At 36.8% G+C, this 144,179-nt stretch overlaps 3 protein-coding genes across 5 annotated transcripts; all 3 read left to right on the forward strand.

The window, feature by feature from the left end:
* The first annotated feature begins 25,526 nt into the window (after positions 1-25,526).
* On the forward strand, positions 25,527-27,001 carry LOC142336323 (RNA-binding protein NOB1-like). The gene has a single exon (XM_075385072.1). The coding sequence runs from the start codon at positions 25,536-25,538 to the stop codon at positions 26,949-26,951; it is 1,416 nt and encodes a 471-aa protein (XP_075241187.1). The 5' UTR covers positions 25,527-25,535; the 3' UTR covers positions 26,952-27,001.
* A 6,616-nt stretch (positions 27,002-33,617) lies between these two features.
* LOC142336678 (uncharacterized) lies at positions 33,618-34,058 on the forward strand. Its single transcript, XM_075385588.1, has one exon. The coding sequence runs from the start codon at positions 33,726-33,728 to the stop codon at positions 34,056-34,058; it is 333 nt and encodes a 110-aa protein (XP_075241703.1). The 5' UTR covers positions 33,618-33,725.
* A 4,760-nt stretch (positions 34,059-38,818) lies between these two features.
* On the forward strand, positions 38,819-114,910 carry LOC142336324 (leucine-zipper-like transcriptional regulator 1). Of its 3 annotated transcripts, XR_012758899.1 has the most exons (16): positions 38,819-39,212; positions 43,917-44,056; positions 46,192-46,352; positions 55,493-55,672; positions 56,047-56,135; positions 59,266-59,564; positions 62,642-62,834; positions 78,761-79,037; positions 81,236-81,390; positions 87,681-87,817; positions 97,375-97,504; positions 97,640-97,882; positions 104,768-105,029; positions 112,816-113,178; positions 113,674-114,152; positions 114,522-114,910. XR_012758899.1 is itself a non-coding variant. In XM_075385073.1 (15 exons), exons 1-15 carry the CDS (start codon positions 38,895-38,897, stop codon positions 113,940-113,942), a joined length of 3,216 nt encoding a protein of 1,071 aa, XP_075241188.1. In that variant the 5' UTR covers positions 38,819-38,894; the 3' UTR covers positions 113,943-114,910. The 3 variants fall into 3 exon arrangements, 2 of the variants coding, with proteins under 2 accessions (XP_075241188.1, XP_075241189.1); XM_075385073.1 differs by having other exon boundaries at positions 113,674-114,910; XM_075385074.1 differs by having other exon boundaries at positions 97,640-97,859; positions 104,766-105,029; positions 113,674-114,910.
* Positions 114,911-144,179: the final 29,269 nt, after the last annotated feature.

A 144,179-nucleotide genomic window follows, 5' to 3' on the forward strand; every position in this document is an offset into this window, starting at 1 on the left:
AGAGGGCGTGGAACTCATTTTTGAACGTGCAGCTGATCTGGAAACTTATCCAATTGTTAAGCATATTAGGTTATTCGCAATCCTTAGAGATTGTGGGGAATGATTTTGAGAACATTCTGCAGACCAAAAAATTTGCCATTTCTCAACGGACCAAATGCGAAACGTCACATATCAAGGAGGAGCGGTTGAACCAAGGAGAACTCATCTACTCTGAGAACAGCTTGAGTAAATTAAAATACTGCATGAAGAGAGCCGCAATAACTGTAACTGCTCTGAAAAAAGTGTTTGGTATGACGATGCAACATACCTCAACAGAAATTCTAAATAATTCAAGCGTTTTAACCTTTAAAAAAATTAGTCTGCCAAAAACTATGACAGGGACAAAAAATAGTGTTACCGGGACTCACAGACTTTAAATTTAATGCTCCTAAGGAAATACTTATGATGATGTTTGGTGGCGGAAGCGACTCAGAGTTTTTCCAGAAAGTATCAAAAACTTTCGTTAAAGGTGGGGAGGAGTAGAGAGTGAACTATGTCTACGCCTTGGACTGGATCAATCGAAAAAACGAAAAACACAAAAGGTAACATCATCATAAATGCTATATTATTCATGGGAACCTTGTTCATACAAACTAGGGAAACAACTGACGGAACTTGTTTTTTATAGACCCTCTGAAACAAGAGCAAACCTTGTTATATCAAGAAGATGCGTTTGAAATATATTCAGCACAACATATATTCGACCAAGTTACTGAACCGAATTTGTTTACGATAGTTAAATTTTCAAACTCGACAACAGCAAAGGTATTCAACGCTGGAAAACATAAGTATTTGGCCAGCAATATAGACGAAAAAAGAAATTTAGTAACTCAGGTAAAAAACAAAAGCAAACAGGTAGACAATTTCAACTTTTTGAAATAAACCACAGAAATTTTATTAAACAAATGAGTCCTTGAGGATCAGGGAAAGTAATTTTTCACCAAGAGATATATGTGAGACAGATCTCAGGAATACTTTGCTAGATCAAGTTTTTGTTTGTGATTTTTGAGGAATGTTCGAAGTTTTGAACGAAATAGAGCTATTGAATTATCACATAGAAAAACGCCAGAGAGAAACGATCCTTACTACATAAAGAAATGGAAACATATACAAAGTTTTCATAAATCAACAAAACGCTCTGTGATTACACACCCAAAGAACGGGAGGAGTACTTTATGTCCATAAGTGCGCTAAAGTTTTCGTCCGGGTCATACACAATTCTTTTTGTACCGGGGAAGTACAAGTTAGGGTTTCTTCAGACAACAGTTCAGAAGGGATAGGATACATGGACCCCATATCCAAAGTGTTCTATAGAAATTTCACAATAACGAATTGCAACCCCTTGTTCCCGAACGCACTTGAATTGCAGAACGGGTCATGCATTACATAAGAGCAACAACTAGGACTGGTTGACAAGCCCGATGGGATGCCCAATCAGAGTAAACGTCAATTGGTCAAGTATTGTACCAATGGAAGGACTGTTCAATGATGATAATCTTGAACGTAGTAAGACAGCCCAACAGTTAAGACGCTCGAGAAAAACAGTAACAGGAAGATAGGTTTTCCTTGGACAAGGGGCTCATAAGAACATGAGACCTTAGAGTACTTCAACATGGTATCCAGTTACGGCCACCAGTGGAATGAACTCTTAAATTTTATTTACCTTGGTAATAAAGTGAAACAAATCCAATGAAGTTGCCAATGAAGTCACCATAACTTTGATGACTATTTTTGATGACTATGCTTCTTCAGACAACAGTTCAGAAGGGATAGGATACATGGACCCCATATCCAAAGTGTTCTATAGAAATTTCACAATAACGAATTGCAACCCCTTGTTCCCGAACGCACTTGAATTGCAGAACGGGTCATGCATTACATAAGAGCAACAACTAGGACTGGTTGACAAGCCCGATGAGATGCCCAATCAGAGTAAACGTCAATTGGTCAAGTATTGTACCAATGGAAGGACTGTTCAATGATGATAACCTTGAACGTAGTAAGACAGCCCAACAGTTAAGACGCTCGAGAAAAGCAGTAACAGGAAGATAGGTTTTACTGGGACAAGGGGCTTATAAGAACATGAGACCTTAGAGTATTTCAACATGGTATCCAGTTACGGGCACCAGTGGAATGAACTCTTAAATTTTATTTACCTTGGTAATAAAGTGAAACAAATCCAATGAAGTGGCCAATGAAGTCACCATAAGTTTGATGACAATTTTTATCGGCTTAAAACTCATGCGTTTGTTATGCGTAAGTTCTTGTCAACCAATATGCTACGCAGTGGCACCAATCCTGTAGTTGCATTGAAGCCAATTAGTTCTATGGGGGAAATAGGTTAAATTCACCATCTCGAACAACGTTCTAGGGAACAAAATTTGACAAGATAAGGGACCACAGTTGAACTGTGAGACGGCGATACAAACCTTGTAGTTGTAAACGCAAAAAAGGCTCAAATTATTCCCGAAATCGAAATTGATACACCGGATTAATTTCATTTTGTAATACTTAGGAATGGCAGAACCAAAAGTGGGCGATTACTGTTTTTACCTTCTCGAGCTCTAAGAAGTGAAGTCAGTCGCCAAGCATCAAGTTTATAGGATTGCCGAATTGACGTCCAAGGAAAAATGTATAGTACCCTTGACGCAGATTCAACCAGCCAATATCGTGGAAAATATTGTCTCTTAGTTTAACTAACAGGGAACTATGCGGGTAAAATTAACCTTGAAAAATCCAAAACCGATTAAAGGAAACGGTAAAACAAACCAAGATAATTTAACCATTGATATGAACAAATCCAACCACCATAATTAAAATCTCATCTCATTAAATCAGCTGCCTTTATCCAAGCAATAAAACTTCTTATTCATCCCCTTAACAACAGTTCTTACCAATTTTTTCTTCAAACCTTTAACTCTAATTTTTACCTCTAACTTTTGTTGAACAATTCTAATTCGTAAATTGCAGAAATTCTTTAAGTTTAACCATTTTCGCTAGCTCACACCCGAGAAGTAAAGTGCTTTGAAACCCCCCCCCCCCAACCACAAAAGGTTTCAGCATAAAATGCGCGGATATTATATTGCCTCTTGGCTTTGGAGGTTGAACTTCGATGCTATATTTTAAATTTTGTAAGATCTTGTAAAGCTGATTATGCATTATGCATCAGAGAAATTCAATTCATTCATTCAGTATCAGCCTGCTCTTCGCACCTCTCTGCATTATCGAGATACATTTCCATGTTCTGGACAAGCTAAAGAATTGTTCTCTAAAGTGAAGGCGTCGCAGAAAAAAATTTTCTTTGACAAACATTGAGAGTCAAATAATATTGATTTTGTTGATCCAAAACCTTACATTGTTAATTAGAACCGCGTAGTGCAATTCAGTGGCTCTAAAATTAATCCGTTTGGGTTGAAGGATATCTGTTGCTTACACATTTTGCCGCAAAAGACCTCACCGATGAAATATTGTGCAGATTTTTGAGGTCATTCAGCGGTCTTTTGCCATTGTGGTCGTCTCTAAAAGAGGCCAAAAGGCAAAAACTAGCTTATTGGAGTTTTAAAATTGGCATAATTGGTCTGTGCAGGCTCTTCAATAATTGTCCAAAGATCACTTTTAAATGAAATTTTACCTTTCTTTACTAAACATTGGGGACATTTTTAGTATGGCTAAGACTTTTGATCGGGTTCGATGACAATTCAACTGGTCCGGGATGAGAAAAGATGTTCACTAGTGAGTTAGATCTTGCGAAGCTTGCTGTCAAAAGAAGTCTAGACAGAACCAAAAACTAGCCGAGTCAAATGGAAACATACATTCTGTTAATTGGAGATAAGTTTACAAACTGGTATGAAGCAATACCCATGAGCAACTAAGAAGCTTCAACGGTAGCTAAAGCCTTTGTAAACCTATTATGAGTTTCAAGATTTGTTTGTCCGGCAAATCTCCATAGCGACAAGGACAGTATTTTTATGTCGAATCTTTTCAAGAAAATGTGTAAAGAGCTGGGAATTGACAGGACATCAAAGGCCGATTATCATCCTCAAGGAAACGGAATGATAGAGCGCACCAATCGTACAATCAAAATGTGTCTTGCTAAATATGTTGATGAACATCACAGCACCTGGAGCGACTAACTTTCGCTAGTAATGATAGCGTACAGATCATTAATTCATTTGCTCACAAAGTACAGCTCTTTTTACCTCTTTTTTGACGATCATGTGCTCTGCGGATTGATTGCATGTATCAAACAACACAAAACAAAGTCTACCCGACCATGAGGGATTATGTTGGTTGCTTGAAAGACAAACTGCAAATGTGCCATGAACTGATACGGGAAGGAATGGATGTTGAGCAAGAAAGGTTCCACACAGCAGAAGAGGAATAGACCGATGGAAACAACCGAAAGAAGAGAAGGCGAAGAGTCTCCAAACAGAAGCACGGCACCTAATTTTCAAAATAATACTGACGAACAATATTAAACAAGAAGTGCGTCGGGAGTAACAAGACCACGGAAACTGAAAGCTACTTTTTATTCTAGGATAACGATTCAGAGGAAAAATTTGACAACGCCGTATTTTTTAAACAGCTGATACGAGAAAATGCAGAGGGCGTGGAACTCATTTTTGAACGTGCAGCTGATCTGGAAACTTATCCAATTGTTAAGCATATTAGGTTATTCGCAATCCTTAGAGATTGTGGGGAATGATTTTGAGAACATTCTGCAGACCAAAAAATTTGCCATTTCTCAACGGACCAAATGCGAAACGTCACATATCAAGGAAGAGCGGTTGAACCAAGGAGAACTCATCTACTCTGAGAACAGCTTGAGTAAATTAAAATACTGCATGAAAAGAGCCGCAATAACTGTAACTGCTCTGAAAAAAGTGTTTGGTATGACGATGCAACATACCTCAACAGAAATTCTAAATAATTCAAGCGTTTCAACCTTTAAAAGAATTAGTCTGCCAAAAACTATGACAGGGACAAAAAATAGTGTTACCGGGACTCACAGACTTTAAATTTAATGCTCCTAAGGAAATACTTATGATGATGTTTGGTGGCGGAAGCCACTCAGAGTTTTTCCAGAAAGTATCAAAAACTTTTGTTAAAGGTGGGGAGGAGTAGAGAGTGAACTATGTCTACGCCTTGGTCTGGTCAATCGAAAAAACGAAAAACACAAAGGTAACATCATCATAAATGCTATATTATTCATGGGAACCTTGTTCATACAAACTAGGGAAACAACTGACGGAACTTGTTTTTTATAGACCCTCTGAAACAAAAGCAAACCTTGTTATATCAAGAAGATGCGTTTGAAATATATTCAGCACAACATATATTCGACCAAGTTACTGAACCGAATTTGTTTACGATAGTTAAATTTTCAAACTCGACAACAGCAAAGGTATTCAACGCTGGAAACCATAAGTATTTGGCCAGCAATATAGACGAAAAAATAAATTTAGTAACTCAGGTAAAAAACAAAAGCAAACAGGTAGACAATTTCAACTTTTTGAAATAAACCACAGAAATTTTATTAAACAAATGAGTCCTTGAGGATCAGGGAAAGTAATTTTTCACCAAGAGATATATGTGAGACAGATCTCAGGAACACTTTGCTAGATCAACTTTTTGTTTGTGATTTTTGAGGAATGTTCGAAGTTTTGAACGAAATAGAGCTATTGAATTATCACATAGAAAAACGCCAGAGAGCAACGATCCTTACTACATAAAGAAATGGAAACATATACAAAGTTTTCATAAATCAACAAAACGCTCTGTGATTACACACCCAAAGTACGGGAGGAGTACTTTATGTCCATAAGTGCGCTAAAGTTTTTGTCCGGGTCATACACAATTCTTTTTGTGCCGGGGAAGTACAAGTTAGGGTTTCTTCAGACAACAGTTCAGAAGGGATAGGATACATGGACCCCATATCCAAAGTGTTCTATAGAAATTTCACAATAACGAATTGCAACCCCTAGTTCCCGAACGCACTTGAGTTGCAGAACGGGTCATGCATTACATAAGAGCAACAACTAGGACTGGTTGACAAGCCCGATGAGATGCCCAATCACAGTAAACGTCAATTGGTCAAGTATTGTACCAATGGAAGGACTGTTCAATGATGATAACCTTGAACGTAGTAAGACAGCCCAACAGTTAAGACGCTCGAGAAAAACAGTAACAGGAAGATAGGTTTTCCTTGGACAAGGGGCTCATAAGAACATGAGACCTTAGAGTAATTCAACATGGTATCCAGTTACGGCCACCAGTGGAATGAACTCTTAAATTTTATTTACCTTGGTAATAAAGTGAAACAAATCCAATGAAGTGGCCAATGAAGTCACCATAACTTTGATGACTATTTTTGATGACTATGCTTCTTCAGACAACAGTTCAGAAGGGATAGGATACATGGACCCCATATCCAAAGTGTTCTATAGAAATTTCACAGTAACGAATTGCAACCCCTTGTTCCCGAACGCACTTGAATTGCAGAACGGGTCATGCATTACATAAGAGCAACAACTAGGACTGGTTGACAAGCCCGATGAGATGCCCAATCAGAGTAAACGTCAATTGGTCAAGTATTGTACCAATGGAAGGACTGTTCAATGATGATAACCTTGAACGTAGTAAGACAGCCCAACAGTTAAGAAGCTCGAGAAAAACAGTAACAGGAAGATAGGTTTTCCTGGGACAAGGGGCTCATAAGAACATGAGACCTTAGAGTATTTCAACATGGTATCCAGTTACGGGCACCAGTGGAATGAACTCTTAAATTTTATTTACCTTGGTAATAAAGTGAAACAAATCCAATGAAGTGGCCAATGAAGTCACCATAAGTTTGATGACTATTTTTATCGGCTTAAAACTCATGCGTGTGTTATGCGTAAGTTCTTGTCAACCAATATGCTACGCAGTGGCACCAATCCTGTAGTTGCATTGAAGCCAATTAGTTCTATGGGGGAAATAGGTTAAATTCACCATCTCGAACAACGTTCTAGGGAACAAAATTTGACAAGATAAGGGACCACAGTTGAACTGTGAGACGGCGATACAAACCTTGTAGTTGTAAACGCAAAAAAGGCTCAAATTATTCCCGAAATCGAAATTGATACACCGGATTAATTTCATTTTGTAATACTTAGGAATGGCAGAACCAAAAGTGGGCGATTACTGTTTTTACCTTCTCGAGCTCTAAGAAGTGAAGTCAGTCGCCAAGCATCAAGTTTATAGGATTGCCGAAGTGACGTCCAAGGAAAAATGTATAGTACCCTTGACGCAGATTCAACCAGCCAATATCGTGGAAAAAGCTCCAACCAGTGTAATAGAACCGAATGAGCTACGAGCCAAAATTGAAGAGCAACAGAAAAAGTTAAACAACATTGAAATGCTGGGAACTGCTGTGGCTCGAAGTTAAAGAAAGAAGTTCAAAGAATATATGAGACACTTCTAGAGAAAAAAACCTACTTGTAACCGCTGGGAATCAACCGGAGTCCTGTAGGAGGCAGGTGAAAATGTTGAACAGAAAATTGGAGGATGCTTAAAGCGAAGCAGGCAAAATAAGGGAATGTGTCGTTCTAGTAGATGAGCGGGAGTGTTTAGCTCGGGAGCTGCAAACAAATGCCGAGGAGGACATAAGAAGGCTTCGAAGTCGGAGGAAAACGAAGCAGATGCAAAAAAAAATTCTTCCGGAGGAAGCTGGAGTCTATAAAGCACCAAGACCTCTCAGTCGACCACCCAATCTATACGAGCTGCTGTTCCTGCCGCAGGGGGCAACAATTACCTCAGTTTTGAAACACTACAAAACGTTTTCTTTGCTGTGTTATCCGACAAGGGCGGGCAGAAAGATCTCTTCAAGATTGTTTAACAGGCGAAAAAAATTATGGAGGACGAGAAGGCCCGGAGCATTAATTAATAAATATGGAATAGAGAAAGCAGAAGAGTATTTGAACTCAAATATGGACCCATAAAGGAGGAGCTTCGGAGGAATGGATTTTTTTATAGGACTATTTTTTAATTACAGAAATTATGAAATGCTTCTGAATTTCAAATTGCGAACACCATTCGAAATTTTCACAAATAAAATTAAGCCTTAGAAACCGATGTAATCAAGAGTAAACCGGATTTTAACAGAAAAAGCAAAAGCATCATAATTTATGATAGAAACATCACGGACTTAGACCTTGACGGGATTTCATCAAGAAGGCAAACATTTTGTCTCTTAGTTTAACTAACAGGGAACTGTGCGGGTAAAATTAACTTTGAGAAAATCCAAAACCGATTAAAGGAAACGGTAAAAACAAACCAAGATAATTTAACCATTGATATGAACAAATCCAACCACCATAATTAGAATCTCATCTCATTAAATCAGCTGCCTTTATCCAAGCAATAAAACTTCTTATTCATCCCCTTAACAAAAGTTCTTATCAATTTTTTCTTCAAACCTTTAACTCTAACTTTTACCTCTAACTTTTGTTGAAAAATTCTAATTCGTAAATAGCAGAAACTCTTTAAATTTAACCATTTTCGCTAGCTCACACCCGAGAAGTAAAGTGCTTTGGAACCCCCCCCCCCCAACCACAAACGGTTTCAGCATAAAATGCGCGGATATTATATTGCCTCTTGGCTTTGGAGGTTGAACTTCGGTGCTATATTTTAAATTATGTAAGATCTTGTAAAACTGATTATGCATTATGCATCAGAGAAATTCAATTCATTCATTCAGTATCAGCCTGCTATTCGCACCTCTCTGCATTATCCAGATACATTTCCATGTTCTGGACAAGCTAAAGAATTGTTCTCTAAAGTGAAGGCGTCGCAGAAAAAAATTTTCTTTGACAAACATTGAGAGTCAAATAATATTGATTTTGTTGATCCAAAACCTTACATTTTTAATTAGAACCGCGTAGTGCAATTCAGTGGCTCTAAAATTAATCCGTTTGGGTTGAAGGATATCTGTTGCTTACACATTTTGCCGCAAAAGACCTCAACGATGAAATATTGTGCAGATTTTTGCGGTCAATCAGTGGTTTTTTGCCATTGTGGCCGTCTCTAAAAGAGGCCAAAAGGCAAAAACTAGCTTATGGGTGTTTTAAAATTGGCATAACTGGTCTGTGCAGGCTCTGAAAGCTTTGTTTCTGAATTCATCGGGAAAAATTAGTCGCCATAATTAAGCAGATATCAACAATTTGATGTCAGTGGTTGTTGGAATTGAGCTTCTGTAAATGAGAAAGTTTTAGGTAGAGATCATTAGTTTCAGTTCAGTGGATGTTGCAATCGAGTTTCTGTGGATGAGAAATTTTGAATGTGAGTTATGATTGGTAAGTCAATAAGATAACGATTGCTCAAGAACAGAAATAGAATAAGAATTAACCATTATTTCTCATCTATTTGGCCATTTTTGTTATGACACTTTAATTAATTGTCAAATATCGCAAATTTCTTGACATTTCTAGTAGACCATCATGTCCACTTCAATTTTCAAATAAATTCTTGGAAAGGTTTTCCTTGTCTGCAGACTGATGATAATTTTCTACGGGCAAAATCAGGGAATAATCTTCCGAGAAAACACTGTTAGCCAAACAAACGACTCATTTTTTGTTTTTACTGAATTGCTTTGCGCTCAAATCTTCGTCAACTGGTTTTTTCAGCTGCTGTGGTTCCTTCTTTACAGTTTTAATGTCCCAAAGATTCAACAACTTGAACTGGATTTCAGTTAGCTTTTTTTCATGCAAAGCAAAATTTTCTAATAGTGTCTCCTCTTGACTGCAGGCTTTTGCCCAGTTGTTCTCTGGTAGTTTCGTTCTCCAAACTATCTTCTTGAATAATCACAATTGAATTTTTAGGGCTTGATTCGATGCAGTTTTGGGAAATTGAAAAAAATGTTTCTTTACCTGAAGTAAACAGAACATTTTGAACAATCCATGAGATGGGTTGCATGGCTTGCGTTTGTTGTTTGCCTCATTTTCTAGATCAACTTGGTAACAGGCATATTAGGGGTCACTTTGGCCAAAGTAGGAGGCCCATTTCAAGTTGAGTTGAGGACAATCGTCTGCTTGCCTGATATTAGTCAGTCATCGATGATGACCGTTCCATTCATATGCAATTTTCAGTTTAATTGTTTTTTATTTGTTTAGTTTTATGTACATTGATCAGAATCAAGTTGTAGCTATTGATACTGTTCAAACAAGTTTTGCAGAAAATATCTTCCAAGTAGAACAAACTTTTCTCAGATATCGCCACAGCTGGTATTTTTGTTTTTCTCTTCGCTCCACTGAATGTCACAAGATTTTGATCCCAGAAGAGTTTATTAGTTACATACCTATGCTTCGAGCTCTGTTCTTCTGTCCATATTTTTGATATCACGCTGCTACTCGCACCTCTCTGCATTATCGAGATAAATTTCCATGTTCAGGACAAGCTAAAAAATTGTTCTCTAAAGTGAAGGAGTTGCAGAAAAAAATTTTCTTTGACAAACACTGAGAGTCAAATAATATTAATTTTATTGATCCAAACACTTACATTTCTATTTAGAACCACGTAGTGCAATTCAGTGGCTCTAAAATCAATCCGTTTGAGTTGAAGGATATCTGTTGCTTTGGCCAGAATATCTGTTGCCTTGACTAAACGATCTTTTACCTCGACTGGGATATCTGTTGCCTTGAATAAAATATCTGTTGCGTTGACTGGGATATCTGTAGCCTTGCCTAAAATATCTTGGATCTTTTCCGTTTGTGCCCCCCAGCTTAGTGGGTGCATTTTATTTGCAACTCCCAGACGCACGTGCAATATTTTTACATAATGATTTACTATGTAATGACACGTGCTCTGTCACTGGGGGGAGCATAACGTACTGGGGGGGGGGGCACAAACGGAAAAGATCCAATATCTTTTGCCTTGACTGGGATATCTGTTGCCTTGACTGTTGTCAGCAGAAAAATTGATTGATAAATAGTTGAGCGGCTGCAATCGTTTATCCGCAATTTTCCATGTGAGTTCCGTGATCCTTCAGGCTGGGCTTCAGGCCCGTCAATCCTCAAATGTATCGCATTTTTTCAAATTTTAAACGGAATTGACTACTGTTTTAGGTTTTTGTGGTAACAAAAGCATGCTTCTTGAGAGACAGGAAATCATCGAACTCTTTTAACTTACATTTATCTAAAGGTTAAAAGAATAAAATATGTAGCTCCTACGATGTTTCCAAGCAGATTGTCTAACAGATTCGCAGGAAAGAGAAAGCTCAATGTCAGAAAAAATATTGTCACCTGACAACTTCATTGTTATTGTAGACTTTTTGGCACAAACGACATTACCGGTGCAATAATTGATTCACACTCCTGCAGCGTTTCTTTGTCAATCAGTGGTCAAACAGAACTTTGAATTAAAGTGTGAACTTCAAATACAGAGATTGGAACCAGTCTTTAGTACCTGTTTGCGCAAAGGACTACAAAGTTAAGACAGACTCGCTCGAGAGAATTCTAAGATTTGCATGACTGGTAGGTGCCAGTATTGAATGTTTTTTTTCTCAATTTATCAGGAAAAAATTTTTTTCACTATTATTAGGAAGAGATCATCACTTTGATGTCAGGGGTAGTTTGAATTGAGCTGTGAATGAGAATGTTTTAGGCAGAGATCATTATATTCAGTTCAGAGGATGTTGGAATCAAGTTTCTGTGGATGAGAAGTTTTGAATATGAGTTCTGATTATGAAAAGACAAAGATATCTGGTCCTTTGCACTAGGGAAATCTGTGGAACAACAAGCTGAACATCAGAAAAATGCAGTCAAACTTATTATACTGAGAAACTCTATTGACAACGGGAAACGTCCTCAAAGGAAAAATATGGCAGGAGCCTCCAGGGCATTGTGGAATCTTTCGACTGATTTCAAAAACTTACGAAAAGAAAATGATTCAATTAAGAGAAACATACATTTTTACGAATTTATCAACATAACTCAAATAGTTGTCCAAGGTTTACTTTTAAATGAAATTCTACCTTTCCTTAATGAACATTGCGGACATTTTTGGTATGGCTAAGACATTTGATTGGGTTCGAGAACGATTCTTGTGGCCCGGGTTGAGAAAAGATGTTCACGAGTGAGTTAGTTCTTGCGAGTATTGCTGTTAGAAGAAGCCACCACACCAGAAATACACAGAGCCCGACAACTTGGAAACCAAGTCGCCCGTTTTGTCAAGTTGCCCTGGACATTATGGGAAATTTAGCCAAGTCAAGTGGAAACAAATACATTCTGTTAATTGGAAATCAGTTTACAAAATGGTATGAAGCAATACTCATGAGCAACCAAGAAGTTTCAACGGTAACTAAGGCTTTTATAAACTTATAATTTTCAAAATTTGATTGTCCGGCGAATCTCCATAGTGACAAGGCAGTAACTTTACGTAAAATCTTTTCAAGAACATCTGTAAAGAGCTGGGAATTGACAGGACATCAAAGGCAGCTTATCATCCTCAAGGAAACGCAATGAAAAAGCGCTCCAATTTTACAATCAAAAGGAGTCCTGCAAAATATGTGGGTGAACATCACAGCACCTGGAGCGACTACCTTACGCTAGTAATGATGGAGTACAGATCATCAATTCATTTTGTGACCATTGCAGCCCTTTTTACTTCTTTTTTGGACAATCATGCGCTCTGCCGATTGATTGCCTGTATCAAACAATACAAACGAAAATCTATCCAACCTTGAGTGATTATGTTAGTTGCTTGAAAGAAAAACTACAAAGACGCCATTAACTGTACGCGAAAGCATGGATATGGAGCAAGAAAGACACAAGACCTACTATGACCGTAGCTCATTTGGACCACAATATGAGGTAGGTGATTTAGTAATTGTGTTCAACCCCACCATAAAAACTGGCCAAAGGAATTGATATCTTTTACAGTGGACCGCAAGTAAAACGTGAAGTAATCAATGACCTAAAGTCTGTTATTGAAGATGTGAAAACGAAAAAACCACAAAATTTCCACTACAATCGACTCAAACGTTTTAACACAAGAACTGCTACCACTGAAAAAAAACCTAAAAAGGCAAAAAGTGAAACGAGAATACCACAAAATGACCTTACGGAGGACAACAGTTTTTATAGAAATTGAAGTAGTCACTCCAAAATTGAATGACACAAGAGAAGTTAGTCCTGAAGAGAATAATATTCAAATTAACCCAATTACTGAAACTCACAATGATATCTGCTATTGAGTCAGCAGTTGAACCACTAAAACAAGCACTTTAGAAAGCATCATTTTTTGGCTATCCGAACAACACGGACACCCATACGTTAAACACTGACGCCTCTCTGTTTGGCATTGGCCCAATTATTTCCCAAAGACAACAGCGGGGTGAAGGAGAGTTATTGCATACTCAAGCAAAGCAATCAACCAAAGTTAACCAAAAGTACTCTGCGACAAACCGAGAACTTCTGTGATAGTTTATTTCACTCAACACTTCGAAAATTATTTTCTGGGACAAAAGTTTTGAATTTTTACTAACCAGAGGGCCCTCACGTGGTTGTATAGTTTTAAGGAACCAGATTGATTTTTAGTCAGATGGATAGAAAAACTCGGACAGTTTGATTTTGAAATCAAACAAGAAGCGCGGTAGAAAATTCCCAACGCAAACTGTCTCGCGAGAGTCCCACAGAGAGATGAAGAAGTCAAAGACTGCGATGATGTGAACCAAGTAACCCGAAAGACAAACATATCTGGTCCTTTGGACTAAAGAAATCTGTGGAACAACTAGCTGAACATCAGAATAATGCAGTCGAACTTTTTATACTGAGAAACTGGATTGAGAGCGCGAAACGTCCTTAAAGGAAAAACATGGCAGGAGCCACCAGGGCATTGTGGAAACTTTGGACTGATTTCAAAAACTTACAAATAGAAAATGATTCAATATGGAGATAAAACGTAACGACGAATTTAACAACATAACTCAAATAATTGTCCAAAGATCACTTTTAAATGAAATTTTAACTTTCTTTAACAAACATTGGGGGCATTTTTAGTATGGCTAAGACTTTTGATCGGGTTCGATAACAATTCAACCGGCCCGGGATGAGAAAAGATGTCCACTAGTGAGTTAGATCTTGCGAAGCTTGCTGTCAAAAGAAGTCAAGACAGAACCAGAAACTAGCCGAGTCAAATTGAAACATACATTCTGTTAATTGGAGATAAGTTTACAAACTGGTATGAAGCAATACCCATGAGCAACTAAGAAGCTTCAACGGTAGCTAAGGCCTTTGTAAACCTGTGGGTTTCAAGATTTGTTTGTCCGGCAAATCTCCATAGTGACAAGGGCAGTATTTTTATGTCGAATCTTTTCAAGAACATGTGTAAAGAGCTGGGTCTTGACAGGACATCAAAGGCCGATTATCGTCCTCAAGGAAACGGAATGATAGAGCGCACCAATCGTAGAGCCAAAAAGTGTCTTGCTAAATATGTTGTTGAACATCACAGCACCTGGAGCGACTACTTTTCGCTAGTGATTATAGCGTACAGATCATTAATTCATTTGCTCACCAAGCCCAGCTCTTTTTAGCTTTTTTTTGACAATCATGCGCTCTGGGGATTGATTGCATGTATCAAACAACACAAACCAAAGTCTACCGGACCATGAGCGATTATGTTGGTTGCTTGAAAGACGAACTGCAAACGTGCCATGAACTGATACGGGAAAGAATGGATGTTGAGCAAGAAAGGTTCCAAACAGCAGAAGAGGAATAGACCGATAGAAACAACCGAAAGAAGTGAAGGCGAAGAGTCTCCAAACAGAAGCACGGCTCCTAATTCGCAAAATAGTACTGACGGACAATACTAAACAAGAAGTGCGTCGGGAATAACAAGATCACGGAAACTGAAAGCTATTTTATTCTAGGATAACGATTCAGAGGGACAATTTGACAACGCCGTATTTTTCAAACAGCTGATACGAGAAAATGCAGAGGGCGTGGAACTCATTTTTGAACGTGCAGCTGATCTGGAAACTTATCCAATTGTTAAGCATATTAGGTTATTCCCAATCCTTAGAGATTGTGGGGAATGATTTTGAAAACATTCTGCAGACCCAAAAATTTGCCATTTCTCAACGGACCAAATGCGAAACGTCACATATCAAGGAGGAGGGGTTGAACCAAGGAGAACTCATCTACTCTGGGAACAGCATGAGTAGATTAAAATACTGCATGAACAGAGCCGCAATAACTGTAACTGCTCTGAAAAATGTGTTTGGTATGACGATGCAACATACCTCAGCAAATTTCCAAATAATTTAAGCGTTTTAACCTTTAAAAGAATCAGTCTCACAAAAAACTATGGCATGGCAGGGACAAAAAATGGTGTTACCGGGACTCGCAGATTTCAAATTTTATGCTCCTAAGGAAATACTTGTTGTGATGTTTGGTGGCGGAAGCGACTCAGAGTTTTTCCAGAAAGTATCAAAAACTTTCGTGAAAAGTGGGGAGGAGAAGGGAGTGAACTATGTCTACGCCTTGGACTGGATCAATCGAAAAAATGAAAAACACAAAGCTAACATCATCATAAATGCTATATTAATCATGGGAACCTTGTTCATACAAACTAGGGAAACAACTGACGGAACTTGTTTTTTATAGACCCTCTGAAACAAGAGCAAACCTTGTTATATCAAGAAGATGCGCTTGAAATATATTCAGCGCAACATATATTCGACCAAGTTACTGAACTTAATTTGTTTAAGATAGTTAAATTTTCGAACTCGACAACAGCAAAGGTATTCAACGCTGGAAACAATAAGTATTTGGCCAGCAATATAGACGAAAAAAGAAATTTAATAACTCAGGTAAAAAACAAAAGCAAACAGGTAGACAATTTTCAACTTTTTGAAATAAACCACAGAAACTTTTATTAAACAAATGAGTCCTTGAGCATCAGGGAAGGTAATTTTTCACCAAGAGATATATCTGAGACAGATCTCAGGAATACTTTGCTAGATCAAATTTTTGTTTGTGATTTTTGAGGAATGTTCGAAGTTTTGAACGAAATAGAGCTATTGAATTGTCATATAGAAAAACGTCAGAGAGCAACGATCCTTACTACATCAAAAAATGGAAACGCATACAAAGTTTTCATAAATCAACAAAATGCTCTGGGATTACACACCCAAAGAGCGGGAGGAGTACTTTATGTCCATAAGTGCGCTAAAGTTGTCGTCCGGGTCATATACAATTCTTTTTGTACCGGGGAAGTACGAGTTAGGGCTTCTTCAGACAACAGTTCAGAAGAGATAGGATACATGGACCCCATATCCAAATTTTTCCATAGAAATTTCACAATAACGAATTGCAACCCCTTGTTCCCGAACGCACTTGAATTGCAGAACAGATCATGCATTACATAAGAGCAACAACTAGGACTGGTTGACAAGCCCGATGAGATGCCAAATCAGAGTAAAGGTCAATTGGTCAAGTACTGTACCAATGGAAGGACTGTTCAATGATGATAACCTTGAACGTAGTAAGACAGCCCAACAGTTAAGACGCTCGAGAAAAACAGTAACAGGAAGATAGGTTTTCCTGGGACAAGGGGGCTCTTATGAACATGAGACCTTAGAGTATTTCAACATGGACTCAAGATACGGGCACCAGTGGAATGAACTCTTAATTTTTAATTACCTTGGTAATAAGGTGAAACAAATCTGACATGTGGCCAATGAAGTCACCATAAGTCTGATTACTATTTTTATCGGCTTAAAACTCATGCGTGTGTCATGCGTGTGTTCTTGTCAATCAATATGCTACGCAATGGCACCAATCCTGTAGTTGCATTGAATCCAATTATTTCAATGGGGGAAATAGGTTAAATTCATCATTTCGAACAACGTTCTAGGGAACAAAGTTTGACAAGATAAGGGAACACAGTTGAACTGTGAGACGGCGATACAAACCATGTAGTTGTAAACGCAAAAAAGGCTCAATCTATTCTCGAAAATGAAATTGATACACCGGATTAATTGCATTTTGTAATACGTAAAAATGGCGGAACCAAAAGTGGGCGATTACTGTTTTTACCTTCTCGAGCTCTAAGAAGTGAAGTCAATCGCCAAGCATCAAGTTTTATAGGATTGCCTAAGTGACATCCAATGAAAAATGTATAGTACCCTTGACGCAGATTCAACCAGCCAATATCGTGGAAAAAAGCTCCAATCAGTGTAATAGAACTGAATGAGCTACGAGACAAAAATGAAGAGCAACAGAAAAAGTTTAACAAAATTGAAATGCTGGGAACTGCTGTGGCTCGAAGTTAAAGACAGAAGGTCAAAGAATACATGAGACACTTCTAGAGACAAAAAGATTACTTGTAACCCTTGGGAATCAGCGGGAGTCTTGTAGGAGGCAGGTTAAAATGTTGAACAGAAAATTGGAGGATGCTTGAAGCGAAGCAGGCAAAATAAGGGAATGTGTCGTTCTAGTAGATGAGCGGGAGTGTTTAGCTCGGGAGCTGCAAACAAATGCCGAGGAGGACATAATAAGGCTTCGAAGTCGGAGGAAAACGAAGCAGATGCAAAACAAAATTCTTCCGGAGGAAGCTGGAGTCTATAAAGCACCAAGACCTCTCAGTCGACCACCCAATCTATACGAGCTGCTGTTCCTGCCGCAGGGGGCAGCAATTACCTCAGTTTTGAAACACTACTAAACGTTGTCTTTGCTGTGTCATCCAACAAGGGCGGGCAGTAGGACCTCTTCAAGATTATTTAACAGGCAAAAAAATTATGGAGGACGAGAACGCCCGGAGTATTAATTAATAAATATGGAATAGAGAAAGCAGAAGAGTATTTGAACTCAAATATGGACCCATAAAGGAGGAGCTTCGGAAGGAGTGGAACTCTTGATTTTTTTAAAGGACTGTTTTTTAATTACAGAAATTATGACATGCTGGTGAAATTCAAATTGCAAACACCATTCGAAATTTTCTCAAATAAAATTAAGCATTAGAAACCGATGTAATCAAGAGTAAACCGGATTTTAACAGAAAAAGCAAAAGCATCATAATTTATGATGGAAACATCACGGACTTAGACCTTGACGGGATTTCGTCCAGAAGGCAAACCTTTTGTCTCTTAGTTTAACTAAGACGGACCTATGCGGGTAAAATTAACCATGAGAAAATCCCAAACCGATTAAAGAAAACGGTAAAAACAAACCAAGATAATTTAACCATTGATATGAACAAATCCAACCGCCATAATTAAAATCTCATCTCATTAAATCAGCTGTCTTTCTCCAAGCAATAAAACTTCTTATTCATCCCCTTAACAACAGTTCTTATCAATTTTTTCTTCAAACCTTTAACTCTAACTTTTACCTCTAACTTTTGTTGAACAATTCTAATTCGTAAATTGCGGAAATTCTTTGAATTTAACCATTTTCTCTAGCTCACACCCGAGAAGTGAAGTGCTTTGGAACCCCCCACCCCCCCAACCACAAACGGTTTCAACATAAAATGCGCGGATATTATACTGCCTCTTCGCTTAGGAGCTTGAACTTCGGTGCTATATTTTAAATTTTGTAAGATCTGGTAAAACGGATTATGCATTATGCATCAGAGAATTTCAATTCATTCATTCAGTATCAGCCTGCTATTTGCACATCTCTGCATTATCAAGATACATTTCCAGGTTCTGGACAAGCTAAAGAATTGTTCTCTAAAGTGAAGGCGTCGCAAAAAGAAATTTTCTAAGACAAACACTCAGAGTCAAATAAAACTGATTTTGTTGATCCAAAAACTTTCATTTTCATTTAGAACCGCGTAGTGCAATTCAGTGGCTCTAAAATTAATCCATTTGGGTTGAAAGATATCTGTTGCTTTGGCCAAAATATCTGTTGCTTTGACTAAACGATCTTTTACCTTGACTGGGATATCTGTTGCCTTGACTAAAATGTCTGTTACGTTGACTGGGATATCTGTAGCCTTGCCTAAAAAATCTTTTACCTTGACTGGGATATCTGTTGTCTTGACTGTTCTCAGCAGAAAAATTGATTGACACATAGTTGAGCGCTGTAATCGCTTCCGCATTTATACATGTGAGTTCCGTGATCCTTCAAGTTTGTCTTCAGGCCCCTGAGTCCTGAGAAGAATCTTATTTTATGAACTCCTAAACGGGATCGACTACCTTCTTCAGTAGCAAAAGCCTGTTTCTTACGAGACACGAAATCATACGGTTCTTTTTTTTTTACCTAGATCAAGTGGTAAAAGATTTTTATACATTGCTCCTTCTGCTTATTCTGCCCTAATTCCTTATCCCTAGTAGGATTTCAACTTTAAATAGCTCTTACGATGTCTGTTAATATAGTGTCTTACAGACTATCAGGAACCAGAAAGCTCCCGATATGAACACCTAACCGAGTTATTCGCCTTCGGGTAAACAATGTTATTCTTGTACACATTTTGCCGCAAAAGACCTCACCGATGAAAAATTGTGCAGATTTTTGCGGTCAATCAGTGGGTTTTTTGCCATTGTGGCCGTCTCTAAAAGAGGCCATAAGGCAAAAACTAGCTCATGGGAGTTTTAAAATTGGCATAACTGCTCTGTGCAGGCTCTGAAAGCTTTGTATCTGAATTCATCGGGAAAAATTAGTCGCTGTAATTAAGCAGATATCAACAATTTGGTGTCAGTGGTTGTTGGAATTCAGCTTCTATAAATGAGAAAGTTTTAGGTAGAGATCATTAGTTTCAGTTCAGTGGATGTTGGAATCGAGTTTCTGTGGATGAGAAGTTTTGAATGTGAGTTATGATTGTTAATCACAATTGAATAATCACAATCGAATTTTTAGGCCTTGATTCGATGCAGTTCTGGGAAATTGAAAAAAATGTTTCTTTACCCGAAGTAAACTGAACATTTTGAACAATCCATGAGATGGGTTGCTTGGCTTGCATTTGTTGTTTGCCTCATTTTTTAGACCAACTTGGTAACCGGCACATTTGGGCTCACTTTGGCCAAAGTAGGAGGCCCATTTCAAGTTGAGTTGTGGCCAATCGTCTGCTTGCTTAATATAAGTCAGTCATCGATGATGACCATTCCATTCATATGCAATTTTCAGTTTCATTGTTTTTTAATTGTTCAGTTTTATGTACATTGATCAGAAGCAAGTTGTAGCTACTGATACTGTTCAAATAAGTTTTGCAGAAAATATCTTCCAAGTAGAACAAACTTTTCTCAGATATCGCCACAGCTGGTATTTTTGTTTGTCTCCTTTCGTTCCACTGAATGTCACAAGGCTTTGATCCCAGAAAAGTTTATTAGTTACATACCTCTGCTTAGAGCTCTCTGTTCTTCTGTCCATATTTTTGATATCACCCTGCTACTCGCACCGCTCTGCATTATCGAGATACATTTCCATGTTCAGGACAAGCTAAAGAATTGTTCTCTAAAGTGGACTACCTTCTTCAGTAGCAAAAGCCTGTTTCTTATGAGACACGAAATCATACGGTTCTTTTTTACCTAGATCAAGTGGTAAAAGATTTTTATACATTACTCCTGCTTATTCTGCCGTAATTCCTTATCCCTAGTAGGATTTCAACTTTAAATAGCTCTTCCGATGTCTGTTAATATAGTGTCTTACAGACTATCAGGAACCAGAAAGCTCCCGATATGAACACCTAACCGAGTTATTCGCCTTCGGGTAAACAATGTTATTCTTGTACACATTTTGCCGCAAAAGACCTCACCGATGAAAAATTGTGCAGATTTTTGCGGTCAATCAGTGGGTTTTTTGCCATTGTGGCCGTCTCTAAAAGAGGCCATAAGGCAAAAACTAGCTCATGGGAGTTTTAAAATTGGCATAACTGCTCTGTGCAGGCTCTGAAAGCTTTGTATCTGAATTCATCGGGAAAAATTAGTCGCTGTAATTAAGCAGATATCAACAATTTGGTGTCAGTGGTTGTTGGAATTCAGCTTCTATAAATGAGAAAGTTTTAGGTAGAGATCATTAGTTTCAGTTCAGTGGATGTTGGAATCGAGTTTCTGTGGATGAGAAGTTTTGAATGTGAGTTATGATTGTTAATCACAATTGAATAATCACAATCGAATTTTTAGGCCTTGATTCGATGCAGTTCTGGGAAATTGAAAAAAATGTTTCTTTACCCGAAGTAAACTGAACATTTTGAACAATCCATGAGATGGGTTGCTTGGCTTGCATTTGTTGTTTGCCTCATTTTTTAGACCAACTTGGTAACCGGCACATTTGGGCTCACTTTGGCCAAAGTAGGAGGCCCATTTCAAGTTGAGTTGTGGCCAATCGTCTGCTTGCTTAATATAAGTCAGTCATCGATGATGACCATTCCATTCATATGCAATTTTCAGTTTCATTGTTTTTTAATTGTTCAGTTTTATGTACATTGATCAGAAGCAAGTTGTAGCTACTGATACTGTTCAAATAAGTTTTGCAGAAAATATCTTCCAAGTAGAACAAACTTTTCTCAGATATCGCCACAGCTGGTATTTTTGTTTGTCTCCTTTCGTTCCACTGAATGTCACAAGGCTTTGATCCCAGAAAAGTTTATTAGTTACATACCTCTGCTTAGAGCTCTCTGTTCTTCTGTCCATATTTTTGATATCACCCTGCTACTCGCACCGCTCTGCATTATCGAGATACATTTCCATGTTCAGGACAAGCTAAAGAATTGTTCTCTAAAGTGGACTACCTTCTTCAGTAGCAAAAGCCTGTTTCTTATGAGACACGAAATCATACGGTTCTTTTTTACCTAGATCAAGTGGTAAAAGATTTTTATACATTACTCCTGCTTATTCTGCCGTAATTCCTTATCCCTAGTAGGATTTCAACTTTAAATAGCTCTTCCGATGTCTGTTAATATAGTGTCTTACAGACTATCAGGAACCAGAAAGCTCCCGATATGAACACCTAACCGAGTTATTCGCCTTCGGGTAAACAATGTTATTCTTGTACACATTTTGCCGCAAAAGACCTCACCGATGAAATATTGTGCAGATTTTTGCGGTCAATCAGTGGTTTTTTGCCAATGTGGCCGTCTCTAAAAGAGGCCAAAAGGCAAAAACTAGCTTATGGGAGTTTTAAAATTGGCATAAATTGTCTGTGCAGGCTCTGAAAGCTTTGTTTCTGAATTCATCTAATAGTGTCTCCTCTTGACTGCAGGCTTTTGCCCAGTTGTTCTCTGGTAGTTTCGTTCTCCAAAACATCTTGAATAATCACAATTGAATTTTTAGGCCTTGATTCGATGCAGTTCTGGGAAATTGAAAAAAAAATGTTTCTTTACCTGAAGTAAACTGAATATTTTGAACAATCCATGGGATGGGTTGCTTGGCTTGCGTTTGTTTTTTGCCTCATTTTTTAGACCAACTCGGTAACCGGCATATTTGGGGTCACTTTGGCCAAAGTAGGAGGCCCATTTCAAGTTGAGTTGAGGACAATCGTCTGCTTGCCTAATATTAGTCAGTCATCGATGATGACCATTCCATTCATATGCAATTTTCATCTTCATTGATTTTTAATTTGACAAATTGGTTTCTTTTACATTTAATTGTTCAGTTTTATGTACATTGATCAGAATCAAGTTGTAGCTACCGATACTGTTCAAATAAGTATTGCAGAAAATATCTTCCAAGTAGAACAAACTTTTCTCAGATATCGCCACAGCTGGTATTTTTGTTTGTCTCCTTTCGTTCCACTGATTTTCACAAGTCTTTGATCCCAGAAGAGTTTATTAGTTACATACCTATGCTTCGAGCTCTCTGTTTTTCTGTCCATATTTTTGATATAACCCTGCTACTCGCACCTCTCTGCATTATCGAGATACATTTCCATTAAACGGAATCGAATACTGTTTTAAGTTTTTGTGGTAACAAAAGCATGCTTCTTACGAGACAGGAAATCATCAAACGCTTCTAATTTACCTTTATCTGAAGGGTAAAAGAATGTTTTATGTAGCTCCTACGATGTCTCTAAGCGGATCGTCTAACAGAGTCGCAGGAAAGAGAAAGCTCAATGTCAGAAAAAAATATTGTCACCTCATAATTTCATTGTTATTGTAGACTTTTTGGCACAAACGACATTACCGGTGCAATAATTGATTCACAATTCTGCAGCGTTTCTTGGTCAATCAGTGGTCAAACAGAACTTTGAATTAAATTGTGAACTTCAAATACAGAGATTGGAACCAGTCTTTAGTACTTGTTTGCGCAAAAGTGTACAAAGTTTAGCCAGACTCGCTCATGTGAATTCTAAGATTGGCATGACTGGTAGGTGCCAGCATTGAAAGCTTTTTTCTCAATTTATCAGGAAAAAGTTTTTTCACTATGATTAGGCAGAGATCATCACTTTGATGTCAGGGGTAGTTTGGATTGAGCTGTGAATGAGAATGTTTTAGGCAGAGATCATTATATTCAGTTCAGTGGATGTTGGAATCGAGTTTCTGTGGATGAGACGTTTTGAATGTGAGTTCTGATTGGTAAGTCAATAAGAAATCGACAGCTCGAGAACAGAAATAGAATTTGTATTAATGTTTATTCGCCATCATTCTAGCCATTTTTTATGAAACTTCAACTGTTGGTTGAAGCTTGCAAATTTCTTGACATTTCTAGTGGGCTATCATGTCCTCTTCAATTTTAAAATGAATATGTTGTCAAAGTTTTATGGTTTCATTAAAGGCTTGTGCCCAATGTGATTGTTCCTTATCTCGGTTCTGAACTTGTGATTCTGTTTGATTGAAATATGTTCTCCTCCACTGGTATTTCATTTTGTGTAATCATTCTGTAGCCTAAAAATTTTAATTTGATGCTCACTAGAGCGGTCGGTTATCATTTTTGGTTCGAAAAATATGCACGTTCAAAACCTTCATGACGATGAATACTGCATGAAATTTCATTCGTTTTTCATTTATGAAGTATCTGCTCTCATTTTTCAGAATAACGGTTCACTTTGTGATTTTTATCAAATTTTTGTGTTTTTGTCATATACAAAAGATAGATTTTTGTTGTTTGTGGACTTTCAAAAAAATTAGCTTCGTTAGTGTGACAAAAAGACTATTACTTATGGCTCCTCCCCAGTGTTCGATTGTTTTTTTCAGAATCTTCTGTTGTCGCGATAGAATCATTCCTCAAGCTGCAAGGTTATACATGTGAGCTAGAGCAAAGTTCGTTTTCGAATCTTTGAAAAATTTCTTTCTCATGAGAAGTTATCTTTTTGCATGTTGAATGATGATATTTTAGTTGAAAAAAATTAGAGATGGCTCCCGTGAAAACATTGTTAGTCCATCAAACGACTTTTTTTTATTTTTGCTGAGTCGCTTTGCGCTTAGATCTTTGTCCACTGATTTTCTATTTGCTGCTGTTTCTCGAGAGTTTTAATGTCCCAAAGAGAACACTTTCGCCTGCTTTTCAGTTAGACTTTTTTGATCAATAGCAAAGTTTTTTAAAAGTATCTGTTTTTGATTGCAGGTATTTCTTGAGCTGTTCTGGTAGTTGCGCAGTCCAACCAATTGTCTTGATTAATTACACTTCACTTTTTTACGCAGCGGTTCAATGCAGTTCTGAGAAATTGAAGAATAATGATTCAATCCCTGAGGTAAACTGAACATTTTAAACAGTCCATGAGATGGGTTGCTTGGATTACGTTTGTTATTTGCCTCATTTTCTAGATCAACTTGGTAACAGGCATATTAGGGGTCACTTTGGCCAAAGTAGGAAGGCCATTTCAAGTTGAGGACAATCGTCTCCCTGCCTGATATTAGTTAGTCTTGGTGGATGACCATTCCATTGATATGCAATTTTCAGTTCCATTGTTTTGTTTGTTCTGCTGTAGGTTCATTGATCAGATTCAATTGTACCTATTGATACTGTTCAAACTAATTTAGCAGAGAATATCTTCCAAGGAGAACGAAATTTTTGTTAGTTATCAGTACTGTACACCTATCTTTCATTACTTTTTTGATCAGTGAAAATTGTGCCGTTTTATTGAATTTAATCGTTGTACTTTTTTTAGTAGCTAATATTTCTAGCTATACACAGGAGTTGACTTTCTACCCCCGAGTCGACTGATTACCCCTTCAAGAGAGAGTTTTTAAAGTGACGTTTATAAAAACTTAAAATACAGACCTATTGAAATAGATTGGGAACGATTAGTGGAGGTAGCGGACTGCCGGCCCTTGACAGCATAGTATGCGTTCAACGTCACGCTGCCCAGAGAAATCCGTCTTCCTAAACAAAACTGCGATCTAAGTGATTAGTTGAAAATTTTTGTCACTGAAATCTACGCTTCGAGTTTTATTCCTGCACTCGTCTTTTTCCAAGATGTATGAAAAATTTTCCAAATTAGTTTGGAGAAAAAAAGCGAACCAAGCATAAATGTTCGGTTTTTTGAAATACTGGAAGAGAAGGCCCGAGAGATAGGTCTTGAGAATCAAGCATGTGATTTGTATGTGATTTGTTATGTGTATTTGATTGGTTTTAGTGTGTAAAAATGCGTGACGAAGGCGAGACATCTGTCAGTTGTGAACGGCATGCTGTTAAGAAAGCTGTTGTTGATACATCGGCTCTCATAAAAGCACCTCTTGACGAAATTAGCAAATTTTCGGAAACATTATACACAGTTGAGGATGTCTTGAAAGAATTGCGAGATAAAAAGACAAAGCATAAATTGTCATTTATACCAAATTATTTGAAAGTAGTTGTTCCTAATGAAGACAGTTTCAAATTCGTCTGTGAGTTTTCAAAGAAAGCAGGATGTTACCAATCGCTATCTCTACCTGATCTCAATGTAATGGCACTTGCTCATCAACTGTTTGTGGAGACTTACGGGAAGGAAGCTGTCCGTCCAGAGCCTACAACAAAAATAGTTGTGTCAGAAAAAAAGTCAGATAAAGGCAATAGCGACTCATCAGATTTAAAAACTCAAAAAGATGATGTAAGAATTCCTGGCTTTTTCAAACCTGATAAAGCTGAAGTTAAAGACGAAGAACATGTCACCTTGAAAACTCCTGCTTGTAATTCTGAGACAGTAAAACACGAAGAGACAGAATATAAAATTAGCGTGGGCGAACCCCAAAGAGAACAAATAGAAAATAGAAAAGGTGAGATTGGGGGCGAATGTTTCCACTCCGATATCGATCAACGGGAAAAATGGGAAAATGAATTCGAACATTTTGACAACGAAAATGATCAGTGTGAAAACTGGGAAGACGTTGCGGGTTCCGATGAAGACGGATATGAAAATTATGATGGTACTCCCGATGATGAAGGTGATGATTCTGGTTGGATTACAAAGAATAATTTAAAAGATGCACAGAAAAGAATGGAGCGGCTTAATTTTAAAGAAGTTGAAAATGAGAAGAATGATGTTGCATGCGTCACGCTTGACTACGCAATGCAACGCGTATTGCAGCAAATGGGAGTCACAATAATGTCAGTTGATGGTGTAAAGTTGGGCAACGTCAAATCATACGTCCTCCGCTGTTTTGCATGTATGGCAAAAACACCGGATCTGAGTAAAGTTTTCTGTCCGGAGTGTGGATCTAAAACGCTACGTAAGCTTTTCTACAGTGTTGGCAACGATGGTACCATAATCTATCATTTTTCTAAAGCGTATGTACATAACACTAGAGGTTTTCGATTTCATGCGCCGCGGCCTCAAGGCGGCAAACATGGACAAAATCCGTGGGTCGCAGAAGATCAGAGGTTTCCACGTAATCAGGCTCCCAAGAAGAACAGGGTGAAAAACTTGCCCCTAGATCCAGATTACATTGCAAACAGTAGTCCGTTTACTACGAGAGATACACATAGCAGGTATTTCAACACAGCTCTTGGTGTTCGACAGACTTACAAATGGATGCAGCGAAACCCCAACGAGAACAAAGGTGTCAAAAGTAAAAAACGATAGTCTTGCTTTTATTGTGTTTAAATGTTGAGAATTAAATCTTATAGAAGCTGTTTATTTCACAAGAATGAGCTTTGGAAAATTGGGATTTAATTATTCAGGATAGCCGCTCAAGCAATTGTGGTATATATTTCTGTCGTGGTAATATTAATAATAAGTGATTTTAAGTAGTAGTTTTACCAGATTTGAAAGTCAGTGCCTCAAAGGACACAAGTAACAAGCCTCTTTGAGTCTTCAGCCTTTTCTAACGTTTACTACAGTTCTGTTTAACCAGAACATCATATAACAAGTTTTCGATTGACAGATAAATTGAGAAAAAGTATGAGAAATAACTTTCTCGAAAAAAGTTGACTGCAAACCAACAGTTAATTTTCAACGACAATCTTTCTATGCGAACTGCCTGTTCAAAAACCCAATCGAGGCCCGCGTTTGTTACACAAACGGATATATAACTGGGACCAAACTGTGTGTTAACAAAACAAAAGGACTGAAAAATACTGTCATTGAGACACCCGGCCGTTAGAAAAAACGAAAGATTCGTGAGAAATCGAATCCGAGTAAATAGGAAACTGAAAATTGACCAATTTTTTGCTCAATGTTTCTCAAGGTTGCAAACGCCAAAACAAAAATAGAGCTTCATTCTCAATTAATTGGAAAATAGTTCAATGAAACCATATCGGAAATTAATGAATATGGAAGCAAATTAAGTGATCAGAAAGCTATCAGGAACGCCCGCATTAATGTTTCGCTGCAATGGGGTTCTTCGAAAATTGAGAGTTGTGATGAGTTTAATTTTGGTTTTGTCACTTTAAAGGATATCTCTAAAACGATTGAAAACCTGGCTAAAAACAAATTTCCGCGTCCGGGGTGTGTTAATGCTTGGGCGATTGAAGCTGGAAAAATACGCATTTGGAACGCACTTGCGGTTTGTTCTCAACGGATGTATCACAAATATTGTTTCCTTGCTGTTCTAGAGTATTTACATGTAACACCCATTCACCAGAAAAGGCCTACTATCGTTTATTTTGAAATAATATTGGCCAATATTTCTGATACAGTCTTTTGCTTAAGTGTTTGTTTGGGAGGCAAATTCTGGGGCAAATAATGAGATATCTCCAAAATGAACTCTTAAAAATAGCCATTCACTTTTAAGAACAAAAAGTCTTCAACAAATGATGTTCTCTCCCTCACAGGAACAATAATAGAAAACAAGGAAAACTCTTGATACTAATGCTTTTAATTCCATAACGCACTAAATTTTCCCGAAAAAAGGTCGAAACTTAAATTTCTCAGAATCATCGATTGCCCTCTTAATAACTTGTCTTGAAAACCTCCCAATCTGTAAACATGGGCTCTGAGTTTTTGGATGAAATTGCAACAAACCTTTTTTGTGGCAGGGCTGCTTTGTGGGACATTTGAATTTTGGAATTTTTCTTAAAAAACGGTTTTTATTTGAACAAAAACCAACTGACATTCTATTCCGATAAAACGAACTTTCTGTAATGGAAAAGAAAATTGACAAGAAATCCAATTGGAAAAAATGTTATAACACTTTCACAAGTCTGTCTTGGAATCCAAATGTTTCCAACCTTGACTTTCAAAAATGATTGGAACTTGAGCAAATTAGTAACTACCTTTCTATCGCTCTGTCTTGTTAAGGATCAGATAACTTTGGAAACCAGAGTACTAATTTTCAATCAATTGTGCTGTTGCATCTCTTTCGATGGATTGAAAAAAATCTGTCTGCAAAAGTATCACAGAACTTTAAATGCCAGATTAAATGAACCATAAAAGTCTGCTTTATGCGACGAAAGTATGACCACTATTGAGGCCGCTAAATTCAAAAGTAAGCTTAATTAAACTTTTTAGAGACCTGATGTTTACAACATCTAAAGCCTTAATGGAATCAGCAAAGCATTTAATAATTAAGCGAAACGATAGCAGCTAAGCAAATGCGGTATCACATCATTGATTTTAAAAAGCATTCAGGAAGGAAACAAACTACCATTCTACCTGTGTTTCGACAAACAGTTTAACATTTAAACAACAGTTTTTGTTAAATTAGCACGAGCAGATACCTATGAATTGACGAGTAGGGCTTTTCATCTCCTAAAAACCAAAGTAATGGAATAACTTTTCGTTGTGTTTTTAGTTTTTACAGTTTCAATTAATTTAAATACAAGGAAAGTTTGTAGAACATGTAAATATTTCAGCGCCTGGTTATGTCCTGAATTAACAGGTTTGTGATCCAAAAAAAGTTTTGTAGAAGTTGGGCCAATAAAGAGTTTGCGGCACTTAATTGAATCTTATTTGAGTTTTTACGACTCGAAGAGATGTTATGGTTGTCTACAGGTTTTATCTGAAGCGCATGTATTCATGGCTTGAACGTCCTTCTTTTTGAAAATTGAGTTCTGTTTTTGAGCTCTGGGTATCGCCTTTGGAGAACTTAGTTTTTTTAGTTGGTTTTAATGTATAGTAGTTGGTATATTCTGGTAGCAATTAGGGCAAAATATCCTTGTTTCAAGTTATATATTTTAACAGAATGATTTATATATTAGCATGTGATCTTACTAGGGGTGCATGGCGTACTGTGGGGCACAAATGAACATCCAGTTTTATCCCCCAGACACAAGAGTACCTCTTCCTACCCTCACCTGGTGCTAGGGCACTAGATCGAAAGACAACAGATCGAAAGCAAAAATTGGGACAATAGATCGAAAATTAAATTGTTGAAGTTGCGTATTGGCCAATCAGATTTGAGCGCTCATTTATTATACGGCATATAACATGTTCTGTTGTGGTATTTTGTTCGGTTGTGATAGATTCATATCAAGTCCCACGGACCGCTAAGGCATGGCCATGGCTCGCGAGGCATGGCCATAATGTAATTATATTTCAGCTCGCAAATATTGCTTAATTTCAACCAATAGGAATAGAGATTAATTTTCGATTTATTGTCCCGATTTTTGTGTTTTCGATCTGTTGTCCTTTCGATCTATTGTCCGGTCACCCCCTCACCTTTCCCTCTGCCTCTCCACCTGCTTCTCACGGCCCACTTTTTCCCCTGCTACTGTTTTAACTGCGAACTAACCTAGAACTTCACAAATCCCCCCTCGCCTCCACTTAATCCCCTTCCAAGAAGATAGTGAGAGTGATTCCAACTGAACTGATAATAATGATCGGTTATGAATCAAGATTTCATTAATTTAGTTTCTAAATTAAAAACCCTTCAGAGGCAAGCTCTCCCCAAATAAAACTACCCTCCATCTGCATTTTCAACTGCTTCTGGAATAATATTAAGAAATATTTTAGTTATTTGTTGACTTCCTTTTTTCATTGTAATTTGTATGTTTTGGGCATGCATCCTTGGTTCTGGCTTTATTAGCACGAGTCTTTGAGTCGTTTCGGGTATTCTACAAGTTATAATTTCATTCCCATTTTAGAATAGTTTTTCTAACTTTAACCGCATTGCGTTAAATGGTTAGGCTCGAGGGAATTAACGTTCTGTAAACTACTACGAGCTTTCTAGTCCCTGAGCGTAGTTTTAACCGAAGTTGCTGGTCGAAAGATGTTAAATTGCTGGCTTAATGTAAGGAGCAATGAAAGCGCAATAGGAATTAGTAACGAATGGGCGCGACGCTGAATGAAAAAGAACGAGAGTCAGTCGAATGCAAAAATTTGGCTGGCGAAACAATCTGCTTTGTTCAAAATAAAGTATACAATTAAGAAATTGCGAACTAAAGTTGGTGTCCCTTGATTAGTTGCTCTCGGACAAGATTATAGATAGATATGGAAAATACAAAATGCTTTATTTGGACGTAGAGCTGAAAGGACTCCGTCAAATATTTAACCAATGTTGTTTTCAATTTATTAAGACTCAAAGAGGAGTATTGTTTTCTGCTGGTTTTTATACTGAAGAAAGTTTGTTCATGACTCATAATTCGACCTCCCCGTTTTCGAACATGAGTTCTGTTTTCGAAAATTGGACTTTTATATAGTAGTTTAGTTTGTAATTGCTCTGAAACGAAATTGAAGCAGTTATAGTAAACCTGTCTTTTATGAAAAATTTGACCCACTTTTGTTTTAGAACCTTCTTTCGATTTCACTTCGAGCTTTGTTCGACCTGAATTATTATTCAGATATTAAGTCTATTGCTAAAATGCAATTGAAAGAAACGGAAGCAGGACACTTGTAGCCGAGAGGTTAATTCTTCAGACTAATAAACTGGAGGTTGGGTGTTCTAACCCCTGCTTGCGCAGAAGATTTTGCACCCATGAAAATTTTTTGAGCTATAGCCCTCTGAATTAAATAACTCCACCTGCCGTTCGAGAGCAGCTTGCCGGACTCAATTATGTTTGTGTTTAATATAGAGTGTAATATTCAAGGTCGAAAGGTCATTTTGAAAAGTTTTCTTCGCATAACAGTCCCTCCCTATTCCAACTAAAGACACTCTCGGCACAACTACCGTTGCCCAAACAAAACAGCCAACCAGCCCTGCCCACGAATATGTGTTTTTATGCATAATTTTAACTTGACCGTTTTTAATAGCCGCACAGCGATAGTTGGGGCTATTATTGGCCTTCTCTTGGTTTTTTGTTTACAATTCAAAGAATTTGAATTTATTGGGGCGCTGTCTTTTTTTTAAAGATCTGTTCACACATTTTCATGATTTTTGAAGTCAAATTGGAGCAGTGATTTTGGTCACGCCGAAACAGGAAATGGAGCGAAAAAGCGAGTGGTTTAGCGGCGTGAATTTTTTTCGCTCTAATTCTAAAGTAGTGTGAGAAAACGGTGTCTGAACAAAAATTCACATTCTTGGTAGTGGTTTTTTGTTCACATGCGGCAATTTCGCTTTGATTTTTACTGTTTTTCGATTTTTTGGATCAGATTTTTTTCTTAATGGTTTTCCCATTCCATTCATAGTTCATTCTAAGCCTAGTTTTTTGTTTCAATCAAATTTCCAATCCCCACTAGCGGTTTTTTTGTCCACATGCGGTATTTTGACATTGATTTTCTATTCTTTGATATTTTTTATATCTGATTTTTTAAAAATGGTTTTCCAATTTCACTCATAGTCAGTTCTAGATCTAGTTCTCTGTTTAGTCAATGAAAATTCTTTGAATTGTACGTCAGCACTTGTCCTTCTATGTTTTTTATTTCGTCGTCAAGATTTTTGTTACGACCATAAGACGTCACAAACACTTCAAATCTTTTTTTCATTCGTTCATGCTTTTTCAATTGAAGTGCATGCGTGACGTCATTTTTCGCACTTAGTGGAGCGAGTTTTTTTTGTTCATTCGTGTGATTAATTTTTGGTCACACTTGACTTACCTCACTCTCAAAAATGACTTGCTCTCTTTGAAATTGACTTTTATTTACTTTAATTCAAAGAGATAAGGTCAAATGGGTGTGTGTCACTCTATTTTTTTGGATCAGATTTTTTTCTTAATGGTTTTCCCATTCCATTCATAGTTCATTCTAAGCCTAGTTTTTTGTTTCAATCAAATTTCCAATCCCCACTAGCGGTTTTTTTTGTCCACATGCGGTATTTTGACATTGATTTTCTATTCTTTGAAATTTTTTAAATCTGATTTTCTAAAAATGGTTTTCCAATTTCAATCAAAGTCAGTTCTAGATCTAGTTCTCTGTTTAGTCAATGAAAATTCTTTGAATTGTTCGTCAGCACTTGTCCTTCTATGTTTTTTATTTCGTCGTCAAGAATTTTGTTACGACCATAAGACGTCACAAACACTTCAAATCTGCTTTTTTTCATTCGTTCATGCTTTTTCAACTGAAGTGCGTGCGTGACGTCATTTTTCGCACTTAGTAGAGCGAGTTTTTTTTGTTCATTCGTGTGATTAATTTTTGGTCACACTTGACTTACCTCACTCTCAAAAATGACTTGCTCTCTTTGAAATTGACTTTTATTTACTTTAATTCAAAGAGATAAGGTCAAATGTGTGTGTGTCACTCTAATTGAAGGGTATTTGAGAGCAGCTAATAGAGGCAGCAAAAACTTATACAGATATTTAATCAAAATGTAACATATCAGCCTTCAATGAAAAGACGAATTTTTTGGTCTGTCTTTTTTACTGTTTTTTTTAGACTGCAGATCTACGAAGCTATTGCGGCTATTTTCTGGCAATCTGCCAGCCACGCCAATAATTTTTTAATATTCTTTCGCTCGTTTGAGCAATTCAACTTTTGGTCATTAAAAATGATAAAATGATAAAACCCAAGGGAAGTAAGTTTCTTTAGTTTTCCTTAAGACTCTATATGCGCTCTAAAAGTACGGTTTACCGAAGCTGCTTAGGAGGCAGAACTTCGTGGCATGAAGGAAAATTTTGGTGTTTGGACACTTGGCCTCTCCTGGCGTGGAGAGGGGGAATTAGCGATCACGGATAGACATTTGTTACAAATTTAAGCATTGTCACAGATAGCTAAAATTAATGCGTTTAAAATGAAACAATCAGAGAGTGGGAAATATTTTGGTAGTAATTTGCAGTTTATGCCATTCTGCTCTACGTCCCTTCAGCTCTGCGCTCCTACGCTTTTATCGACCCCTTCAGAACTGTCATTTGAGAGAAATTCCTTCGATGTCAGTAAAAAAATTGGCCCTCGTTCAGTGGAACGCTAGATTTGAGCTGAAATTTAAACAATTGCAATGAAGCGTATCTCACTCTTATCAGAGTCTTGATTAGAATTTTCCTGGTCAATATAATTTTGCTTGTTTTAACGAGCTCAACCATAGATCCATAATGCCCACTCTCAGGTTAAATGAATGAAAGTGCCCGATCCGGAATCCCGATAACCAACGCATCAGTAGTGCGCAGAACAATGTCATCACCTCACTCACAAAGTATTCCAAACAGGTCCAATGCTCCTTCACTCAACAACAGATTAAGTCCAGGCCAGCCAGAAGATGCGGGTAGCCCCACTGGAAGTAGTGCAGGGTCGAGTCAATATTCGTTCAGCTCCCAATCTAGACACAGCTCCCAGAATGTTGGCTCTCAAAATGCACAATGCAATCGGGGATCATTTGGGACTGAAAGTGGATTCGTGCAGTCGAAAGATGACGGGTGTCACTGGGCATTGGTTAGTAGTATCTAACCTAATGAGAAAATTGGTTAATAATAGCCGCCCTCATCTTCTCAGCCGGCTATTATAGTGCTCCTATTTTTTTTTACAATTCAAAGAATTTGAATTGTATTGGGGCGCTGTCTTTTTAAAGATCTGTTCACACATTTTCATGATTTTTGAAGTCAAATTGGAGCAGTGATTTTGGTCACGCCGAAACAGGAAATGGAGCGAAAAAGCGAGTGGTTTAGCGGCGTGAATTTTTTTCGCTCTAATTCTAAAGTAGTGTGAGAAAACGGTGTCTGAACAAAAATTCACATTCTTGGTAGTGGTTTTTTGTTCACATGCGGCAATTTCGCTTTGATTTTTACTGTTTTTTCGATTTTTTGGATCAGATTTTTTTCTTAATGGTTGTCCCATTCCATTCATAGTTCATTCTAAGCCTAGTTTTTTGTTTCAATCAAATTTCCAATCCCCACTAGCGGTTTTTTTGTCCACATGCGGTATTTTGACATTGATTTTCTATTCTTTGATATTTTTTATATCTGATTTTTTAAAAATGGTTTTCCAATTTCACTCATAGTCAGTTCTAGATCTAGTTCTCTGTTTAGTCAATGAAAATTCTTTGAATTGTACGTCAGCACTTGTCCTTCTATGTTTTTTATTTCGTCGTCAAGATTTTTGTTACGACCATAAGACGTCACAAACACTTCAAATCTTCTTTTTTTCATTCGTTCATGCTTTTTCAACTGAAGTGCATGCGTGACGTCATTTTTCGCACTTAGTGGAGCGAGTTTTTTTTGTTCATTCGTGTGATTAATTTTTGGTCACACTTGACTTACCTCACTCTCAAAAATGACTTGCTCTCTTTGAAATTGACTTTTATTTACTTTAATTCAAAGAGATAAGGTCAAATGGGTGTGTGTCACTCTATTTTTTTGGATCAGATTTTTTTCTTAATGGTTTTGCCATTCCATTCATAGTTCATTCTAAGCCTAGTTTTTTGTTTCAATCAAATTTCCAATCCCCACTAGCGGTTTTTTTTGTCCACATGCGGTATTTTGACATTGATTTTCTATTCTTTGAAATTTTTTAAATCTGATTTTCTAAAAATGGTTTTCCAATTTCAATCAAAGTCAGTTCTAGATCTAGTTCTCTGTTTAGTCAATGAAAATTCTTTGAATTGTTCGTCAGCACTTGTCCTTCTATGTTTTTTATTTCGTCGTCAAGAATTTTGTTACGACCATAAGACGTCACAAACACTTCAAATCTGCTTTTTTTCATTCGTTCATGCTTTTTCAACTGAAGTGCGTGCGTGACGTCATTTTTCGCACTTAGTAGAGCGAGTTTTTTTTGTTCATTCGTGTGATTAATTTTTGGTCACACTTGACTTACCTCACTCTCAAAAATGACTTGCTCTCTTTGAAATTGACTTTTATTTACTTTAATTCAAAGAGATAAGGTCAAATGTGTGTGTGTCACTCTAATTGAAGGGTATTTGAGAGCAGCTAATAGAGGCAGCAAAAACTTATACAGATATTTAATCAAAATGTAACATATCAGCCTTCAATGAAAAGACGAATTTTTTGGTCTGTCTTTTTTACTGTTTTTTTTTAGACTGCAGATCTACGAAGCTATTGCGGCTATTTTCTGGCAATCTGCCAGCCACGCCAATAATTTTTTAATATTCTTTCGCTCGTTTGAGCAATTCAACTTTTGGTCATTAAAAATGATAAAATGATAAAACCCAAGGGAAGTAAGTTTCTTTAGTTTTCCTTAAGACTCTATATGCGCTCTAAAAGTACGGTTTACCGAAGCTGCTTAGGAGGCAGAACTTCGTGGCATGGAGGAAAATTTTGGTGTTTGGACACTTGGCCTCTCCTGGCGTGGAGAGGGGGAATTAGCGATCACGGATAGACATTTGTTACAAATTTAAGCATTGTCACAGATAACTAAAATTAATGCGTTTAAAATGAAACAATCAGAGAGTGGGAAATATTTTGGTAGTAATTTGCAGTTTATGCCATTCTGCTCTACGTCCCTTCAGCTCTGCGCTCCTACGCTTTTATCGACCCCTTCAGAACTGTCATTTGAGAGCAATTCCTTCGATGTCAGTAAAAAAATTGGCCCTCGTTCAGTGGAACGCTAGATTTGAGCTGAAATTTAAACAATTGCAATGAAGCGTATCTCACTCTTATCAGAGTCTTGATTAGAATTTTCCTGGTCAATATAATTTTGCTTGTTTTAACGAGCTCAACCATAGATCCATAATGCCCACTCTCAGGTTAAATGAATGAAAGTGCCCGATCCGGAATCCCGATAACCAACGCATCAGTAGTGCGCAGAACAATGTCATCACCTCACTCACAAGGTATTCCAAACAGGTCCAATGCTCCTTCACTCAACAACAGATTAAGTCCAGGCCAGCCAGAAGATGCGGGTAGCCCCACTGGAAGTAGTGCAGGGTCGAGTCAATATTCGTTCAGCTCCCAATCTAGACACAGCTTCCAGAATGTTGCCTCTCAAAATGCACAATGCAATCGGGGATCATTTGGGACTGAAAGTGGATTCGTGCAGTCGAAAGATGACGGGTGTCACTGGGCATTGGTTAGTAGTATCTAACCTAATGAGAAAATTGGTTAATAATAGCCGCCCTCATCTTCTCAGCCGGCTATTATAGTGCTCCTATTTTTTTTTACAATTCAAAGAATTTGAATTGTATTGGGGCGCTGTCTTTTTAAAGATCTGTTCACACATTTTCATGATTTTTGAAGTCAAATTGGAGCAGTGATTTTGGTCACGCCGAAACAGGAAATGGAGCGAAAAAGCGAGTGGTTTAGCGGCGTGAATTTTTTTCGCTCTAATTCTAAAGTAGTGTGAGAAAACGGTGTCTGAACAAAAATTCACATTCTTGGTAGTGGTTTTTTGTTCACATGCGGCAATTTCGCTTTGATTTTTACTGTTTTTTCGATTTTTTGGATCAGATTTTTTTCTTAATGGTTGTCCCATTCCATTCATAGTTCATTCTAAGCCTAGTTTTTTGTTTCAATCAAATTTCCAATCCCCACTAGCGGTTTTTTTGTCCATATGCGGTATTTTGACATTGATTTTCTATTCTTTGATATTTTTTATATCTGATTTTTTAAAAATGGTTTTCCAATTTCACTCATAGTCAGTTCTAGATCTAGTTCTCTGTTTAGTCAATGAAAATTCTTTGAATTGTACGTCAGCACTTGTCCTTCTATGTTTTTTATTTCGTCGTCAAGATTTTTGTTACGACCATAAGACGTCACAAACACTTCAAATCTTCTTTTTTTCATTCGTTCATGCTTTTTCAACTGAAGTGCATGCGTGACGTCATTTTTCGCACTTAGTGGAGCGAGTTTTTTTTGTTCATTCGTGTGATTAATTTTTGGTCACACTTGACTTACCTCACTCTCAAAAATGACTTGCTCTCTTTGAAATTGACTTTTATTTACTTTAATTCAAAGAGATAAGGTCAAATGGGTGTGTGTCACTCTATTTTTTTGGATCAGATTTTTTTCTTAATGGTTTTGCCATTCCATTCATAGTTCATTCTAAGCCTAGTTTTTTGTTTCAATCAAATTTCCAATCCCCACTAGCGGTTTTTTTTGTCCACATGCGGTATTTTGACATTGATTTTCTATTCTTTGAAATTTTTTAAATCTGATTTTCTAAAAATGGTTTTCCAATTTCAATCAAAGTCAGTTCTAGATCTAGTTCTCTGTTTAGTCAATGAAAATTCTTTGAATTGTTCGTCAGCACTTGTCCTTCTATGTTTTTTATTTCGTCGTCAAGAATTTTGTTACGACCATAAGACGTCACAAACACTTCAAATCTGCTTTTTTTCATTCGTTCATGCTTTTTCAACTGAAGTGCGTGCGTGACGTCATTTTTCGCACTTAGTAGAGCGAGTTTTTTTTGTTCATTCGTGTGATTAATTTTTGGTCACACTTGACTTACCTCACTCTCAAAAATGACTTGCTCTCTTTGAAATTGACTTTTATTTACTTTAATTCAAAGAGATAAGGTCAAATGGGTGTGTGTCACTCTAATTGAAGGGTATTTGAGAGCAGCTAATAGAGGCAGCAAAAACTTATACAGATATTTAATCAAAATGTAACATATCAGCCTTCAATGAAAAGACGAATTTTTTGGTCTGTCTTTTTTACTGTTTTTTTTAGACTGCAGATCTACGAAGCTATTGCGGCTATTTTCTGGCAATCTGCCAGCCACGCCAATAATTTTTTAATATTCTTTCGCTCGTTTGAGCAATTCAACTTTTGGTCATTAAAAATGATAAAACCCAAGGGAAGTAAGTTTCTTTAGTTTTCCTTAAGACTCTATATGCGCTCTAAAAGTACGGTTTACCGAAGCTGCTTAGGAGGCAGAACTTCGTGGCATGAAGGAAAATTTTGGTGTTTGGACACTTGGCCTCTCCTGGCGTGGAGAGGGGGAATTAGCGATCACGGATAGACATTTGTTACAAATTTAAGCATTGTCACAGATAACTAAAATTAATGCGTTTAAAATGAAACAATCAGAGAGTGGGAAATATTTTGGTAGTAATTTGCAGTTTATGCCATTCTGCTCTACGTCCCTTCAGCTCTGCGCTCCTACGCTTTTATCGACCCCTTCAGAACTGTCATTTGAGAGCAATTCCTTCGATGTCAGTAAAAAAATTGGCCCTCGTTCAGTGGAACGCTAGATTTGAGCTGAAATTTAAACAATTGCAATGAAGCGTATCTCACTCTTATCAGAGTCTTGATTAGAATTTTCCTGGTCAATATAATTTTGCTTGTTTTAACGAGCTCAACCATAGATCCATAATGCCCACTCTCAGGTTAAATGAATGAAAGTGCCCGATCCGGAATCCCGATAACCAACGCATCAGTAGTGCGCAGAACAATGTCATCACCTCACTCACAAGGTATTCCAAACAGGTCCAATGCTCCTTCACTCAACAACAGATTAAGTCCAGGCCAGCCAGAAGATGCGGGTAGCCCCACTGGAAGTAGTGCAGGGTCGAGTCAATATTCGTTCAGCTCCCAATCTAGACACAGCTTCCAGAATGTTGGCTCTCAAAATGCACAATGCAATCGGGGATCATTTGGGACTGAAAGTGGATTCGTGCAGTCGAAAGATGACGGGTGTCACTGGGCATTGGTTAGTAGTATCTAACCTAATGAGAAAATTGGTTAATAATAGCCGCCCTCATCTTCTCAGCCGGCTATTATAGTGCTCCTATTTTTTTTTACAATTCAAAGAATTTGAATTGTATTGGGGCGCTGTCTTTTTAAAGATCTGTTCACACATTTTCATGATTTTTGAAGTCAAATTGGAGTAGTGATTTTGGCACGCCGAAACAGGAAGTAGAGCGAAAAAGCGAGTGGTTTTACGGCGTGAAATTTTTTCGTTCTAATTTTAAAGTAGAGTGAGAAAACGGTGTTTGAAGAAAATTTCGCTTTATCGGTGGTGGTTTTTTGTTCACATGCGGCAATTTCACTTTGATTTTTACTGTTTTTTCGATTTTTTGGATCGGATTTTTTTCTAAATGGTTTTTCCAATCCATTCATAGTCCGTTCTAGGTCTAATTTTCTGTTTAGTCAATGAAATTCTTTGAATTGTACGTCAGGACTTGTCCTGCTATGTTTTTTTTACTTCGTCGAATAAAAAAATGTTTCGCTTTACCTCATTTTGCCGCTTTTTCAACATTTTGCGTGATATCTTTTTGACTTCTCTAAGCTAGTTTCTCTCTTCTCTCATTCTGCTAAAAGTGATTTTGAACATCAGTTGCTCAGCAAAGCAATTCAAAATGAACAGAGTCAGTATAAAAAAATTGAAGTCAGAAGTAGAAACGGGATAAACCCATAAAGCCCAATTTTAGATGCCCGCTATTTGAACGTCGTTGCTATAAGTCTTAGCTACCATCTCTAATGCTTATTGGTATGATAGTAGCCCCTGTAGCCTCTCTCTAAGAAACAGGAGGACGTTATGTTCAACTACGAAATGCCATCAAAATAAATCGGACTTAAAAAATGTTTTTGTACAAAAATCTTTTTTTTTTCAATATCTTCTTTCAATCCCAATCATGCTTGTTGGAATCAACGGCGGCTATTTTCCGGCAATCTACCGGGTATGTTTAATTAATTTGGATTGTATGGGTGCGATGTCTTTTAATGATCTGATCACACTTTTTGTTTACTTTTTGATGTGAATGTCAGAGTGGTGAATTAAGTCACGCAGGAGTCGTGTAGAGAGCGAAAAAGCGAGAAGATTTCAAAAGGGTGTCAAATCGGCTAAAAATATCACGCTTTGAAAATCAGCTGGATAAAAAAAATCAGCTCGAAATTTTGTAGTTCGATCTATATCGATCAGTCTTCACTGAGAAGTTAAAGTTGTCACAATTGTATGATAAATGAATAGGACTGCAAAAATCAGTTCTATTTTTATAGTACCCACAATGTTGAACGGCGTTTTTTACAATAGCAAATAGCTTCCACTTGAACAAAATATTTTGCTTTCAAATAAAAACCCTTTCTTGTACTGTTATAAAGTTAATTTAAAGGACAGCGAAAAGCAGAATATTTAGTGCCTGCGTTTGATTTAGAGTCGTCTAAATACGCTTGAGTTATCTGTATTATACAAAAAAGTGAATCTATGAAATTAAGGACGTGAGATCAACCGACGAAGTTGAATTAATCAAAGATCTTTTATGGTTGTGCGCGTACAGTCCTATATAATCATTCTGCCTACACTCCCTAAAAATAAGGGGGCAGCGTATATTCTGTAGAATCATTTCTTTGTGAAATTCGAAAATGCAGGTGATTGAAATTACTCAATCATTAGTATAGGTGGACGAAACGAGGTTGAACTGTAATTGAAAAGTTCTGACATGGGTGGCATCTAATGCTGAGCTCATTTGATAACTTTTGTGAAGTAAAGATTTTTTTCTGATAACGGAATTGCAAAAAAATTGGGCTGCTTTCTCAAATTTTCGTCTGGCCCCCTCTGTGAAATCTACCTTTACTGTTCCGACCCACTTTAGTGGGGATTCAGTCAGTTTTCGCCGATGTATATATCCTTTGTGGAGAGTTGTGAGTGGTATCATTAGAAAGCTTACTCAGCGTAGTACTAAGTTTTTTTCGAATTTCGCTTTTTCCAAGGAGTTACGGAGGTTTTAAGTTTTGTGAACCTTAGGCTCACTTCCGATGTTTTGTTCACAATTTTTGTAATTTTTGCTAAAATTTTGATCAATTTTGCTACAAATATGATTAAATTGTTAACGTTAGTCTCATTGATTTCACGTTTGAAGATAAAACAGAGTTGCTAAATTGTTAGAACCAACTCTTCTGGCTAAAATTTCGGCAATAAAAAATCATGAATTTTTTTTTAAAAAAAAGCACGAAATTGCTTCTTATCCCTTTTAGTCTAAATTTACCAGAAGTCTCTTATCATTTAGAAATTCAATTATTGAGGTTTGCTTTTTACGTTCAAATGACGTTCAATTAATAAATATGATAATTTCTGAGAAGCTTCCTGTTTTTATGTCTCTGACTAATTGTTTTCATAAATTTTTTATCTCTACCATTTTGCCGACAGGTTTTTTGGAGCCTTACGAATGAGTCTAATTAATAAAGTGTTTAATTTGCTCTCTAAGGAGTTCTTGAAGAAACTCTAATGCGTTTTTTGGATGACCAATCGTTTTTTGCTAATATAACTCGACAGTAATCCAAAACTCATTTGATTTTGATATAGATTTTGTCAAATTAGCCATTTCCGAAGCAATTGGAACAAGTATTTTGTTAGAAGGTTGAGAGGAACCATCTAATCTAAATTGTGCGTAAGATAAATTTGACATAACTTGACAAGAAGCTCAACTTTTTCAACTTATACTTGGCTAGAGAAATGAAGCCTTGAGGAACAAGGAAGAACGTGGAACGGGTTACGAGATGCCCAAGTTCAAGCGCTTAAGACCAGTTGGTGTAAGTAGCACACTAGGCTTGAAATTAAGAGCTGCTGGTTCGAATCCAGTACTGGTCTATTTTCAGAGTAGTTGCACCTGATAGACCCCAACCTATTTTTGAGTGAGCAGCAATAACAAGTCTAATTGCGCACTTTCTTTCTCATTTTTTTTTGGATTGCAATTGGGCGCTGTCTTTTTCATGAAGGTTTTTTAAGTGTTTTTAGTTTTGTTTTATGTTAATTACACGCCAGGATGATTTCAAATCCAAGTTCAATTTTTGTCAAACTTTTTTTGCATGCAAAATAAAGAAGGCCAAAGAACATAACTACCTTTTCAGCGAAAAGCTCATGTTTTTTGGTTTCAACACTGTCTGCGTAAATTAGTTTAAAAATTTGAGTTCTGCCTGTATTCGTTATTTTGTAGTCTTCTTAATTAGTCTCAGTAGTGGCGTGTTCAAATTTATCAAAATTATGACTTCTAAGTTACTTTTAAGTATTAGTTTTCATAAAATGTTAATGGTTTTTGAGATGCGCCACTTATCATATTTTTGTCACCTTGTTGCATAGTCTCAAGAAAAACATAGATCGCATCCTTTTTAATGAATTGAAATATAGTCTTCATTGCTGCTTTATCATTTAAATATTTGTTTTTGGCTTTGATGCTACGAGTTCTTTTTTAATTTTCGGAATTTTTCACTTTTGAGGTTTTTTATGATGTTTTGTTCGGTTATCACTTTAATGGAAATTTAGATATCACTGGCGTCGAAAGAAGGCAAAATTTTTTTCTGTTTTTAGTGGACACATTATGACTTAAAGGGCTTCGACACCGTTTTCTTGAAATTTAATTGCTATATTTTTTTCTATTTTTGTTCTTTTTGTAGCTGTGAGGCATTCTGGATAATGACAGGTCTCAAGGCTTTCTGTCATGATTTCATTTCGTAGCCACTGGTTTTGGTTACTTTGAAATTAATTGTTTTTAATAAGTATAAACGTGTTTTTTTTAATTTTGCTCTTTTGTTTTTCTACATGTTCAATTATACTCAATAATGACAGGTGCCATATCTTTTCTGAAATGCAAGTCAATTTGATCAGTTTAGTTTTTATTTCATGCTTTTTTGACTTTGTTATTAAGTGTGTGTGTGTGTGTGTGTGTGTGTGTGTGTGTGTGTGTGTGTGTGTGTGTGTGTGTGTGTGTGTGTGTGCTCGAACATCCGCTTGTTTGTCTGTGTGTGTGTGTGTGTGTGCAAAATTATAAACTTGTTCGATTTGCGAGCGTCAGATTTTGCCGAAAATATGACCTCGATGATCCTATCGGATTTACGCACAAATTATCTGTCGGTACTTTGTGCACAAATTATCTGTTTTTTCGATATCTCAAAAGCAATCACTGGCTGACCCTTTTTCGAGCAAAAGCTTTGCTGAAAATTTATAAATACTGCTTAATTCTAAAGATTGTCAATGCAGTTTCTTAAACAAAAAATATTTGGACTTTAAAAATTGTTCATGCATAAGTTTCATCACAAATTTGTGAAAAATTTGTTTAGTTTTATCCACGTTACTCGGGAAATTGATACGCTATTATCCCCATGTCACCTTTTTCGAGCTAAAATAGCATTTTTGTGTTTGTTAGGTAGATTTAGAACTGTCAGTCAAGCCATTATAGTTGTTTTGTAGTTTGTCGTTCTCAAAAAGGCTTTAAAATGATCTCTAACAAAGTCTGACAATTTCATGCTAAGTAAATTTGCAGATATTTTTAGAGGACCAATTTCATTTATTGAGTATTATTCGTTTAGCATTAATTGATAGATTTAGGAAAAGTATTTCAAAAACCACATTGTGTTCAAAGTCACCTTGTTTCTTGAATAGCCACAATTACATTTTCATGTTGAACTTTGTACAATTTAGGTGAGTGGGTCATCAGACCATCATTCTCCCTCTTCTCAGCACATGGCACGGAGGAGTAAGCACACAATGGTGAGATACAAAGACGCACTCTATGTATTCGGAGGAGACGACGGACGCAGAATGCTCAATGACCTTACTAAGTAACTCATTATCGTAAATGTATAGCATGCCTATACAGTTGAAATAAGCGAACCTTCGCAAAACTCTTCAATCGGTTCTCAGAACCAACCAAAATCAGTTCACCTCCCGGTACGATCCACTTAATTAAGACATCAACACATTCGTTTCTTCAATTTGAGCCGATGGAACCACACAAATGCGTTTTCAATTTAAGGCTGCCGCTTATGTAAGCCGAATTGTTATATTTTCTAGTGTTGATGTGTCATGTACTGTACCAGCAAACTTTTGAAAGTGTCCAGACCTTATTGAGTGTTCAACACACACAATCGAGTTTTCAATGCCAACAAACCTCCTCACAAACTTGAAATGCTATAGTGTCTAGCTCACATATGCCTGGAATTTTTATAGCCGTGGTACCCTTTATCAGAACCATCGACTTTGATTGGGTTAGGACTGCAACGCTGAGTCCCTCGTAGATGGAATTTCGTCCATCGGTCAACAATGCTTCTCGTTTTGATTTTTTTCCACCTGCGTTTCGGCAGTTAATGGAATAAGCGCGTCCACGATGTCACATAAACATCACCTGGTCTGGAGTTGTCCTATCGACCAAAATTTTTTCTGACAACAAGGGCACCTTCTTACATAGAGTAGACTGAAGACATCACGAACTCCGTCAAGTCGGTTAATAGCGTATCTTCTGCCGCAACAGGAAGTGGCATGGTCGCAGTTTTTGTGTAGTAATCCGTCTTTGTAGAAGGTACATCTTCGTTCTTGATCAAATAAGCGAATCTGAGTCTGTTTTTGCAACTCACCTAATTTTTGATAGTCATATGAAGGTAAGACAGGGAAAGGTGGTCCTGAGTCAAGTCTCAGAATTACATATCGAAAAAAAAGTTAAGCCGGACCTTATCACGTTTTTAATAATCTCTTCAAGACGTTCTTTGTGCAGTTATCTTCCTGAATCGAATGCTGGCCAAGTGTTTGAGTTGTCAATAGTTTTGGGTTTTCTCAAAACCCTTTCGTAATAGTGTCGCTTTAAATGGGCATAGTCGACAATTTCTCTGACTAGATATGGTCATGATTACTTATTGAGGCCGGCATCTGTTGATCCTTAGTTCCAATACCCATTCCGCTGAGCTGAATTTCAGTGTAGTTTCTCCCACGAAAGCTCGGGAATGACGCAGCCTAAAATAAGATCCAGATAATCCACTTAAATTTTGGCAAATTCATTCAAAGTTTTTATTATTTGTTGGCATTGTTCACCCATTCGTAGGCTCTAAGTCAGCTTTGGACAGTCCAAACAGTATTTGAGAATTCGTTGTTTGAATCGTTTAGCATTGCCAACTTTTCTGGTAAGTTTCCCCACCACTTTGTGGCAATGTGGAGTTTCTGCATCAATACTAGAAATCGTTGTTCATCGTCAAAACATGCAAATGAGCATCGGTGTGGTCATTTGAGTGTCAATCCTATTTCCATTTGGTTCATTTCCAGCTGCTTTTATGTACATGCATAATAAATGACATTTGAGAAGTAAGTCCTGCGCTTTTTAAAACGTTAGCTATTTGAACTTAACTAGAAGCTTTATGACGATAATTCAACCAATGAAAACCTTGTTGTCGACTCTATATAGAATGTGTGAAAATGGCTGAATAAAGCGAGTGATTTTTCGCGCACATCTAGGTAGTTTTAAGGGAATAAAATAAAAAAAAATGATGCCATTCCTGGATGCAAATGAACCTCTAAAAGTCGGAATGCCTGAAATCTGTAATTCACACTTTGCTCTCTTTAAACGGAATTTGATATACTCTATCTCTTCAGCTTTTCAAACCAAAAAGAGCAGACATGTGGAGCCGAATTTCAGAAACTGCGAAAACTATTTGCCAGATACAGTAATAAGGCGCGTATCTCGTTTGTTGATTCCTGATGATGATGGCGCCTGTGGTCTACAGAAGAGTATGTTTATTCCGTTATCTGTAAATTAGAATCTCTTCCGATTATCAGAGGTTTATCGCAGCAGCTAGAACTTAAGAGAATGCTGAAAACCACTTCAAAACGAGGCGAAAAGTCTACTTTTTTAAAATTTGAAAATACTCAAGAGTCGCGACTGGTTCTGCAAGGTATCTTGCATCATTGGTGCGTTAACGTTGTTGTTCAGATATGATATCGAGGAAGACAGATGGCTGGTGCTGAGAGATGTCCAGGGTCACAACCCCTCCCCCAGGTACCATCACTCAGCTGTTGTGTACAAACACAGCATGTTCATATTTGGAGGATACTCGGGTGGGGGAGGGGGAGGCGGTAACAACTCTGGTCCTGGTTAGCTTTACTTTATATTTGATTTGAAATTGAATTGTCTTTCTGCTAGAAAAGTTTTATGTGGAGGAGTTTAACGTTGGAGGCAACGATGACAATCATTGTTAGGTGATATGACCATTGATATTGTTAATAGCCGCCCTCATCTTCTCAGCCGGCTATTATAGCGCTCCTATTTTTTTTTTACAATTCAAGGAATTTGAATTGTATTGGGGCGCTGTCTTTTTTACGACTCGAAGAGGAGTATTGGAGAAGTCCTTTTTTTAATCAATTTTATTGAAGTGATTTTTAAAGCGGGAAATGAAACGCGTGAAAAAATATGGAGTGATTTTGGCGCTGAACAAAAGCGAAGAGCGGAGCGAAAAGAGAGTGGTTTTTGTTCATACCGCTGTTTTTGAGAGAGCGAGAAATTGATGTGTGAAAAAATTTTCTCTAAGCGAGCGAAGTTTTTTTGTTCACATGCGGCATTTTAAAGCAATTTTTTTATTTATTTTGGTTAAGAGGTTTGGTTATGATTTTGTTTTGATTTTAGGCTGGTTTCGGTAGTGGTTTGAAGGTTTCTGGAAATTCATATTAATTTTATGATAATTCGGAGGTTTTTAATGTATTTTGCTGATTTTCGGGCTAATTTTTGCGTTTTTTGACAATTATTTTGTTTTACTGGCTCAAATGGGTATTGAAGAAACCCCATCTATTTGAGCAATTTTATGATAACAATTGGTTACATTTTTGTGGGTGAGAATCATTTTTTGTTGAGAAATATGACAAAAAATTTTCGAAAATTGGAACTTTTTTTCTTATTTTTTTTGCAGTTTTTCGTTTTTTTTCTGTTTTTAGCTAAGTTTCTTCGCCTATTATGACTTGCCTATTGTTTTGCGAACATCTGGATACACTATTGGCTGAAGGGATTTTTTCTTTGGATTTATATGTTTTTGAAATATTAAAAAATTCGTAAGTGGTTTTTGTATGTACTAGTTGTTTTGATGAAGTTATTTTGGCAGATAGTTTTTTCGGGATCTCAATTTATAACAAAATTGGATCCGAATTTTTATCATATTTTAACAGATTTGATCTTATTGTTTTTACTTTTTTGTTTCATGACTTTGTTTCAAGATAATCATAAATTAGTGAAGGCACGTTTTGTTTGATGAGTAGTTGGATGGCGTTCAAATGGTTTTTCACTTCGAGTCGTTTCCGGAATTCTTCCGGCTATGTTTTTTTAAGATCTGTTCACACATTTTCATGATTTTTGAAGTCAAATTGGAGTAGTGATTTTGGTCACGACGAAACAGGAAGTGGAGCGAAAAAGCGAGTGGTTTTGAGGCGTGAACTTTTTTCGCTCTAAATTTAAAGTAGAGTGAGAAAACGGTGTTTGAACAAAAATTCGCTTTCGCGCTAGTGGTTTTTTGTTCACATGCGGCAATTTCACTTTGATTTTTACTGTTTTTTCGATTGTTTGGATCGGATTTTTTTCAAAATGGTTTTCCCAATCCATTCATAGTATGTTCTAGGTCTCGTTTTCTGTTAAGTCATTGAAAATTCTTTGAATTGTACGTCAGGACTTGTCCTGCTATGTTTTTTTACTTCGTCGAATAAAAAAATGTTTCGTTTTACCTCATTTTGCGGCTTTTTCAACTTTTTGCGTGACATCTTTTTGACTTCTCTAGGCTAGTTTCTCTCTTCTCTCATTCTGCTAAAAGTGATTTTGAACAGCAGTTGCTCAGCAAAGCAATTCAAAATGAACAGAGTCAGTATAAAAAATTGAAGTCAGTAGTAGAAACGGGATAAACCCATAAAGCCCAATTTTAGATGCCCGCTATTTGAACGTCGTTCCTATAAGTCTTAGTCACCATCTCTATTGCTTATTGGTATTGATAGTAGCCCCTGTAGCCTCTCTCTAAGAAACAGAAGTACGTTATGTTCAACTACCAAATGCCATCAAAATAAATCGGACTTGAAAAATGTTTTTGTACAAAAATCTTTTTTCAATATCTTCTATTCTTTCAATCCCAATCATGCTTATTGGAATCAACGGCGGCTATTTTCCGGCAATCTGCCGGGTACGTTTTTTTTGGCAGGGGGAGATTTAAAAGTTTTTTGAACATTTTTTCTTTCTTAAATCCAACTCTTTATTAACAATTAATTCAGACATTTTGATGCTTTATCGAATGAATTCAAATATGAATAGCAGAATATATTCGTGAAGCCTTGATGCTTGAAGATTTCGATATTGTTTTGAGCTTTTGTAAAATTTATGAAATAATCTACTGGGTCATAGGTAAAGAACAAAATTTTAAACTATCTTGATTGTTAATTGCTCTCCAACTAAGTTTTTAGAAATTATATTAGTCCTATGGTCTTTTTATTAATAGGCGCACAGCGATAGCTGGGGCTTTTATTGGCCTTCTTTTGTTTTTTACAATTCAAAGAAATTGAATTGTTTTGGGGCGCTGTCTTAAGATCTGTTCACACATTTTCATGATTTTTGAAGTCAAATTGGAGTAGTGATTTTGGTCACGACGAAACAGGAAGTGGAGCGAAAAAGCGAGTGGTTTTGAGGCGTGAACTTTTTTCGCTCTGAATTTAAAGTAGAGTGAGAAAACGGTGTTTGAACAAAAATTCGCTTTCGCGCTAGTGGTTTTTTGTTCACATGCGGCAGTTTCACTTTGATTTTTACTGTTTTTTCGATTTTTTGGATCGGATTTTTTTCAAAATGGTTTTCCCAATCCATTCATAGTATGTTCTAGGTCTCGTTTTCTGTTAAGTCATTGAAAATTCTTTGAATTGTACGTCAGGACTTGTCCTGCTATGTTTTTTTACTTCGTCGAATAAAAAAATGTTTCGTTTTACCTCATTTTGCGGCTTTTTCAACTTTTTGCGTGATATCTTTTTGACTTCTCTAGGCTAGTTTCTCTCTTCTCTCATTCTGCTAAAAGTGATTTTGAACAGCAGTTGCTCAGCAAAGCAATTCAAAATGAACAGAGTCAGTATAAAAAATTGAAGTCAGTAGTAGAAACGGGATAAACCCATAAAGCCCAATTTTAGATGCCCGCTATTTGAACGTCGTTCCTATAAGTCTTAGTCACCATCTCTATTGCTTATTGGTATTGATAGTAGCCCCTGTAGCCTCTCTCTAAGAAACAGAAGTACGTTATGTTCAACTACCAAATGCCATCAAAATAAATCGGACTTGAAAAATGTTTTTGTACAAAAATCTTTTTTCAATATCTTCTATTCTTTCAATCCCAATCATGCTTATTGGAATCAACGGCGGCTATTTTCCGGCAATCTGCCGGGTACGTTTTTTTGGCAGGGGGAGATTTAAAAGTTTTTTGTACATTTTTTCTTTCTTAAATCCAACTCTTTATTAACAATTAATTCAGACATTTTGATGCTTTATCGAATGAATTCAAATATGAATAGCAGAATATATTCGTGAAGCCTTGATGCTTGAAGATTTCGATATTTTTTTGAGCTTTTGTAAAATTTATGAAATAATCTACTGGGTCATAGGTAAAGAACAAAATTTTAAACTATCTTGATTGTTAATTGCTCTCCAACTAAGTTTTTAGAAATTATATTAGTCCTATGGTCTTTTTATTAATAGGCGCACAGCGATAGCTGGGGCTTTTATTGGCCTTCTTTTGTTTTTTACAATTCAAAGAAATTGAATTGTTTTGGGGCGCTGTCTTTTTTTAAGATCTGTTCACACATTTTCATGATTTTTGAAGTCAAATTGGAGTAGTGATTTTGGTCACGCGGAAAGGGGAAATGGAGCAAAAAAGAGAGTGGTTTTGCGGCGTGCAATTTTTTCGCTCTAATTTTAAAGTAGAGTAAAAAAAACGGTGTTTGAACAAGAATTCGCTTTCTCGCTTAGTGGTTTCTGTTCACATGCGTCAATTTCACTTTAATTTCTACTGTTTTTTCGATTTTTTGGATCGGATTTTTTAAAATGTTTTTGCCAATCCATTCATAGTTCATTCTAGGCCTAGTTTTTTTTATGGAATCAAATTTACAGTTCTTGCTACCGATTTTTTGTTCCTGCTAGCGGCACTTTGACATTTTGACAAATGGTTTTCCGAATTCACTCATAGTCCGTTCTAGCTCTAACTTTTTGTTTAGTCAATGCACATTTTTTTGAATTGTACGTCAGGACTTGTCCTGCTATGTTTTTTATTTCGTTGTCAAGTTTTTTGTTACGAACATATGACGTCACAACCACTTGAAATCTGCTTTTGTTCATTCGTTCATGCAATTTCAACTGAACTGCTTGCGTGACGTCATTTTTCGCTTTCAGTGGAGTGAGTTGTTTGTTCATTCGGGTGATTGAATTTTTGATCAGACATGACCTACATCACTCAAAAATCACTTCCTCACTGTGAAATTGTCTTTTATGTACTTAAATTCAAAGAGATAAGGTCAAATGGGTGTGCGTTACTCTAAATGAGGGATATTTGAGAACAATCAGTAGAGGCAGCAAAAATTTATACAGATTTTAAATCAAAATATAACGTATCAGCCTTCAATGAAAAAACGAATTTTTTTGGTCTGTCTTTTTTACTGTTTTTTGAGACTGCAGATCTGCGAAGCTATTGCGGCTATTTTCTGGCAATCTGCTATCTATGTTCTATTTTTTGCTTGACCTATTTTTATGCTAATTCTTTAATTTTTCGTCCTCAAAAACGGAGTAAACCGGTAAAGCCCGGAGGGCATTAAGTTCTCTTGGAGCCTTACGGCCCACTTGTATCTAAGTATCTATATATGTGATTCCCTGAAGTTTACGTGGCATAAATTTTTTATGTGAAGGGTGGCTCTTAAGAATAGACCCATCTTCACCACACTTTTCAACCATGTACCCCCCGCACGCAAGATCACACACGCAAACACCAATGCGCGCACATACGCAAACATCAACGCCCAGGGTCACAAACCCTCCAGAGATGTCCGGGGTCGCAACCCCTCCCCAGGTACCATCACTCAGCAGTTGTGTACAAACACAGCATGTTCATATTTGGAGGATACTCGGGTGGGGGAGGAGGAGGTTGTAGAACCCTGGTCCTCGTTAGCTTTACTTTATAATTGATTTGAAATTAAATTGTCTTTCTGCTAGAAAAGTTTTATGTGGAGGAGTTTAACGTTGGAGGCAACGATGAAAATCATCGTTAGGTGATATGACCATGATATTGTTTTTTGGCAGGGGGAGATTTAAAAGTTTTTTGTACATTTTTTCTTTCTTAAATCCAACTCTTTAACAATTAATACAGACATTTGATGCTTTATCAAATGTATTCAAATATGAATAGCAGAATGTATTCGTGATGCTTTAAGATTTCGATATTGTTTTGAGCTTTTGTAAAATTTATGAAATAATCTACTGGGTCATAGGTAAAGAACAAAATTTTAAACTATCTTGATTGTTAATTGCTCTCAAACTAATTTTTTTAGAAATTATATTAGTGCTATAGCCTTTTCATTAATAGGCGCACAACGATAGCTGGGGCTTTTTTGGCCTTCTTTTTTTACAATTCAAAGAAGTTGAATTGTTTTGGGGAGCTGTCTTTTTAAGATCTATTCCCACATTTTCATAATTTTTGAACTCAAATTGGTGCAGTGATTTTGGTCACTCCGAAAGAGGAAATAGAGCGAAAAAGTGAGCGGTTTTGCGGCGTGAAATTTTTTCGCTCTAATTTTAAAGTAGAGTAAGAAAACGGTGTTCGAACAAAAGTTCGCTTTCTCGCTAGTGGTTTCTGTTCACATGCGTCAATTTCCCTTTGACTTCTACTGTTTTTTCGATCGGACTTTTTTCTAAATGGTTTTCCCAATCCCTTTATAGTTCATTCTAGGCCTAGTTTTTTGATAGAATCAAATTTACATTTCTTGCTACTGGTTTTTTGTTCTCGCTAGCGGCATTTTGACAAATGGTTTTCCGAATTCACTCATAGTCCGTTCTAGGTCTAGTTTTTTGTTCAGTCACTGAAAATGTTTTCTGAGTTGTACGTCAAGACCTGTCCTGCTATGTTTTTTTATTTCGTCTTCAAGATTTTAGTTACGACCATATGACGTCACAACGACCTCAAATCTGCTTTTTGTTCATTCGTTCATACAATTTCAACTAAACTGTGTGCGTGACGTCATTTTTCGTTCTCAATGGAGCGAGTTTTTTGTTCGTTCGGGTGGTTAAATTTTTGGTCACACATGACCTACATCACTCAAAAATGTCTTCCTCACATTGAAATTGTCTGTTATTCACTTAAATTGAAAGGGATAAGGTCAGATGGCTGTGTGTCACTCTAAGTGAAGGATATTTGAGAACAATTAATAGAGGCAGGAAAAACTTATTCAGATTTTAAATCAAATTATAACGTATCAGCTTTCAATGAAAAGACAATTTTTTTTGTTCTGTCTTTTTTACTGTTTTTTGAGACTGTAGATCTACGAAGCTATTGCGGCTATTTTCTGCCAATCTGCCAGCTATGTTCTAGTCTTGCTTGACCGATTTTTATGGTAACCCTTCTAACTTTTCGTCCTCGCTAGCGGCATTTTGACAAATAGTTTTCCGAATTCACTCATAGTCCGTTCAACGTCTGGGTTTTTGTTAGTTACTGAAAATGTTTTTTTGTACGTCAGGACTTGTCCTGCTATGTTTTTTTATTTCGTCAAGATTTTTGTTACGACCATATGACGTCACAACGACCTCAAATCTGCTTTTTGTTCATTCGTTCATACAATTTCAACTAAACTGTGTGCGTGACGTCATTTTTCGTTCTCAGTGGAGCGAGTTATTTGTTCATTCGGGTGGTTAAATTTTTAGTCACACATGACCTACATCACTCAAAAATGACTTCCTCACATTGAAATTGTTTGTTATTCACTTAAATTCAAAGAGATAAGGTCAGATGGGTGTGTGTCACTCTAAGTGAAGGATATTTTAGAACAATTAATAGAAGCAGCAAAAACTTATACAGATTTTAAATCAAATTATAACGTATCAGCCTTCAATGAAAAGACATTTTTTTTGTTCTGTCTTTTTTACTGTTTTTTGAGACTTTAGATCTACGAAGCTATTGCGGCCAATTTCTGCCAATCTGCCTGCTATGTTCTAGTCTTTGCTTGACATATTTTTATGCTAACCCTTCTAACTTTTCGTCTTCAAAAACGGAATAAACCGGTATAGCCCGGAGGGCATTAAGTTCTCTTGGAGCCTTACGGCCCACTTGTATCTAAGTATCTATATATGTGATTCCCTGAAGTTTAAGTGGCATAAATTTATTATGTGAAGGATGGCTCTTAGGATTAGACCCATCTTCCCCACACTTTTCAACCATGTCCCCCCCGCACGCAAGCTCACACACGCAAACACCAATGCGCGCGCACACACAAACACACACACACACACACACACGCAAACATCAACGCGCGCACACCCTCCCTAACTCTCCACCCCCGTCCAGCGCTCCCAACCCTATCGTCACCCCGCTCACCCCCTAACGCTAGCATCCCTAAGCTCCACCGTCCCACTATCAAAACAGCTGCTTGTCGGTCGTTTGACAGCGATTCTTCCGACGTTAGTAGGTTAGGTACATAATTGTAGGCCATCTTCTATACATGATTTCAGATTATTATCCAGTTTTTGTCTCGATCACGAAACCAACACACACAATTGGGTCTCAAAAACATAATTTGATGAAAGTATTGGGACAGTTTGTTGTTTTATTGAACTCTTCAGCTACGACATATTGATGGTAAATTATTCTCAATCGAAGTTTGTTGCAATTATATCAGCCCTTTTGTCTCTGTGGTTTTTCGCTTGCTGGGTTTTTTGGTCTCACAGTTCCAAATTTTTGTCTTCAGAATTGGATTAAAACAGGTAAGGCCCCGGTGACATCAATTCTCTTAGTAACTCTCTTAAGAGGTTGGCTTAAATATGCTTATATGTAATTTGGTGATGAAGCCTACGTATATACAACTACGCATGTACAAGTTAGAACAACGTACGTTAAGACAAAACTGGGCGAGGAAAACATCAGGAAGACACGATAAGATGAGGACTGATCAAGCAAAAAACAAACAGTGGATCTAAGAGGCGGGGTGCCAACGGAGAGTTCGGAGGTGCAAGAGTTTTTTTGCACCGTCGGATAATGATTCTAAGAGCATTTTTGTTTAAAGAAAAACAAATTAACCACTTGATAATCGATTATATATAAGAAGAGAATGGCTTCACCGAAGTGATCGGAACCAGGCGGAGGAAGTGAATAAGAGTAGATATCCGTACCCAAATGAAGATCCATTGCAAGCTCTATACAAGTTTCCCATACAAATGGAAGACCCTTCCACAGGTATCAATATGGCACCATGCGCAATTGGAATTCAAACAGACAACATATCAATCACATCAAGAGCGGCAGCCATTGACCAGTAGCTCTCCTAAGCTAGCACGACCGGAGGTCATACCCGAGACTCCCCAAGTGGAGCGGGGAACAAGACATTCCAGCGGTTACGTCGACCAGCGAGGGAATGAATAATTACCACAAAGCCCAAGGATAGCGGAAAGACGGACTATTCACGCAAAACGAACAGCAACAGGACACCTCGAGTTATTCCGGAGCAGTTATGACAAACTGCATACAAAAGATGCAGGTCAACGAAGATACGCCATCGCTAACGTTGGCGACGAGCATTGAATGAGCCAATGGAAAAACTTCAAAGTAGAAATGAACTATATTTATAAGTTGTCTTAGTATCCGTGACACTAGTGATTCAATTTTCAATCGAAAGAGGGAGAACTTTATGCGGCATCTCTGATCTGAATCCAATAAAACTAACTAGCAGAAATTGTTTCACCTGCCCGAAGAATAAGATTTTACGGTTCATTTTCGTTGATTGACCTTATGTATTGAAATACGTACCTTCTTGTTCTTTGTTTTGTGTCGCCTTCTTATAGCTAGCTATTGTACATAAAGGTAATTCACTTGTTGGATCCGTCATTTACTTATCTGAGCTCAGGAGTACAACAATTTAAAGTACAAATCTTTTTTTATTTGTCCTCGAGCTTTGCATATCGGTAACCCCCGAGCGCACTTGCTCATTTTTAAAATTAATTTCAAAGACATCTCACATTAAAATAAATCTAAACTGTTCTATAGGTGGCTCAACAGGTGGAGGCGGAGGTGGAACTGGTGGTCAGGGCAACATAGACAATCAATCCTCACAACAGAGTAACAGCAGTGGAAGCAACAGCTCCTCAACCACCAATCTACATAACAGAAATGATCTTCACGAGTACAGATTCATTGATCAGTCTTGGCACGAATGGACTTTTGAAGGTAATGGACTGGGTTTTGATATTACTGGTTTTAACATAAATAGGTTCTGGCATAATTTATGAGGTTACTTGCCGCAAACGATCGGTCGTTACTACCTGTCTCGTATATGGGTGTAATTGTTAATCTGTCTCTTTCCTTATGGATAATAAGTAAGTTTTCATTCACAGCAGCAAAAGTTATCGAGGTCAGAGAGGACAATTAAGCTATTTTGATATGTTTAATAAGCTATTTTACGCTCTCGATCAGCTGGATGATTTCCTAGCCAAACTGTGTGTTCTCACAAATGCGAGCTAACCTCATAATATTATACGATGTTGTGGTACAAATGAAATAAAATACGTTTTTGCTTTCGTTCATTGGCACTTTTGTTTTAGGCGTTACGCCAACACCTCGATCTGCCCATTGTTCCTTCGTGTACAACAAGAAGCTGTGGATATTTGGAGGATATGGTAGCCATAGAATGGTACGTCATTAATTGCTCTTGAACGAAGTTCATAGCAATTACTGTAAACGTGTGTGTCTTTTTTTAGCAAAATTTTCACTTGACAATTTTGACTTTTCGAGTGACTTTTACGCCCTTGACTTTTTGCGTCTTGCGTGATCTAAAATTCTCTCTCAATCACAATTTCAAGCAGCTGAATTCAATTGGCGGTAATTTAATATTAAAAGTCAAATGAAAAGTACGCCGAAACTGGTGCCATTTTTTAACGTTAAATCTTAATAGTGATATATGTTAACCTCTAATGCTGTTATTTGAAGCCCACTGTTGAACTTCTTAGTCCCATTTAGGCTCCCACTCCCTCCCTCATGCCCCTGAATGAAGAAGGCTGCAATTGAGTAGAGCTCCCACTAGTTCGAGATCAATTCTTCCGACGTTTAGTCGGTTATGTTTTTTTATCTACTGAAGTATAGACAGTAGAAACACAGTAGAATGGACAGTAGATAGAGTGAATAATAGTGAAAAAATCGGGAGATTGTTAATTGCTCTCCAACAATTTTTTTAGAAATTATATTAGTCCTGTTGATCTTTCTTCTTTGTGCGACTTTTGGCAGATAGTTTTTGTCTGAGCATATAGACGTTTTCTCCAATCTAATGAGACAAACAAGTAAAGAACCAAGGTCTTTAATTAGCTTGCAGTTTGTAATTTGCAAACAGAGCCATATACTTTGACACAAGAAAACTACTCCTGACCATGATCCACGGAAATGCGCCAACAAGTTTAACCAACAATACACTCCACACCCCAAGAAAAATGAACAGAAAAGAAATACACTAAGAATATGAAAACTGGAAATAGGGGCAGAACAAGTGTATCATAGTGAAAGAAGCTATAAGAGACATAAAGAAAAGTAAGGTGCTGGGCCCAGATAGAATAGCGCCAATCCACTTACACCATCTAGGCCCCATAGCACTGATATCTCACTGACACCATAAACCTTTCTGTAACCAGTGCGAAAATTCAGAACATCTAGAAAGTTTCCCGGTTTATACCCCTACACAAGCCGGGAAAAACCTTAGGTGAATCAAAACTTCAGACTAATTGCACTCCTCTCCCCATTGCAAAACTAACAGAAAAACTACTGAGTGACTTTATGGAATATCCACTAAAAGAACATCAGCGTGGCTTTAGACCTGAGCACTCCACAACAACAGCTCCTCAATATTGTCACCGACAATATACCAAAGGGCTTTAATCAAAACAAACACTGCAACCGTACTCTACTTGTAGCCTTAGACCTCACCGCCGCTTTCGACACGGTTGATGACAACCTACTTCTAAGAGACATACTCGAGGCACCACTACCGAAAAGCACTAAAAGATGGGCCACTTCATAGTTACACGGCAGATTGTCTCACGTAGAATATAATAATAAGAAATCAAGTTGAAAAAAGTCGAACAGGGTGTCCCCAAAGGTGGTGTAATATCGCCAATGCTCTTCAACATCTACATGAGCAAGCTGCCTCTACCCCCAAAAAGTATGAACATCGTCTTACGTTGATGATGTAACTTTAACTACATCTCACCCACAGGTTGAAAAATTACGTGCCATAATAATTCCGTACCTAAATGTTTTACACGACTGGCTAGAATCAAGAAAACTCAAGTTATGTGCTGAAAAATCAAGTGTTTTCACAACTTGGAGCAAGGAGGCTAAGCTTGACCCAAACCTCACTATCAACAATTCGCCACTACCAGTGAAGTCCAAGGTACTTGGTGTTACCTTCGATAGTGTGCTCAATTTTGGAGAACATGTATAAAGCTCCAACGAGAAATTACAATAGCGCTATAACATACTGACAAAGCTATTGGTCGGAGCGTCCTGAATTACCGTGCTCCCATTTGGGTTTCCACAATCGGCAATACAAACGAAACATTTGCAAACGCAACAAAACATTGCTCTTCGCACAAATACTGGCTGTATGAAAATGTCTGACATCAATGACTTACACAATGAGGGTGAAATGATGCCTGTCAAATCTCACACTGAAATATTAGCAGAGCAATTCTTAGCCGGCAGTTATCAGAGCCATCGTGCTGATCATAAAACAGCCTCTTCAACCAGTTTTCGTCCCATGAGACCGACACTAAATGATACCTATAGAGACCGCGTGAAGCAACACACAATGAAGAGCAATTAAATCGCAAAGAATACAAAATTGCGCTCAATAGTATCCACTGACACTCGGTCAATACTCAGTTGAACAAAGACACTAATCAATTAGGTACACCTTTCCAAAGATAGCAGAAGAAACGCTGCCACGAATTGCACGTATCCGACTTGCACAACTGAGAACTGGATGCTGTCCCGTGCTAAACTCTTACTTGAGTAGGATCTGTGACAATTTTGATAACCGCTGTCCCAAATGGGATGCACGACACATGAGGTAAACCATGTTTTCAACTGCAGTTAGAACACTACGGACCTGAAGTTAATTGACCTGTGGGAAAACCAGTAGAGGTAGCCAAATGGCTGAACTTGATTCCATGAGTCTTACACGACCACACTGCACAGAAAAATCCGCCTTCCTTGCTCCTTTCCCCTGATGTTGACGATGCCCCTCCTGGTCCCCCTAACCCGGGGACCGCATATCATTCACCACGGCATAGATGCAGAAAGGTTGCCGCACCACAAGCAAGTTGTGGACAAGCAGTCTACACTACTACTAATATTATTATTATTATGATACAAATGTAACTAGGATACCAGTTAAAGACGGCAATAAGCGCTTGTATCCCGCCAAAATTACCTGCGAGTTGCAGCTCCGTGTAACAGCCACAACAGCTGAGCAGTTCTCTTAAAGCTTTATTAGTTTCTATGTGTACAATCAACGAAGCTGCTGAGAGGACATGTGTGGCGGGCTGTTTTTTGGCTGTTTAGACACCCCTGTCCTCACTCGCCCCCACCCCACCCCGTTTTTCTACTCCGTGTCCCTTTGGGCGGCTAAGCTTGAACTAGCATACCTAAGCCTCAGCTTGCTATTGGCGAAGCGTTTGAGATTGACGGCAGGCATCAGATTGTTCACGCTTTTATCATTTTTTTTACCCGAAGGAATTTGAGTCAAAATATTGATTATTTACTTGGAGTTTCAGGCACATGACAGACGATTGCAAAACTTGAACGACATGTGGTGCGTGTCCCTTGAAAACAACGCAGGAGGAGGCGGCGGACATATCAGAAGGTGGGAATGTGTGGAGCAAAGTGGAATGATTCCACCTCCCTGCTGCAACTTCCCAGTTACTCTGGTTGGAAACAGACTGTTCCTATTCTCAGGAGTGTCTGGAAAAGAGATGACCAATCACATTTTCACTTTTAATTTGGACACTTCCCATTGGACGCGTATTTCGCCTGAGCATATTCTACATGGATCTGCAGCAGCTCCACAGAAAAGGTTTGTGCCAGAAGTTTGATTTTTTTGCTGTTGCTCTGGTTAACCGTACATTCTGATACATTCTGATTAATAGCCGCCGTCAGCCTCTCAACGGCGGCTATTATTTAGGCGTTCTCCTTTTTTTACAATTCAAAAAATTTAATTGTATTGGGGCGCTGTCTTTTTTTAATATCTGTTCACACATTTCATGATTTTTGAAGTCAAATTGGAGCAGTGATTTTGGTCACGCCGAAACAGGGAGTGGAACGAAAAAGCGAGTGGTTTTGCGGCTTGAAATTTTTTCACTCTAATTTTAAAGTAGTGATAAAACAGTGTTTGAACAAAAATTCGCTTTCTCGATAGTGGTTTTTTGTTCACCTGCGGCAATTTGACATTGATTTTCAGTTTTTTATAGCCGCGAAGCGATAGCGGCTCTTATTGGAGACATCTAGGTTTTTTTACAATCGAAAGGATTTGGATTGTATTGGTGTTCTGTCTTTTTTTTAAGATCAGTCAAACTACCTTTAAAGTGGAGTCAGAAATTGGTGTTTGAACAAATTTTTGGTTTCTGAGAGGGAATTTTGTTCCACGTTCGTCGAGTTCCTTTTCCTTGAGTGCTTTTTGTATGATACATATGTGTTCTAATTGCGCCCAGTTGAAATTGCTTGAATTCATCAAGAAGCAGCCGGAACTTATTATGGCCTGAACTTTTTTGTCAAAAAAACGTTAAGGAATAATTGATTTTGCCCTCTATCAAAAGGTGCAAAAGAATCTAATTAATGGTCCGAGTTGATAGCTTATTAGTTTTCATAACTTTGACACTACTTTTTCTCAAAAATTATGAGTTAATTTTGAGTTTTTTTGTACTTTTGTAATTTTTGTTGTCTTATCGTTTGTTCTCATTAATAACAGGCCTCATAGGTTGCTAATTGGGTTTTTTTAGTCGATTCATTTGTTTCTGTTCAAAGCTGATTCCTTCTTTATTAACTTTATTATCTTAAATCTTTGTCTCATTACTGACCGTTTTCATTGGTTTCTAAAAAAGTTTTTCTTTCTTTAGCCTTTTCAATTCATAGCTATAGCTTTCTTTGACTTGTACGCTGCCCGTTTAAAAAAACTATTAGTGAATTTTTGAAATTCGCAAGTATTTATTGCACTTATTGCTGTCTTATCATTTAACCTCCTTAATGACAGGTTTTATTGGTTGATAATGAAAAACAAGGGAATTTAATTAAGGGAGTTCTTGGAAGTCGTCTTTTTTCATTTTAAACATTTCCTTAAAAAATACATCAAAGTTTTTGTCTTGCTTGTTTTTTTTCTTGTGATAAAATTGCTTAATCTCAATCGTGTCAATCTAATTGTTCTCATTGGGCATCTAACACGGCTTTTTTTTAGGTCAAAGCTAAAACAATTAGTTGGATTGTAACTCTGGACTGGTTCTGCTAATTTTACTAATTTGTCGTCTCCATCGATGATTCTTGCAACCTGACTTAATGGATTTGAGTTTTTCAATTTCAGTGATTTTTACTGCTTCGCAAATTTATGTGCTTAACGTCATTTGTTCGTTCTGCTTTTTGGTCAATTGCTTGACTTACCTCACTAAGAAAGACGTCTGAACTCGCTTAATGAACTTCAAATTTAATGAACATTTACTAGTTAGAGGTCAATAGTTTGCTTCTAAGTAGTGCCAAACTTATATGCCTTAATTCTTGAGTATGACTTTTGAGTTTTTGATCTCGAATTTTTGTAAAAGCTCCCTTAGGGCCTTTTCCTTATAGATCTATAAACCTGTCATAAAATTGCCAGTTTGAATCTAACAGAAAAGTCTAGTGGTCTTCTAAAGGACTGCTAGTCAATCTGTCTAGCCTATTTCTTTAGTTGTTTTTCTTCATGGAAGGCCACAAGCTTCTATCGCGGCTATTTTTCCAGCAATCTGCCGGCTACGTTTTAAGTTTTTTTTTGTGGAAATGGTTCTCCCAATTCAAGCATAGCCCGGTCCAGGTTATGTGTTTGTTTAGTCAATGAAAATTCTTTGAATTGTACCTCAGGACTTCTCCTGCTATGTTTTTACAGTTCAAAGAATTTGAATTGTATTGGGGCGCTGTCTTTTTTTTTAAGATCTGTTCACACATTTTCATGATTTTTGAAGTCAAATTGGAGTAGTGATTTTGGTCACGCCGAAACAGGAAGTGGAGCGAAAAAGCGAGTGGTTTTGCGGCGTGAAATTTTTTCGTTCTAAATTTAAAGTCGAGTGAGAAAACTGTTTGAACAAAAGTTCGCTTTCTCGCTAGTGGTTTTTTTTGTTCACATGCGGCAATTTCTCTTTGATTTTTACTGTTTTATCGATTTTTTGGATCGGATTTTTTCTAAATGGTTTTCCCAATCCATTCATAGTCCGTTCTGGGTTTAGTTTTTTGTTTAGTCAATGAAAATTCTTTGAATTGTACGTCAGGACTTGTCCTGCTATGTTTTTTAATTCGCTTTGCCTTAGATCACATTTTTCGTTTTAAATAAGTCACGATTTTCACGTTTGACTTCTGACTTACTTCACTCACTGTTTCAATTGAATGGATTTTAAATTCTTTCACGCATCTAATTTCGCAATGTGTTAGATACTGTCAAAATCCAAAGAGCAAAATCGAAAAAAGAGACGGGTTAATCCGATAAAGCCCAGTCATTTAGTCATTGAGAATTAGATTATCAAAGTTCATTAAAGTGTTTGCCAGCTGACATTGGTATAAAGCTTTTTATCTTTCATTTTAGAAACTGAAATATGTATAGTTTTAGAATCTAACTGAAACTGCACGCCAAATTAGAAAATTTTTTTGAAACTGAAAAAAAAACTGAAAAAAAATGGTCAATTTGGCTCTTCTTTTCTTTTTCAACCCCGATGTGTATCAAGCGCGTCAACGGCGGCTATTTTCCGGCAATCTGTCGGCTATGTTTTTATATAGCAAATAAAGTTTTCATTCTATCACAACATCATTTGTGGAGCATCGTTTATGTAAAGTCCCGTCTACTAAAAATTTAGAATGACCATTTGTCTTATCGGTCTTATTATTGCAATATACACAGCTATTTTACGATGTTGTTCTTAGGTACGGCCATACAATGGTTGAGTACCACAGACGTCTGTATGTATTCGGGGGTTCGGTGGCATCTGCGCATGACAATCTAGCTTCTGATTTACTCTGTTTCGATCTGGATCACAAGTCGTGGGAGAAAGTTACACCACGCTCCACGTCTCAGCCTATCACAGGCCGGCTGTTTCACACAGCTGTCGTTTATCAGGTAAAATTTTCTCTTTGTATATGCTGCTGCTATTCTTGTAACTCAGATACTTGCACGATTCTATATGACTAATAGCCTCAGTTACAAAACGAAAAGTTGCGATTAGAACCACGTCGCAATTGGTGATATTTTGCAATGAAAATTTTCGTGTAAGATAATTATCTAATTAATCGACTGCAGTCTAGCATTGAGTCATAGTGCATTAGGTTATCACAGTTCATTAGAGCGATGGCTAGCTGATATTAGTATTAAGATTAATACCCTTCAGTTTAGAAGCTGAATTATGTATAGGTTTAGAATCTAACTGAAACTGCACACTGAATTAGAACTTTTTGAAATTTAGGAAAAAATTATGTCAATTTCTATCTCTTTTTTCCTTTTCTGTTTCAATCCCGATGTGCGTCTAGCGCGTCAACGGCGGCTTTTTTCCGGCAATCTGCCGGCTATGTTTTACTTTATTGTCAGTTTTGAAGATAACCTTTTTTGTTTACTTTGAAGATGCCTTTGTGTCATTATTAATTGTTCTTGAACGAAGTTGATAGCAATTATTGTAAATGTGCCTGTATTTTTTATGCAAATTTTTTGCTTGACCATTTTGCGCTTTTCTTTTAGAACATTCTTTGACTTCTCAAGGGACTTTTTCGCGCTTTTGTTCTTCATTTTTGAGTGATCTCTTTTGCTCTCACTCCGAAGTAAAGCTCGTTGCTAATATAAAGTCGGTTGCAGCATAGCAAAAACAGGATCTGATAGCCGAGTTGCCAGGTTATGGATCGGGAGGTCAGGTGTTCGGAATGTTTTTCCAACCGCCTGTCGTTCGAGAGAAATTCTTCCGACATGCGTCGGTTTATGTTTTTTGAATTGAGCTTCACATTCTAGTATTTGGCCTCCTTTTTTCTTGTAAATATCTACTCTGAGTTATTGCCATAATCTATTGTTTTATTTCTCTGCTCAATGAGTTACATAACATTTTAGCTTTTATTCGTGGAATGTTATGTTGTAAACTGTTTTGATTTTAAAATGCAGCTCTGAGAATTTGTTGCGATAACTATTATATATTTTGCGCTGATATTTTTGACTGAAACAACTGAAGGTTTTAGGAAAAAATTGTTGGGGTTTGATTTTGAGAAGACGTGATTTTTGTCGTTCTTTATTTGAATCTTGGTTCTTCATATAATTCTATTTTAATCTTTTCCTTTTTCCCGATAAATTTAATTTCTGCAATAGCTTGAATTCACTTTTTCAAAAACTATCTGTGACACAAAGAGCTATTTCTCAATTTTTTTTTAATGCTGTTGCGCGAAAATGAAAAATATCGTTTTCTCTAGATCGGAATTTTAGTTCATTTTTGTATAATTCATTTGTTTTTCAGAATATTACCTGCTTTTCGCTTGGCCAATATGTCTTTTGGGTCGAAGAGTTAATTTCGGAGTTTTCTTGTTTTGAAACTTGTTATTTTGTAACCGTTTTTAGCGCATTCAGTTTTTCGGATTTTCTGTCCTTATTTATTTTGGCATTACAAGATATATATTCAATAAAAACAATTTTGAATTTGCAACGTTTCACAGTGGAATTTCTCATTTTTCGGGTTTAAGTCTCTAAGGCATTTTTGATCGTTTCTGATTGACGTCGTAAATGTTTGTTTGATGGTATCAGGGATGATTTTTTGGTGGCGACGGGTTTATTATTTTAACGATAAGTTTGTTAGCTCTCTTGAGCCAAATGGTGATTATTTTAAGACAAGCGATGATGTGACACAATAGTTTCAGATGTGACACGGTTATGTTCGGGGAAAGTCATACAATTAGAGCCGGTTTCGGAATTCGTGTGGGTGTTTTTTTAGTTGAAGCGATTTTGTTCATGAATTGATTTGACCTTTGTTCGAGCGTTGACTTTTGTTTAAGAACGTTGATTTCTGTTTTCGAACATTACTTTAAAAGTAGTTTTATACTTATAGTAATTAAGATTGGTTCGTAATATTCAAAGTCGAAAGGACATTTTGGGAATTTTCTCCCATAACAGTCACTCCTCTGTGTCCAAACTACAGACACTCCACGTTTCCAACATACCCACTCCCCGTCTACCTAACCTCCCTGTAATATTTGTTCTTGCTTTATTTGGTGCTTAATTTGTTTTATTTTTATATCTTCTTTTCTTATTTGAAAGATATAATCCACGACTCTCGATTCCTTTACTGTAATTTACCAGCTTTTTTTGCAAATTTTTCGCTTGACAGTTCTAGAAAATTCTTTGGATTTCACTTCTCCAGTTACTTTCTAACGCTTGACTTCTTGATTTTTGCGTGACATCAATTTCTCTTAGTGATAATTCTAGTCGGTTGCTAAAAGAAAGGCGATAAGGTATCACAAGGGCCTGATAACAGAATGGTTAATGCTTCAGTCTATTACTTTGGAAGTCAGGGGTTCCAATCCTTCCATTTCTTTGCAGCCATTGATATTTATCCAGGCTACAGGCCCCTCTGAATTAAAATGCACCGCTCTTCGTTCGAGAGCAATTTTTCCGAAGTCTGTCGGTTTGTTAATATACAATTTGCATTGACAAATAATTACGGCAAAGTTATTTTGCTGTTAAGTTCGTTAATAATTCGAAAGCTTCATTAGTTTTAGGAGGTTACCTGAACCTTAAACTAATTTGCCAAAATACTCGATGCCATAATCACCACTCAACGGGAAATTGATACAATTTGATCTTTATCCACAGTTCTGATACAAAATTCCAAATGGCTTGACATTTTGATTTAATCTGAAACGAAAATTTTAGCAATTAATTTAGTGCGGTTTTTTTGGGCTTATCTTTTTTCTTCGGATGGATTTGAATTAGTTTTGAGAGAAAAGTATCAAGAGTGCTCGCGTGAGACTGCGCGTAGCACAGAATGTTCCAACATAAGTCTCAACTTTGTCAACAACTTCTGTTCTGAGACAAAGACCTCTTAACTATTTATTTTTCGAAGCTCAAATTCCGTACTAACATTGAGTACGACTTTCTTTTTGAAAAAGTAAACATTTGAGATTCCTCTCGCTGATTTAATTTTACTAGATTAATTTTTTGCTGTTTTCCGTCCACTTTTTAAACAGCTCCACCTTTTTTGACCTACAAAAAAATTCGCTCATGAAAATCAAAATTAGCCTCTTAGCGCTTCAAAATGATTTTTTTTAATAGCCGCAGAGCGATAGCTGGGGCTATTATTGGCCTTCTCTTGGTTTTTACAATTCAAAGAATTTGAATTGTATTGGTGCGCTGTGTTTTTTTTTTTTTTTAAGATGTGTTCACACGTTTTTCAATGACTTTGATCTTTCGAAACGGGATAAACAGGTAAAGCCCAGCGGGCATTAAGTTTCATTAGAGGCCCAAAGTGGGCTTTAGTAGTCCTTCAAGTGCGTATCGTGGTGCAGCTGCTGGGATGGCTTTAATTAAAGGTTAAAAGGTCATTTTTAGGAGTTTTTCGTCTCAAAATGGTGCAATTTTTCGTGTTTTTTGTGATTTTTTTGAGATTTTTGTTTGATTAGTCTAAGATTGAAGTTTTTAAAAGCTGATGAAGGTCTTTTGCGAGACAAAATTGCTTGATATGACCATTTTATGGGCTATCTGTCGTGGTACTACAAACACAAACACACAAAATGATACTCATTTTTGCAATTTTTTTCAGGTTTTTTGAAAATTTTTGTCATTTTTTGAGTTTTTTAGCCCTAGGTGTCACGAAACCTCATCTACGGTTTGATAAAGGTTTGGATGATAGGTTACTGCACAGTTTCTAGTGGTAATGGAACGGTTTTCAACTTTTTGACATCATGAATTTTAGCATTTTTTGACAAAAGTTGCAAATTTTTCATGTTTTTTGACATATTTATTGTCATCCTTCAAGTTGTTTGAGTCCCAGGGGCAAGAAACCCATATTAGGGGTTGGATAATAAGTTACTGAAAAATTTTTAGTTGCCATGGAATAAGTTTCAACTTTTGAATATCACAAATTTTAGCAATTTTTTTTAACAAATTTGCATTTTTTTCAGGTTTTTGAAAATGTTCATCATTTTGTCAGTTTTTCGAGTTTCAGGGACCAGGCAATCTCCGTTGAGGTTTGTTAATAGGGAACTGCATAGTTTCTAGTAACAATGGAATGCTTTTTAACTTTTTAATGTCTCGAATTTTAGCATTTTTTTGATAAGATCTGCAATTTTTTTAATGTTTCCTAAAGTTTTTGTCAGTTTTTGATATTCGTCGATTCTCAAGTGCAAGAAAACCTATTCCGCGTTTTCATAAAAAAGTTACTGCATGGTTTTTAGTTTCATTGGATTTAACAATCTAACCTTTCGTCTTTTAGAAATTGTTTGATAGAAATTGCTATTTTTTTTTCAATTTTTTTGTTTTAAATATTTTTATTTTATTTATTTTTTCTTGCCTCAGTTGCCAGGTAAACGCATCCAGGGTTTGACAATATTTTATTAAATAGTTGCTAGGGGCAATTGAATGGCTTTCAACATTTTAATAGAAGGAATTTCTATTTTGAAGTTTGAAATTTTTTCTAAAATTTATTGCCTATCGATCTATGAGCCACTGATTTTTTAATGCTTCAAATTGGGTTACTGGATAGCCTCTAGAGACACAGAAATGATTCTGAAGATATTTATATCACAATTTTCAGCAACATTTTCTTATAACTTGCAATTGATTTCTTTTTTTATCTTAAATTTTTTGGTCATTTTCAAGTTAATCGATCTTCAAGGGCCAATGAATATTTTTCAGGTATTGCAGATATAATACTGGACTGATTTCAGAAACAAAAATTGGTTTTGAACATATTTTTGTAATAGGTGTTTTTAAAGGGAAAAAGTTTTGCTGTAGGTTTAAAAGCTTCAAGAGTTTTAGCAATGAGTTTGTTTTTGTTTAGTTTTGATTCTTTTAGTTTCTCAATTCTTTTGTGAGTTTTGTGTTCTGGCTGGCATTGTTCAATTGATCTGCTGATCAGGTAGAGTGCGTCCGAGTTTTTCATTCAATTCTTTGAATTGTATTTCAGGACTTGTCCTGCTATGTTTTTTTATTTCGTCGTCATGATTTTTGTTACGACCATATGACGTCACAGCCACTTTTTGTTCATTCGTTCATGCAATTTCAACTGAATTGCATGTGTGACGTCATTTTTTGCTCTTAGTGGAGCGAGTTTTTTTGTTCATGCGCGTGATTAAATTTTTGGTCACTTGACTTACCTCACTCTCAAAAATGACTTCCTCAATTTGAAATTGACTTTTATTTACTTTAATTCAAAACGATAAGGTCAAATGGGTGTGTGTCACTCTAAATGATGGTTATTTGAGATCAGCTAGTAGAGGCAGCAATAACTTATACAGATTTTTAATCAAAATATAACAGATCAGCCTTCAATGAAAAGACGAATTTTTTTGGTCTGTCTTTTTTACTGTTTTTTAGACTGCCGATCTACAAATCTATTGCTGCTATTTTCTGGCAATCTGCCAGCTATGTTCTTTGTTACGATGCGTAACCAAAAAGTGGAAATTTGATTGAAAAAAAGCCCGCCTCGTGCATATGTGTTTTCGCCTTTTGAAAAAATGTTGGAACAATAATTCCTCAGAGGCATTTGGTAGGTGCACTTTTCTATGAGAAGACATGAGAAGAGGATGAGTCACTATAGCCGAAGGTGGGCTTTGGTGCAAACTCTGATGCTATCCAAAGGCGGGGAGTTTTGAAAAATTGATTTTAAAAAGAAATTTGATTTTTTTAAAATGTTTTGTTGCACAAAAGTCAGGTAAAATTTATAATATTGAATTATTTTCATTTCGGCTGAGAAAATTTAGAGTTGAGAATTGAGATAGGTCTTCGTATTTGAAAAGAAAAGCATTTTCGACTGTTGCCTTTGTTTTACCTGATTTAGCTGTAAAAAACTAGCGGTTTTTTCGCCATTGCTTTTGTAACATACTGCCGTTGCATCATTATCATTTCTTGACAGCAAGAATGTGCCAATACTTGTCCATTTGACCATGTACCGAATTGGTAATTTAATTGTGATTTTGCTGATATAAAGATCCATTTAAGGATCTGAAAATATTGTTAGTATAGATTTATAGTATGATTCTTGCGATTCCTACTATCTTTGCTCTAAAATCTGCATTGGTTGCCTTCTTGTTCAAAAATTTGCCTCACATTTATTTGTTGTGTGCATCAAGCAGGATTTCAAAGTTTCCAGAACTTGATGCACCTGCTTGAGATATATTCAAATGAATAAATCTTAGCGTTGAGAAAATTTGGTAATAGTGGAAAACTTATATATGTCGCCCGTGTTTTCCCATTTTATCAAAAAAAAGTCCTAACAATTTTCTGCTGCCATTAATTTTTTAAGTCAAATCCCTGTGAAAATTTTCTCTGGTTCAAACTCAGCAGCAAGTGTTCAAGACAGTTTAGTCAAAATGTGATGTGTCAATTTTTTCTCTGATTTGCTTGCGCTATAAATAGCGAACAAATAGCGAGAAAGAGTTCTACCATATTTTTTGTTTCTCATATATTATTGGATGCAGTTATGATTTTGAGAGCCAAATTTTTAGAATTTTTTGTTCTCTCTGTTTTTTCTATTGCGTTCTGTACAACCGTTTTTTTCGACTATCTACTGTTTAAGTGATTTTAACACGCTTGATTTTCGTGTGATTTTATAAACTGCTCTTATTCGAAGTTAAAAGCAGCTTAACTTGGGAGGCGATTTAGATCCAAAAAATACGGCAAAGTTGGTTTCGTTTGGAATGTTGTGTTTTAAAATTAGCTCCATCGAAAACATTTGAAACCCCTAAGGTAGCCCCCTGCTGGAGCAGTTTTTAATTAATCCTCCGCCCGTTAGTCGTTTGAGATCAATTCGTCGTTTATTATAGCTGCGAAGCTGTAAGCTGAGCGTAGCTATATTGCGGTGCTCTTGGTTTTTTTTGTTTCGTCGTCTGACGCTTCATTTTCGTTTTACATTTGTTCTAGAACATTCTGTCTCGTCACTGCTTAAATGGCTTTTTCGCGCTTGATTTCACGCTTTCTGCGTGACCTAAATTGCGGTTATTCAGAAACAGAATCTGTTCCTAAAACAAAGTTGATTGTAAGAAAACAGATTGTATGGTCCGACAGCCGAGTGGTTAAGTCGACTGGCTGTTAATCCGGAGATCGCCGGTTCGAGACGCGACAGAGAAAATTTTTTTGCACCCAAAAACAACCTCCTTTGAAATAAACTTGTAAGTTTTATAGGCGGCGGCGATAACTATTATCAACTCACTTCTGTATCTTTTTCCATCTGTATTTTACGGCACGCAAGTCTATTTCGCAGCTATTCCGGCAATCTGCCGGCTATGTTTTTTCCTTTTTGTCTGCTTATTCTAGACAATTGAGTTAGCGTTCTACTGAACGTGCTTTTGGGAAGAAAATTTTAGTTTTGTAATGAGGATCAAGTTTTCGCACCGCTTGATTTTTCTATGCGTTTCAAGTTATCTTAACCATTTTAAGCTAATTTAATCATATAGGACACTGGAATTTCGTACATTCATACAATGTTAACATGTAACAGCTGTCTCTATAATAACTTATTGTAGCAACTTTTTAGTCGCTACAATAATTATAGATAGTATCGAGCATGAAGACACAGACTCAAATAAAACTTATAAAATATTCACTATCTTTTAATAGAATGAACTCAATTCTGATTGGACAAAAATGTAAATAAAAAGTATAAATAAGAAAGGCATAACACGAATTATTCATTCATTCTTCAATTGATTCTTGTGAAACTTAGTGCTATTTGCCATCCTCAGAACTTGTGAAATTTTCACATCTTAGCAGAATACCGGAGGCTTGCGAACCTAACACTTAAAAAATTTTTGAAAAACTGCTCACGGAACCTAAATATTAGTAGGAAACTCCTATTAGAATCGCTCTGCAGAGAGGTACCATATGGCGACAGAGATCAAGAGCGTCATTCTGCAACACTAAAGAAAGGGAATCACAGAAAAATTATCACAGCTGAAACTTCAAAAAAAAACAATTATCTCAAAATTCATGTTTATCTCAAACTAATGTTTATTCTTTTGGGAAATTTATCACTCAAAAACAAGCAATTTCTGGATGCCGTTCCACCGATCTCCAAGAGGTACGGAATCTTCATCATTAAAAATTACGCAAACTCACCAAAACTTAAACTCCCAGAAAGTGACATGCACGAACTTAGAAGCTCTATAGAAGCTAATGCAGGAAAAACCAGCTTAATCACCTCACACAAACCAATACTCCAGACCTGTAAACTTTGTCGATTGAAAGCAAACGGACAAGATCCACAGGAGAATTGTTCCTTTCACTCATAAAATACTACAACAGATATGGCCGCGTCGCACCCACCGCACGTATCGCTCAAACGTTTTGCCGGGCTACCCAACAAAAACTGGGACCAGTTTGAAGGTCTCTTGAGAGCAAGCATAGCAGCTGCCAGGATTCCGGCGGATCATAACCAACAAGCCCGATACCTACATTTACACCTCGACGGAAACGCATTAAACTATTATCTACGCTTACCAGAAAACACACGAAATGCCCTTGATGACGCATTAGAACAGTTACGCAACCGCTACTCAGGACCAGACCAGCGGCGTAATCTTGTTAGATTTACAGAGCAGAAAATTTGATCCGGTGAAGGAACAACCAGACGATTTTCTAACTGACTTACAGCGGCTTGCCAACTTAGCAATCGTCGATGACGCTGGTGCCGGAATTGACCGAAATGACGAGCGGACAAGAAGAATCCGAGAACAATTTATACAGGAGATGCCCTTCAAATACAAAAAAGTAACTCAGAGAATTGTACAATGTCGGAGTAAACGACTTATGTTCCATAGTCAAAAGACGACTTCGAATAGACCAATTAAATCCAGAGCCAGCTCACACCACAGCCTTCAACTCACTAACAAGCTCCCAAAACTCTGCTTTTAACGAAGTTGTCGAAAATATAATGGCAGCAGGAATAGCTTCAATTCACGCATCAGTCTCACAAACAACGCCACCAAGATGGCCGAACACCACTCAAAATAAATTTAACAAGCCTTTCACAAACTACAACAGAAATAACACAGCATACAGAACGCAAAACCAAAATAGAAGCTTCTCAGGCTATCAAAACCGCCCTTTCTATCGAGGTAGAGGAAGAGGTACAAGCGCGATAAGCCGATACAACAACCAGAGTCAACAATACAAACAGCGACAACGATCTCCCACACCAATGCAAACTTTTTGCAGGATATGCGCAAGCAACGAGCATACCGCACGTGATTGCACTCAGAGGCAACCAACTTATCGCGACGCCACAATGCCATTCAACCAACAGCCAAAAAACTGAACAATCTGCATGCTTTTCTACAGAATATTTCTTTTTGTACAACTAGTTATAACGAAAACGTTTTCCTGATTCCCATTCAATTAGGCTCAATTACAATGAAAGCCATAGCTGACACTGGAGCATTTAGTAGCGCTATGTCACAAAAACATTTCGATAAAATCTACAATCATCTAACGCAAAAACCCATAAAAAAAGGCACCACTGGAAATTACCGTCTCCACAGCGTTTATGCATCAGTCTCAAATCTTATTCACGACAAATCTAACATTCAAAATTGGCCTTTTAGAGCTCACAGAGGACTTTATGGTTTTTGAGAAACTCTCCGGCATACTACTTGGATTCCCCTTTTTCGACAAAAATGAATTAACAATCGACGCACACAACCGCTATCTACATTTCCCTGATTTTACTTTTCAGCTGAATTTGATGCAAACGGCAGGCTCAAAAACATCAAAACGATTCAATAATAAGCGTAAAGTTTATCTAAAAACAACCACTCGAGTTATAATTAACCCCGGTAAACAGAAAATGATTGAGCTCATGCCCTATCAACCATTAGAAGCAGATCACCAAATTGGAATTATAGAGCCTACAACAAAGCTCGAAAACATAGGAGTCTGCCTTACGAGTACGATAGACAAAGTGCTAAAAGATAAACCAATTCAACTAATGGCTATCAACACAACGGAAGTACCCATCACAATCGAACGGAACACATTACCTGCAACCTTCACGATAATCACACCCGAACAAGCTCGTTATCTTATCCCATGAGAGCCCAAGTTGCTGGAAACCAATAATCTCCCAAACACAACAAAAACCATATCGAAACACATAGAGAAAATAGCGAAGGGGCAGCTAAATCACATCACAGTTAACCACAACGCAAAATACTGGTTTCCAACCCCAGAGACAACACAAGATCCATCTAAACTGTCAGGACTAGAAAAACGAATTTATGAAGAACTCATTCGCTTCAAGAAGAGAGCCCATTCGACCACTGGATAACGTAGAGGATCGAAAAACATTTTTGGACTCCTTTAATGGCATGGAGGTGTACTAACAGACGACGAAAAGAAAAAGACAGAAAATCTCCTTTTGGAATTCAACGACATCTTTACAAGACATCGCCTTGACATTGGCTACACCTCAAAATTTTCAGTAAAACTAACGCCTGATACTGATAGACCATTATAATCAAAAAACCAAAGAGTCTCCATCCATCTCAAAGACGATCTCTTAGTCGAACTCGCCTTATTGCAATACTACGGCGTGATTACAACATTGCCATTCAGTAGATATTCATCACCAATCTTCGCAAAAAGAAAACCGAATGGAAAACTACGAATATTAATAGATCTGCGTAAAATCAACCACCTGATTCGAAATGACTAAAACAACAACAATTTCCCAATAGCAACACTGGCTGACGCAGGAGGCCATCTTGCAGGCAAAACGCTCTTTTGAAAAATGGACGGAAGCCACGGATACTACTCCGTGCCAATGACCGACGAGCAATCTATTCAACTGCTCGCTTTCAATTTTGCATCGCGAACTTACGCATTTAAAAGATTAGCACAAGACTGAGCAGAAGTGTCAGCGCATTTAGCTCATTCATGCGACAGAGTCTTGACCCCGTAATTACCGCTGACAAATGTTTTCAATACGTAGACGATATTGGAGTAGGTGCTCATGATCTCCCAGATATGCTGGAAAAACTATCAGCAGTCTTTACGTGCATCAGAGAATCAGGAATGAAGCTAGGTACAGATAAATGCGCCTTTGAAAAAAATTCAGTTCTTGGGGAACACGATAACTTCAGAGGGTTTGACCCCCATCAACCAGAACTTTTCTCGGAACATTCAAGATGCCGAAAAATGTTAAGCAAACAAAAAGTGATCGGTTTTTTCAATTTTTACAAAGCCTTCATACCAGAGCTAGAAAAGCTGCTTCCTTTTTATAGATTACTTAAGAAAGAAACAGATTTTGAAATTAACGAGGAGCACAACATAATGTTAAATAAACTGACACAAGATCTACAATCAGCCTGTGAAATAACACTGAGGCTACCGATGACCAATAGACAATATGTCATTATGGCCGATGCATCATTCTATGCTGCCGGATTTGTATTAATCATCGAGGATTACACCCAAACGGCAAACGGAACGTCTGAACACAAAATTTATGCACCTGTAAGTTTCGGTTCACGTATTTTCAAACCGAATCAACTCAAGATGTCAATCTACACGAGGGAATTTATTGCCGTTCATTTTGCCCTTAATATGTTTGCAAACACCCTTTGGGGATGCGAGAAACCAATACTAGTCCTAACAGACAACAGAGCTGTCACCAGATTTTTTCAAACAAAGATCATTCCACCAACGCTGTGGAACGTATTAGATCACGTCTTGAGTTTTGACATAATACTAGGACATATCCCTGGAAAACCCAACCTCGCGGCAGATTACCTTTCAAGGATACACAAAACCGAAGGAAAAACTTACACTTCGCATCAACTCGAAGATACCAATCAGTGATGTCCAAATTGACACTACCGCCGAAGCCCCGGACAACTCAATTAATACACTCCTGCACGTAACATCCAAGGAAAATACTAGGAAACACTATCTCTTTCAGACAGTCAACGAAACCGATCAAACAGAAATAAATGAAGAGGTTCATATTCAACAAATAAAACCGGCAAAACTCCAGGCAATCCACGAACACAACCCAATGGACGACTTTGATACAACCGGACACTCGCCATTAAATCTAAGAGCCGAACAACAAAAAGACTCAGACATCAAAAGAGTTACCCGTTGGTTCGAAAGAGGTCCACCGACAACTGGCCAATATCTCTCTTTAGACTTGAAAAAGTACCTGAAACAATACCCAAGACTCGCTATGTTTGACGGAGTGCTACACAGAAAGTTCTACAATCATACAGGAAACAGCTTTATCAAACAATACTGTGTTCCAATTCAATTGCGAAAAGAAGTACATTTCCGCATCCACAACAGTGTCTGGAGCGGACATAAAGGTGTGTCGCGTACCATAGCGGAATTTCGAAAGCGGTTTTATTTCCCCAATTTCACCGAAACACTAACTGACTACATCAGAAACTGCGCGACTTAACTGCGACGAAACCTAGTCCCACAGCAGCTCTGAGACCACCTCTACAACCAATGTCTTCCTTACAAAATTTTCCAGCAGATGTACTCCTCATCGACCTTGTCGGAAAAATGCACCCTTCACCGTACACCTTCATATTATTTGGGATCGATGTCTTCTCGAAATACTTATTGGCAATACCTCTGATGAAAGGTGACGCCGACATTGTAGCCCGAGCGCTTATTTCTATCGTCCTGAAACATTCAAACATTACATCACAGATAATATGCGATCTTGGGACAGCTTTTACGTCACATTTGATGAGAGAACTTGCCACAATTCTTGAGATCAGACTCAAACACTGCACATTGAAACACGCACAAACAATTGGATTACTCGAAAGAAACCACGCCCCACTCAAACAAATTTTGCGAATCAATGAAAACCAAACATCTTCAGACTGGCATAGATATGTTGATATTGCAGTATTCATACACAACACTACCTACGCTCCAGCACTAGGGTGTGCGCCATCAGACGTATTTCACGGACGCACAACAGTCAACCCATACGACCTACGCTTTCAAAACACACAACTTTGGCAAGATAAGCCAAAAGCGGAATGCATAAAAGGAAATCCAGGATGAGCTATTCTCTAAGCTATTCGCTTCCGTTGAAGAAAACCTTATCCATTCATACCTCAAGTACAAGAATTACTACGACAGGAAAGCTAATGCATCTCCCCTGAAAGAGCAAAGTTTTTGCCTCATTTTGGACCCAAAATGTACAACACAAATCGCAACTATGAACAAACAACAGAGCAGATGGATTCCTGATACTTCGACCCGCCACTCAGACCCCTTCAGGAAAGTGTACACAATTGGGTCATCTTCCATCTCGCCCACGTCTCTCGTTTTACTCAATTTCTTAGTCTTACGCACATCCCCCTATTAACCTTTTTCTTGAATGATCTCTTAGTCATAGTGAATTCATTCTTTACTAAAGATTGTATATGTTCCGTAACATCTGAGGAGCCACCGACGTCCTTATCTCTCTTCAATGCCCATTCTAATGCGGCTTCCTTGCCTTCGTCTTTCAAAATTTTCTCAACAACTCCTTTCCGTGCCCCTAACCCAAATGAAGTAAATGTCAACTCTTGAATTTTGTACGTCATGTGCTTCCCAGCCAGTAACTAGGGAGACTCCCAATGACATTGTTGAAACAGCATTAGCACAGAGTGATGGTTGACATGAAACACTAAACTTATTTGATATATAGAGCCAAATATCACTCGGCAGCTCACTAGCTTTCGGACCACGTCTAATTAATTCCATGAAATACTGGGGTGTTCCTACAACATCAATTGCAATGGACGTCGTGTAGCTCCCACAAATAGGAAACAGTTTTTCTCCTACAATTGTCTTTGATATACTATCACTTCCACCTATTTTTATATGTGATCGTGTCCACCAGGGACCAAACTTTATCATTGCATCTCTCCTTTTACAATCTAGGTCAGAGGGAACCTCTCCATTTAGAATTCCTTCAATATTAAATGTCTAGGCGACTGAGCCATACAAATATAAGCTGATACCTTAGCATATATGCATGATTCACCATGATAAGCTGACATATTATCAATAAAACCTTCACCTTGATTTAAATCAGCAAGCGACTCCACTTCTCTACAAAAATCCCCCTTTATCCCGACTATTTTTTCGCTTCGAATCTCTAACGGCAACTTCGGCCAACCCTTTTCACCTACTATTGACTCCCTTCCCTCTTCAACTAACTTAGCCCTTAATTGATGCCAACTCTTCAACCCAGAGCCGTCAACCCATTGAACTTCCTTCCACCCAAGTTCTATTAACTTACCACTCTTTATATACTCCTCCTTAAAGTTACTTATATCCCCCAATAGATCACATCACTTCTTTGCCGCGTATGCCTAAACCAGGCTATATTAAAGATTGTATCAAATGAAAACAAAACTTTAAAACTATAAAAAACGAACCTTTCTGGATGTGTCGATAGAATATTTGACACCTGTAACCCCATTAACTGTCGAGCCATAACACTTCACTGAAATAATAATTCTCAACTCGACAAATAATAAAACAAAAAGAACACTTCCAAATAAAAATCAGCAAACACAATTTAAAAGAATCTACCCCCCCCTTTTCCCCCAACAAATTTGTACCAAAAACCCGTGACCGCTAGCAGTCAATCGAAGCATTAAATATTCAACTGAAATTCAAATCATTGATTCACAATCACCGTTCCCATTAAAATTTCCCCAATTTCGGACAGTTCGTTTCCTCCTGATCCCACAAAATCTAATCAAAAAAGACATTTGGGAACCACTTCAATTAACTCTAACCACATTTCCCAAAAAATTTGCATTAGTTCATCTCAAATCTAATCTTCACTGACGTTACAACTAATGCTAATGGACTTCTCTGGGCCTCCTAATCACTAAGGAAGAGATTGCCAATGCAGCTACGCAGGGAATAAAAACAAAACTAATCCCCTGGGCTCCAGATGCCTCCACCCATTCACCGCATACAGAATGACGAAAGGGGACAAAGCTCACGTTTCTATCTCCAACGACAAAAGTTGTATTGTACTGGCAACAAATTGCCACAGAATCATTCCGAGGAACCCTCTCACAAGCAAAACTGACACACAAAAGTGCACATAACAAAGCCACACAACTGAGCATTTTCGATCTAGAAAAAGTTGACACAACTTAAAAACAAACTCACAATTCAAACTCACATGTTAATGGGTTTTCCAACCCATGCTAAACGCTTTTCTAGATAGCCGCAGTATCGAGCAGGAAGACTCAGGCTCAAATAAAACTTATAAAATATTCACTATCTATTAATAGAATGAACTCAATTCTGATTGGACAAAAATGTAAATAAAAAGTATAAATAAGAAAGGCATAACACGAATTATTCTTTCATTCTTCAATTGTTTCTTGTGAAACTTAGTGCTATTTGCCATCCGCAGAAATTGTGAAATTTTCACATCTTAGCAAAATACCGGACGCTTGCGAACCTAACACTTAAAAAATATTTGAAAAGGAAACATAAAAACTGCACACGGAACCTAAATATTAGTAGGAAACTCCTATTAGAATCGCTCTGCAGAGAGTTACCATAGATAGTATCCGATGGTTTTTCAGTTGATTTTTAATATCTTGGTCAGCATTTAGTTCCACAATTCTTTAGAAGGCCTTTGTAACAAAGTGCCTTTTAATGTAATAAATTAGCTGTACTTCTGACCATTTTCAATGTCAAACATCATTAGTTTGTGTTTGTTCTCATTGACTCAAGAAAACATAAATAAGGAACAAGAGGAAACTGATTCGAGTTTCAAATGGATATCATTTTTCAATTTATGATAGTGTTTATAATTTGTTGGTATTTAGGATAAAATGTACATATTCGGGGGCACTGTAGATTTCGACAAACGGTCCAACGAGCTGTTTGTGTTCAAATTCCCGACATTCCCAAAGTGCACTCTGACTGAAGATCTGTTGCGACTCCTGACTGATGAGAGGCTGCTTCGATTGGCAGATGTCTGTTTCACTTTCCCAGATGGTGGTCGACTGCATGCACATGCAGTGGTAGTGGCTGCAAGGTGTACACTTCTCAAACAGAAAATTCTCTCTGCTAGGAGGGAGTGGAGAGAGAAATGCAAACAAGGTGAGCTGGTTAACGACACGATTTGATGATTGTTGAGGTTAATAAACTAAACGATTGACAATAACTTCAAGCGCAAAATTGATCTCTGAATTTCATTCAAACTAGGTTGTTAGCGATGACAACTCTTTCGCTTTTACTAGCCGCGTAGCAATAGTTAGGGTTACTAATGAGCTGACCAATCTTTTTACGATTCGAAGAGATGTATTGGAGGAGATTGGAGGATTTTGTTCACAATTTGCATATATCTCTTGTCTATCATTAAGTGGGCTTAGAAGATGCGAAATGCTTTTTAGTCGCTGCGTTAGTATAAAATGAACAGAGGTATTTGTGATGGTTTTAGTTGGTTTTTAATTGCTCTCGACCGAAGTTTAAAGTAATTATTTCAAACGTGTGCATTTATTATGCCAAAATTTTAGCGTGACTGTCTTAGCTTTAACATCTGAGCTAAAACATTATTTCGCTCGCTTGAGCAATTTATGTTGAATTTTTTAAGGTCTAAGTGTACGGTTCACCAAAGCTGCTGAGGAACGCTTGCGTAGGCAGATATTGATGGTTTAAAGGACAATCTATGATTAAAAATTGAACCCGTAATAGCAACTGGAATTTTTCAAACCAAATTAAATTTTTATAATAGCCTAGCGTTTCGTCTGCCATTGGGTTTTGTCTGGCATTGTTCAATTGGTCTGCTGGTTAGGTACAGTAATTTTTTGTTTTCCATTCAATTCTTTGGATTGTATTTGAGGACTTGCCCTCTATGTTTTTTTCGTGTGTGCTGTCTCGAGTTTGCTTAAGTTTGCTTTGTTTTGGCCAGGTCGAATCCTAATTAGTTTTAGTGTTCGTCTTTTTGAATAAGTCTGATCTTTTCTCTACCGAATTCTCCCCTGGATTAAGCATAATACCGAACATAAAACAAAATAAGGCTTATTATTCGATTATTTTATGGTCTTCCTTCAAACTCAATTGCGTCTCAATCGTAGATGTTTTCTGTCACTTGCTAGATTTTTAATATTTGCAATTTTTAATTATTTAATGTTTTTTTTTAATATTTTTAAATGTTTTTAATATTTAAATAGTTTTTAGTATTTTTTTTATTTTTTTCCGGCACCGCGGGGCCACATGTCTCCTCCAACGTTTGATAATAAGCTGCTGCATAGTATCTAGAGTTGATGGAATGGTTGTCAATATTTTAATTACTCGAGTTTTTGCAATTTGTTGATATTTTTTTTTTCAAATTTTTGGAAAATTAATGTGTTCCAAGTTTATGGATCTTTATGAGCAACTGAAACTATTCAAGTCTTGAAATAAGGATACTGGATAGACTCTTGAGACATTGACATGGTTCTGATGATATCAATATTACGATTTTTAGCAGGATATTGTTTAAATTTGCAATTGGTTTTAAAATTTTTGTATGTTTTTGTCCTTTTCTGAGTTTAACGATCCTTAATGGCTAACGAAACTTTCTAAGTTTTGCTAATGGATTACATGACAGAATCCCAGAGACAAAAAACTGTTTGTTTCACTGCGAAATCTGAAAACTCTTTAATCATTATTACAAAATTTTATTACAAAATTATCATTATTACAAAATTTTGAGCAATTATATTAGTCCTGTTGGTCTTTTTTATGCGATTTTTAGCTTGACCGATTTTTCGTCTGACCCATTTGACTTTTCGTCCGCAGAAATGGGATGAAGTGGGCATTTTATTATCTTGGAGCCTTTCACCTCACTAATCTCGCAAGTATGCGATTCACAGAAACTGTTTTGGAGACTTAGTGTGAAGGGCGGTTCTTAGAAATTGATCCCACCATCACACGCCGCGCCCCACATCAGCCCCCCAATCTGCACCCTGCACATCGTTCAGGCCGTAAGAGCCCAGTTTAGCCGAAGTTCCCCTCCCATCGTTGCCCCTCCCGCCGTCAATATCAGTCGTAATACGTTTTTAAGTGCTCTCAAAAGTTCGTTGCAATTATATTAGTCCTGTCTTTTTGATGCAATTTTTCGCTTGATCGATTTTACTTACTCCTCTTAACCCCCCCCCCCCCCGCTCGCCAGTCGTTCGAGAACAAATCGCCTGAAGTTAGTCGGTTATGTTTCTCGATGTCTGTTGGACTGCGTGTAGTGGATTTTTCAACTGTGCCGTTTCCGAGTGTATGCTGAATTTGTTTAATTGGCATTTCGGTTGTGTGTTGAGCAGATCCCTCCATGTGTGGAACTCTTCCTGAAGTTTTCATAAATGAAAGCAACCGCAATGCATTCCACCTTGTGCTTCAGTACCTCTACACAGACAGAATCAGACCTGACTTCACGTCCGCATCTCCTGGCGATGAACTCCTCCTTCAGATCATCAAGGTAAACGCTGCTCAGTTTTGAGATCTGATCGATGGAGTCGCCGCCTTAGTTTAGTGGGCTGATAACTTTTACGCCCTACCCACACGTGCATTTTTGTTTGCTATATAACAACGCATAGAGAGCGGGTAGAGAGGCAACAAAATAGATCATTCTTTTGTTTTTACTGAGGTTCTTTGGCAGTTTCTGGCTCTTTCGAAGTTTTTGTAACTGCCGCCACAGCTTTTTGGAACTAGAATCAAAACCAGTTCCTATCAGTACCGTAAATAAGAAATATGTCATAATGTAGAGACGAATATAATTGGAAGTGGTTCTGGAATAAATTGTAAAGAGATGTGCAATCTTTCGTGGAAAATGGTTTGGTGAGTATTTTTAGACAAACCAGAATGGTTGTCATCCACTTTCCATCTCCATTCATTCGTTTTGTAACCTGTTACTTAAATTGACGTCAAATTGAGTGATCGACATATATAACAACTAGTTTAATGTAAGCGGATGACAATGTTGAGATAACAATCCACTCTAAGTAAAGCAACAAAGCACAAACTCAACGTATTTGTCATTTTGTTCAATAGTAATAGCGACAACGATGAAAGTTTGTTTGACGCTGTATTTTGTATGCTTTTCTGGTCTTGAGGAAGATTTGAAGGGATTTTTTGTTCATTATGAGTATGCCGATTATGGTATTCAGAGGCTCTGTAGCATAGTGGTTAATGCGCCCGTCTTGTAAACCGGAGATCAGTGGTTCAAATCCGCTCAGAGACTTCTCTTCAATTTTAATAAATGTAGGCTGAGCGTAGCCATATTACGGTGATCTTGGTTTTTGTTTCGTCTGCTGACGCTTTTTTCGTCTTACACTTGTTCATGCCGCAAACTTCAAAAGTGCTACTTTGTTGATCTTTTCATGCCGCTATTTCATTGTTCCTTTGCTACTTTTATGTGCGTGACGTCATTTCTAGAGATCTTTCTGTTCACCCCCTTCAAGGTCAATAGGACTGCCATATAATGATCAATGTTAATAGCAAAGCATGACGACCAAAATAAAATAACGACTTCAAATTTTTCAGATTTTTTTGGTTTGAAAACGTTTTAGTCTGCAAAAAAGTTGACAACTGCAGCAACTCAACTGTATCTATTGCTATCTATATTCTACATCACGTAAGTCTGTTTCGCAGCTATTTGAGTAATCTGCCGACTACGTTTAATGATGGAATCGTTGCCTAAATGGGAAAGAACTTTTTCCGAAGAAGATGCCAGTAGTTGTAAGTGATGTTCTATATATATGCATATTGTTTTTCAGATCCTTCAAAAGAAACTATGCCAAACTCGTTTTGACAACGTGATGGCCTTTTTGTCCTCATTTTTTTTCGCTTATTTCGGAAGTTCTCAAGACATGAGCTTTTGGCCAAGGTGTAGTGTACCGGAAAGAAAACGAGTATGAAAGTCCTTAAGATTTCCCGTTTCCCCAGATTTTCGCTAGGTTCGGTCCAGCGGTTTTGAATTGTCTTCATGAATTGTGACAGACGATACTGTTTAATCTCACTACAAAGTTTTAATGCCATTCACAATGTTCTACTTGATCTAAATTCCTTGAGCTGCTATCGGGTAGTACTTGCACGCTCTCCTTTTTTACAATTCAAAGAATAAGAATTTGAATTGTATTGGTACGCTGTCTTTTTTCAAGATCTGTTCAGTTTTATCGACCTTTTCATGTCACTGAAGTCAAATTGGGGAAAAGTGATTTTAATCACGCTGGAGTAAGAGGGGCGAGTAGTTCAAAGGCGGGAAATTTTTCAAACCCCTAAGTGAAGTGAAAAATCTATTTTTTGTTTTTGAGAGCGAGTTTTTTTTACACTTTCGCGCGGCAATTTAATTTCTGTTCAAGTGGTAAATTTCGCTGTTTAATAGCCGCCTCAGCTTCTCAGCCGGCTATTATAGCGCTCCGATTTTTTTTACTTCATCGAATAGAAATTTTTCTCTTTATCGTAGTTCACAGCTTGTTCAACATTTTGCGTGAATTCTTTTTGACTTCTCTAGGCTAGTCAATATCAAAAAGTCAGTATCAAAAAACCAAATCAGAAATGGAAACGGGATAAACCCATAAAGGCCAACTTTAGATACCCGTTACTCAAACTTTGTCCTTAGTTGCCATCTCTAATGCTTATTGGTTTTGATACTAGCCCCTGTGTTTTCTCAGCCCCTGAAGAAGGAGTATGTTCAGCTCCGAAATGGACATCAAAATAGTTTGCACTTTGAAATTGCTTGTACAAAAATCATTCTTTCACTAGTTTTTTCTCTTCTTTCAATCCCAATCTTGGTTATGGGAATGAACTGCGACTATTTTCTGGCAATCTGCGGGGTATGTTTTCATTTCATTATCTGCACGAACATTTTTAGAAGGGGATAAGTGTGTTCTAATAATGCATAATTGCAGTTGTTTAGACCTCGAAGCTACTTTAATTCATGGCACATTTTTTGGTTTTGCCTGTTCTTGTAGTTCTGTTCCTTAGTCTCCTTAACGACAGTTCTCAATGGCTCTCTATTGAGCCATATTTTAACTAGTTTACTGGTCTGACAGTTTTTACGACTTCATTGCAAAAATTGTTATAGATTTTTTGGATTTGGATTTTTTTAGTTGTGTAATTGTTTTTCTTGTTCCTGTTGATTGGTGTCAATAAATACAGCTGTCATTGGCACTTCAGTAAGTCATGTTAGGGTGTATTTATTTCTGTTCAAATATAACGGTTTTAACATTTTTGACAAAACTTGTCAACAAATATTAGGCTTTTTTATAATTTGTGTGTTTTTGAAAGTGTTTGTAGCTAGTCTCATTAATAACAGGACGAATTTGATCTCTAATGACGATTAATTAGTCCTACTAAGTATTTGAGTTTGTTGTTAATGATTCTAATGGTTTTGAACAGATCTTTGAAAATCTTTTTGAACTTTTGATTGTTACTTGAGTTTTCGCGGTCCCTGTTTTGTTTTCATTCAAATCGATATATCTTTTCTATTGTTGGATAGTGTGATAGATGTTGAAGATTTCATTTCTGATTTTGTTTCGATAACTTCTACAGCACTTATTTTTTTGACATTTGTAAAAATTGTTGTTTGCCAAATTTCGTCTGTATTGTCCTTTCACTTTCTGTGTTTTTCTGCAAAGCTGGTGTTTGCTGCCTAAGTAAGCTATCTCAACCATCTTTAACAGACATTAGACTTCTTATATGCAGTTTCGAGCTCTTTCTTGCCATTTTGCCGTATTGAACGCTAATTTAGCTGGTTTTCGTGTCCTTATTTGACTTATAATATTTTTCGGATTTTTTTTACGATAGTTTTGACTGTGTTGTGTGGTTTTGACTGCGTTTTTAGTTTATTGAGATTAAGATTGATTTTTTAGTAAATAAAAATTAAATGAGTCAAATTTTGTCCTTTTTCGCCTGTTATTTTTTTGCTTTCACAGAAATTTTCTAGTGAAATAATTTTGACTTTAATATGGGTGTTTTGATAAGGAAGAAACCAAGACAGTTTTTACTGAAATGTAAAAAAAACAGTTTTGTAGAAAAATTTTAGCGTTTCTGGTTTGGTCTTTTCATTGGATACACTGTGTCTGCCAATATGTTGAGTAAGTGATTTGAACTAAACTTTTTTGAAGGGTGATTGGTGACGAGAGTTCTTGTGACATTTGGAGGCACGTTACTTTTTTATAAGACTTGTTATTAGATGTCAATTTTTTCGATCTAATATATTTTTCCTCTGTTTCCACTATATCACTCTCATGTCGGTTCATCTATCGTTGGTTGAACCAAAGTACTAACTCTAACGCATGCTTTGGCATAGAATTGACTTTTAGATGAACATTGATTTTTTAATTGTCTTCCTTTTTTGGTTACGACCATTTGCGCACACGCCCAAAGTCAAAGTTCGACTCATTTTGAGAACTTCTGTCACTACGCGGCTGAATTTGCGTGTATCTTGTTTAACTGCAGTTCTTGGACCAATCGTTCTATAAATTTAATTAAGATATGCCTAGCTTCATTCAAGAAAATGAATTCTGCACTCACTTATTTAACATAAGTTGATGCAAACTCGAAGTGCAATCACAATTATACATATATAATATACAATATATTATACATATTTGTACTATACATATTTTAAGATCATAAATTAATCCTGTCTCACTTTTTGCCAATGTTTTTAATGAGCTGACACAATTTATTTTTGAACTGGTTTTTTGAATTTTAGAATCTCGCCTTTGTTGATTTGTTGCTCTGGCCCTGAGCCGAAGATGTTTTGTTTCTAACGTGAACTGCTATGACGTGGTTAAAGATTTGTTTGAAAAATTCGTGTTATGTTTTCTTCAACGCCTCCAAACTTCAAACATTTTCATTTTTGTCGAAGTAATCAATGTCTCCTTTTTTAGTTTATCGCATTTACATTTAGTCAATTTGGTGTTTTTTTAAGACGAGCAGTGCAACTGGTTTTGGTTTTTAAACCAATTCTGTCCATTTTTTCATGCTAGTCGTCAGGTCCTTCTACCTGCATCACTTCATTTGTTACGCTCTTAAGTTGTGACTTTTCAACTGAAATGTTTTTATCATAAATAAATACCCACTAATAAATGTCATTAGACCTTTGTTGTTAATGATTCTTACGTTTTTGTGTAGGCAACAAACGAAATGAGAGCGACTGCGTTAAACAAATTAAAAAGTCTTACGTGAAAAAGTCACTTGAGATCACAGAAAATTCTTGAAAAGAAGCGAAAAAATGCCCAAGAAAAAATAGTGGTTAAGGTGTGAGACGGCCATCTGAGAGGCTGTTCTTGATCGCTTTGTGATGTTTGTTTGATTCGAAAAGGAGTATTGGCAGACCGTTTTTTTTGTTTGAGAATTTTGGATTTGATCACTAGCCGGCCCTCATCTCAGCGGCTTCTCATAGCAGCCCAATTCTTGTTACTTTGTTGAACAAATGTTTCGTTTTCCCTTAGTTCACAGCTTGTTCAGTTAGAATACTTAGTTTTGTTAGAAATACTTTGTTAGAAATACTTTTGCTTTCTCTTGAGGTTGTTTGATTCTTCGTTGATTCTGCTCAATGTGCTTTTATGCTGCAGTTGCTCACCAGAACAATCTAGAGTCAACATCGAAAAACTATATCAAAAATAGGAACTGGATAAATCTATAAACCCGGAATTTAGAAGCCCGTTGCTTAAATTTTACTCTTGTAGGTCTTAGTTGCCTTCTCTAATGCTTATTGGTGTTGATACTATCCTCTGTTTATTCTCATTAAGAAAAAAGAGTGCCTAATTACGAAAAGAAATCAAAGTAGTCAGCACTTCAAAAATGTTTTTATAACAATCAATTTTTCATTTCTGTTCTTTCAATCCGAATCGGGGTTATAGAATCAATGGGGGCTGTTTTCCGGCAGTCTACCGGTTTTTATTAGCTATCCACCAGCTTTAATTCTCAGATGTCGTTTTATAAAAGAAAATAGTTTTGTAAAAAAATCGGGTTTTTTGGCCTTTTCATTGAATTCTCGGTGTGTGTCAGTTGTTTGGCGGGTTAGTGACTCGACCTAAAATTTTTTTAAGGCTGATTGGAGAGAAGTTTGGAGGCACCTTATTTTTTTTGTGAAATGTAAAACTTTTAAAATTTTTGTTTTTTCGGTCTCATAACTTTTTCTTCGGTTTTCACTATATATCTTTTGTCGTTTCATCTAGCAGTGGTAGTCGTTGGTTGAGCCAAAAGTACTAGCTGTACCGCACGGTCTTTTGTGAATAACTTTTTTATATTCGAAACTTGGGTAGAATATTCTAAGAAAATATCAGATTTTGATATGTTTTTATCTTCCCTCTACGTTTGGTTCCCAAATGATCAGTGTAATTGTATAATAATCGTTAAGTGAGTAGTTGGAGTTGGACTAAGTGTTTACTTTGAGTCGAACTTCGATTTTTTTTATTCGTCGTCTTCCCTATTTTTGTTATGCCCATTTGTTCACGCGCCATGAAGGTTCGTTCGACTCGTTTTGATGAGTTTATTACTCTGCAGTTAATTTGTGCGTATCGTCATTTTATACTACATTTTTGGATCAATCGTGCGTTACATTTAATAAAGATATTTGACTCACCTCACTCAAGAAAATGACATCTGCAGTCATTTATTCGAAATTGATGATGTGAACATGAAGTGCAATTCATTAGGGTCACACGAAATAGATAATTAGAAGGCTACCTCTGCCCTCTGTTTTGCTCTGGTGGTACTCTGGTGGCTATGTTCATAGTTCGTGTGTATTTGCAGGTGTGCAAAGTGGCGGCGGTGTATAAATTGGCGAGACTTGAGTGTCTGTGTCTAAGGTTTCTCGAGGAGACGATTTGCATGGATAATATCCTCTCTGTCCTCTCAGAAGCATACTCCCTTCAGCTACACGCTCTTAGGTTGGTTTATGCTTGTTCTCAAACGACTTTTGTGCCGATTTTATATTCCTGTTGGCCCCTTTCTCATGCAGTTTTGTACCACCAATTTTTGTCTGACCAAAAATTGTTGTGACTTTTAGTCTCGGGATAAAAGCACGAGGGAATTAAGTCGCTGAGCAGGCCAGCAGTTCTTTAAGAGCTGTTTTAGTCTCTAACTATGCGATCCACCGACACTGCTGAGGAGATTTAAATTCACTCCCTACCCACTTCTGCCTCCCCGCCTCCTTTTGCACGCTCCCCTTTTTTGCTCACCATTGCCTAGTCAGGTCGGTGTTCTCAATCTTAAGGTAGCTACAAAAACCCAAGCAAATCCCATGCTAGTCATTTGAGGCTATTCAAATTTTTGTTTAATTTCTTTAATTGAATCTTGGAGGCTTTAATTGGTTGCGTTGCTTTCAAAGTGGATGTTAATCGAAGAATAAGGTAAAGCAGGAACTTCTATTGTGTATTTCTTGTTTTCAAAGAACGGATAGCAAAAGAATTTGTTTAAACAAATTTGTTAGGAGTGAATGTTATCAATCAAAGTTAGAAATAGACCGAGATTTCGTTAGAGCAATTGTTTTTAAACAGATGTGTTAGATGTTCGTTTGCTGGAAAAAGAGTTAAATGTTAATTTTTAAAACATTTTAGCCTTTGCTTCAGGGCAACAAAAAGACATAAACGCTTAGCTCTATTTTCACATGCCAAAATTTTGGATTACTATCAAATTTCCAATAGTCTCTTTTCATTAGTTGAATTGGAAAGTTGAACTATTATCTATTCCATTAAGGCTGCGCCCATCCTAATTGCTATAATGAGCAGTTATAGTTTAGGTTATTAATAGCCAATCTTATCTTCCCTAATAGCCAGCCGGCTATTATAGCTCTCCTATTTTTTACAATCCATTGTGTTAAAATTGTATTTGTGTGCTGTCTTTTTACGACTCGAAGAGGAGTATTGGGGAGCGCCTTTTTTGATTGGCAATTTTGTGGAGTGTATTTGAACCAGGAAGTGAAATGCGTGAAAACAAATTTTATAGATTAAACTTGATGAGCTGAGAAAAGAGAGTGGTTTTTGTTCATGTTGATTATTTGAGAGAGAGAGAGAGAGAGCGAGAGAGAGAGAGAGAGAGAGAGAGAGAGAGAGAGAGAGAGAGCGAGAGCGAGAGCGAGAAAATAAGCTGTAAAAAATTTTGACTGAGCGAGCGGTCACGTGCGGCTTTTTGAAAGCAAATTTTATAGTTTTAACTTTTTCAGTTAAATGTGTTTCTCTCAATTATCGCAACTGGTAATGGTGCGTTTGGAAGTTTTTTGACCATCTGAACCAAATTTTACACTTTTTGGTTCATTTTTTATCTATTTTTTGCCATTTGACCTTGTTTTAAGCTTTCTCAGCTATTTTTCTTCAAATATTAATAGAATTTAGGGTGTTTTGTGGTTAAAATCTTTTTACCTAGCATTTTTGGTTTCCTTTCAATTTGATTAGTTTTAACTTTGAGTTGTTTTTTTTATTTTAAAAAAAAAATCGAGTAAATTTGAGCAATTTTCTGCCAGTTTTTGTCTGTTTTTTAAGTTTTTTGCCTATTTCTTTCAAATTTGTGGTTCTCTCTGTCGTCTTTCTTGACGAATTTTTTTAATAGCCGCCGTCTGCCTCTCAACGGCTACTATTTAGGCGCTCTTCTTTTAATTCGCTGTATCTTTTGATCACGTTTTTCGTTTTACAAGTCAACCATTTTAACGTTTGAATTCTTGACTTACTTCACTGTTTTAACTGAATAGATTTAAAATTCTTTTACGCATTGAGTTACGCAATCTAGTGAATATGGTCAAAGTCAAACGATCAAAATCGAAAGAGACGTGATAAACCGATGAAACCCGGTCATTCAGTCATTGAGAATTAAGTTATCAAAAGTTCATTACAGTGTTTTACCGTTTATGAGTTTTGTTCAAATTTTTATAGATAATGTTCATTTTGTCCTTTGTTCGTTTGCCAGCAAGTTTCCCTTTGCTCGGGTTTTCTGTATGAGCCAGTTTTTCAGTTGATTTTATGATGTTGCGAACTACTTGTTTTTCTGTATTACTAAGTTCTAACTGTGCTTTCGGAGTCGCACCTTAATGCAATTTTTATCGGATGCTTTTTGTTTCTGTCGTTTTGTTTTCTCATGTTTGTATTCCTGTTGCTGCTTTAAAATGTTTGTTTTGAATAGTTAGGAGGTGCTTCAGGTCAGTGAGGATTGTCAGTTTTCTACTCCTAGTCGTTTCCGGAACTCTTCCGGCTACGTTTTTTTAAAGATGTTTTCACGCACTTTTCTGATTACATCGGGCATCAATATAGCTCGGCGCGCATTAGGTTGCAATAGAGGCCCTTAGCTAACAATAGTAGACTTTTAGCTGCTTAGCGTACTGTAGTTGCTGGGAACGTCTAAATTCAAGAAGTTTTCGACCCCAAAATGGTTCTTTTTTGTCATTTTTGATTTTCTTCAAGAGGACTTCAATTGACAATTGATTAGGGTCTTAGTAATCTTTTGCAGGCTAGAAATGTTCTTCAGAAATGTTTTTCCCAGATAATTTTTCCGATTTTCTAAGTTTTTGAAATTTTTTAGTTTTAGAGTTTTTCCAGACTCAAGGGTCAGGTAACCTCCTCTCGGGTTTTTTTAATAGGTTACTGCCTAGTTTCTAGTGGCAATGGATTGGTTTTCATCATTTTGTTATCAAGAGTTTTAGCAACTTCTAAAAGTTTCTGAAGTGAGATCTTCGATATTTATGGGCCAATGGAACTCATTTTGGGATTAAAATTGGGTTACTAGATTGTTTCTGGAGACAAAGAAACGGTTCTCAAGATTTCATTTTCACTAGTTATAGCGACCTTTCAGTAAAATTTGAGATTGTTTTCAAAAATTTTTTTAAAAGTTTTTGTCAGTTTTAGAGTTCTATCGATCTTTAAGGGGCAAGAAACTTGTTTAGGTCTTTCAGATTGGTTAATGGACAGATTCAAAAGAAGAAAAGAAACGTTTCGATTACAGTGCTATCTCAAAATTCAGTAATCTTCAACTTTCGCAATATTCAAATTTTGTCTTGTTTCTATCTTCAGTGTCCAGTAAACTTCTTTGAAGGCTTGTGCTTCGTTTATTTTAATGGATCAAGTGTGTCATTTAGGTAAATGCGTGAAGAGTTATAGCAATAGCTATTTTTTTAAACTAGTAATAGTCAGTTTGGAAGAGTTTTTTCTATTTAATGCAAATAATGCACTTTTAGAATACATTTTGAGTCTTTTTCACCATTTTGCCGTGTTGGAAGCGTTTTTGACAGTTTGTGTTCTGCAAATCGTTATAGCGTTTGGAGAGTTCTGTGGTTTAAATAAGTTGCTCTAGATGTTTTGGCTGCTTTTCAGTTGATTGATTTTAATTTTGAGTTGTTTTACTTAAAAATTATGTAGTAGTTGTAAGCAAACTTTGGCTGATTTTTGTCTGTTTTTCTAGTTTTTATGAATTTTTCTTATTCTCCTGCTGTAGTCAATTGTTGTTGGATCTTTAATTTTTTGATCTATTCGATAGCTGTTGCTTCTTAAGGTTGACAGTGAAGACTAGACAAGGAACTCTTCAATGAAATGACACAAGCTTCCTTTATTTTCAGTCTTTTTGTTATTTGCTTTTTATCGTTGTTAAATTTGTGTAGTTTTTCTCAAAATGAGGGGTCGGAAGTAGCGTTTTAGCATTTTTTGGATAATGTTGTCAGAGATGTTTCTAAAGATTATTATTTTTTGACTTTGTCCTTCATTTCTTTTTCTCTTCCTAGATTTTCTGTATAAACTGTTTTTTGTTGGTTCGTCCCTCAATTGGTACTGCTTTGCTGAGTGAAGACTATATTTATCGGAAGTTTTTGCCAATAATTATATTCGTATCGCTACTAGTAAACAAGTTTTTGTCACATTAATTTACCAGTTTTTTTGTCAGATATTTTTCATTGTTGTTTTTTCCCTGGTAAAAGCGACTGTGAGCGAAAGGAAATCCAACTCATTGCAGCTGAATAGTTGAGCATTCAGACTGCCAACCAGCGGGATCAATTTTTTGCAACCTTAAGAATTTTATAAGCTACGCACCCTATAAATTAAATTGCTCCGCTTGTTAAGAACAATAATCCGATGTTAGTCGCGTTCTGATCAGTTTTTGATGTTAGATATTTATCTATGGCTAATTCGCCTGTTTTGTATCAAAATGATAATTGAGTAGAAACGGAATTCTTCAGCTGTGTTTTTTAAGATCTCTTCACACTTTCATGAGTATTGAATTCGAATTGGAGAAGTTATTATTGTCACGACGAAACAATAATTGGAGCAAAAAAGTGAATGTCTTTGCGGCGTGAACTAACTTAAAGGTACAGTAAGAAAACGTTTGATTGAAATTTCACTTTCTGGGTGGCCGCCAAACGTTAGGTTCGTGTTGGTGCCCCGGCCGGTCTGAGAACAGTGACCTATATACAGTTAAAAGTTAACTCCAATCCTCGAAAAATAATCAGCGATTTTTCCTATTCTCCTGGGGCAAGGGGAGCCCCGTGGTTTTGATTGATGGGTTTTTGGATTAAATTTTGCCCAAATTTTGGTATTCTCTGCTCTCGTTTCTTTTGTGTTGATGTTTACGACGTTTTCATAAGGGTAAAATATAATTTTTTTTCGTTGCTGTTTGGTCCTTTCAAACGGTTTTGAGACCTTTTTTCGGTTTTTAGAGGAAGGTACTAATTTGTTTTCGTTTTTCTCCCAATTTATTGATTTCACTTTTTCCATTAGGGGATATATTGCTCTGCGTTCAAAAGTTATGAGTATTATATAGTTGGTGTTTTTGTGCCAAAATTAAAAGAATTTGAAAAACCAAAAAGCTTATTTTCCAATGAAATTGTTCAATTTTTCGGGCATTTTTTGAAGCTCTAACTTTGAACCCAAGTTCTTTAGCATTCTTCTGGAATGGCCAAACAGAGGTCTTATGACCTACATTTAGGTTTTTACTCGAAAAAGACTAGAGTTTTCTCTCTTTTTTGAAGAAATTTAAGGAAAATTTCAAAGAGAAAATTTAAAGAGACAAATTTTAAAAAAATTTTTTCTTTTCCTCCCAATTTATTGATTTCACGTTTTACACTAGGGGAAATTGTTCTGCGGTCAAAAATTATGATTGTAAATAAGGTGTTTTTGTGCCAAAATAGAAAGAGTTCGAAAAACCATTAAATCTTGTTTTCCAATGAAATTGTTCTATTTTTTAGCATTTTTTTGAAGCTCTAACTTTGAACCCAAATTATTAAGCAGTCTTCGGTAATGGCCAAACAGAATTCCTATGAACTACAGTTATGCTTGCACTTGAAAAAGGACGAGTTTTTTTGAAGAATTTAAAGAAAATTTCAAATTTGATCCCAAAAATTTGTGTCACGTTTTCCAGCCCGAATTCAGTCAATTTAGGCGATCTTTGACTCTAAAAAGAGTAAACAATCGAAAATAAGATTTTTCAAATTGATATCTTTCTAAGATTTTGATTCCTTTGCAGAAGAGTCAATCAGGGCTTGTATATGGGGCTTGCAGCACATTATGCCCCTCATAGATTGAGAACTGGCTGCATTTCTGTTATGAACTGGCCACATTTCTGAAATATTGCTGTCATCATTGAGAAAGAAAGATTGTTAGCATTTTTTTCCGAAATCTGCAAAAGAATCTAAATAATCAACGTAGTGGCAGCGACGGAAGGGCACTACCATCTCCTTCACTCACTTTTTCATTTCAGAAACACACCTTAAGGAGTACCGCCAGCGAGAAAGTACACTAATGGCTCAACACTTGACCGCCCGGGGCCAACTCCTGACTAAGTTGTGCTTTTTTTGTTCAATTGAGGTTATTCGGCTTCGATATCTGCTATTTTTTTACAATTTTGATTTGGTTTTTCCAATCAATTTATTGTTATTTCTAGGTCTAGTCTTTCAATAAGTCATTGAAAATTCTTTGAATTGTGTCAGGACATGTACTGCTATGTTTTTTTTCACTTACGCCCAAGTGTATTGTGCCTCATTAGGTACACCCTGAACTAAATGGGCCCGCTAAATGAATAAACTTGGATAAATTTGCCTAATAAGCCTTTGTATTTTTATAGCCCCAAAGCAGTAGCTGAGGCTATTAATTGGCCTTCCCATAGTTATTGTTACAATTCAAAGGATCTGGATTGTATTGGGTCGCTGTATTTTTAGATCTGTTCCCAGATTTTCAAGATTTTTGAAGTGAAATTGAAGTGATAGATTTGGTCACGTCGAAACAGGAAGTGGAGCCAATAAAAAAACAAAGGGCTTTGCGGCGTAAATTTTTTTTACTCTAATTATAAATTAGAGTGAGAAAAGTGTGTGTGAACAATTCGCTTTTCCGATTGTGGTTCCGTTTTTTTGGTTTTTTGGCTTGGGTTTTGGAACATGCGGCACTATGACTTTGAATTTTATTGTTTTTTCGATTTTTATGATTGGATTTTTTTCCAAATGGTTTTTCCAATCCATTTACAGACCATTCTTGGTCTAGTTTTTTTGGTCAGTGGAAATTCTTCGAATTTTTTCAGGGCTTGTCTTTTCCATTTCGTCGTCAAGGTTTTTGTTGCGACTATATGACGTTACGTTTTCTTCAAATCTGCTTTTTTTCATTCCTTGATGGAATTTCAATTGAATTGCGTGCGTTGTGTCATTTGGTATTCTTTGTTGATTGAGTTTTTTTGTTCACTTGCGTGATTAAGTTTTTGGCCACGCGTGACATACCTCTCGCAGAAATGACTTCCTCTCTCTGAAAATGACTTTTCTTGACTTTAATGCAAACAGATAAGGTCAAGCGCGTGTGTTTTTTCACTCTAGTATTTAAAGTAGTGTTTGAACAAAAATACGCTTTCTTGCTTGTGGTTTTTGGTTCAAATGCGTCAATTTGAAACTCATTCTTATATACGTTTTTATACAGTTTATACCTTTCTATGATTGCCTTTTTAAGTAGTTCACAAATCTTTTCATATTACATTCTTGGTCTGGTTTTTGTTCAGTCAATGGAAATTCTCCGCGTTTTAGGCCAGGAGGACTGCTGTATATTTTACTTTGTCGCATTAAAATTTGTTGCGCTTTATCTTAGCTCACGGCTTGTGTAACATTTTACGTAAAAGCTTGCTGACTTGTCTAAGCTAGTTCCACTCTTCTCTCATTCTGCTCAAAGTGCTTTTAGACAGCAATTACTCAGCAAACTGTTCCAGTATCAAAAAACAAAATTGGTGGGGCGTCTTTGTTGTTTTATCATTTTGGAAATTGGTTAATAGCTGCCCTCATTTTCTCAGGCGGCTATTATAGGGGCCCCATTTTTTACTTCTTTTTACAACAATTTTTTTGTGTTGCGTTAGTTCACAACTTGTCAACCGTTTTGTGTAGAAAAACTGCAAGAAGTAAAGTGCTTTTGGAAGTAATTTTGCTGACAAAGCGGGTGCCAATAATGGTTTTCTATATGTTCTCAATCAACGCGAAGGTATAAGCAAACGAGATATGGGCCTGCCTGATAGATCAGCAATTATTTGCGAAGGGCCAATACAGCCGGAGGTCCCGATCAACCGAATACAAGAACACCTGAGATTTGTCTTGAGATTCATTTATTCAAACCACCTCTCAAAACTTGAAGTTATCCGATGTTGATGTTTGTTTCTAACTCAACGACAACAACATCGGTCTTAATAAATAGAAGTTTTACCGTTCAACATAGGTGGCCCCTTTCACGTTTGACTTCCAACTTACCTCACTCATCGTTTCAACTGCGTGGAATTTAGAATATATTGAACGCCTTTCGCGAATATGGTCAAGGTCCAAGAGCAAAATCAAAAGCAACTAAATAAACCACTAAAGCCAATAGCGCATTAAGTAATCAAAGTATACTGCTAGTTTCTCTTAGTGTTAAGCTCGAGTCTTCATTTGGATTGGTGGCTACATTTTACGGGGCTCGCCACAACCCAACTCTCCTTTATCCGGGCTTGAAACCGGCAAGTTGCAATAACCAGGCGTTATTGCAACCAGGCTGGAGTTTATTGCAACCAGGCTGGAGCAGCGCGAAGAGTTTAAGAGAATGATTAATTTAATCTTCTTAGATTTTAAAGCTGCTTTCGACAGCGTTGATCGGAATTGCATTTGGAACATCTGCAAAATCTCGGACTTCCGAAAAAGCTTTAAACGTTTTTAAAGCAATGTACTCCGAAACCTACAGAATTTTTAATGCAATGAAACCTACGAATTTATAATGCAATGTCCCGCAAATTCAAAATTGTCAGGGAAGTTTGGCAAGGATCCATCCTTTCACCTTTTTTGTTTAATTTTACTATTGACTGGATAATGGAACAAGCGCTTTCAAATGATTTATTCGGCATTACTCTAAACGACATGATGGTAGCAGATCTTGGTTTTGCAGATGATATTTGCCTAATAGATGACAATGGTAATGACGCACAGAAGCTACGTGATAATGTTACTAACAATGCATTGCGTGTCTGCCTACAAACTGTACGTTGGAAAAACTAAATTCTGCTCCAATGATGAATACCAGAAATTCTGTATACGGCGAAGAACTAGAGCGTGTTGATGAATTCACATATCTGGGAAACAAAATTAAATTAGACGGCAATGTAACATCGGAAGTCAATGCTAGAATTGGAAAAGCCGCAGGACGCTTTAATAACCTGAAGAAAATATGGAACCAGAGAAACATTCCTCAATCAATCAAAGTCAAGTTATATAAGGCATGCGTGAGAAGTGTACTTTTATATGGATGTGAAAGTGACCAATAAAAGAATGTGACCTCAAAAGTTTACATTAGTCTTTTGAAAGAAAACAAGTTAAGCCTCCCACACCGTCATTGAAGAATTGGGAAAAGCAATGGTTAGATTTGTCCAAGGAAATGGCTGGAATTCTAGTCAGTGGACAGCGCTTGTTAGAGACATGAATTTGGCGGGCTAAGGACAGCACTGTATAAGCAGCCCAATTTGGATTTGGATTGGGTTCGTGTTAAGATTATTTTCCTCCCATTTCAAGGCTGAATTAATCATTTTTTCTTGAATCTAATGACACTTCGAATCGAATTAGAATACTTTTTGGCACTTAGAAAAAAATAGGATGTCATCAATTTGTCGCTTCATTTTTTTGAATGCATTTCTATTCTAACGTCGGTCAGTGGGGTCAACGTCTACTGTTCTCCGGCAATCTGCGGCTATGTTATAGAAATATCATTTCCTCGTTAAGTCAGAAGAAAAGTTATTCATTAAAACATTATCAGAAGTGTAATATAGTAGCTAAAAGTGGATAACATGCATCCGAAACTGCTTTAAACAGTTCTTATAATCGCCAGATTATCCGCTCAAACCGATTTGTGAAGCATCTAAATACTTACTTTATTAAAACTGCCTCAATTATGTCGTAAAACAACTAACATTTCCGAAACAAAACTTCTAACTTCAGTAACAAAATTTTGGTCACGTCAAAAGGAATCAGTTTTGATTTACTTTTGTACATTTACAGGGAATTCTGTGTGAAAAAAGTGGTAAGAGAGGACAACTTCACAGCTCTGATTCAGAGAGAACACTTTGCAAGTCTCCAGTCACACATCATTGTGGACCTGATTCGCAGACATAAACACGTCAATAACCAGGTATTTAATTGCTCTGAGACGAAATTTAGCAATTATAGTCCCATTTTATGCGATTTTTAATAATGCGATTTTTTGTACTACCGACCTTTCGTCTTAGTTTTTTCGTCTAACCACCAATTTTTTGTCCGGCTTCAGGTGCAATATGGGCCCCCATCGTCACCTCAAAGTTCCTGGACGACTGCTGCTCAAGCTGCCACGGGTGATCAGCAATACACTGCACACTCGCCCACTTCACAACTGGCATCTTTTTCATTAGGTACAAATCAGCAGTCCTACCAGCAACAGTGTACGATGCCACAACAGGATAATCACTTGGAAGAGGGCACTCTAGCTTTGGATCTGTTCAATTTACTCCAGATCAGCTATGCTCCTCAACGGGTAAACCTAATATCAATCTAAACAAATCAGCTTTCAGCTCTTTATCTTGCATATGTTCGCTGCGAAACTAGCTCGGATTACATTGTAAATGAAGCGCAAACTTTTAAGGTTCACAAATAAATAAATGCGAATTTGCTCCTAGAGTTATCAATTGCATGACTAAACATTTCATTTCGCATAATATACAAACGCTACAGGACATCGGACCAAGGTTATCATTGCTCTCAAACGAAGTGTGCAGCAATTATATTAGTCTCCTGTGGTCTTTTTTAATGCGACTAGCCGTAGTGATACAAAACGCACTAACAATCTGTCGTTTTAGTTAATCGGTTGTTTTTATTACGAGATTTAAAAGCATTATTTTTGAGAAGCAATGAAATTTGTTCTCACATGCTAATATCTGGGACCACAGTAACTTAGGAATATAAATTGAATTTGCTACTGTGTTTCTTTCTCCATGCCTTTGAACAAACTGCATTATTTTAAGTAATATTTTCAAATCAAAGCAATTGTGGATTCATACAGGACCTAATAACAGAAAGATGAAACGGCAGATTAATGGGGCATCAATATTCCTTTTTTGTCAGAAACATAATAACTCGTAATGATTCTTTCGCACAATCGAAGCGTCCTGTGAAAGTAGGCTAAATAAATAAAATTATACTGAAATTTTAAAAATTCCTAAAATTTTTGAATAACTGAGCAAATAAGCTAAACTGTTTTAAGAGATGATTTGAAACAACATGTTTTTCTTGGAAAGCCCCGCATCAACGGAAAAATTGCCCTCTAATGCTTGTATTACCTATCACCCGATTTCCTCAGCTAGCATTCAATAATGTAACTCAGATGTGTCAACTGAGGATGACTCACTTTCATTCAAGGGAGCTTTTGCTAATTATAGAATTTATGCAAATTCCTCTAATTAAAATTAAAACACCACAGAAAAACTTTTTAAATCATGTTCTTTCGTTGTTACTTTGGGACTACAAAGAGTTTTTGAAACCCTTGTGTATTGGCTTTTGAGTTATGTTGATGAGAATGTCACAACTGAAACTGAAAGTGTAGTGAAAACTCAGTTGATAGATGTAATTTTTTAATGTTGATTTGCTGCTTGTTTACATACGGCGTTTTTTATTGATTTTAAATTTTTGGTGGAGTTAATGTGTTGGTCCTTTTTTATGCCACACATTTGCATGACCGATTTGACTTTTCGAGTGACTTTTGCGCGCCTGACTCTTTTCGTTTTGCGTGATCTAAATTTCTCTCATTCAAAGGTGTCAGAAGCTTAAATCAATTGGCGACAGTTCACTACTACAATTCAAATGAAAAGTGCGCCAGGGTTAGTGTGATTTTTTATAGCTGCGATGCTGTAAGCTGAGCAGAGCTATATTGCGGTTTTTTGTTTCGTCGTCTGACGCTTTTTCGTTTCACATTTGTTCACAAAGCAAAGCTGAAAAGGTCAAATTTTCTGAATTACTTCTTCCTCTCACTAACGGCTTTTGTGCGCGTGACGTCATTTCGCACTCTCTATCAAAAGTTTTTTTGCGTTATTAGAGTTTGATCACAGGTGAAATGACTTTTGCACTTTAAAACTAAGTTTATTTCGAATTCATATAAGGTCAAAGCAACTCATATGTGTAATAAAGGTCTCTAGTGAAAAGGGCTTCTGCGCAATGATTTTTAACAAGCTTTATTAATTTTTCGCTGTGTTTTTTTCATACCTTTTTGAGCGGCGTCAAAAATTTTTTCAACTTATATCTGCATCTGTTTCTATCTCTATTATACGGCACTCAAGTCTATTCTTTCGCAGCTATTCCGGCAATTTGCCGGCTTTGTTTTTCACTTTAAATTTCATTAGTGATTATAGTGGTATATAATAACCTCTAATGACGCCCTTTGAAGAAACCTTTGCTATTGAAGTTATCCCTCCCCCGACTGAAGCAGGCTGCAATAGATTAGTGCTACCACTAGTCGTTCGAGAGCAATTCTTCCGACGTTAGTCGGTTATGTTTATTTCGTCTCGATCATTTTGAAATATGTATGGTTTTAAGTTAAGAGTTTTATTGCACCACTCTTCAATTCTTTTCCAGAGATCTACCGGGTATGTTTTTAATTTGTTTTTGCACATTCTTCTGATGACTTTTAGCTCTCGAAACGGGATAACAGCTACAGCTCGACGGGCAATAAATTGCAATAGAGGCCCTGAGCTGTCTATTGTAGTATGTTAGGTGCTTTAAATACTAAGTGCTTTGCTGGGAATGTTGAGGTATATTTTTTGGTAATGTAAACTTAATGCAAAAGTTTTAGTGAATTTTGCCATTTTTAAAAAAATTTTTGAACATTTTGTTTGAGGTTTTTTGTTTATGGGCGGATAAACATTTTTCAGGGCTAGCACATTGGTTAACGTTCTCGAAGATATGGTTCAATAATTTTGAAGATTTTTTCCGTAAATTTAACTTTTTTCACCAAATTTTGCCATTTCAACTTTCGTGAAATTTTTAGACCTTCTTCAAGTTCCTTGGTCTTTAAAAGTCAATGGATTGTTTTGGGCTTGAATGTGGTTTGCTGGATTGTTTTTGGCTTCAACTAATTTGTTTGTAAAGATTTTAGTATCCAAATCTGAACAAGTTTTCACTAATGTTTGCCATTTTGTTCACGTTTTGGTGAAATTTTTGTCCTCTTGAGTAAGGGCCAATGAATCGTTTTATGGTCTTGGTTACTTGATAGTTTTTTGCGAATGCGAAGAAGTTTTGAAGACATTGATATCAGGAAGTTTGGCAGCTTTCCATCAAAGTTTGGCATATTTTCAAGTTCGTGTTTAGTGGCCAAGGTTTAAGATAGAAAAATAGATAGTTAAATAGTTAAAAACAGTTAAATAGTTTTGAAAATACTGAAATTGGGAATTTTGGCAACCTTTCATTAAAATCTGCCACTTTTTGCAAGTTCTTTTCTGAAAATTCTAAAAATTTTTCTTTTTCGTGTTTGTCATATTTAGGGGCCAATGATGCTGTTTGCAAGCTTGTGATTGTGTTATTGAGTAAATTTTACCAGTATTATTTTGATGTTTGAGGACAGTTTTAGTGAAACAACTTAATGAAGATATTAAAATCGGGAATTTTAGCTATTTTTTTAATCTTTAGGGCCAAAAAATGTTATTTGCCAGCTCGCGATTGTCAATGGGTATATTCATCTAGTATAAAATTGTTTTTGACATTGGTTGCAGTCATTTATTGTTTTTGCTGGTAAAGTTGTTATTTATTGTTAATTTTGGCTAATTTATACTTTTTTTCGTTTTTGCCTCTATTGGTATTGATATGCGTAAAGATTTTTGCTTGTCTGCAAGTTAGTTATTTTGTGTATTTTAGCATCGGTTAATTGGTTTTCATGACATTAATATGAATAATTTAGCGAAGTTTGCAACGATCTTGATACTTTTGTCAAGTTTTTGAAATGTTTTAAGTCATTTTCAATTTGTCTGAGCTGTAGTCACCAATGAAGATTTTTTGAGCTTTTTGCTGCCTTTGAATGTAATTAATAGAATTACAACTTTAGTTTTGAGGTCATTGACATCAATCATCAAGAAGCTGTTTTGAATTTCCTGTATTTTTGCTAGTTTTTTTGCATGTTTCTGCCCGTTTATCAAGCGTACTTTGTTTTCGGTTCCAATTTTTTTAACTTTCCCACTGAAATTTTAGATTGAAAACCATGCTATTCAACACGGTTATCCTGAAAGTTATCATGAACGCCGTTATTGTTTTACTCCACTTCTGTGAAACTAAGGTTTCTTTGATTCATATTGTTCATTTGTTCTGCTGGTCAGATAGTGGATTGTTCGTTTTTAAGTGCTCCTGAACGAAGTTCATAGCAATTATTGTAAACGCGTGTGTCTTTTTTATGCAAAATTTTTGCTTGACAATTTTGACTTTTCGAGTGACTTTTACGCCCTTGATTTTTTGTGTTTCACGTGATCTAAAATTCTCTCTCAATAACAATTTCAAGAAGCTGAACTCAATTGGTGGCAATTTAATTCTAAAAGTCAAATGAAAAAAGCGCCGAAACTGGTGCCATTTTTTACTTTAAATCTTAATAGTGGTATATGTTAACCTCTAATGTGGTTATTTGAAGCCTACTATTGAACTTCTTAGTCCCATTTAGGCTCCCCCTCCCTCCCTCCCTCCCTCCGACTGAAGCAGTCTGCAATTTATTTGAGCTCCCACAAGTCGTTCGAGAGCAATTCTTCCGACGTTTAGTCGGTTATGTTTATTCAATTCTCATTTCAGGACTTGTCCTGTAATGTTTTGTCAAGATTTTTGTTACGACCATATGACATCACAATCACTTCAAATCTGTTTTTTGTTCTTTCATTGATGCAAGTTCAATTCAATTTCCATGGCACCCTTAGTGGAGTGAGATTTTTGTTTATTCGCTTGATTAAGTTTTTGGTCACACGTGACTTACCTCACTCTCAAAAATGGCTTCTGCATTCTGCTTCCTCTCAAATATGACTTCCTCAAGTTTTCGGATTTTTGAAGACTTTTGTCATTTTTAATGGTTCATATTTTTTTTGAAAATTTGTACCTTTTTTCTTTGTCTCTTTGACATTAGTGGTGAATGAAAAAGGTAGTGAAAATCAAATGATTTTCAATATATTAATATCTTGATTTTGAGCGTTTTTAAATTATGCCAATTTTTTCATGTTTTTGAAATATTGCCTTTTGCCTGTTTTTGTTTTATACGACTGGGCATTATTTCTATTTCTCTGCTGATTAGTTGTTCTGTACGGCCTTTCCGTACATTATTGCTCTTCTGCTGTTCTGTTCATTATTATGACGAGTTTGAACAAACTATTAGAGTTTCTGGAAAATTTTGTTTAATTTGACAGTTTGTACATGTTTTCCTGTAGTTGTTTCTTATTACTCACGCAAATGTTCTATTATCAATAAATCTACCTGTTCTTTTGCCCTGGTTTTTGGGATAGGAATTACTGATTTCATTACTTTAACAACAAATTAACAAAAGTTTGAATGTTATGATGTTTTTCGCTAAATATGTTGAATTGATCTTGTGAGTCTGGTGAATAAGTCATTAATTTTCTCATGTTCCTTTCATTTCTCGACTTGTCCTTTCATGTTTTTCACAATCTAAAGCGCACCTGTAACGTCTAAATCCTTTCGATTGTGAGAACAACGAGAGGAAAAAGTGTAAAAACTGTCAAAAACTTAAACAATAAAAATTTTTCCGAGAACTTCAATTCCAAATTCACCACAATCATTAGACATGAAACAGTTGAAAAAAGTGGGAACAGATCTTTAAAAGATAACGCACCAGTAACATCTAAATTATGTAGTAAATTGAGCGAAAAAGAGATTGTAAAAGAGAAAAACAAGAATGTTTGAACCGTGATTTTTTTGAAAAAATTACGTTTAAAGTGGAGTGAGAAATTTGTATTTGAACTCATTCGATTTTTCAAGCAATTTTACACGTGCGCCAATTACCTATAATTGCTGTTTTCTCCTTGATTTCGACAACTGGTTTCAAAATTTGATACATGTGTTCTTATAATGCATAGTTGAAAGTTTTATTTTAAGTAGAGTTAATGGTTCATATGCCTTAGACTCTGTTTCTTTTAATAAAATATCAGTGATTTTTGTTTTTCGTGCTCTTGCAATTTTTCTTGTTGTTATTTTTCCTTATGATTGGTTTTACTTCTCTCTAATAAGACGTGTTACAAGTTATCCAATAGTTTCACTTGGTATCTAGAATTATAACGGTTTCTTCTCAACTTGTCCTAAAACATTCAATGTGTTATCTTGTAGTCTCACTAATGAATGTTTTGAGTTTATAGTTGGTGTTTTTCAAGACTTTGAAACTATTTATTTTCTAAAATCTAATAAGGAGTAACTGTCGTTAATTTGTCGGCTTAAACTTTTACGTTCTTTTTGTCTCTTTTCATCTAACTGAACATCTAATGGTTGATTTATGACCTCTAATTTTGTATGTTATGCTTTTGTTAACGGTTTTTGATGTAGTTTTGTGTTTTCACTTTGACGCCACTAATTTTTAAAAAGATTGCGTTTTTGCATTTTTTCCAGTTTCTGATATTGATTTCGACAAGTTTGTTCTATTGTATACTCATTATATGGACGCGCTGCGTTAATGTTTATGTAAAGTGTTGTTTTTTGATATTTTTATTGCATTAGATTTTGAAAAAAAATTAACTGTTATTAGGATTTTTTATTTGTCTGTTTCTGCTCGTATAATATTAGTTTCATCTGCTTTGTTTGGTGGTCATAGTTTGATATTGCTTTAAAAAAGTAAAAATGTTGGTTGTCAGGTCCTTAGTTATTTCATTCCTTCGGATTGTAATTCAGGACTTGTCCTGCTATGTTTTTATAGTTCGTCCTACCTTTCTATCAAGTTTTTCCTTGTACTTAATCACGACTTTCTTTTATGAAATCTGACTTAGGATTTGAACTTCGCAATGTAGTGAATACGATCAAAAGAAATGGGATAAACCGATAAAGGACTGTCATGAAGTCATGGTAAATTAGGTATGTCAGAGTTCGTTAGAGAGATTGCTAGCGGACGTTAGTATTAAGCTTGATACCCTTCATTTTAGAAGCTGAATGAATTCTATTTTTTTAAGAATCTAACTAAAACGACACACCAAATTTCAACTCTTTTTGGTACTGAGAAATTTTTTTGTCAATTTATCTTTTTCTGTTTAAATCCGATTGGCGTCAAGGGGCTCAATGGTAGCTTTTTTCCAGCAACTCGCCTGCTATGTTATTTTCCTAACTGACCAAATATTTTGCATGTAATCAAATACAGGACATTTACTAACTTTTACTGGAAATTCATGACATTTACTAACTTTTACTGTAGGTGAATATTGGACGAAAGGATGACACTGCCATTGCTAGCCGAAGCACAGAAGCTGGATCTCCTGGACAACAATCGAATTTGGATACATTACGAGTAAGTGTGGATGATGCACCAAGTGGAACATTGTCTTTCGGAACTACCACTTGTCTTAATGGACCTGATGGCTTAGAAGAATTTGCAGATGTTCAGCTAACATTTGGAGCCAACGTGCTCATCTATGCACACAGGGCTGTTTTAGCTGCCAGAAGTCAATATTTTCTCAGTAAGTTCTCTCATTGTGATACCCGAGCTACCGATAATGCGATTTGGAACTGTTTCCTTTCCCCTCTTGTAGATTATGAACCTCCACGATCGATGTTTTCATCGGATAGTTCAATCTTTTATTGGAATCTACAAAACATTATCAACACAAATACAAGCTTTTTTCAGTTACAAGTGGCAATAAAAAAAAATGGTTGTGTGGGAAAAGGAAATGGTGACTTTGTTTTTTTAATTGCTCTCAAACGAAGTTTGTAGCAATTGTATTAGTCCTGTCGGTCTTGTTTAATGCGATTTTCCGCTTGACCGATCTTTCGTCTGACGCTTTTGGACTTTTCGTCCTCAAAAACGGGACAAACAGGTTGCGCCCAGCGGGCATTAAGTGCTCTTAGAGCGTTTCAGCTCTGCTGGGCGGGGGGTAAAACTTCCTAGAAATAAATATGGCAAAGTAACTGATTTTTATATATTCCGCAAACGAAAATATGGATTTTCAAAGTGGCTCATGAAAGTCAATGGAAGCTAACAGTCATCTTAATAGCAGAGCTCTAACTTTGCAATTGAAGTTTATCAGACTATTGGGTTGTATTACTTTTTAATTGCTCTCAAACGAAGTTTGTAGCAATTATATTTGTCCTGTCGGTCTTTTTTTAATGCGATTTTTCGCTTGACCGATTTTTCGTCTGACGCTTTTGACTTTTCGTCCTCAAAAACGGGATGAACAGGTAGCGACCAGCGGGCATTAAGTGCTCTTAGAGCATTTCAGCTCAAACTGTTTTGGAGACTTATACTTATGGTGTGAAGGGCGGATCTTAGAGGTTGAAGACACCCCCACTGTTGAACCCCCCCGCTATTGTCCCCCACCCCCCCACCGCGCTCTTGCCCGCCCCAACCCACTGTTGCCCCCCATCAGCTCCCGGTGCAGCCCCCCTCCCCCTTGCTAGCTACTGACGAACAACTGCTTGCTAAAAACGCAAATTTATACTATTTTGGAATTTTTTTCAAGCTTTTTGAAAATTGTTTACATTTTTAAATTTTTATCAGCCCTAGGTGTCAAGGATCCTCCTAATAGGTTACTGCATTGTTTCCAGTGGTAATGGAATGTTTTTAATAGCCGCACAGCGATAGCTGAGGCTATTATTGGCCTTCTCTTGGTTTTTTTATTCGTCGTCGCGATTTTTGTTACGACCATATGACGTCACAACCACTTCAAAATCTGCTTTTTGTTCATTGGTTCATGCAATTTCAACTGAAATGCATGTGTGACGTCATTTTTTGCTCGTAGTAGAGCGAGTTTTTTCGTTCTTTCACGTGATTAAATTTTTGGTCACACTTGACTTACCTCAATCTCAAATATGACTTCCTCAGTTTGATATTGACTTTTATTTACTTTAATTCAAAGATATAAGGTCAAATGGGTATGTGTCACTCTAAATGAAGGTTATTTGAGAGCAGCTAGTAGAGGCAGCAGAAACTTATACAGATTTTTAATCAAAATATATAACAAATCAGCCTTCAATGAAAAGACGAATTTTTTGGTCTGTCTTTTTTACTGTTTTTTAAGAGTGCAGATCTACGAAGCTATTGCGGCTATTTTCTGGCAACCCTCCAGCGATGTTCAAGATTTTAACATCACGAATTTAAGCATTTTTTTGACAAAGTGTGCAATTTTTTTCAAATTCTTGGACACTATTTTCCCTTGTTGAGGTTTTTCCAGTCCCAGGGGCCTGAAAACATCCTAGGGGGTTTATTAATAGGTTAATGACGAATTTTTTTGGCCTTGGCATAGTTTGTCAACTTCTTAATGTCGCAAATTTGAGCAATTTTTTGATAAAACTTGCTCTTTTTCAATTTCTTTTTTCATCTTTTTCCGTTTTTTTTAGGCTTTTTTCAGTCTCAAGAACCAAGGAACCTCCTCTGGGATTTGGAAATAGGTTATTTATAATTTCTAATTTAAATGCAATGTCTTGCAAGATTTTAACATCACGAATTTTAAAATTTTTTCCTACAAAACTTGCAATTTTTTTAATTTTATTGTCATTATTCAGGTTTTTTGAGCATCAAGAATCAGAAAACCTCCGTTATGATTTGATTATAAGTTACTAAAAAATTTTTGTTCGTCATTGGTTATTTTTCAACTTTTTAATCATAAGTTTTAAGAATTTGTTTTATAAAACTTTGCAACTTTGAATTTTTTTTTCATTGTTTAGGTTTCTCTAGCCTCAAGAGCCACGGAACTTCCTCTAGGGTTTGATAATATTTTACTGCATAATTTATAGATGTAATGGAATGTTCTTCAAGATTTTAATAACAAGAATTTTAACTATGTTTTTCAAATATTTGCAATTTTTTCATGTTTTTGAATTTTTTCCGGCAGCAAAGGCCCTGTAACCTCCAAGATTTGATATTAAGCGGCTGCATAGTTTCTAGAATTAATGGGATGGTGATCAATATTTTTATGACTCCATTTTTGTAATTTTTGGATCAAATTTAAATTTTTTTCGAATTTTTTGGAAAATTTTTATGTACCAAGTGTATGGATCTTTATGAGCCTGTGACAATATTTCGGGCTTGGGATAGGGATACCGAATAGCCTCTCAAGACAATGAAATGGTTCTTAAAATTTTATTATCTTGAATTTTAGCAAGATTTTGTTGAAATTATTAAAATTTCGTCCTTTTCTGAGTATAACGACTATTATTGGCCAACGAAACTTTTCAAGACTCGGCGACGGGTTACTTGACAGAAATTTTAAAACAAAAAATTGTTTTGAACTTTTTTTACCGTGAATTTGAAAACTTTTTTAATTTTGCCTTTTTCAGTTTTTTCTATCAAGGCTAGAAAATTTATTTACTATCAAGGCTAGAAAATTTCTGTTCCCGTTGTATCTCTCTCCATTTCTTTTTCCCGTTTTATCTCTCTCTCTCTCTCTCTTTCCTTCTTTTTGTTGAGGCCGCACTTCAGCGGCGGTTATGTGGCGTAATGTCATCATCTCTGATCCTCATTAACAATGAGTTATTGTAGAATAGTTTTTTATCATAAATGACCTAACAGTCACTTTTTAGGAAATCTTTATTAATTGCTCTCGAAATCAATTTGTAGCAAATATATTAATCCTGTTTGTCTCTTTTATGCAATGTTTTGCTTGGTTGTTTTTTCGTCTCACCAATTTGTTTTTCGTCTTCAGAAACGGGATAAAAAGGTAGCACCCAGAGGTCACTAAACCGTGGCTAGCTGCTGACCAAGGCAACCGCTCGCCGGTCGTTTGAGAGCAATTCGCCCGACGTTATTCGGTTATGTTTATGTAATTGGGCTCTTTATGCAGTTTTTGCAAATTCTTTGCTCGCAAAATCTATACGAATTTCAAGACAATTTTTCGTCTGCTCGGGCGTTTCTGAAAGAGTAAGTATTTCTGTATTATTTCTGCGAAGCTGTAAGCTAAGCGGAGCTATATTGCGGTGCTCTTGGTTTTCTATGACTCGAAGAGGAAGAGGAGTATTGGTTTTTTAAGGTTTTTTTTAATCGGAAGTACTATTCGTTCGGACGGCGTTTTGACCTAAAAAAGAAAGAGAAAATTTGTTGTGATTCAATCAGTGAATGGCTTTTTGACATTGAAAAGTGTTTTTTTTACAGAATGCCGCATATAGATAACCATTTTTAGCCGTCTCTTCGTCCAATCGGCCCACTTCATTCGCTTATAATTTAGTTTTTTGTAGGTATAATTTTAAATAGAAACTGTATTAATATGTGAACCTCTGAAATTGATACCACAAACGTGATTTTGATATTCTAATAATGCGTTTTGAATTCCAAATGAGCACATATTCACTATTTTTATCTTTTTTAGCTTTTTTAAATTAAGTTTTTTTTGGATCTTAAAGCGGATTTTTTTTTTTCATTTTTCACAATTCGGTGCATATGGCAATTTACCTTATGTGAGGTATTTTTGTTTTGTAGCAAGGTACCCATGTTTGGCCTAGTTTCTTTTGTCTAATTTTTCTCAGTTTTTTTGGGTTTAATTACTTGAAAATCTTTTTGTGCGCTTTTGGAAAAGCGCCCAAAAAGCAATTTTGAAAAGGAATTGACAATTATATTGTAAAATATTTTTGTTTCCAATCTTTGAACCATGTTTCTACATTGTAATCTATACAGGAAGATGGCTGTCTATTTTTATACTAAATAAGGAAATGTAATTGTTCTTCTCTTCTTTTTCAGTTTAATTTTTAGCTTTCAAAAATCAATAACAAGTCTTTTCGTTTTTCATGTATTTTCGTATCTGTCCTCATTCTCTGCATTCTAGCTTGTATCAGTCTATCATTTTCCTGAGACCTATGGTTCTAATCAGCTCTGCTTTTATTGGTTTTTAAAAATAGTGTTTTAAGCATTTTTTGGGTTCTTTAGATTTATACTTCGTCTAACTCTACTCCTTTTGTTTGCACTCTTTATAATTTTTTCTCTGTCTAATTCAGTAGCAAAAAGCGCAGGTGTTAAGCAAAGAAACTTTAAGTGAAAGCTATTGGTGTAAAAAAACGAAAGCAATTCAGCTACGTGATAAATCTAAAAAGCTGCAGAACTAATACCCATTATTAATAGCCGCCCTCATCTTCTCAGCCGACTTTTATAGTGCTTATATTTATTACATTTCAATGAATATTCATGATTTTTGAAATCAAATTGGATTACTGATTTTGGTAACACCGGAACAGGAAGTGGAGCGGAAAAGCGAGTGGTGTTGTGGCGTGAAATTGTTTGCTCGAATTTTAAAGTAGAGTGAGAAAATGGCGTTTGAACGAATATTCGCTTTTCAGCTAGTGGTTTTTTGATCATATGCGGCATTTTGTTATCAATTTTTACTGTTTTTCCTTTTTTTTAAACTTATCTTTTTCCGGATGGTTTTCGCAAACCATTCATATTCCATCCCACGTCTAGTTTTTTGTTTAATCGATGAAATGTTTTTGAATTGTAAGCCAGGACACATCCTGCTACATTTTTTTACTTCGTCGAACAAAAATTGGTTTCATTTGAGCTCATTGTGCCGCTGTTTCAACATTTTGCGAAACATCTTTTTGACTTCTCTGGTCGAGTTTCGCTCATCTCTCATTCTGTTCAAAATGCTTTTATACAGGAGTTGCTCAACAAAACATTTCAAAATGAACAGAATCAGTATATAAAAAACGAAATCAGAAATAGAAACGGGATAAACCCAGCAAAGCCCAAGTTTAGATGCCCATTACTTGCACTTTGTTCTTATAAGTCTTAGTTACCATCCCTCATGCCTATTGGTATTGATACCGGCTTTTGTATCCTCTCACTATGAAACAGGAGTATGTTCAACTACGAAATGACATCAATGTAGTCTGCACTTTTAAACTGTTTTTTTTTTCCTTTTTTCTCGTTATTTTATTGCTCTCAAACGTGGTTTGTGGTAATTATATTAGTCTTCTCGGTCTTTTTTTAATGCGATTTTTCGCTTGACCGATTTTTTGTAGGACGCTTGTGACTTTTCGTCCTCAAAAACGGGATAAACAGGTACCGCCCAGCGGGCATTAAGAGCTCTTAGAGCCTGCCTTTCAGCTCTGTTTCAGCTAAAACTGTTTTGGAGACTTATACTTCTGCTGTGAAGGGCGGTTCTTAGAGTTTGAAGACACCCCCACTGTTGACCCTCCTCCACTATTGCCCCCAACCGCGCTGTTCCCCCAACACCACTTTTGCTCACCCCCACTCACCTCCCTCCCAATCAGATCCCTGATGCACCCCCCTCCCCCGTGGCTACGTTCGAACAACCGATTGCTAAAAACACGCAATTTTTTCGAGCTTTTTGAAAATTTTTGTTATTTTTTGAGATCTTTCAGCCCTGGGTGTCAAGAAACTTCCTCATGGGTTTTATAGTAGGTTGCTGCATAGTTTCGAGTGATAGTGGAATGGTTTCAACATTTTAACATCACGAATTTTAGCAATTTTTTTGACAAAACGTGCAAATCTTTTCAATTTTTTGAACCTTTATTTTTCATTATTCAGTTTTCATTTTTCTCTCTAGACGCAGGGGCCAGAAAACGTCCTTTGGGGTTTGATAATAAATTACTGAAAAATTTTTATTCGCCATGGTATAGCTTTCAATTTTTTAACATGACAAATTTTAGCGATTTTTTCGATCAATTTTTTTTCAAGTTTTTCAAAACTTTTTGTCGATTTGCAGGTTTCTCAAGCCTCCAAAGCCGTTTAACTTCCTCTAGGGATTCACAATAGGTTACTGTATAGTTTTTAAATGTAATGGAATGTTTTTCAAGATTTGAACATCACGAATTTTAGCATTTTTTAAAATAAAACTTGCATTTTTTTGACATTTATTTTCATTATTCGAGTTTTTGAGCACTATAGAAAATATCCGTTAGGGTTTGATAATAAGCCACTGGAAAATCGTTTTTGGCCATGGATTAGTTTTCAACTTTATTTATCTCAATTTTTAGCAGTTTTTTATGCTACTTGCATTTTTTTTGAAGTTTTTTTGTCATTTTTTTAGGGTTCTGCAGCCTCAAGAGCCACATATTGTCCTCCAGGGTTTGATTTTCGGTTACTGCATAGCTTCTTGATGTAATGAAATGTTTTTCAAGATTTTAATATCACCAATTTTTTTTAAAAAAATGCAATATTTTCAAGTTTTGAATCGTTTTAAATTTTCTCATTTTCTCCGGCACCAGGGTCCTAGGGACCTCCTCCAGGGTTTGATGATAAGCTGTCACATAATTTTTGAATTTAACGGAATGGTTATCAATATTTTAACGACTCCAGCGTTAGCAATTTTTTGATAAAATTTAATTTTTCAAATTTTCGGAAAATTATTATGTTCCAAGTTTATGGATCTTTATGTGCCATTGAAACTATTTAAATTTCGAAATAGGGATACTGGATAGTCTCTTGAGACACTGAAGTTGTTTTGAAGATTTTATTATCTTGAATTATAGCAAAATTTGCGATTGTTTTCAAAATTTTTGAAGTTTTTAAAAAATTTTTGTCCTTTTCTGAGTTTAACGATCATTACTGGCCACTGAAGCTTTTCAAGTCTTGCAGATGGATTACCTGACATCCAGAGACAAAAAATGGTTTTAAAGATTTTCATTGCGAAATGTGGAAGCTCTTCTTTTAAATTGTGCAATTTTTTGCAAATTTTTAAAATATCAGTTTTTTATCAGTTGACTTCTATACTAACAAAGCTAGAAAACTATTAGTTGCACAGTGGAACCAAACTATAGCCAGCCTCACTAAACCGTGGCTAGCTACTGACGAAGCCAACCGCTCGCCAGTCGTTGGAGATCAATTCGCCCGACGTTAGTCGGTAATGTATCGATTCTCTCAATCACAAGCGTGGTTATGGAATCAACGGCGGCTATTTTCCAGCAATCTGCCGGTTTTATTAATAATAATTAATAATTGTGGTTTCTGCGTAATCGCAGTGGAACAGCATTAGGCCTACAGTAGCCTGTTTTCAGCTGCCCTTTTGCTTATTCCCCACATTTCAGACTGATCTTTTCATGAGCAGCATTGCTCTTTTTTTGGTGACTTTACTTTATAGGGTATATGTCAATTAGGTTTTTGAAGTAATTTAAAGTTTATTTGGTCTGGTGGCTATTGGTTTCACAGAACAAATCTACCCAGAAATGCTCGTATTATTTGAGAGAAAACTGAATTTAATCTCTTTCTTTTCTATCTACGTTTAAACACTGATCGAGGCTTTATCTAAGTCCGCTCTTTCAATCAAATCTAAATTGAATTAACAGGTGTTTTCTTTCTTTAAGGTCTGTTTGACTTCAATTCCGCGTCCTCCAAGCAGCAGTCTAATTCTCAAACAACCAACACTCCAACTGAAGTAATACCGAGCTCCAACAATAATCAGACGTATTTTCACAGTAGTAAAGTTTCGCCGTCTGTAGCATTAACTCCGATTGCTTTGGGCTGTGACGAAAATGGTTCTCTGAAAATGGCACGTGTGAAAATAGACGATATTGTTGGCACCAGGCAAGCTCTGGAATCGTTCCTGAGATTTGTCTACTCTGGCCATACGCTGATGCCACCCGAGGACTCTCTTTTCCTCCTTCGGACACCCTCCTTTTATGGACTGACCAATGATAGGCTCGCCCATATTTGTCAGAAGAACCTAGGTAAACCACCAATTTGTCACAGTTTGGGATCTCTCTGATACCGCAGTTACAATCTTTTTGCCGTCACATAGCAAATCATGTGCCTGGTAGGGGGAGGGGGTGGGTGGTGGTTGTCAATGATAGCATACCAACTAACCCACTAACAAAACATTTAGCAGTGATGGAGTTGACTCGAAAATAAGAATAAGTGGAACTATACGTACAACCATTCTATGGCACTCAACTTTTTCCATTTTATTTTATTTATTTGTTGAGGCATCATACTACCTAAAGTAGAATCAATTGAATTTTGGGATCTTTTCCGTTTGTGCCCCCCCCCAGCTTAGTGGGTGCATATTATTTGCAACCCCCAGATGCACGTGCAATATTTTTACATAATGATTTACTATGTAATGACACGTGCTCTGTAACTGGGGGGAGCATAACGTACTGGGGGGCACAAACGGAAAAGATCCGAATTTTGCCTTTTTTGAAAATAGGTTGTTTGTTTTGTAGAAACAAATATCACAACTGAGACTGTTCTCCGTGTCTACATAACAGTGGACTCGATTCCCCACTACAGTGATTTCAGAGACAGGTGTCTGCACTTCATTGTAGACCATTTTGTGGAGTTGGGCCAATCAGAGGACAGAAGACTCCTCAGCCAATCACAGCTGTGTGAGGTGTGGGAAGCGTATTGTGTGAAGAAAATGAGCATGTCAGCGCAGCCTGTTTATCACCATCCTTATTTCCATCAGTACCAACAACAGCAAAATCAGAATTAGATGTTTTGGATTGCTGATCAGAGTCAATACAAAAAAAAACGTTTTTGAATCATGAGTCTGTACACCAATAATATTAGAATTATGGAATTATGGACAAAAAGTTGGATCAGGACGGCAGAGCTTTGAAGTCGAATATATGTGAACGGCAGCCTCTCAGATTTCTTTCAAAGGACTGAGTTCTCGTGGCTTATGAATTGTTTAAGTGAAAAAGTAGCGATCATTATTAAGCCTAGAACTTATTTTTCAAATGTACATTAATATTTAATATTGGTTGCATGAGAGGAACGGAAATATGAGCTAATGGTGCGATCAATAACAGATGCTATTGAAGAAGCTAGGGGATGCAACTTTTGAAGGAATATTGGAAATATGAAGTTCCTTCGAGATGAGTTGGTGACGTGACAATATTTAGCAGTTCGAGCAAGGTTTTGGGTGGGACAACTATCGTTGATCTTAGATTTTTTATTGAAAAAGAAACCCTCAAGAGCAATCAGTAATGCCCTTTGATTTTGATCAATATTTTTTCCACTCATAGCATAAAATCAAGAATTGATCTCTTCATTTTGCCGTTCGGAGAAGCCTCATTTAAATTCTCATCTGATCGACACGTGACTTGGCAATGTGTGGACTGGAGAGGAAAATTTCTATTTTAATGGAAGCTATTTGAGAGCAGTAAAGCATTCGGCTGCCTTTGTACAAACTATAACTATTGCAAGGATAAGTGATACGTGATGCTGCTAAACCACCTGAAACTGATATCAATTATTCTCGCTTTACGGGTCAAATCTTATTTGGAAGATGAATTTTTTCTTATAAATAAACACGTTCTTCTGAGAAGAATAATACTATTTTTCTGTTTTCCTTGCAATTTCAAAATATTAAGTTGCGTTGTAGATTAGTTTGATGTATAAATTGAAATCATGCTTTTAATTTAATTTACAGCATCTTTGTTGTTGAATTTCGAAAAACTTTTCAATATTATAAATCCAATGAGAAAAAAAATGTAAACTCCAAGTACGAGCGCGCAATTTTTTAAGAACTTCGACACAAACAAACAAACTGACAAATTTTCAATTTGTCAATGCCAACTAACAACAGCTGCAATTGGGTGAGAGCGTTCTGTTAATTTCTAAAAGCCGCAAAATAGGTGCACCTCTCATTAATTGCTCTCAGACAAAGTTTGTAGCAATTCTGTTAGTCATGCGGTTTGTTATGCGATTATACGTTGGGCTGATTTTTGATCAGAACCTTTTGACTGTTCGCTCTCAAAAACGGGGGATAATCAGAAAACGTACGGTGGGGATTAAGTTCTCAGAGCTTTTAGATTCTTTAGACTAATCTAAAGTATCCGATTCAGCGAAACTGTGTTGGGTCATATGGCGTAGAAGCAGGTTCTAAAGAATTGACCACCACTTCACGCCCCTCCTTCAATTCGTTCCCTCCCCTACATGAGCCTCAGTTCACTCCCATCCCCACTCCCTTCATTTAGTTCCAACCGTAACAGCGTGCTTGACCCCTCTCGTCGCCTCCCGCGACGACTCTTCAGTTAGGCTAAAGCTAGCCTGCCTAAACGTAGCTAGCTACTGACGAAGCCAACGCTCGCCATTTGTTTGAGAGCAAATTTTCAGCCGCCCTAAGTTGATTGTTTGTTAGTTTCGTTAAAAGAAATAACATTTTAAAACTCTTAATTGATTATAAACGTTAGTGGCGGTGCAGCAGTGTTTTAACCTGATAACGTTCGTCGGATTCAAAAATTATCTGTTGCAAGTGTACTTTTTTCAAAACAAATGTTAGTTCCTGCAACTTTTTCATTATGTGGTTAACTTTACAAAGAAGCTCTAGAGTTTTCTAAGAACCTCCATAATTTTCTTTAAAGATTGTAACTAGAATCTTTATAACCAAATGTCATAACGGTTTTCTCTAAATAGTAACGAAAGCCTATCAGTGGCAGGCTGATGTATTTCAGGAAAACCAATTTTATATGAAAAAGTAACACATTTAGTTCAAGAGTTTTGCGGTTTTAACCAACAGACGTTAACAGCAGTTTTTGTGAAGATCGGCTTTTTAATTTCCTAACGAAATGAAAACTTCTATATTGTGGTTTTGCAAGATTAAAGTTTTAAATTTTTTTTGACAATGCTCAAAATTTTGTTTTACAATTTAAGATACACTTTAGTACCAAAAAGTTACGTACACCAATAGAATTTTTAAAAAGCAGCAAAGATGTCAAATAATATAACTTGATGAGTTCAAATCAGCTTTCTAGTAACGTGAAGCTATGCTTTTTTTCCAATATAGTGTAGACAGTTTGTAAAGTTTTCAGACAATTATCAAAAAGAAATCAGAGTCAAGTTTTCGACAATATTTCTTCCAATTTTTCCAAATGTTCTCTTGGTTTCCGTAATTCTTGCTTCACAATTGCTGTTTATGTTTAATTGGATTTACATGGGGTCTATTTGCTGACCATTCCAGTATCTCCGGCTCCTCTTCTTTGAAGAATTGGATGAAAATTTCTGCACAGAAGCATGATCTTGAAGGCCCTTTAGATTGTTTGATCATCTATCAAACAGTTTTCGCCCATCTGATGTATTGTACCTCACGAGCTAAGTGACTGCTTGTGCAAAATGTTGCCCAGAAAACTTTTCATTTCTCCGAATAACCCGAACAATTGCTTCGCTAGAGATGCCCTGAGCTTACACTTTTGCTGTAGTTTGCATGCATACTGTGTACTAGATCTTAATTTTATGTTAAATTGCTCTCGTTTTTTTTACTCTCACAATTGGACATTACCAATTTTAACAGCGTGGTAAACAGTTAATTAACAAAGCAGATTAACCTTCTTTTCTGTGTAAGGAGAGAAATTGTTCAAACTTTCCTCTCTACCATCACGCTTTAGCGCCAATCAAACGTTTTGCGCAAAAGTAACGCTTAAAGCGCACAAATTGTGCTTTACGTAGCTTTTGGTACCATAGTTTTATGAAAGTCGGAAGTGGTTCCAATTAGATTAATTTGGAGGGTTGGAACAAAAAGTAATAGTTGGATAGCTTTAACTTCGTCACGCTTTTCTTTGGTAAGATGGAGACCGTCAGTTAAAATTGGAATGAACGTCATCCAATCAGCACTGCTTTTGTTTCGAAACTTAATTCTCAAAATCAATGGTGCAAAAAAATTACGCGAAAAATATTCTAAGTTTTGCAGTACTTTTAACTCTGAAAATTTATCAAATTGAACCGACTATCATACCCTAAGACATTATTTTTGTTGCAAGTGTTGCCGTTTTTTTCTAGCCTTCTTGGGGTCATTTAGCAGACACTCACACAAAATTACAGTTCTGGATTCATTAAATGAATATTAGCTGCACATTATATTGGCAGAACAGTAACTGAAATGAACATGGTTTCATTTTTGTCTTGGCTCAACATACCAGAATATCTAAAACTGTCGTGGGGGAGGTTCTATTAGAGTTCTTCTTGAAAAGATTTCTTCTTTGAGGTCCTCTTTTCTGAGCACATTTCAGTTTACAGACGCAGGTGAATACCATGCGTCAAAATAGCAATGACACGAGTCAATTAACTGTCAATTAACAATTCTTTTTCTGCCAGATACCACAGATAAACTCTACAGAGTTCAAGTACTAGAAAACTGCGATCGGTACACCAAAATAAGATATTTTGGTTGGGGTCAGAGCACGACGCTTGGTTCAATTCCAAATCAATTTGGGAGTATTCAAAATACAAAGAGCAGTTGTGCAGCCGTCGGAAAATTAACACACCTCTCAAATAAAATAGACAAGCTATTGATCTCCTGTGGTTCCACTGATTCCAGTCAGTTGAATAACTCATTTTTTGAACGTGTTGATCTCTCAATAAAGTCCGAGAGTAACAAATTGCCAGAAGTGTTGACAATATTGAGTTCGTACGTGCCAACTTGTCGCTTTGTTCATATCAAATTCAGAGCAAGATGGTCTCAATTGATATCAGGTATTCTTGAATGTGTTGAGGCTCCAGACAACGAGACAAACTGGCAAAAACTTTTTGCGGTTTCAAAATGCGTTCTACGTGCTTGTATCCGCGGAGGCAAAAAGCAAAAGCGCAATCAAGACCAACGTCTCGCAGAACGTTTCGATCGTTGGAACGCCGGTGAATATGGGAAGGTTTGGTCAAAAGCTGTCTCATTGAAACAGTCAGAAAGACAGACAACTAATAGCATTGAAGAATTATCGGTCAGAGCGAAAAAGTTGTGCCTTCATGGCCAATTTGGCAGAGCTGCTAAATTTTAGCTTCTGAAGGTCTCGCACCCGATAACAAAGCTACATTCAAAGCACTGGAAAAGTTACACCCGAAAGAACCGTTACCTGTTGTCAGTTTACCTGACGATACTGCATCCAATGCGTTCCAATTTAGTGAAAACGTAGTTTATGAACAACTGAAGACATTCAGCGAGCACACTGCAGCCGGTCCCTCTAAGATGTTTCCAGAACATCTTCAGCACGCAGTAGACTGCACTGCACCTGATCGGTCCAAGTTTGCCCTGGAAGCGATAAAGTTATAAACATTAGTAGCAGGGGACTTTTTCCTGCTTTTATTTCCAAAGCACTCTGCTGCGCTTCATTCACGTCTTTATCCAAAAAGAAAGGTGGGGTGCGTCCGATAGCAGTTGGTGAAGTGTTGCGACGCCTTATAGCAAAACGCTTGGTAAGTGAAGCTGAATCAGGAGCAATTGAGCTATTTGATAATTTGCAATTGGGGTCGACATTAGCGAAGGCCCTGAAGCAATCATTCATTCATCAAAAACTACATACAATAACATAGTTAGTGCTCAGACGGACGAAGGCGTGCTTCAAATTGATTTCCAAAACGCTTTTAACTCAGTCAAGCGTTCACATTTATTAAAAGCAACTTATGAATTTATGCCTGGAATTGCCGCCTTCACCAATTGTTGCTACTTCCCAGCACACAACACTCTTTTATAACAATTCAATTGTTCAAAGTGAATCGGGTGTTCAGCAGGGTGATCCTCTGGGACCGTTATTGTTCTTGACGTTATGGCCAATCATACAGAAGATCAAGACTTCAGTTCCGGGTTTGTTACAGTACACCTGGTACTTAGATGATGGGTTTAATGCTGGGTCTGAAGATTGAAATCCTAGCCAATGAAGGCCATGAGAGAGGCCTAATCTTGAGAAAAGACAAATGTGAGCTGTGGTCAATTAAAGATTTACCCTCCGTTGATCCAGTTAAAAGGAATTTGGGAAATGGTTTTGAAGTTCTTGGTGCTGTATTTGGTTCAAAAGACTTTGTCGCTTCTTGTTTGTAGAGGAGAGTTCAAAAAGTTTTATCTATGCTGGACAATTTACATCACCTCAACGATCCTCAATGTGCATTGGGTATCCATCGTTACTGTTTGGCAACTCCGAAAATTGCATACTCTTTACGAACTAACACTCCATCAAACGAGATGCTCAAAGTATTGAAAAGTTTTTATGACGGCCAAAGAGAAGTGTTAGATCAAACTGGCTGAATTATTGATGATGACGCATGGAAACATTCTTCCTTACCTATCGGTTTGTCGGGACTTGGCGTCAGACAGTCACAAGAACAATACAAAAGTGCGTTTGTGGTCTCAATTTTAGCCTCAGAGGAGCTGGTCAACAAAATAACAAGTAGACGTTGCTCAGAAAGTGACACTTTTAAATAGTTACACCAGAGTCTGGAACCGTTCAAACTACTTTCGCACACACAAAAGAAGATCCAAGAAGCACTTGATAAAGAAAAACTTGCTGCCCTAAAAAGAAATCAAACGGCAACCAGGGAAAAAGCAAGACTCCAATCACTATGCCTGCCTCATTCCGGCGCGTGCCTTGCCGCGCCTCCATTTCCTGCTATAGGTCTACACCTTTCGGCTGAGGAATTTCAAGTCAGTGTCAAGTACAGGCTCGGGATCGTGGTTTATGATCAAGAAAAAAAATGTCCCTATTGCAAGTCTGGTACATTGGACACATTTGGTGACCATGCAGTTGCCTGCCATGGAGGGGGAGATGCAATTTCAAGGCACGATAGATTTCGCGATGGCATGGCTTCCGCTTGTTCAGCAGCTAATTTGTCTCCAGTAATTGAAAATTGCAATCTCATTGCGGAAAACAACTCACGCCCAGGAGACGTTTTTCTGCCTTCTTGGAAATCTGGCCAATCAGCTGCTCTAGACATAACCGTGACTTCCTCTCTGCAACCGAACATTATTTCTCATGCGGCAGAGAAGTCTCGCTATGCAATTGAAGCTGCTGAAGATCGAAAATATGCTCAGTATGAAAATAGCTGTGCTCAACAAGGAATTTTGTTCGTCCCTCTGGCAATCGAAGTTTTGGGCGGTCTGTCGAGGACTCTGAAGAAGGCCTTACTGCGCATGTCGTTGTTAGCTGATAGCAGAAAATATCAGTCAGTGGGGCAATCCATTGCCTTCAACAGAGCAGTTCAGTCACTTTCTGTTGTCATCGTACGAGGATCAGCTAATATGCTGTTGTCGTGAGCCCTGTAGTTGAACGCGGCAATTAGTTGAACTTGTCTGATAATCAGCGACCCGATTGTGTGGGACGCAATGTGAAAATAACTTTTCCTAGATGCTTGTGTTGAGCTGAATCAATCCCTTGATGAATTAGAAACAACCCCGAATTTTTATTGAAATCACCCAATGAGAAGGGTGTCTTTTCGTAAGCAATGTCATCCAACAGTACGGTACTTGAGCCCAGTTCGTTAACGCAAGGAGTTAAAAGGCTGAGGGAGAGAGGAAGAAACGTCAGAGATCGGAGAAAACTTTAAGATTGGCAATAAGAAATAATCAGCAAACATTTAAATTTTAGATCAATATAAACCAAGATTATTTGATAATGGAGACCACGCAGATTGCAAGTTTAATAATCGCAAAAAATTATGACCAATTGCAGCCTGTTATACTTTTTTGTATTGAATACTTTAGGATTCGCGTTGCGAAAACTTGTTTCAATAATATGATAGGAATTGCTAGGCGAATACACAACTACTTGTGTATTACGAATTCTGATTATTGGAAACGCGGTGCGAATCCGTTGCTAAATTTACCTTAAGATTATGAGGAGCGTTTGCAGAGTAACTTGAATTCAGATTGACTAAATGAAATTATGATTACTTATGATAAACTAGTATGAACAAAATATGAAATAATTTAGTAGACTAACGGGAATATTAATATAGGTGAATAAATAGAAGTCATAACTTTTAGTTATAAAACACATGATATAATTATAGATATAGAGGGTAAATAATTTAGTACACATAGAGGTTTCGATATATAATAGGTATCCATACGTATCACATTTCCCTCGTGACAAAAAAATCTTAATGTATTTACAATTTTTTAAATCAACACAAAACATGTAGCCGAGTGGGATGAACATAACTTAACTCAAAGTTGTAGAAGTACTACGAATGTGAAATTTAAGAATAATTAACGATGGAAATTTTAGCATATGCGAGGCTTATACATCTGAGAACTTTCAATTGCACATGGGTTGTGTGTGTTAATGAATGTAAATTATCACCACTTGACGGATAATTACAGCACATAAAGTTCTCAATGTTTAATAATTTTGGAATCGCAAAGCGAATACGCTTCAAAATTCTCAACATGGAAACTGCGTACATTAAACGGAATAAATTTAGCGCACACACAGTAATGAATGGATTCGCAGGGCGAATACTTGAATCAATGTAAAACTGACAATAGGAGAGCAAATGTTATAAATTAAAACAAGGTTAACATTAATTTTAGATTAAAGAAGTGGAAACAAGATTAAATAAATGAATGGAGTTTATGACAGTTTTGTTGAGTTTTTAACTTAATTTTCATTTTCTGCATCCCAAACAGATAGTTCTCTCTCTTGTTCATATTCATGGTATCGAACTCTTGAATCTGGTGGCGAAACTTGGCCAATTTGAATTTCCGGTCTTGGGGGAGATGGGATTCTTGAATGTTCCGCACTTTGAATCATGGCTACTACTGTATTCGCGGTTGCTGCATCTTGCTTCTCTTTTTTCGATTTGCGTTTTTTCTGTTTGCCGGAACTGGTAGAGGTCAGGGAACTGGTAGGCGAAATATCCGCGTCTCTGAAACCGTAAAATTGGGGCCGATTTCGTTTTCGGGTTCCTTGTTGTTTTTGTGGGTCGGGATGTGTGTCTTTAGTCTGCTGGTTTTGAGAGGAAGACAGTTGCGGAGCGGGTACTATTGATATCAATTGTTGTTCCTGAACTGTCGCGTTATCATTGTCATTGATTGGAGCTGCATTTCGACGACGTTTGGGCTGTGGTTTTGTAGGTTTACGTACAGTGAGGGCTCTAGAAACGTTTGAATTGACTGAGAAAACAACTGAAGTGGTGTCTCGATGCCGATGTCGAATTTTGATTTCCCCTCGCTTTTGATTTTTAATGTCGTTGCTGTGCTTGGCAATCTTTATTATCAGTTGTGTGTTCATAAGGCGCAGGACGCCTTTGTGCGTACGTCCAGAGATTTGTAGATCTTTCAGCCTTGGTGCCAAACTTTGCCAGATCACTATCTCTGACTTTGACTGGCGTTCGCCCCGGTTCGTTAATTATGGTTGTCGTGGGGGAGGATTTAGTGACGAATGAGCCGGGTTTTAAAACTTCGTAAAGCCCAGCAAGCTGTCGTTTCGCCCTCTTTTTGTTTGGCAGTTTTCTGGCTAGCTTCACACTTAATGATTTTTCTGTTCTTGGAATGGGGTTCGTGAGCTTGGGGTGGATTTTGAACCGCGATTCCTTATCGTCTGAGTCTCGGTATCGGAGGCCTGCGTCTTGTTGTGCCTTATTCATTGCCGTCTCAATTTCCAGATCGCTTCTCTCCGGATTGACCCATCCAGCATCATCGAGGTATTTGGCTACAGGAACTGTATCAGCATCTAAATAGTGATTAATAATTTTTTCATATGTTAAATTTAAACTTGATGGACATGTGCTAATATTGCGCAAAGGAGTATTCACCAGACGACCAAAATGAGCTTCGAACGGAGTTATCTGTGTTGTTTTCTGTCTTGTTATTCGTAAGTCAAAAATTATCTGTTTAATTGCTTTAGATGTTGAAAATGAATCTTTATTTTCAGTTTTCATACAGGATAACCGCCGTTTAATTGTCTGTATCATTCGCTCCACTAATCCAATTGCTCTATGGTCTCCGACTGGCGCGTCGAGAATGTTAATATTATTTTCATTACAGTAGTTTGTAACTTGTTTACCTACTAAACAAGTGGCTTGATCTAGACGGATGGTTCGCGGGATTCCATGAGTATAAGCATAATCGCGGAGAAATTTTACCACATTTGTCCCATTTGCATGTTCAAAAATTCGAGCTGTTGGATACTTTGAATAACTATCTATACATGCCAAAAAGTAAATATCTTTATCTTTATCATTTGTTATCGGGCCCCCAAAGTCAATTTGAATTTCTTCATTTGGTTCTTAACAAGCCTTGTGAGGATACCATTTAGATTTTGGTATAATAGGTTTCAAATTCTTACCAATATCTCTACACGGACCACAGTCTGATGCTTTGGCTAGAATCTCTATGCATATATGGCCACCATGCATACTGAGATAATGAAATCATGCCCCAACTACCAGGGTGGGTCATGTGTATGGATTCCAGTACCGCTTCCTTTATCGAATTGGGTATAGCGACGCGCTCATCCACACACAAGCAACCGGACCTCATGTGAAGGTCCTTCCAGAACGAATATATATAGGGGCTAACTTCATTACAGCGGTTCTCGTCATCTTGGAGGACACAATCTCTAATTTCTTTTAATACTGCGTCCTTACTTGTTAAGACGGCTAAGAAGGATTTTGTAAATAGTTGGTTTAAGTTACTTTCAAAAATTTCCTCTTTGGACAATTCAATGTCTTGGATTTCGGGTGATGATGAAATTGGGTTGTGAATGTTAGGGCTCGTACTAGTTGTCGCTATAGGGGTTGATTGGGTGCGGAAAATTACTTTGGGAGCAGTAGTAGGAGTTGGGGGGTTAGATTGAGGCACTTCTTTTGCGGACATTGTTATGTGGTTCACTTTATTTTCTGCTTTTGCGGCTGAATTACAATTAAAATTATTTGACTGGATTCGTGATGCGGATGCGGTAGTGTTTTGAATCAATTGATTTGCAAGGCAATTAAAGTTGGAAATGAATTCAGAATTGTAATTGTTTACTTGTGCTCGAGGAATGAGTGGATTAATTGAGGCATTTGAGTTATTCGTGCTAATTTTAGCAGGTTTGCAACCGTGGACGCGCGTCTTGTTTACTTGTTGGTTATAATTACTGGTTATGTGCCGCTTTTGGAAAGGAATTTTATTCGCGTGACTAAATAAAGATGTAATTGCGTCGCGAATACGGGAAATTGTTGCTACCATGAATTCCTCGTCGTATTGATTGACACTTTTAGCGTTTTGATTTGGTTGACGCGAAATATAATCAACTAAGCCCATTCTAGTGCCAGGAAAATGTTCGATGTTAAAATCAAATGGTAACAAACGATCAATCCATCGTGTTAATCTACTGTTGTAGGATTTATTAGAACGGTGTGATTTTAGGACTGAAAGAAGTGCTCTGTGGTCTGTTAAAACTGTGAAAGTCTTCCCAAATAGATAATATTTAAAATATTCAATGGCCCACACCACCCCAAGTAATTCGAGTTCATTTATACTATAGCGTTCTTCATTGCTATTAAGAAAACGAGATGCAAAAGCTACTGTTTTCCACCCTTCACAATCTAATTGTTCAAGCGCAGCGCCTAAACCTTGGCGAGATGCATCGCATTTGATTCGCGTTTCCAGTGTTGGATTAAAATGAGTGTTTTCCGTAGCATTTGCAATAACAGTTTTGATGTGTTCAAAATGTAATTGATGAGTTTCATTCCAAATAAATTTTTCGTTTTTCTTTAATAATGGCCGAAGAGGATGGCATATTTTGGCAAGATTGGGTATAAATTTGCTTAAATGATGAACACTACCTAAGAATGACCGTAATTGTTTCAATGTTTTTGGAGCTTTGATTTCCCTAATTGCCGCTGTTTTAGATTCTATAGGTTTAACACCACTTTGTGAGAAAGTGAAACCAAGCCAATTTATTTGATGTTTTGCGAAATGACATTTGCTTAAATTAATTCGAAGGTTATCTGATTCGAGTTTTTGGAGGCATTTGTACACGTATTTGAGGTGCGATTCCTTGGTGCCTTTGCTAACTACAATTATGTCATCCAGAAAACAGTATGTGTTAGTCAGCCCAACCAATGTGTAATCCATTGCCTTTTGAAACTCGGCCGGCATATCCGTAAGGCCATAAAATCCCGTTTTAAAACGATATGTACCAGTTGCATCGCCGCAAATGATATTAAAATTACAATGACGTGCGGTATCCGGATGCAGTTTTAATTGACTATAGGCATATTTTAGATCAATCGTTGAAAAGTAGACATTATCTCCTAGGTTTGAATTATTAATATGTTGTGAGATTGAATCGATAAGACTATCTATATTTGGCATTTGGTACTTGTTTTTGTGGATCGTTTTATTTAATATTTTCGAATCAAGAGCTAACTTTACAGATTTGTCCATTTTGACCGTAATTACAATGGGAGAAATGTAGTTTTTATCCGAACATTTTTGTAGTTTTTCGATGTGTCCTTGTTAAGAAAGTTTCTTTAGCTCAGCAGATACTTTGTCTAGTAAGTTTATAGGAACACGACGGCCTTTTTGGTGGGATGGAGTATAATGTTTGTGGAATTTTGAACGAACTGTATGTACTTTGGACTTACCAATTCTGGAGATTAGATCGGGATAATCAATAGCAATCTGTTTTTTGATTGGGCAATATTCTTGATCTACCTGATTGATTGTTACATGGTTACTTGATTGATGTATTGAGAGTCCAAGAGCTGGAAACAAATCTCTACCCAATAGAGAACGATGTCCGTCTGCCACTACTTGAATTTCTATTGGATTTGCGTACCAATTGCTGCTTTGAATTGAAGTTTGAAGAATGCCCACCGTATGAATAGGTTCGTTTGAAAATGTTTTCAATTGTTTAGGATTCGCTTCGCGTATCCACTTCGATTTTGAATCATGGGAAATGATGGAGTTTGCCAAGGATTCGTTTATTATTGTGCATACGCTGCCCGAATCCACCAAAACTTTTGTTGATGTTTTACCGAAAATTACGGGAAGATTGATTGCATCCACTGAAGTTGTGGAATCTGTTGAAGATACTGCTGCTACACAATTATCTTCATCTGAAGAATAGTTTGACTCTAAATCAGGATCAAAATTAGCCGAAATTTGATTGACATCTTCATTTTGATCGTCTTTTTCTACGTTATTGACCCGCGGTTTAGGTTTTGGGTAGGAATTGGGATCTTTAGGTTTGCGGCAAACCTTTGCGAAGTGGTTTTCAATACCACAGTTATTGCATCTTTTTCCCCGAGCGGGACATTTATTCCGGTGGTCAGAGGTCCAATTAGATCCACAGAAATGACAGTTTGTTGGCTTTTTCCGTGCTGTTGTATTCATATTGGAGAAAGGGGTAGTATTTGCGATGCGCATCCGTTGTACTTGGTTAACAGTTGAATGTGACTCGGTTTTACTTGCTTTCATTTTTAGTTGATTGAGCGTACCCATCTCGATATTAATCGCTATTGCCAATGCTTTTTCCGGGTCTACTGTTTCTTTAAGGAGCTCCTTTTGAATGTCTTCATTTTGCATGATCGCGATAAAGACATCCCGGATGATCGTGTCTCCTTTATCTCCAAGGTCACAGTTTTCCGAAAGTTCTTTGAGATGTCCATAGAACTTCTCAATAGGTTCTCCCTTTTGCTGTTTTCGGGTGAGGAAGAGGTATCTATCGAAGGTTATATTGTGGATCCGAATGAAGGTTGTATTGAGAATATCCCAAAGATCCTTCGTTGAAATTGTTTCAAGATTGACGGTCGAATTCTTTGAGTTGAATACGCGCCGACCTTCCATGCCTAAGCTCAAGTACATCAAAGAAGATGCTTTCCGATCACATAACTTCCACGGTTTATCACCGCAAAGTATGCCAACTGCTGTAACACGTTGACATGGATTCTTCCACGCTGTTTTTGCTTGTTCATTGCGGGTACGTCGGTCTCGCTCTGATTGTGCCGTCGGGTTGTCAACTGCATCTTCATATGCTGGTTCAGGAGGTAAGAGGACATGGTCTGGAGGGTCCAATAAGAGGAGGTCCACTTCATTTCCTTCTCGGGCGAGAATTGCGAGTTTCAATTGTATTCTCCAAAACTCCCAGCGAATTGGGGGTTCTAGTGTTGCCTTTTCCCAAAGGGGTTGAATTCCAAGTGGGGATTTGCCGCTGTCCTCTGTCGCTGACTGCGCCATTTTATACTTTATTGTATTGAATACTTTAGGATTCGCGTTGCGAATACTTGTTTCAAGAATATGATAGGAATTGCTAGGCGAATACACAACTACTTGTGTATTACGAATTCTGATTATTGGAAACGCGGTGCGAATCCGTTGCTAAATTTACCTTAAGATTATGAGGAGCGTTTGCAGAGTAACTTGAATTCAGATTGACTAAATGAAATTATGATTACTTATGATAAACTAGTATGAACAAAATATGAAATAATTTAGTAGACTAACGGGAATATTAATATAGGTGAATAAATAGAAGTCATAACTTTTAGTTATAAAACACATGATATAATTATAGATATAGAGGGTAAATAATTTAGTACACATAGAGGTTTCGATATATAATAGGTATCCATACGTATCACACAGCCCAAAAACTACATTTCTTTTAATATTTTTTCCGTGAAACCCCACTCTTACATCGTCTTTGGAGACTAATTTGGACACGCATTAAGCCGTAAAACATACAGATTTGCCAGCAAAACTTACACTTCAGGACTTTTTTGAACACTGACGACAGCTTCAATGATCGTACAACCAATTTAGAAGTTTTTTCAGAGCCATCCTATGGGTAAGTTATAATCTGCTATTTGTCTCTTTAATCCGGTATTAGAAATACAAACGACTGTATACAATTAATAGCCAATTAGTCTTTCTTTTATTTCTGCCTAATTGATGCGTTGTTACCATTTTTCGTGGAAAACAGTGACTGAAAAATTCGAATAAATTTTGTCGAACAAAATGAACCTTCTGTGGCGTAATGCGAGAAAAAGTCATTAGATCGGTTTCAGGATAATGTCCCTCTTTAATGTCTTAAATTAAAACAGCCAACGTATAAACTAAATTTGCGCAAATTTGTTAAACTAAAATGTCAGGTATCAAATACAATATGAAAAGAACAAATAAAGACAAACCAAATGCGGCAATTAAGAAATAAACAGAAATTCCGACAGACAAATTAGCTTGATAATAATCATAAACAGTTGTTGCGATCCAAGCAATTATCATCAGTAGAATGTTCTGGAATATTGCTAAACATAACCCAACCACAAATCTGGCGATAAACTTTGGACCAATTTTCGAAACTGTTAGTGCCATTACTACGCATAGAGATGTTGTTACGCCTTGCGTAAATATCAGCAATGCTGTGCATGCTATGAGTTTGCGTTTCTTTAGACTTTCCACGTTTTTTGCTGGTTTTACTGGCGGAATTTTGGGTGGTGGAAAGAGGAAGTTGTTGGGTTCTTCGATATCTTTTGGGCAACAATCATATAACGCGTAGTACGTTGTTCCGGACTTTATGAAGTAAGGCAAGTAAACCAGAGATTCGGCAATCAAAATCACAAACTGTAAGAAGGAACTGTTTCACATTTTTCACTTTTCATTTAGGTGAAATATATAATTTATTAGGTCGGTTCCCATTATTGCTGGCAGCGCTAAAAAATCTAACCCATTGAACGGTAAATTAATTTAAAGTGATTACAGATTTCCTCCAGTTAATGCCAGCATTATATAAAGTATATATACTCCATAGTGGGGGCTATAATTTGGGGAGGGGCTATGGTTGGGAAAAAAGTGTTGATTTTACTGGAAAAATGAAGAGCACTCGTTTGTGAAAGCAAAACATTTTATTTTCACTTTTTTAATAATTTTTGTATTTGTCAATGTCCAAAAAATAGTACAATCAAAGCTTTTGGGCTACAGTTGATGATAAAGGAAGATTGCAAAGCCAAAAAAATCCTTCAGGAAGCTATACACGAGACAGAAACCGAATGACAGAAACTAGACATTGTCGCAATGCTAAATTTGTATTATCATAAAAACAAATTGATTTTTAAAAAGTTGCGCTAAACTAATTTAAACGAAGCGGATTTCAGGCTCTTAAATATTGACTCCATCTTTAAAGTGATTTATCACTTTTTTAAATTTTTTTGAATAGAAAATTATGTCGGAAAATTTCGAATTTCGCTCTTTTCTGATCGTTTCACACTTAGTACACCTCGACAAAAAATTGAAAAGTCTATCCTATTTCACCCCAAGTGATTTATGGGACCTCGAATTACAAAACTTGTATTGTCATGTAGCACGTTACCATGAAAAAATAGAAACTGTGACTATAGTTGCAAGTGCTTCTGACGGTAGGATTAAGAATATATCATTATCAAATTTTTCGACCTTTTTCGATTTTACCCCCTCCAAAAATTTATGCACCCCCCATTGCAGAGCAAGTGCCATTAAAAAGTAAATCATTATGTAAAAATATTTCGAGTGCTGTAGGGAGGCTTAAATAATATGCACCTACTAAAATAAAAGCACAAACGGAAAAGATCCAAACTTTTAGACGGAATTGTTAGTAAACAATTATTCCGAACTGCTTTCCTAACTAAACTAGTAATATATTGAATTAAAAGTCCGATTCTCTAAAGTGACGAAACATAGGTTATCTCCAGTAGCCTGAAAAATTTAGTAATTGAACATAAACGAGAAACAATTAGAATTCGACCACTGCGGTTACTAAAATGATCTATTTTTGCAAATACAATATGTTCTGCTATTATGCACACGCTGATAGGCAGGCGTATGCGCACCCGAAGACTTCGAAATTTCATTGCTGAATTTAACGATCTCAGAAAGTTAGAAAAACTTAATTGATAAAAGTTTCAGAGACATGCTTTCCTTTAAAAATAAAGACAAACAGAAAAATTAGCACACTTTTTTTGGATCTTTTCCGTTTGTGCCCCCCCAGCTTAGTGGGCGCAAATTATTTGCACCCCCCAGACGCACGTGCAATATTTTTACATAATGATTTACTATGTAATGGCACGTGCTCTGTAACTGGGGGGCGCATAACGTACTGGGGGGCACAAACGGAAAAGATCCCTTTTTTTATAATTATTGTCCGTCCTTTATGTTTTCCTTCTTCTTAAGGGTATATTTCGGTGAAACGCTTTTTCATGGTCAATTTTCAACGCCCCCTCTTTTATTGTTGAACTGATGCTTCAAATTTTTTATTTGTTTCGGAGAGAAATCAACCACGCAGGTATTCATATTAATGTTCCTTGAAATATGTAACCATATTACTCTCATGCTATGTTGCTGTTAAAAATTTGCGTCAGCAGTGCTTTTTTCATTGTTTTTATAATTATTATTTTTGTTATTAAAATTATTGAGTACTGTCCTCTTGAGAAAATGATTAAATGTACTCACCTTAGTTTTACATGTTCACACATTGCATTTTCTATAGGTTTAGCTGAAATCGATATACAGCTTTAGTGACTCTGATGAAGTCAATGAGAACATTTGGCATTAACTGCAAACCAAGTAGTAGTAGAGATGCAAGCTAGAATTTAGAAGTGACTTCAACGAGGGTCTCATAACCTTGCGTGAAACAGGAACTTGCAATTTTGAAATCTGACAATGTGTATAAGAAAACTTGGATCTTTTCCGTTTGTGCCCCCCAGCTTAGTGGGTGCATATCATTTGCAACCCCCAGATGAACGTGCAATATTTTTACATAATGATTTACTATGTAATGACACGTGCTCTGTAACTGGGGGAGCATAACGTACTGGGGGGGGGGCACAAACGGAAAAGATCCGAAAACTTGTATTGTACAATTTGACACTGCAATGATCTGGCATTTGAGGACTTACGCGTCCGTTTTCATTTTGACAAAAATATGGGATCTATTCTGTCCCCCCTCCTCTCCTGACCCAGTTTAGTAGGCATATAACTTTTAGGCCCCCAGACGCACGCGCCAGTTTTTACATAGTAATCTGCCATATGACAACACACAAAATGTATTTGGGGCATGAAAACACTGAGGGCCGAAACATAGATCCGAGTTATGTTTTCTCAAGTCATCCAATGCGTCCAAAACCATTTGTTGAAGAAAAAGTGAGAAACATTTAATATCTCATGAAGTTTTGAAGAAAAAGACTTCACTGGTACATGTTTAAGATTTTGGTCTTTCCAAAAAAAATTAAGGGAAATTTTCAATTTTTCGACTTTTTGTCTGTGACTAAAAATATATGAAACGATATTTTGGATTTCTTTTGTCGCTTTTGTCGGCTCTAAACACCAGATCATTGTTTTTTGGGGTCTTTCCCATCATTGCCCCCATGAAATTATAACCCCCATTATGGGATATTTACCATGATGGGGTATAGGTATCTGACCACTAGGCTGGGGGTCTAAAATGGGAAAGACCCGTTTTCAATAAAACCTTCTGACAACAAAACTGGAAATAACGGCAATTCAATAAGTGTCCGTGTCAGGAAACTTTTAAATGCAATGCTAAAGCTTAAACCTAATTATGCACAACACATAATAGAGAAAAAAATCCAGAAAAAAATGTTTATTTTTCCAGCGTTAGAAGTTACATACAAGGTAATGCTGACTTGCTCTCGCTTTTCAATTAAATTACCCATAGCTTGTTGTCATACTGTCTTGTTTTTCGCTGGTTGTTTAAAATTTTTTTCAATGCTTCGTTGCAACTAGAATTATTTCTTAAGTGCTTAAACAGGTCACTGTTAATTGCTGATGAAAACTGATTCAAGGCGTCACTCGACTAGGCTATATAAGCCTTCTGATGTCCTCTCAAATTTAAGTGATGTGTTTGTATTAATAAAAATAACATGTCCTTAGATTTGAAAACCGAATTTATTATTATTAATTATTTATTCGGTATCTTTAGTTGTCTGCGTCGTTTTTAAACTCAGTAAAAGCGTCATAAATGTCAGGAATGGTTTCAATATTTTTTTTGGATCTTTTCCCTTTCTGCCCCCCAGTACTTTATGCTCCCCCAATTACAGAGCACGTGTCATTACATGGTAAATCATAATTTAAAAATATGGCACGTGCGTCGGGGGGTGCAAATAATATGCACTCACTAAGCTTGGGGGGGGGGCACAAAGGGAAAAGATCCAATTTTTTGCAGTGTTATTACACTACTACAGCAACTAGTTGTGTTTTAGCATATAAGGGTAGTTCCCATTATAGCCCCCCATGAAATTACAGCCCCCCCCCCCCCAATATGGTATTTTAACCACGATTGAAGGCTTTACGTAATTTGTCCATCAAACTGGGGTGTGTTTGGGCGGGGGGGGGGGTATAATGGGAAAGCCCCACATGCAATAGCTATCAATGGTCGCAAATACAATGCGCATCCCCCGCGTTTTGTGGGCATATAACTTTTTCGCCCCAGGTAAACTTCTATTTTTACACAGTAACGTGCTATATGACTACACATAATTTGGCACGGGGGTGATCAAAAACAGTGTAGGGGTACAGAATATATCCAATAAAAGCTGCATAAAAGATTGATGATCTGATGGTTATAAAAGAAACAGATCCTGAAGAAGCATCATAGAGATAGTAAAAAATTTGTTGAGAATCAATTTCTGACTGTATTCAACAGTCAACTGTTGCTCATTCGCATCTTGTTTCACGGTAGATTTGATCTCACTGCCATTCTTGTCATTGGATTTTCGTTTTGTCCTTGCCATAAAATTTGGTTTCTACATTCAGTGAAAAACTTGCAGCAAATGAACATGGAGAATAGTTTTAGAACAAATACCACGTACACAAAAACAGTTCGCACGTGCTTCGAAGACACCAAAAGTATGTTTACAAGAACAGGTTTGACAAAGTGCGCCCTATGTAATGATTCGTCAAAACATAACTTCCGCTGTCTAACTCTCAACAGTAACTGGAACGATTCGTAAGAAAGTTGACCCCTTATAGTAGCAGGTAGCAGGCTAGTACATATTTACGTACGAGGGAGAGAGGGGGGGGGGGGGGGTTGGGGAGTAATGACCGAAGCGCCTACCCGGGTTGTTTTATTGACATGTCAGTAGTTTTTGTGAAAAGCATCATTGCATATACTATGCTCCAATGCCCAATTTAGTGTGGGCACAAACGGAAAAGATCCAAAAATTCATGGAAACTGCTTTGAAATTATGTATCTATCATGAAAACTAAAATTCAACTATAAGCCTTATGCTCCCTCATATTGAGATTTCTAGATGTTCTTAATGTTTTTTTTCTCATTCGAAAGCATTCCAACGTGGATTTTGCCTTGCAATCTGTTGTTGAACAAACTAACGTTTTATCTCTTCACCTCTTTCAAATATGATTTCCTGTATTTGATAAATATATTCGAACAAGCGTAAACTTTCAGTCGATAGAGGACCTCTATAAATATAGACTACCCGAGTGACAAAATATTTGATTTTTAGTTAGTTCCCTTTAATCATCGATAGAAATTGTCACGTTGGGAAAATTAAGCAATTCCCAAGCTCCAACAACTAGATTTTTTTTCTGAATTTAAAAATTTTCAAAAATTAGTATAACGTTCAAGCATCCCATTTGTGAAGTTTTTCTTAATTAATTTTTTAGTACAATTTTTGTTTCAGGAAGAGTTTATTAAATGTCAATTTAAGCTAAGCAACGCTGGAGCTCATTCGAGCAAAACATTTTATTTTCTGGCAAGCTCTTTTTGCATTTTGTCAAAGCTTCCAGACTCAAAGCTAAGATAAAAATAATTGCTTAATGAACATGAGACATCTTCCGAGTAGTATAAAAAATCATAAATTTTTGTTACAATTTCAATGCATAACTATATAAGATCTCCTGACATCTCCAGTGCATAGTTATATACGACATGCTCGCATTTTTAGCGAACAATTATGTAACATACAACACCGATCAGCCATCAGTAGTTTTCCTCCTTTCTTTTTTCGGAATGCGGCATGCAGAATGAGGAAAGGAAAAAATGTTGAAAACTGCAAGACCAGTAATACTATGTGTAGAGTATTATTAGGTAAAATTGTCTTGTCGATATTTGGTTGCATATAAGACCTCAACCCGAACAGGGTGTAAGGCCCTATTATCGGTCTAATACTAATAGGTGATCAATAGAAAACTGACCAAGGCCTGTGCTAAGCTTGTTCAGGCATTACATGAGTTAACAATAAAACCGAGAGGTCTTAGAGAGCCCTCTAGAGGGGAAAAGAGTACTAGAAGGAAAAAAATCTGACGTTAACATATTTTAATCAGGAGTAAATTTCGACGAGAAGTATTACTTGAGATCTTTCGGTGTTCCCTAATTTCACAAATCAACTGCTGAATTTTTTTTGGATTGCTAGTGTTTTGGATTCAAAACTCTATGTAATCAGCAACTCGTCTTTTATCTCATCGCTTCTCATTATAGTCTTTTTTAGAGAACAAGACTGTTTACCAACGAATCAGCACCTTATTTAAAGCTTCTTTTAATGCCACCGCAATGCTATGGTTGCAACAACTCACCAAAAAGTGGCGGCACATTCCCCTATTATGCAGTTGCTGGAAGAATCTCACATTCTCTCATTTCTGAAACGTCCGGGCGAGGTTTTGACGATAAAAACGCAAAGTTATGAATGATTGGCATTGACTGCGTTCAATTTGTGTGAAATCTACGCTTGAGGCGTTGATAAACCCGTATTTTTGTCTGAAAGCAATAATTTTACGTATTTTTGCATTTAGCGTAAGTCTTATCTTATTTTGCGTTTAATTTTGCGTTTCCAGTCAAAAATTTTGTATAATTGTGCCTTGAATTTAACGTTGTTCCTACATCATTTTGGATTTCTAAGCGTACATCTTACCTAATTTTGCGTTGATTTTAGCTTTAGTCTCAAATATCATGGCGTTGAAAATAGTGTAGATCTTACATAATTTTGCGCTACTAAGCTCAGATCTTAGATAATTCTGAATTGAATTTGGAGTTTATCTTAAATTTATCTTTAAAATTTATCTTAAGTTTATCTTTGGCTTTTAATTTAGCGTCGATCTTACATAATTTTGACTTTCTAAGAGCAGATCTTGCATAACATTGGCGTTTCTAAAAGTAGACATTACATACTTTCAACCTTGATATTTTGAGATATCATCTTAATTTTTTAGCGGTAGTGAGGTGGGGGTGGTATTTGTATTTGAAGTTGGACACCCTATCGAGTTGTGTCTGTGGGGTGGGGAGTGGGGGTGGTTTTGATAGGTGGGTATTCGTAAACAAAAAAATATTTGATTCCGAAAACTGAAAAAATGATTTTTTTGCCAGTAGGGGACCAGATTTCTTTGTCCGGTGTATGCCTGTGCCACTGATCAGTAAAAATTGGAAAAACAACTTCAGTATATCTTTCTATAGACAAAAAACAAGATTTTGAACAAAATTGAACAGAACAGGCAAAAAAACATTTTCCGACTCTAGAGCCAGCAAATGATCATGTCTAATTTGAGAAATTTTTTTAAACAATATTTCAATTTATCCGAATTTTTCAAAATTAATCCACCTACCCTCCTTCTTCTCTCTCACACACACTACACACACACACACACACTCACACACACACACACTCACACACACACACAACACACAAGCACCCGCCCTTGTCTTGCCCGACCCAATTGCAAATACACACCACCTACCTTCCTACCTACCCACGCCTCGCCACAATCCCCTCCTCCCTATCAGAACAAGACACCACAAAAGTAGAGCCTCACACTTACACTTAAACCTTAACCAACATAGCACCACCCACAGCTCATCTCCCAAACGTACTACACCTCCCCCCGCAAGCTTCCCCAAAACCTACCTATTACGCTACCCCCTCCCCATCCTACCTGCCTACACCGGGCTTTCTAACTCGAAACCAAAACATGTTCCATGGCTTTGTTAGGCTGGTTTTTTTCATAGCTTAAAATTGAAACTTTAAACTTTGGAAGATCAAAGCTATTTTATGCGCAAAATATGTAGGATGGAAGCTTAAACTTGACCGTTGAATTTGTGATCTTTGTTTCAAAACTCTTAAATTTTATAAAATATACGCTTAGGAACGCAAAAATCAATCTAAAATCAACGCTAGATTCATCGCAAAATTATGTAAGATCTAAGCTTTAAAATGCAAAATTACGTAAGTTCTACGCTTATGAATGCAAAGTTATGTGAAATAAGCTGACAACTTGACGTTTCTCTTCAGGTAAGTAACGTGCAGAGACAATCTTTTTTTGCGAGTTCCCATCCTCCTAAGTCAAGCAAAATGAGTACTCCGCCTGACACACCTGATTCGATGAATTGTCTGACCAAACTAACACTCGCACCTAAACAAATAAAAAACTGTTAAACCTGGGACTACATTGCGCGAGAGTGCGTTTAGGCATGAATATCGGTGCGATATCAAAGACGAGAAACAAATGACTCTGACGACACGATAGACGATCAAAGGTGAACCATTTTTCAGGTACTCAAAAAATTTGTGTCGACACATTTCACTCTCGTTGACCAGAATCAACACTCGGAGTCCTTATTTCAAAAAAACTAGAAAAACAGCTATAATAACAAGCAATTGTGATTTAGCATGGTTTGGTTGTGCTAGTGGTAAAAATCGCCGCAGACCAAGTTTAGTACAGTTTCGAAAAAATAATCTGATTGTACAAAACCGGATTTCTACTAAAGGTCTAAGGAGAAAATGTAAAAGGGTAGATTTTCAAACCTCTTAAACTACAGCGAGTAGAGTTGTCCAAAATATCCAAGATATTGTGAGCCAAATCCCAGAAGACAAAATCTAAAAAATCTCTCCAGTGGTTCGTCTAGTATCGGCAATGGACTCCTCTTTTCTCTATAAAGTCGAACTTGGAAAATTTTCCCTGAATGAAACGTTATTAATAATCTATAATTCTGAGAACAATACGTAATTCTGAGAACGGAAAAATAGAAAAGAGAAATAAAGATGCTTAAACTTGACCGTTGAATTTGTAATCTACGCTTCAAAACTCCAAAACTTAAAATCTACGATTATTTGATGGTGCAATGGTGATTTAGCATGGTTTGGTTATCGTTTAGAGCAAAGGACTCCAATTCTCCAATTCGACTGTAAGGCCAAGCCCACGAGAACAGAAAAACCATTGTTGGAGCTTGAGGTTATTAGCCAGATTTAAAAAATAAATTGCCAGCAGATGAGTCATAAGAAAATAGAGCACAAAAATTTGATGCGGAAAATAGGTTCTTCGAACACGTCTAGCATTGGACTCCGAGTGCAACTTTAACCTCCAAAAATCCAAATTTATTTGCGTTGTGCACTCAACTAACAGAAATTGCCGCATCTTTTTCGTGGAATTTCACTGACGCAATACTGACTGCATTTCCTTTTCAGTCAACAAAATTTAACGAACAATCATATTTGTGCGCTAGCTGTAAAAATCGCCGTAGACAAAGTTTAGTATAGTTTCCAAGAATCGGCTGATTCATGAAAATTGAATTACTACTACAGCCTTTAGAAGAAAATCTAAGTTGTTAGATTTTCAACTCTCTACAACTACATCGAGTAACGTGGCCCAAAATTTACAAGATATTGCGAGCCAAATCTCAGAAGACTAAATCTTAGTAATCTCTCCAGTGGTTTGTCTGGTGTCGGCAGTGGACTCATGTTTTCCCTATAAGGTCGAACTTAGAAAATCTTGATCGGTTGATACGCCTTTAAGAACAATCTAACAAGCTGAGAACAACCAAAAATAGCGCAGAGAAATAAAGAAGATAGAAACGTTCTGTTTATTAATTATAACTAGCTATTTGTAAGTTCGAAAATTTTGATTCATATTTAACCGGCCAATAGGTACTCATTCTCTGTAATTTTGCTTGTTTTATTGAATTTGTTTTGTTTACATATAAAAAATTGGGATCAAAAACAATGTGGAATGTCATAGTTGAAAACCTTATTTAATCATTTGTTGTAGTTACCCTACATTCTAGCTCATATTTATTTCCTCATTGTTTCATCTAGATTTTTAGTCAGTGACTTGCCTAACATTTAAATATTTCTCAGTTAGCAAATTTTGTTCTCTGCAAAATAACTGATCATTCAGTTGAATATTCATTTCTAGTTCATTCTACTAACTTTGACTTTTCCTTGACGGTTGTTAAATTTACTCGTAGCAAATTTTGCTTGCTTCTATAGGCAACAGATTTTCAATTGTAGGTTTTGGCTGCCAAAATAAATCACAAGTATAGTAAAAGCAAGTTCGCTAATTCTTAGACCCGTACCGCAATTTTTCAGGTGGCAATTTACTCCATCTTTCAAACTGCGCTTTGACTTTGGGTTGCATTTAGTTTGGTGTTTTCGATGGTTTCTGGTGGTTTACATTCAATACCTGTCTGGATGAAGGCAAAAGGATTGGTTTGGTTGGGATTTTGGTTGTCTATTTGAGGAACACAGATAGAGAAAGAAACGAAGAAGGAGAAAGAGAGAAGAGAGAGAGAGAGAGAGAGAGAGAGAAAGAAAGATGAAACCTCAGTGCACCTCCGGCAGGCAGACCAGACCCCCTTTCAGAGGAAAAGCAGCTGGCTGGTGCATTGAGATCACAAAAGCTTTGTGTGCGGTTTGGTTGCAGTTTTCGCTTTATAATGAGGCGGGTATTTTAGCCCTTGCTGTGTTGAGTGGTTGTTCCCAAACGGGAAGAGAGTGTGGGACCAGTATCAAGGCCTCAACATGATTCTCACGATCATACTGCCCTCCCTTTTGGTACCTTGGGGTTATAGATCAGCCTCAGGCAAGACTGATTCATGTGGTCAGTAAAGTCTTCCACACCGATTAGCCATCAGTTGTTTTCATTCTTTCTTTCTTCTGACTCTGGAGTGCTAGAATGATTGAAGAAGGAACGTTGATGAAAACTGCAAGAAAAGTAATCCCATGTGTAGGTTAATTTTAGGGGAAAATGTCTTGTCGATATTTGGTTGCATTTAAGACTTCAACACCAAACAGGGTGTAAGGCCCTAATATCGGCATAATACTAATCGGTGAGCGAAAACTGACCAGGGCCTGTGGTAAGCTTGGTCAGGAACTACATGAGTTAGCAGTAAGATCGAAGGGTCTTAGAGAGCCCTCTAGAGTGGAAACATTGGTAGAAGAAAAAAATCTGACGTTAACATAGCTTAATCAGGAGTAAAATTCTACCCGAATCCTTACTTAAGTTTATTCGGTGTTCCTTAATTTCACAAATCAATTGCTGAATCATTTTAGATTGGCAATGTGCTGGATTTAAAACTCCACAAATCAGGTTCAAATGTGTTATATTCAAAACTCCTGTAATCAGCATCTGGTCTTTTATCTCATCGCTTCTCAGTAAAGTCTTTTTTTTTCAGAGAACAAAACTGATTACCAAAGAATGAGCACCTTATTTAAGGCTTTTTTAATGCCACAGAATAGCTCTTGTTGAAACAGCTCACTAAAAAATTTACCAATTTGTTGCGGTACATTCTTTTGTTATGCAGTTGCTGGAACGAACTCACATAATTATGAAATATCCGGGCGAGGTTTTAACGTTAAAGAACGCAAAATCATGAATGATTGGCATTGATTGTGTTCAATTTAAGCAAAATCTACGCTTGAGGAGTTGATAAATGCGTATTTTAGCGTTGATTATAGCGTTAACCTCAAATATCTTAGCGTTGCATTTAGTTTGGATCTTTCATAACTTGGCGCTACTAAACGCAGATCTTACGCAATTCTGAGTTGAATTTAGAATTGATTTTAAAAATTTTGGCAATTAATTTAGCGTTTCTCTTACAAAATTTTGAAGTTCAATGAGCAGCTCTTACTTAATTTTGGCGTTTCTAAATGTAGACGTTAAATAATTTCAACGTTGATAGTTTAAGATGTCCTCTTAATTTCCTAGCGGTTAGGTTTGAGTTGATCTTACATCGATTCAACTTTTAGATTCTTCGCTAAGAAGAATAGAAAAAGCATCTGTCTAAAATGAATATAGAATCAGAGTTTTAGGGAGGTTGATAAGGTCTGTGGCTGGAGCTTCGGTATTCGTAAACAAAAAAATTTGACTCAGAGAACTAAAAAAAAATTATTTGGCAGTCGGGGAACTGATTTTTTTGTCCAGTGTATGCTTTTGTCACTGATCAGTAAGTGTTTGAAAAACCACTTACCATTTACAGTAAATCTTGCTCTAGAAAAAGATAGGATTCCGAATCAGTTTGAACAGAATAGGCACAATACATTTTCTGACTCTAGAGCCCACAAAAATATCAAGTCCTTTTGAAAAAAATTTCATAAACAATATTTCCTTTTATTCTAACTTCCCAAAATGTATTCACCTACCCTCGTTCTTCTCTCCCACACACACACACAAACACACGCAACAAACAAGTAAGCGCCCTTATCTTGCCCAACTCAATTACAAATACCTACGACCTACCTCACTATCTACAGACGCTTCACCTCAGTCCCCTCCTCCATATCAGATCAAGATACCTCTAAATTAGAGCCTCAAACTAACACTTACAACCTAAACCACATCTCACCGCCCCCAGCTTATGTCCCAAACGTACTATATCTCCCACGGCAAGCTTCCCCAAATATAGCTAACAAGTTAACTTCTCCCCAGGCTACCTGGCTATAGCGGGCTTTTCAACTCAAAACCAAAATTGTTCTTTAGCATTTTCAGGACAGAATTTTTATTCATAGCGCAAATCTTAAACGTTAAGTTTTGGAAGATCAAAGCTACTTTATGCGCTAAAATATGTAGGATGGAAGCTTAAACTTGACCGTTGAATTTCTGATCTACGCTTCAAAACTCCAAAATTTTATAAGATCTACTATTAGAAACGCAAAAATCAATCTAAGATCAAAGCTAGATTCAACTTAAAATTATGTAAACTCTACATTTAATGAAGCTATAGAAAGTGAATTAATATTCGAATTTATCAAGAGTGCAGCAATTAGGCGACAAGCATGCAGGAGGTCAGTGATTCGAGTCTCACAAAAAGAATACTAAAGGTAGAAAAAATGTGAAACAGCAAAACGTTGAATCAAAAAATTTTGCTGCATTTGAAAACGCAAATTTATGTAAGATTTACGCTTTAAGATGCAAAATTACGTAAGTTCTACACTTATGAATGCACAGTTATCTGAAATAAGTTGACAACTTGACGTTTCTCTTCAAGTAACGTTCAGATAAAATCTTTTTGCGAGTTTCAATCCTCCTAAGTCAAGCAAATTGAGTAATCCGCCTCACGCACCTGATTCGATGAATTGTCTGACCAAACTAACACTCGCACCTATACAAATAAAAAACTGGTAAACCTGGGACTACATTGCGCGAGAGTGCGTTTAAGGATATTTATTCGTGCGATAACAAAGACCAGAAAAGAATGACTCTGGCGACCCGATAGACGATCTAAGGTAAACCATTTTTCATTTACTCAAAAAATTTGTGTCCACATTTTTCACTCACTGAAATAGCAGTTCAACTGAAACTAGAGAAAATAGAAGAAGCTAAAAAACGGTCCAAAACGAATTTTTATGGGTAAAGTAAAATTTTAGTTCCTTGCCATATTGTGACCAGAACCAACACTCAGAGTCCTTATTTCAAAAAAACTAGAAAAACAGCTATACTAACAAGCAATTGTGGTTTAGCATGGTTTGGTTATCGTGAAGAGAAAAAACTCCAATTCTCCAAAAAAACAATACGTTGTAGGGCCAGGCCCTAGAGAATAGAAATACCATTGGCATTGAAATTGAAATCCAGATTTAGAAATTTCTTTGCCATCAGATGATTCAAAAACTAGAGCACAAAAAATTGATGCAGAAAACAGGTTCCTTCCAACGAGTCTAGCATTAGAAGCCTAGTGAACGTTTAACTTGCCAAAAAGCCAAATTTTTCTGCGTTGCATACTCAACCTCTGGAATTTGCCGCATATATTTCGTGAAACTATAATGGTTGCTTCAGTTCCATCTCAACGATTGGCAAATCCATACGAAAAACTGACTGCATTTCCTCTACAGTCACTAAATTTAATGAACAATAATCATCTTGTTGTGCTAGTGGTAGAAATCGTCGCAGACCAAATTTAGTACAATTTCGATAAAATAATCTGATTGTACAAAACCGGATTTCTACTAAAGATCTAAGGAGAAAATGTAAAAGGGTAGATTTTCAAACCTCTTAAACTACAGCGAGTAGAGTTGTCCAAAATATCCAAGACATTGTGAGCCAAATCCCAGAAGACAAAATCTTAAAAATCTCTCCAGTGGTTCGTCTAGTGTCGGCAATGGACTCCTGTTTTCTCTATAAAGTCGAATTGGAAAATCTTCCTTGTATGAAACGTTATTAACAATCTATAAACGAAAACAACGGAAAAATAGAGAAGAGAATTAATGAAGATTAAACTTGACCGTTGAATTTGTGATCTACGCTTTCAAACTCCAAAACTTTTTAAAATCTACGATTAGAAACGCAAAAATCAATCTAAGATCAACGCTAGATTCAACTGAAAATTAAGTAAGCTCTACGCTTATTGAAGCTATAAAAAGTGAATTAATATTCAAATTTATCAAGAGTGCAGTAATTAGGTGACAAGCATGCAGGAGGTCAGTGATTCGAGTCTCACAAAAAAAAAACTAAACGTAGAAAAAATGTGACAGCAAAACGTTGAATCAAAAAAATTTTGCTGCATTAAAAAACGCAAATTTATGTAAGATTTACGCTTTAAGATGCCAAATTACGTAAGTTCTACGCTTATGAATGCACAGTTATGTGAAATAAGCTGACAACTTGACGTTTCTCTTCAAGTAACGTTCAGAAAAAAAATCATTTTTGCGAGTTTCAATCCTCCTAAGTCAAGCAAAATGAGTACTCCGCCTCACGCACCTGATTCGATGAATTGTCTGACCAAACTAACACTCGCACCTATACAAATAAAAAAACTGTTAAACTTGGGACTACATCGCGCGAGAGTGCGTTTAAGCATGAATATCGGTGCGATATCAAACACGAGAACAGAATGACTCTGACGACACGAAAGACGGTCCAAAGTGAACCATTTTTCAGGTACTCAAAAAATTTGTGTCCACACTTTTCACTCTCTGAAATAGCAGATCAACTGAAACTAGCCAAATAGACGAAGCTAAAAAACTGTCCAAAACAAATTTTTATGGGTAAAGTAAAATTTTAGTTCCTTGCCATATTGTGACCAGAACCAACACTCAGAGTCCTTATTAAAAAAACTAGAAAAACAGCTATAATAACAAGCAGTTGTGATTTAGCATGGTTTGGTTATCGTGAAGAGCAAAAACTCCAATTCTCCAATTCGACAATACGTTGTAGGGCAGGCCCTCGAGAATAGAAATACCATTGGCATTGAAATTGAAATCCAGATTTAGAAATTTATTTGCCATCAAATGAGTAATAAAAAATAGAGCGCAAAAAATTAGTGCAAAAAACAGGTTTCTTCCAACGAGTCTAGTATTGGACGCCTAGTGGACGTTTAACTTCGCAAAAAGCCAAATTTTTCTGCGTTGCATACTCAACCTCTGGAATTTGCCGCATATATTTCGTGAAACTATAATGGTTGCTTCAGTTCCATCTCAACGATTGGCAAATCCATACGAAAAACTGACTGCATTTCCTTTACAGTCACTAAAATTAATGAACAATAATCGTCTTGTTGTGCTAGTGATAAAAATCGCCGCAGACCAAGTTTAGTACAATTTCGAGAAAATAATCTGATTGTACAAAACCGGACTTCTACTAAAGCTCTAAGGAGAAAATGTAACCGGGTAGATTTTCAAACCTCTTAAACTACAGCGAGTACAGTTGTCCAATATATCCAAGATATTGTGAGCAAAATCCCAGAAGACAAAATCTTAAAAAGCTCTCCAATTGTTCGCCTAGTGTCGGCAATGGACTCTTGTTTTCTCTTTAAAGTCGAACTTTGAA

Source organism: Convolutriloba macropyga, chromosome 3, assembly GCF_964194025.1.
Source record: "Convolutriloba macropyga chromosome 3, txConMacr16.3, whole genome shotgun sequence".
NCBI lineage: Eukaryota > Metazoa > Xenacoelomorpha > Acoela > Convolutidae > Convolutriloba > Convolutriloba macropyga.

Coding starts and splice junctions, on each gene's coding strand:
- LOC142336324 (XM_075385073.1), top strand. CDS start 38,895: ATGAATGAAAGTGCCCGATCCGGAATCCCGATAACCAACGCATCAGTA. Junction 55,673..56,046: donor GCACGAATGGACTTTTGAAG/GTAATGGACTGG, acceptor CTTTTGTTTTAG/GCGTTACGCCAACACCTCGA. Junction 59,565..62,641: donor GCAGCAGCTCCACAGAAAAG/GTTTGTGCCAGA, acceptor TGTTGTTCTTAG/GTACGGCCATACAATGGTTG.
- LOC142336678 (XM_075385588.1), top strand. CDS start 33,726: ATGAATGAAAGTGCCCGATCCGGAATCCCGATAACCAACGCATCAGTA.
- LOC142336323 (XM_075385072.1), top strand. CDS start 25,536: ATGCGTGACGAAGGCGAGACATCTGTCAGTTGTGAACGGCATGCTGTT.